The sequence below is a fragment of the Zeugodacus cucurbitae genome, chromosome 3 (genome assembly GCF_028554725.1).
Source record: "Zeugodacus cucurbitae isolate PBARC_wt_2022May chromosome 3, idZeuCucr1.2, whole genome shotgun sequence".
In the NCBI taxonomy this organism is placed as follows: domain Eukaryota; kingdom Metazoa; phylum Arthropoda; class Insecta; order Diptera; family Tephritidae; genus Zeugodacus; species Zeugodacus cucurbitae.
In genome coordinates, this window is record NC_071668.1 from 74,915,571 (window position 1) to 75,059,749 (window position 144,179).

Genomic DNA, 144,179 nt, shown 5'->3' on the forward strand with positions numbered 1-144,179 from the left:
GTGGTTTCTGTTTGTGCGGCTCAACGCGTTTGAGTCCAGCTGTTGCGGCGCTTGTATCTTTAACCGCTGCCACCATGGCTACTAACTGATGAGTAAGTAGTCTCAGTCGCCTTCACACCGACAACAACAACTACAACTACTTGTGCATCAGCACACAGCGCCGTGTGCTATCAGTGGCGCCACCAACACCTGTGAGCTTAGCGGGCGCACGCTTGCAATTCAGTCGCTTTCAAACTACAGACGTGTGCGCGCCGCACGCTTCCACAACAGCACGCCTCTTCTCGCACGCTAACTGTCCAACCGAAAGACGTTGGTCGCTTCTGCTTGCAAGCAAAACACTCGGCAACAGCAACAACAGTGCGTCGTATAAGCCGTACAGCAGCCGCGCCGAGCAAACGAACGAGCGTGCGAGCCAACAAGCAACGAACCACATTGTCGGCGCTAGCAATAGCAATAACAACAATCGAGCAGCAACAGCAACAGTAGCAGTGGCAGCGCAGCGCAACAAGCGTCTTTGACTTAAAATTGTTACCAATTGTGAATGTGAATTTCAGTTGAGCGTCGAACTTTTACCAGTCCAGTTGACTAACAAACTTCGTCTGCGTCTGTGGCCGTTGTTAGTCGCTAGTAGCTAGTTGATAGTTGATAGTCAAGCAAGCAAGCAGCAGTGCATATTCCGTAAATACCAGCGAGTATACGCGCAGTGTTGGCAATCAGTGTCTTCGTAACAGTCAAGCGTGAGCGTGCGTACAAAGCGGGGTTTTGCGCTTTTATTTATTGTATGCGTTTCTCGTACAACAATAACAACAACTATAAGAAATTATACGATTTGTGCAAGCCAACGACATTTTCACGCAGTAAATTGTGCTGCGTACGTAAACTGAATTTAAAAGTTTTCGAAAAGAAGCAATAAAAAATATTTTAAAAATTTATTTTCGAAAATAAACACAATAACAACAAAAACAAAAAAAAAACTTTTGTGGAGAAACGGAAAATTGCATGCAAACAGTTACAGTTAGCATTGTGTGCGCGTGTTTCTAATAGAATTTTACAAAAACAAAAATAAATTTTATTCTTAACAAAAATAAATCGTGCAAAAAAACTCATTTAATTGCAACAACAAACTAAAATTCCGTTTTTGAATTGTTCAGCGCATTATTTACTCTACTACCCCCTCACCCACTGATTTCCTTGTTTTGTGTGTGTTTGTTTGTGCTTTCCTCGTGCAACATGAGATTGTTATCGTGCAATTTGTTGTTGCTGCTGTTGGGTGCATGCTGCCTGCTCACAGGAATCGCCGCCCAAGGATTTAATCCCAATCGTGCTGCAAATGATGTGGTAAGTGAAATGCAATCAAACGAAATGAATTCGTCTTAAATGAAAATAGAAATTTTATAGTGCACACACACACACCTACATACAAGCGTTTAGTGCTAAATATAGTTATAGTAATATCGCCAGGAGCCAGTAGCTTTTCACTTTAATGCATTTGCTTTGTACAAAATTTAATTGGAATACTCATAAAATTTTAATTTATTAAAAAGGCATTAAATTGTGTGTGATAACGCCATAGAGAAACAAAAGAGAATTAAAAAATTGAAAAATTTGTGAGTGTTAAAGGACTTGGCATGAGGTGTTTTAAAATTAAAAATTAATTTTAAGGATATTATTTTATATTTAAAAATAATTCTTTTATGAAAGGATCTCGCTGAAGCATGTTCAATGAATATCTAATACCATGTCATATAATTTATTGAAAATAGTTTAAATCATCGTTTAATTATTTTTGAAAATTAAAGTGAAATCAAAGTTAATGTTCCTAAAATTAAAACTTTAAACTATCTTTAAGGGTTAAGTTATACCCAGTTCTCAGTTGCTAGTTAGGAATTTATATCCTTAAACTCGAGTTTATGAAACCACTTGATCGTATATTTAAGAGTTAAAGTCAACTACTTTTCTTTAATTCACCAGTTAAAGCAGTTCGTAGTTGTTCATAAACTCAAGGCCTTAAACACACGTTCATTTGATGGCATATTTAAGTGTTAAAATCAACTAAACCCTTCTTAAACTCTTTTGTTCAAACAGTTAGTACTTGTTCATAAACTCAACGCCTTAAGCACGAGTTTAGGAAACGTTTGAATCGTATACTTAAGAGTTAGGCTTAACTAAACTTACTTTAATAATACAGTTAAAGTAGTTAGTACTTGTTCATAAACTCGACGTCTTAAGCACCAGTTTAGGAAACGTTTTAATCGTATACTTAAGAGTTAGGCTTAACTAAACTTACTTTAATAATACAGTTAAAGTAGTTAGTAGTTGTACATAGACTCAACATCTCAAACACTTATGAAACCTCTCAACTTTTAATTTAAGTGTTAAATTGTTCATAAATTCTTCAAATAGTTATTACTTTTTCGTAAACTCAATACCTTAAACACGAGTTTACAAAACCTCTTGGTCCCATATTTAAGTGTTAAATTCAACTAAACTCATTTTAAACACGAGTTCATAAAACCACTTCATTGTCTACTTAAGAGTTTAGTTCAACTAAACTTTTCATAAACCATTCAGTGAAAGCAGTTGTTCATAAACACAGAGAGACTTAAACTCGAGTTGGTGATACAACTATTAACAATTTTATTAAAAAATCCCACTTTTACAATACAATTCAATAGTGAAGATATATTTAATGTTAAATAATAAGATATTTGTCTTTCGCGTGGATAAGTCGTCCACCATAAGTCTCTTGTCTTAGGATCAACCCATACCGTATTAGTCAAAAATGTCTTTGACTAATAAGACACAAAAACGTATTTTGCTCTAGCCCATGCCAAGCGAACATTCATTTTGTCTCGTCTTGTTCGGTGTGGGTTGTCACATATGAAGCTATGGGATGTTGTCGTATCAGACAAGAAAAGACGTCTTGATTAATCCTGTGTGCGTTGAGCCTTAGTTTCATCCTCTAAATATATATGTATACGTTTTTAAAAGTGTTTGAAAATATGTACTTGTGACATATACCTTCTGATATAAAATTTGAACTTGTGGAACGGAGGCCTGATACACTGTAAATATATATGGATCGCTTAAGGTTTTTACATTGGTGTAATTAATAACTTGATCTACTAAAAGAAATCATCTATAGATGGTTAGTAACGATGTTTACACCAATACACTTGGAAATAAATAATATAAGCCGGAGACTGATATTTGCTCTAGGATTAGGTCGGTAAATATTTATAATTATTAACCTAATATTGAGAAGGGATACAAATGCTAAATAACAAGAGTTGTCTCTAATATTTTAACGAAATTATATATTTTATCTAGTTGAATCTGAGAAAAATATGCCCATCAGAACAAAAAAATCTCCATATAAGACATATTTCATAACATTAGTCTATAATACGCTCTTTATTGTCACTTCTTTCTGAGAATTCATAAATATTCGAAAATATAGAACTGTTTGACTATATGATCTATATATTATATCTAGATCGAATAATCAAACTATGGAGGAACCAACAACCTACATCCTTACAGGGTGCTATATTGCTTGTGTTGTATACGAGTACATATAGTACCTATAAGTTTCTTTCTTTCTACGCGTTCACTACTTATTTCACCAGTTCTGCAATTCGCTGTATATAGCTCACTTATAAGGACCGTAAAAATAAATAAATAGAGCAAATGCAGTCAAATGCAACCTCCTTACAAATATGCGAGTGCTAGAGCGTAGTGGCTGCATTCATTTAGCCATTTGTTTCAACTCGAAATGGGAGCTCCTCATTTACTGCCGTTTACGTCTTTTTTTATTTTGCCAATTCTTGCACTCTTTTCTATTTTTTTTGCATTGCATTTTCGTTTGATGGTATTTTATATAAATTTTATGTTAAGCTGCTGTAGCTTACAAACGCACGTACACGCTTCTTTGAGGGGTGCACTACACTCGGGTGTGAGTGTGCTGGGATGGTGTGCGGCGTCGAGTCAAGAATGTGTGCATTTTTAGTGCACTTTCAATAGCATATCTAACGGTGAATGTATACGCTTGTAAGAGTGTGTTGTGCGAGTATTTATTGATGGAGGACTCGCACTTTTTAGGGTCAATATGTGCATGTGCCTGAGTGTGTATGTGTTTGTGTGTCTCCTCATAAGCATTCACCGCATACCGGCAGGCTCTACAGCAATGTGGCACACACACATACCACCTGGCAGCCATAAAGGCATTTTCTAAGCACCCAAGCATGCATGTGTGCCGCCACTCTTTACTTTACTGGAATTCCTCACTACACACTCAAATACATACAGATATTCCTGTCTTGTCTGTGTGCGAGTAAATTTTTTAGCGCGCTTACTGGCAGCTCACCGCGCCAATGAATTATGTTGTTATTTACTATAAATCAGTGTAAATAATAATGATAATATGTAAAAATGCAAATTATGCAAAAAACAGAAAATCTCAGTCGCCACATGTGTATCTCCCTAGAGGGATGTGCTTGCATTACTCATAACTATGTATGAGGTACTGAAAGCCACTTAAGCTATTTTGTGTTAAGCGCCGCTCAGTGAAGTCTACCAAAATATATGCAAATCAATGACGTTGTATGAGTCGCGCCATTTGTGCGAAAAGAAAGTTGAACCAGAAAAATGTTGTTCATGAAATTCTTAACAAAATGTTTAAAGCCACAAGCAATGTGTGTCAAAAGTGTGTTAGAATCACTGTTCTTTTCATTGAAGTGTATGGCTAAGTGTAGTAACTGTTGCTCGTTGCTTCAAGTTGTTGGTTCGTTTCAAATTCGTTTTCTAGATTAATTTAAGGCACTTGAAACCTTGTTTTATTTGGGGTCATGGTCATAAAACACTTTTTCATAAATGACACTCATCTCTCCATACATTTTCCCTGTTCCTCTTCACTCGCACTGACTCCTCCTTAAGATCCCCAAGACTGTCTTATGGTTAAAGATCGCAAGACAGATCAATGAAATATTATTTGGTATCATCATTTGAAAATTCCAGCAGTATTATTGTCCAATAAACATCGATATTCGATGACATCCGAACCGTTACATAAGTTAATAAATCCCTTCTTGATTGATTCCATATTTGCTGATATGGAATCCGTTTCATAAGTTCATAAATCTCTTGTTGATTGATTCCATATTTGCTTCATGGCAGTCGTTTCATTAGTTCATAAATCAGTTGTCTAATGGATTGATCAATATTTGCTGAGATGAGATTCGTTCCATAAGTTCATAAATCTGCTGTCGATTATCACAGTATTCGATAACAAGCGATCTGTTCCTTAAGTTCATAAAACTCGTTTTGACTGATGAAAGATCTGTAGATACCTTAAATGTGGGTTCAAGATCAATGTCTCTTCTCTTTTTCATAAGTTCATAAATCTCTTGTTGATTAATTCCATATTTGCTGACATGGAATTCGTTTCATAAGTTTATAAAACAGTTGTAGAATGAGTTAAACAATATTCGAAGCTATGAGATCCGTTTCATAAGTTTATAAATCTGTTGTCGATTGGCACAGTATTCGATGACAAGCGACCCGTTCCATAAGTTCATAAATCTCGTTTTGACTGATGAAAGTTCTGTAGATACCTTAAATGTGGGTTCAAGATCAATGTCTCTTCTCTTTTTCATAAGTTCATAAATCCCTTATTGAAGGATGGAATATTTACTGGCATGCGATGCGTTTCATGAGTTCATAAATCAGTTGTCGAATGAATTGATCAATATTCGATGAGATGAGATCGGTTTCATAAGTTCATAAATCAGTTGTCGAATGAATTGATCAATATTCGCTAAGATGAGATCCGTTCCATAAGTTCATAAATCTGCTGTCGATTGGCACAGTATTCGATGACAAGCGATCCGTTCCATAAGTTCATAAATCTAATTTTCTTCCTTCCTATTTGTTGGTTCAATATTAATGCCTCTCCTCTTTTTCTCTAAGCATCTATTAAATAATAAACAACTCAATTATCGTTATCTCAATACGATATATTTTCAGTTTATCAAAAGTTATCTTCTTTAAAAATATTTTTTTGCCTTAACATCGGAAAATGCTAAACGTTTTGGTATGGAATATAGTACCCAATCAATGTGTAGTCTACCGAAAAGGCAATTTGCTTCTTCAAACAATAGTTAAGGGAACATATGTATTAGCTACTTCAAAAAGTTCCCTCAGAAACTAAACAGTGTCTTCAAACTTCTTCACATTTCATTAGAAACCTAACAGTTGGCCGCACTACAGGGCCTCAACCCGTCATCGGTCCGCATATGTCACGCTATAAAAGTTTTACTATTATTATTTCATCGCTATCTGAAAGTATTCAAAAGGTAGTCGCACTTTGAATGGCGCCTTTAAAAGGTGTCACAGCACCAAACAACAAACAAACAGAAAAATACAAAAATAAAAAAAAGAATTAAAAAAATATAAAATAGTAAACGGGAAAATGTCAAAAGCGCGCCATGAATGAAAGAGACGTTACCATAAAAGCCAGATAAAAGATAGACAAGCGGTTATTGCCACAAATAGCGGCATAAAGCGGTGGCAGCAGTTATGGGGGCCACTGTCAGCAGAGCTAGTTCATACTGATATTGCACTTATGAGCAGATGTGAAAGAAATAAAATAGCGCAGCAAAAAATGTAAATTAAGCGAAAAATAAAATATTAAAAAACATAAATGAAATGTTGTATTGAAGCAGCTAGTGAGTGAGGCCAGCAACAGTCAAGTAACTATTACATCAATGCAGCAGATGGATGGGTAAACGCGAGCGATATATATATATGTATATATAATATTTGATGAAGCACTTCATAACGACTGCTGCGCAAACATACGCTTTGCTTCATATAAATATGAATATATATTCAAATATATATATGTGACGAAAAAAAGTCCAAACGCTTTGCATATGCAGCATGACATGACACATCTGCCATTGTGCGCTATTTGTATTCACACATATGTGCATACATACATGTATCTGCATTCAAATATTTGCCGCTTTTACTCCTCCGGTTTTGCTCTCAATTTGCGTTAGCAATTTCCGGTTTTAAATCGCAATCCGCACGCCACACCGTCACTTTTTTTTATATTACAGCATCAAAAACGAACGTTAATCTGCCGCGCATACACCGCGTCTGCACTGCCATTACTGCTGCTGCACACCGATATGTCGCACATCAGATATTATCGGCGCCGCCAAATTCAAATTTAAATTCCCCATCTTTGCAAGTAGCGAATGCCGTTAGACACACGTACATACACCCGTGTTATGCGTTGAAAAGAAATCAATTGGTAGCAGATATTCATATTATATATGAATATATATTTAGGGAAGTAAGTATGTGCTTCCCTAGAATCGCATGTGCAGCTTCCTGTTCCTTAGAGCTCATCAAATGGTATCACATATGATTATTTCGGCAATAATGCGATGTCTTCAGGGGGTTGAAGACACGATTTTTATACGTAATTTCCTGTTGTTACTTAATTTTTTTTTACTTAAGTAGGGTTATTTACCTTAAATCCTTGGCTTTTGGCTTTAAGAAGATTTTCGTGATTATTTTAAATTTGATGGAATAAAATATGAAGACAATATGGCAAAGCTTTCCCTAATCACAGTATGAATAATTACTCCATTTATTATTATCCAGATTTTGTTATTTAAATACTCGAGAGTTATAGTCGCTTTGAACCGCGTAGTTAGACCCTTACATTTGTGAACTCGAAACATGCTACATCCCACCAACTTTATTGTCTTTGTAGGACGTTCTATGAGAGTACAACATTTCCGAAATTCCTTTTAGGTTAGAGTCTAAGGAGTCTTCTGAATACCGTTTAGGGTTGAAACTCATGAACACGCTAAAGCTCCGGGATCTGTTTTAAGCTTAACAATGTGAGAAGATTCTAAAATATATCATACAATACTTTTATCGTTAAATTTCAAGAGAATAGACATAAAGACACCTTCTGAACTCGCCAATTGGTTACACCAAGTGAAGCCAGGTCCTTCTCCACCTGGTCCTTCCATCGGAGTGGAGTGAAATCGAACACTTTCAGAGCTGGAGAACCTTCGTCCATTCGAACAACATGACCTAGCCAGCATAGCCGCTGTCTTTTATTCGCTGGACTATGTCAATGTCGTCGTATAAATCGTACAGCTCATCATTCCATCGTCTGCGGTATTCGCCGTTGGGAGGGAAAAACTATAATTTGATATAATAATCGATTTTTTTGTGAACCTATTCCGAATTCTATTCCAAAACAATTGTTTATCGAACTCAGGCAAAACGCTGAAAGAAGCCTTATGAAGTCTACGCTTTTTCGATATCCAGTCAATAGAAGGAGTAATGATAATGAACCATATACCATTTATAAGAAAAAAGGGTCATAACAATTCTTCTTGTCACAGTTAATCTACAATGGCAAACTTCTGAAGCATAAAACAACAAAATATAATGTTTTACAACAAAATGGTCTCATCATAGTAATTACGAAAAAATTGTCAGTCGATTGTATAATCATTGCACCCAAACTCAAGACACAAATCGCCAGCTGTTTAGCTTAGAGCAATCTTCCTTATCTGCACATATAAATCAATAAAACCAACTAAATTACCTTCACCTTGAATAGTAATTTCGTGTAAATCAATCAAAAACACGCTTGTCTTGTCAATAGATTACCACAAAAATAACAGTCCAACCAGTCATTAAAACTTAAACGCCCGCAGATTAAGCGATAAACAATCAACCGTCAGCAGTTGGCAGTGCAAACGATGTCAAGTGTTTGCCTCTACATTGCCGGTGATTGACAAACCATACTTTCAACTTAATGTAGCTAAACATAATCAGAAGGGCCAGCGTTGCACAGTCGGGGGTCATGCTGTCGACGCCAATCGATAATTGTGCTGGCTTGTCGTTATGCAATCGCAGTTAATTTATAATGAAGAGCAATGAGGCGAAGTGCAGCTAAGCTAATAATAACTTTTCATTGATTGAAGAGTGCACTTTGGCGGTTGGTGTTGATTTTTTCATGGTTTCTTCGCCTAAAAAAATGCAGCTGCTTGGCGGTGGAGTTGAGATTTTTAATTTGTGCATTTTTGATTTTCCACGGCACTAAATGCTAATCAAGGTAGGGAAATTGAAATTTTACGCCAATTTAATCGTGCAGCGATAACTTGAATTGCACTGCAGTTATTGATTTTTTATAAATATTTTTATTTTTGAGGTTAGCTCTTGCATATAGTATTAAAGGTACTGCAATTATAGTTCATAATCTTTAACGTAATCTTCTATATTCCATAAAATCTTAAAAAAAATTGCATAAAACATTTCAGCGCCTTCGTTTACAGCTTGTAACTGTGCGCATGCGCATTGCTATTTGCTTAGCTTTCGTATGCTTTCTATGCGCAATGACTCGCTCATCGATATTGATGTTCGCTTTTAATGTTTCTTGCCTTGGTAATGATTCTTTGCTTTTGTTGTTGTCATTCTCATACATATGTACTTGTCACACAACTTTATCGTATCGATCGCAGTCGCATCGATCGCTTCTTCACTTTAAAAAGGGAAAGTTCGTTGTGATGTGATATTTTTAGTTTTTTTCTAGATTTCTTCATGTTTTTCTTCCGTTTGCTTTCAATAAATTGGTTCTTCGTTTCTTTTTTTTTGGAACAAAGTCTGTTGTTTCTCAGTTTTCACCTGCTTTTTAAAAGCAATTACTAAAATAACTTTCAGGTAATTACGAGTATCATTAGACTCTTGCATTTTGTGGATCTTAGGGTTGTCAATTTGCTTAATGAATTATCTCTTGAAACTCTTTTAAGTTCTTGAATCAATTTTTGGTGTTAAGAAAGCGTTTTTCAAAATAGAAGATTCTTGAATTTGAGAATCTCTATCTAATGGTTCTTCAAATAGAGTTCTTCAAAATAGAAGGTTCTTGAATAAATTTTTGGTGTTAAAAAAGTGGTTTAAGTATGTTTTTGCTCACACTTATAGCTTTCCGACTATTACGGCTCGCGAATCGTTCGTGAACTTAAATTGAACGAAAAGAATTTGGAAATCTCTATCTAAAAGTTCCTCAAATAGAGTTCTTCAAAATAGAAGGTTCTGGAATACATTTTTGGTGTTTGGAAGACGGTTTATGTGCGTTTCTGTTCATACTCACAGCTCTCTTTTTATTACTCGCGAGTATTTGAAACGGCTCACGAATCGTTCGCGAACTTTATTTGAACATAAGAGATTTTTGGAATCTCTATCTAAAGGATTATGCGATCCGCTCAGGTTCATCTTTATAATTCGTCGAGAATCTTTGAACTAAAAAGCTTTTTGTTTCTTCTATTTTGTGAATACACCAAAATTTTACCGCAATTTAACCCAGACCCATTTGTTTAGTTCTGAGGTGTTTAAATGATGAAAAATAATGATAAATGATGTTGTGGAAATAAGAATTTCTTTGTCTTGATTTTAATGATGTATACCACTCTAAAACAATAGCAGCAAACTATTTATTATTTGTCCAATTTGTTCAATTTGTATACATTCATATGCCGTATATTGGCTCTTAAGGTTCAGAGTAGCTATATATACAACCACACATCGATTAAAATTGTATTCTTTAACTGACTTTGAGTATTCACACACACTTTCATTAGCATACTAACAGAATTTCTAATCGATTTCACACTTCACAAATGATTGTATCTCATTATGTACTGGTTGTACGTAATTATGCGAAGCTTATGCGTAGCAAGAGCAAAGAAATGCGAAAAAAGCTTATTGAAAAATTTAACATACGCTTGAGCTGACTGAGCTAACTTTGAGCGGTTTGAGTCAGTTCACAAAGGCACACATACTTATACAAATTTGTTTGTAAAGATTCGTAATTTTTTTGTTTTTGCTAAATTGATCCGTTATTTGTTGCTGTCATTTAATTCATTCGGCTTTTTGTTCTCGAAAGTGTGTCAAATTAACGAAATTGGCTTGATGACTTTACGCCTGCGCTGTGACTTTGCTTTATACATGCATATATTTTATATATATGCGCGTATATATTTGTGGTATGCGGTTTATAAAGGTTTATGGAAGTGTTTAAAGCAGCGGATAGTATGTAAATATTGTATATACATATACATACAAATTCTATTTTGAGCAAAATGAAAGTTTTAATTTATGCAAATTTATTTAAGTGAGGCACATAGAGACTTTAAAAAAAAATTGGTTTCAGAAAATATTTAAAATACTAAACAAATATGTTTTCTAGCTAAAAATATATGAAAACCTAAAGCTCCTGGCTAGCTCTCATACCCCCTATACCTCATTTAGTAACCTCTTATAGAAGTAAATTTAGCAAAATTCCATTTTGAATTCCAAAAATTATTATAAATAAAATTATTTTTGTGCTGCAATCGAATACTTTCGTTCTTTTATAATTTCCAAACGTATTTATGATCTCACCAATTACAATTTACTCAATTTTTTAACTTGAATTCGAAAATATTTTTATTTATTTTTTATTTTTGGGTCTTCTTAAAGACACCAGACCATTAAAAGTGAAAGTAAGCAGCGCCAAATGCCGTTGTATGAAGCGCCAAGGTATACAAACAAAAACAAATTGAGATAAATGCGCAACAAAAGCAAAATAAGGTATAAAATAAAATAAAATAACTAAATAAAACAACAGCAAATGAAGAAATTCCCAAATGAGCAGTTGTGAGACGCGATAAGCAGCAGTAACAACAGCAGCAACAGCCGCCGCCGCAGCCGCAGCCACCATAACAACCATAACAGTAGCGAACGCAAGAAACAAGAAACAACACCACACAGACACACAGAGACACTCACGCTCTATGAAAAGTATGCAACAGCAGCAACAACAAAAACAAAAATAATAACCACGACACGATCATCTTCAGCGTCAATGTGGCGTTTCCAATTGTTGCCAGATGTCGCTGCGCTTTGCTTATTGCTAGCGCTAATACTCAACACATGCTGTTGTTGTAATTGTTTTTCATTTTGTTGTCATTACTGGTACAACCAGGCAGCCTTTAGCGTAAATTTTGTTGTTGTTGGCATTGTTTGTGATTTCTTATTGCTTAACCGTTGTAATCTTCATAACGCTGAGGACATTGTGCCGACCATGTCTGCTTTTGGTGTTGGCTGTTGTTATTGGTGTTGAAGTTTTCAATTTTGTTGCTAATCGTTGTTCGTTGATTTGCTGCTGTTACTGGCTTTAATTTGTAGTTTTTTTCACATTCTGGTAATCGTATGACTCAATTCCGCCATTTCTGTACTTTTTGGTGCTTTCTTTTCTATAATGGTTACTTAACTAGCAATTGGTGTTACTGTTGTTGGGCTATTTCATAACACAAATAAATCTAACTTGGAAAATAATATCTCTATGTCAATTATTTAAAGAACCGGTTGAGAATTTCAATTTTTTTTTCAAATGAACGAAATAAATTTTCCTGATTTTTGATATTTTTTTAATAAAATCTAAACGGTAATAAACAGATATATAAATAAATATCAATATCGCCCGATTCCCGACGTTCGATTCGTTCCTTGGGTTTTAAGTTCGTTTATCTATATATACTCTTAACTCTCAAATGCAAAAAAGGAGGATATGAGATGATTTGATATGAGTTGATTTGATGATTCTACAGCATCCTTCTACATTTTTTTATGACATCTCGACGATGTACTTCATGTCTCTTTATTGGAAAGCGACCTACTAAGCGAGTCAAAATAATAATGACAGTCGTTCTAAAGGTTTATTTCGATCTTAATGGCATACTAAAATCCAACCGCTGAAGAGGTCAAAAAGGAAATAGCTTATAGATGTTAAATATAATATGGAAAAATCCCTTATGAAGTCGGCTTTGTAAGGTGAACTCCCCAAATTGGACACATAGTTGGATGTCTGTGAAATTCAATCCCTCTTTGAATATAATTATCTAAGCCATCGATACCTGAGCTATGAGCATTCAATTTTCCAAGCAAATATATTTATTAGTTCACTTTTCTATAAAGTTACTAAAATTTCTATTTTAGAAAAGTAAATATTTCTCACCTACAACCTGCTCAGCTTGCAACAAAAAATGTTGCTGCAACATGTGTCCATAATTTTTATTCGCATGGTATGCCGACACTGCACTGCAACTTCGTCGCGTCATCAAATTTGTTAACGGAAATTAAAGTGTTGCGCATGCGCCAAACAATGCAAGTACGCAACAACAACAACTGTAAGTTGAACAAGTTTTCACAACCAGATTTTTGAATAGCAAAACAAAATGCAACAAGATGAGTGCATAACTGTAAAGTCGTTTTTGGCCATTTCACCACATTCAATTGCAGCTGGTTAAGGTCAAGCGTTCGCGGCACGAGTTTTCGTTTTCGTTTGCCGTTGCATGAAAGCCTTTTTTCTCAACTATTATTTTCATTATTAAATAAGTATTTCACAAACACTTTTTTTATGTAATTTGTTATGTGTGTGCATATAATAAGCCAGTTTGTAGTGGGTTCAATGGAAATTTACGCGAAAATATTCACAAATTGGGAAAATTATAAAAAATTAAGAAAGACACAGCTGTACAGAAATATGACTTCAACAACTATTACACAACCATTATTTAATTAATCAAACGCTTTTGCTTTGCGCTATCAATTTCAATGAGTTACTAAATTTACCGCCAGTCATATTTTTTCTGCTCTTGAGTCTTGGGTCATCTCCCTGCCGCAAGCTGTCGCTGCTTGCCGTTGATAGCAATGTAATGTAGTAAAGACAAGTTGTACATTGGAAAAAACAATTAAGTCGTTGGCAATTTTTATATTATTTTTTGAATTTTCTGCAGCTTGCTTTCCGTTGTTATGGTCACTGGCCCTTGTGCGGCAGCTGCCACATGCCTTTGTTGTTCCGACATTCGTCACAAATTTAGCTTAAAACAGAAATGCAACTTTCATCTTCAGTGACGACAACAGAGCAACAGCGATGGAATTTGCAATAAAAGGGAAGAAATGTGGAAGAAAATTCGCAATTTATTTTTATTAAAAACAAATAAAAAATGGAAAACTTATTTAAAAATATTAAAATTTCTTTTAACAATTTGAATTCATTGAAAAATTGCATCGAAATGATGATGAAATTTAGATTACATTTGTAAGTATAAATATTAGGTTGTCATAACTCCCTTCCCCTATTTTGCTCTTTATTCAATGCTTTATAAAACGTGTTACAGTGATCGGATTTAGTTCAAATATGCGTCGTTTCATTCGATAATCTGTTTCCTTCTAGACGATAACTTCATAATACCCCCTCGTAGAAGTCCCCTCCTTATTTGCGAAGAACTCGGACAGCCACTTTTCACAAGCCTCTTTTGAGTTCAACTATACACCACCATGGGCGCTCGCCATGGACAAGAACAGGTGGTAATCACTTGGCGCTATGTCCGGGCTATATGGTGGATGCGATAAAATCTCTCATCCGAGCTCCCGTAGCTTCTGACGAGTCATCAACGAAGTGTGTGGTCAGCCGTTGTCCTGGTGGAACACTACACCCTTCCCTTTTGTCCAATTCTAGACGCTTCTGGTCGATCGCCTGCTTGAAGCGGTCCAGTTGTTCACAGTAGATGGTAGAATTAAGCGTCTGGACATATGGGAACAGCTCATAGTTCCAATCCCACCAAACACACCAAAACCAACAGTAGCCAACTTGGCCATATGCTGATATTGTCGTATGTGATCCATTTTGCAACATCCGCTTCAAAAATGGGTCGAGTTCGTTCCGTTTCAGCAGCATATCGCATACGTTGATTCGGTCCAGAAGGTTTTTTTTGTGTCAAATCATGAGGCACCCAAACGTCAAGCTTTTTTGTGTATCCAGTCTTCTGCAGATGGTTTAAAATGGTTTGGAGCTAACTCCCATCTCCTGGACGATGTCACGAGATGCTACATGATTTGATCGGTATTCGTCGTCACAGGTCCCCTGAAACACCATTAATCCCCCTAAAACCCCATTAATCTCACGGAATGTTTCTCTAGCGGATTTGTCTTTAACAAAGGATAGCGGATTTGCTTTAAAATAGCGCGAATTTTGGCGTTAGTGAACTCCATGTTTATACGTCTTTAACTGTTGAACGCAATATCCAAACTAATCAGGCATAGCGTCATTTTGTAGTTTATGTCAAGACCTTTCAAAGATGTATAGTATAGAAATTCAAAAGACAAAAAGGCGGAGGGGAGATATATGTATATATATACCTCAAATATTAAATTCTTAGAGATATATACTCAGGATCACTATGGGCATGATTAGAAGCTACTTATATAATTAAATTGTCTTTTTGGTAATACTAGATAATAGCTGAGACTGTCACTTCATTGTATGTATATATGGTACGGTTGCTCTAGAATAGGGGAATTTAGAATATATCATAGGAACTACATGTCCCAGAAAAGCTGACTTGTTGAAATAATAAAAGAGAAGAGAACATTGTGTTATCATTACTAAAGAGAAAAATCTTTGATGATCTAAGGAAGTACTTCTCAAGTACTTGAACGAAGGTGAAAGTACGGATGAGCATTCCAAGAAAAGTGAATATGATAATTCAACCGCATCGCCCTCCAATATAAGGAAGTTGGCAAGGCATACTAAAATTATGAACTATAAATTCACCTCAATGAGAAATAGTCTAGATCAACGTTGAATATTTCAACTTATAAAGATAGCAATTAGACATGATGAGTTCAATAAGATCCATAATAGTGGGGAACATTTTTATGCGTAGATAAACGAAGTACTCTCTAATTTTCCTACATATTTCCTCCAGCAATCACTGAATACTTTAACAGATCTCACAACTATGATTTCTAGCAAACCACTTATGAGCTTATATGTGATTTTCACATTTTTTCAACACTTATCAGAAGGAAATTTGTAATTATATTAATTAAATTGCATTTCAGTTAAATTTCTTAAACCAAACCAGACTTCCCACACTTACACTTACAACACTTTCGATTTCATTTTAAATGGCTACCATCAACACTGGGAATTGGATTTTATGTTATATTGACGCTCACATTGCCATGCCAATCCGAATTGGTTGGCGAATATGTATTAATTGACCCACGCTACATACCAACGGATGTTGAGATGCGCTGTCAAACATACATATTTACACAAGCGCTAATTTCCAATGACTGACAGTTGATGAATGATTTAAGGGCCCGATGCGACGTTGCATGTTTGTGTATATTTTCGGATTTGTGACAGCGCAGTAATTAATAGTTGGCGTCATTATTATTTGTTTTTTCCAACGTTTTAGAGTGTTCATTTCGGTTTGTGCGCACAAATATTGTAAATTCATAAGTGTAATTTCCTAAGCTGCTGTTGCATGATGTACCGGAAATTGTGAAAATAAAATGTTGCATATGAAAAAAATACAAACATTTATAGCCAGCTGTAAGCGCACATTGTAATAAAAGTTATAATTTTTATGAGAAAATTGCGCTTTACTGCGAAAGCAAATGGATCCGCGCTCTCACCATTTCACAACGCCATCATCAATAATGCAAATTATTTAGTGCAAACTCTTGACCGGCGGCGATTAAAGGAAATTAAGTAAAGCGTGTTGCAAAAAAATTAAAAAAAAAAAATAAATAAATAAAAATTGTCTACTTTATTGTGCTGCCTTAGCGTTGGAGCGCCCTTTCACCTGCTTACGGGAGCGCGCAGCGTTTTTTTACTGTTATAATGCAAGTTTAGGCATTGAATTTCAGCTGCAGCGCTTGAAAATTGTTTTCGCTCAGTCATATGTGTGCTGACTTTGCATATGCCCCAGTGTGTGTTGCATGAAAAAGTTGCATGCAACGAAAGTTTGTTATTAATTTCCAAGCTTTGCGAAGCGCGCCTTTGCATACCATCACATCTAAATGTGTATGTGTGCGCTTACCTTTATACGCTTCCGTGCGCCTTTTGAGCATTTTGAAGATGCAACTGACCGTTGACTGGTTGCTGCTGGAAACTTGAAGTATGCGCTTGCAGACACATGCACCAAAAAAGTTGTTGCAATATATTGTTGGCAGCGCATGTAGCTGGTGCAACATGTTTGGCAACTTTTTCGCAATACACATGCAGTTATCTGTGCTTTTACACCCAACTGTTGAATGGGGTCACTGCTGGCAGTAGTGGATTTTGAGGTTTTGGTGGTGGAGACAGCTTTGAGAAACGGATTTTCTGATATTATTTTGTGCAAATATTGATTTTGGCATATAAAATACAAATTTTGAGGTTAAAAATATTGTTTTTAGAATATGAAATACGAATTTTGAGATTAAATTTTTTTTTTTTTAATTTCTTAGAGAATATAATACTCTTAAAAATTAATTTAGTTACTTATTAGAATGAAAAAAAAACTGAAAATCTGTGACCTGAGTATCTATTTTAGTAAAAATAATTTTTCGGGAACTAGTTGAGAATTCGTCCTCGCAAAAACTTGACGAATGAAATTTTCAAAAATTTATTTTTATAGTTCTTCAAGTAATTTCTTCAAAGTTTAGACTCTCAGTACTAATTTTCTGAAAGTATAAACTTACGTCTACACGACCATGATCTACCATCTCTCATTACCAGTTTTTGTAATAAAGAAGTCCACTCCGGTTATCTACCACACACTACTGTTTTGTGAACAGCTATTTTCGTCTCAGTGCCACCCACAAACAAGAGCTTTCTTTGAATGCAGAGAAGCGTATGGCATGCCACTGCTAATTTCAAACAAATATATATAGACTTATGAATATATGCACCCTTATTTACATAACAGTAAACTTTTGAGATAATTCATGAGGTGGTAAACATTTATTTACTACTTTTGCCACACAAAATTTATTTTTGCAAATATTTTACTGTCCAAGTTGTAATGCAAATATAACTGCAACTAAAACAACAACAACTATTATCACAACAATAACATATGCAAAGCGTGTAGCTTATGCGGCAATTTGTGTAATCCTTTTTTATAAATTTTGTATATGAAGATGTGTATGTTTTCGATATGCACCTTCTTGTGTTGGTGTATGTGGCATACTAATGAAATGCTAAAAATAGCAAGTGCCTAATTGAAGCACAAATATTAGCATGACTACTACAGAAGATAATTGCCACGACTACTGCTAATACCATATTAGCTGTCGTCCCTCCGTTGCAATTTCACGCATGGCGATTATGCTGTGGCATGTGGCACCACTGTTGGTATGCGCCATTACGTAAACGACATGTCCACATATTTGAGTTGTCTTCACACATTGCCATGTTGGAGCTGGTCGAAGTATGCAAATATTAAAGTTGTAGTTAGAAAGTTTGGGTCGTCTTTATAACTGATTTTTCATAATTTTAAAATAATAATTTTATGTATGAAAAACTTGATAGATGGCAACACTGTTTAGAAAGAATTACAATAAATACTGGAAAATCAATTTTTTTTGTTACGAAAATCTTGTAACCAGTCATTTGTTATTTTTTTTATATTTTTATTAAACAATATTAGGCAACTCTAAATATTAACAAATTAAAAGAATTAAAATATAAAAAAAAATAAAAATTTCTGAAATTTTTAGTTGAAATGTGTTTTTCAATTTTCACATTCTTCACCTTTTATTTTAAAAATTAATAAATATTTTTATATTTAAATATGTGGCAACCCTTTTTATTTTTATAAATACAAAGCACTGATATTCAGTTAACGCATTTTTATTTGTGTGAATTTTGTAAATACCAAATTTATTTTAGAAGTTTCCTTGCAAAAGCGGTGGCAACCCTGTTCAAAATGGAGCTTTTAAAACCTACAGATAATCTCTTGTATTATATACCACTAAAATATCAAACGTTTTGCTTTATACAATTCTATATTAAATTCATTTGGCAACCCTATTCAAACAAAAATCAACTTGTGTATTTATAATTTATATTTCTCTCTACCGGAAGTCCTGACTGGTCATCAATAATACTTTAATTTAATATATATTTCCTTTAACGTGTCTTGTAGCCTCAAAATAGCTTGTAAATGCTTGAAATTGCCCATAACAACAATATAATTAAAATAACTAAAATTGTTTTATACTTTTTTGGCATGTGAAATTACAATATTTTAAAGAGGAAAACAATAAATATCCGGAAAGTGTAAAATAAGGGAAAGAAAACTACACGAAAATCGATTACATATAAGGAAGACACTTCAGCGATTTATTGCATGAAGTGTATAAAGTAGGAAGTTGCAAGTTAGTTGAAAATTTATATTCGATTTTTCATTACGGACAGCTAATTTGTGGAGTTTTAAAAGGTAATTTAAGTGAAATGTACTTTAATTTTGTTTTGAGGAAAATTTTTGGTTTTTAAAAATATAAATGAATTAAAAAGTTAATAAAATAAATCTGGTAGCTCTGCCTTTGCTATTGTACTGAAATCCTATAGACTTAATAAAGTATGGGAAAAACCTCTAGGAGATATAGTTGAACTTCCATAACTCGAACTTCTTCATAAATCCAACTCTTGATTTAGCAATAGAAGCCAAATTTCATACAAATTACCTTCATAACTCGAAGTCTCTCTAACTCGACGTTTTTTTAGGGATTATGCTGATTCGAGTTAGGAAAGTTCCACTGTATATTCAAAATTTATGTTACATCATGAGAACTCTATGGTTTTCAATGGGTGTAATCCATAGAGGTTGCTAAAGAGAATGTATATATTTTAATACCACCTAGAGTTGGTCTATTGCTAAATCTGCTGTTAGACTTGTTAGGCAGCATTTTTGAGCTGTAACCCCGATTATTTTTGGAGTTATATCCACAAATTTACTGAAAGTCTCTACTGATTTTCAGAATTTAAATTGAGTCCTATGCCATCTATATCCTTGAGAACAATTTGACTGCCACTACAAGTAAGTATATTCAGGTCCATGATAAGCCTTTGAAACATCGTTGAGAACTTTGTAATTCAATTGTTCCTTAGTAGGAGGAAAGACAAGATCTATGGCTTCAGTCCGTAAATGATGGACTGGGATTGAGGTCTGTAGGAATGATTATTTGAAATATCTTCAAGTGTTCTAATCATTTGGAAACAACTAACAACCTTATTTTGGAGCTTTGGAGCCAAAGGAAGCGGTTTAAATTTTTCTTAGAATCGCTCTAGATGCAATCGGCTGCTCTGAGGTATATTTAGCCTGAAATGATTGATTGGAATATAATTCTATAAAATCAACTGTAGAATTAGAGTTATATAAAAATACGCTTCATCACTGTAACTTCGAAACGTCACTTTACTTTCTGCTACATTTTTTTTTAATTCCATAACACTAAAAAACTTTATATAACTGCACTCACTAATTACTCTTGCCATTACATTTATCACTTTCAATAAAAAGTATATACAACAACAACAATAATAAAATATACATATGCACAGTGGAGTAAATAAAAGTGCATGCAGTGCATTTTAATTTAGTACTTTCAATTTTCATTAAAATCAAATGACTGAAGAAACTCACAAAATTGCGCTGAAACTAACGCCAAAGCATGCAGAAAGTAACAACAGAAAAGTAACAGCAACAACAACAACAACATGCAAACAGTAAAAACAAGAAATTATTCGTATAACGCAAATGTTGCATGCTTAATGGTTGCACATTGTTGCACATAGCAAACAACGACAACAACAACAAAAACAACAGCACAACTCAACTATAAGGAATAGAAATTAAATGCAGCGCGTCAAATTGAAGCAGTAGCGCTTTTAAATAAATTTATTTATGTGCGCACCGTTTTTTTTTTTTCGAAATCACTGAAGCTTGCAACATGAGGCAAGCAAAAAAATAGAATGAAATGGAATTTAAGAAAAAAGCGAAATAACTAAATGCCTGCATTTCCAATTCTTCTATAAATGCTACAATCTCACAATCTCCAAACAGCCACACGCTCTCTCGAGCCAGCGCTGCCACTAAGCTTCGTATTTACTGAAATTTTATAAGAGTCTTTAGCCGTCACATTGTTGCAGCTGATGCAAGCAGTCTACTGTGAAGCTTTTGCAGCGGCAATGAGTTGCAGAAGCGTAAGAAAAGTAGTTTACAAATCCAACTAGTGCTATGGAGGAGGGCGGGGGTGTGGTGCAAAGCTGATTTTGAGCTGTTTATTATGTTGTATATAAGTAAGTGAGTGGGTACATGTGTATTTTGGAGCATTTCTACGAATTAATAAAGCGACTAGACTAAGTATATGTGTGTGTGCGAGTGCGAAATATACCACGCGAATATAGCTACTATTTTTACTTTAATTATGTGTTCAACTAAGTACTATATACTCTCATATTTATATATATAGATATATATATGTATCTCTGAATAATTTGTGCCTGCGGCTGCTCATACTAATTGTTGCGGTTGGTGGCATGCGGCAATCAGCGCATATGGAATGTATGCCAGCAGTGTGACGTGTGTGAAGTTGGCTGCGGTATGCGGTATGGCTTGCATTAAACACTTTATTTTATTTTGAATGATTTCTGATACTTTCATACACTTAAACTTATGATTTTCATAGTTTTGGATAGAAATTTTTGTACTGAGCCCATGCTACATGCAACAACTTAAATAGCTACAATTTTATGAGAAGTTTAAGTTATTTCAGAAGCTAGCTTTATTCTAACTCTATAAGAAAAGCATTTCTGTAAAATTTTCGCATCCTTATACCAACTTTAATGCCCACAAGTGTGCTTGCACCAACTGAATTTCAATTGCCACCATTTTTTTCTACAAAACTGCATTCGAAACAACCTCTTGCTGTACGAAATAACTGCAATTACTTTGAGTGCGCTTGATATTTAATCATATTCCGAAAGCTTGCCACGTGAGTATTTTTTAATTGCAGCAGATATTAATTTTTTTTCATTGTGCCACTTGCAACATGCCGCTCTTGTCAACGAGCGTGATTTGCAGTGCAAGAAAACGCATTTAGCTTGTTGCTAGGTGGCTTAGTTAGAAGTTGAACATATAGTTGGGTATGTTGCTAACTTTCAATATGTGCTGTGTAGTAAATATACATAATCACCATATACTAACATGAGCCGCTGCCTTTTGATCTAAATTTACTCAATAAACCAGCTACAGCTTGTCGACTGTCAAAAAATGCTACTGCTTACCATATAACTGTTATAAATAACGGTAAGGCAATACCACGCCAATTAAAGACACAGAATCAATAATTTTTAGGTTAGTAGCTGCATTAATTTTAACTAAAATTTTCACATAGTACTATGAAATATCAAAACAAAAAAAATATTGAAACTGCAAACATTATAAATTTTTTATACCCGCAACATGTTGCATGGTTTTATTCACACAAAGGCCTTTGTAAAATAGTGGAGTAGTCGCATTAGGTGTAGCTCATAGCAAAATTATTTCTCGTTCAGCTGCCTACGAGAGGAAGAGAGAGAGAGAGAGAGATATGCTTATTTGAAAAAAGTAAGGTTGATTTCCAGTATGGCCTAATGGACGAGATCTCAATAAAATTTGAAAAATACTTTTCTCTCTTTAAAAACAGCTTTAAGTACAGTAAATTAATCAACCAATATTTTTTTAAATGTCACTCTGAATGTCATCACTCATATATATTTCCCAATGGAGAGGATTTAGAACGCTCTCGAAACAATAGTTGGAATATGAACCCATGGTATGAGGTAAACTTACTAGAAATGCAGCAAGAGTTCATGAAAATTATTTACGCCCTTTAGTTTGAGATAGTTGAGATTGAAATATTTGACAGCTCATAAACTGATGGTGCACTATCTGTTCAGCCTTAGTAAAGTCGACAAAAAAGTCTACCAACGCCTGCTTTTGCAGTTGTTGCAACTAGGTCAGAATCTCGAAAGCTATAATAAATAACACTTCACTTTTCTTCTGACCGCTTTATTACGTCAAACGTTTTTGCTGCCGCTCATGAGGTATGCATTTCCATTAGGCAAACGTCAAATTTTTGCAGCACTTCATACCCAAATGCACTCTACAGCGGTCAAGGTGTTGGCGTCATCATTATAATCTCGCTAATTTGTCATTCTCTTTCTCTTTTTGCGTTTCTTTGTCGCTCAGCTATAATTTTTGCACTTACTTTCAGCAGTTTTAATATCTCATAAATTTGTTCAAAGAGGAATTGCAACTCGAGGATACATATAAATTTAAGAAATTGCAAAGAAAACATAAAATTATTATTTTTTATGCTACAATGTAAGGCAATAAAAATCGGTTGTTGCGCTTTTTGCGTGACTAATGAGCGATTGCAAGTTCAGTAGCTTTTGAATGTTGCCACTAAAGCACAATGTGCGGCGCTATTGCAACTGGCATTCGCATAATGCAACTGGAATTGTAATGCATTTGTATTTATTGTTTTTTGCATTTTCAGTTGTTAGTTGCAAAATGCGTAGAAATATGGGAGTGTTAGTAAGTAAGTGGCGGCTTTCGTTCGGTAGCTTTGAACGCTTAAACGGGTAAGAGGTTTTTGGACTGAATTTTTATGGCAAAATGGCGTAAGAAATAAAACAATCAATCAGATAAGCTGTTTTTTATTGAACCAATTCCAATTAACTTGGTTAAGCAATTTATTTATGGGTGAGTTCTGCATTATAGTTATTTTAAAGTAAAAGGTGTGGTGTTATGTGCAAATCACTCAAAATAAATATTTGTATATATATGTAAATGTAAAAAAAAATCCGAAAAAAATCGGGATCCCGAAATTTTAATTTTCAATTCCGAATTATCGAGACTCAAAAAATTATATTTTATTTCGTATTTCGGGATCCCGAAATTTTAATTTTCAATTCCGAATTATCGAGACTCAAAAAATTATATTTTATTTCTTATTTTAGTCTCTAAAAAGTCAAAACTACTTTCACATTGTCATTTAAAATATGCCCATATGGACAGTCATAGCCATTTTCAGTCTAAAAAAAATTGTGTAATCGATAACTATAACTGTAATTCAATAAAGTATATTTATTTGAATTCTTTTTTAGCGTATAACGCTGTATTTGCATGGGAAAAATATTTTAAACAGCATCAATAGACCGCCTCGATGACATGCGCGAAGCTGTTGACCGATTTCGCGCTTCATTGTTCAGCATTACCGTTATGATTTTGCATTTCTCTAAGCCATTGATGGTGCTTGAAGATCACGCGCAGATGATTTGCTCGATATTTTGCTATTTTCGGCACTGACGCACCTTTTTTATTTAAATAAATTGAATTAACTCTTTTCTGATTTTTTTATTTTTTATTTTTCAAACCATTACATAACAGTTACTTGTTACCATGTAGCCTATTATTCGCAACCAACGAGCTTAATCAATTGTTGAAAGATTTTTTGTTGCCCATAAAAAAATATTTGCAAACTTTTCACTAGAGCTTTAGAATTTGTTGACCCTGCAATAAATCTGTGGCCTTGCCACATTTTATTTAGTCTTTTGCGCAACACTTTCCAGCGTAATTTGTTTACAATAACAAATTCGCAATGCCTTATATTGCCTGCATGCTTCATAGTCACTACAGCGTGCGATTGCATAACGCGCTTTGATAGCTTCGCAATCATCTTTCCGCATAATTTGCTTGTCAATACGATTCGCTTTGGTTTCGGCGCTTGTGTTGTGCAAATTTGCATTTAACGAGCTATCATCGTTCATAACTCGATAATGGCAAATAGTTATTTTTGCTTTTCATAATTTTGTAATTTCGATTTTTTTGTTCATAAAATGCATAAATATTCATGTTTAATGCGAAGAAATTTGAATTTCATTACTTTTACAAATTTTTGTTTTGGAATTGTTTATTTAGTTTTGTGAAACCACTTTATACATATGATCCAATAAGGTTTTGTGGTTTTTTGGAGCCAATTTTCGGTATTAAATTCGAAAGTTATCTTATCGTTATCATTCGAAGTGTTATCTTATGTTACCCAGAATGCAACCCTGTTTTCCCCAATCTTGTGGTTTGACGCTTTCTTGCATTGGATTGCTCGATTTTTGGCAATGCTTGAATTTTTCTAAAAAAGGAGAGCTTTCACATTTCTATTCATGACCTTTACCATTATATTTACTTTCAAGTAGTCGATTTCGGAGAGGAAGTATAAATATCATTCTTGCTGTTATTTTCTTGAACTTTACAACATATAAATACTATTGATAATTATTTCAAAATCGTGAAAGCTCATCATCAGTGAAGTTTCAACATTCTATATATGAGCTTTCGACTTTCTCTTCATCTTGATTTTTAGATTCTCGAACTAAAGATTACATGATTGTTTTAAACCATAGAAATTTTATTTACTAAAGCTTTTGCCTTTTCATACATGAGCTTTCACCTACCTCTTCACTTTGAAACATCTGATTTCAGCGTTGTAGATATAATACTTTTAAATTATCCAATTTAAGTTTACATAAATGTTTCAAAATCGTAAAACTTTTGTTCACTCAGGAGTTTTCATCTTATAGATGAGATTTTACTTCAAACTTCACCTTGAATGAATCGCTTTCAGGGAGTGGGTATATGTATGATCATTGTATATTGTTCCAAATCAAATGAAAGCTCTAATTCATCATAACTAAATGATTGTTTCAAAATCATGGAAGATGTGATAGAACTCAGAGTCAATGATGTTATATAATGACCCATTTATTGGTGATAACTTCTCCTCCACGATCTTCCATACTTTTATATAGAAAGAAAACCCACCACTCTGCTCCAATAGAAACGAAGTAGAACACGATAACATAGTGTTAATTGAAGCCACCTCTTTCCACTTCAATCATTCAATTAAACCATTCAATCAATCAATAAACCATATATGTACCTCCTCCCCATAACGTTTTGTCAAATTCTTTGCTGAACAAATACAAATATTTATCCACTTAACAATCTGCAGACACGAATCGCTGAGCAAAGAAGAGCAGCATAAAATTAAAAAATCAAACAACAATAAAAAATAATCAATGAAAAATCCATGCTAAGTAAATAAAATGGAAAAAAATGTGGTAGAAATAACTGCACTTTCACTCTCGACGCTGCTTTCATTAGTGGAACGCGCCAACAACACTGCGCATGCGCGTTTACACTTTGGCTTTACGCAAAGATGAGCTGGGAGAAACCACAACGGCGCGTACTGCGTCTGGGTGTGCGTTAGCAGCAATAAATTCATACATATGTATGCGACTTAACTCATCCAAATCATTAAAGCCAGCCAGCAGCGCGCACACACACTCATATATGCGGCATGCATCACAAATCAATTAACACGTATTAACTTGTTGCTTTTTTTATCGTTTTAATGTGACTGAACCGCCAAGGCAGGTGGCGAGCACGCAGCCCAGTCGGCGCATATTTTAACCTGCTCTACGGCACCACTACTACTCGCCGCCGCCGGCATGTGGTAATGCGCCCGCCCATAAGCGCTTACCTGCGCGTACTTATGCGTTACGTGTGCGCGCGTATGTGTGTCAAGTGAAGAAGCGCATAAAGAATGCGGCACTAAGTCGGCATATTTGCTGTAGTTGTGCGATGCTGATAGAAGTCTGCTTTGGTTTCATCGTTTCTTCTGCTGGCTGCTCCCTTTCAGCTCAGCGTAGAAGCTTACATACCGGTTATGGAAAAAAGTGAAATTCCTTGTGCATTTTGTAGAGATAATCTCTACAGCTTGTCGGCTTCACCTGCTCACGTTGTTTGTTTCTTTAATAAATAAATTAAAATAGAAAGCAACGGGAGTGGTCAAGCGATCTTGCCCAAAATGTAACAACGCTGATCATCATGATCACCTTATTTATAATCGAAAGAGTTCAAAAGTCTCACAGAGATGCGCAACTTTCTTCATTGATTATAAAAAAAAATCTGAATATTTTGTGAATTAAATTTATAGGCGTGCCAAATTTTTATTGAAAGTGTTATAATTTGTCGCGGTTTCTGTCACTACAGTGTGTTAAATTTGTAGCTCTCTTGAGTATAATTTGATTTTGTCAAAGTTAGATTAAATATACACACATTTTTTTAACAAATAAGCGTAAGAAAGTCATTGGGGCCTCTACCGGTAACCTTCTGATAATATTTCTACATAGCCGAAATTCGCGCTATTTTAAAGTTTTCCTTCGTCAAAAGCAAATCTGCTAGAAAAGCGTTCCGTCAGGTTAATGGTGTTTTGGGGGATGGTACTCTACCACTTGAAAACGACACCATGGATAAGCCAGCCGGCGGAAGATCTGTGACGACGAATATCGATCAAATCATGGAAAACATCGAGTTAGACCGGCATGTCACGAGATGCCACATCGCCCAGGAAATGGGAGTTAGTCACCAGACCATTTTAAACCATCTGCAGAAGGTTGGATACACAAAAAAGCTTGATGTTTTGGTGCCGCATGATTTGACGCAAAAAAACCTTATGGACCGAATCAACGCCTGCGATATGCTGCTGAAAAGAAACGAACTCGACCCATTTTTGAAGCGGATGGGGACTGGCGACGAAAAATGGATCACATACGACAATAGCAAGCGAAAACGGTCGTGGTCGAGGGACGGTGAATCGTCCCAAAGGTTTTTTCGCATCCACCATATAGCACGGACATAGCGCTAAGTGATTACCACCTGTTTTTGTCCATGGCGAACGCCATTGGCGGTGTAAAATTGAACTCTAAAGAGGTTTGTGAAAAGTGACTGTCCGAGTTCTTCGCAACTAAGGAATGGGCTTCTACGAGGGGGTATTATGAAGCCAACCTAATATAATTCAGAAAAAACTCTACGTCACCTAATCTTCTCAAAATACCTGGCCAAAATGTTAAATCCGTTAAGCCAATGCCCACGTTTATTTGCAAATTTTCAAAAAAAAAAGTTGACTCCAACAACAAAGTACTCAGACCTTCCTTACCACCCCCGCCACTTCATATACGAGTACAACCGTTAGCAGCGTGCCCAACATTTCGCATGCGTAATTCATCAATGCAAACGTGCGGATATGTAAATTACAAATGAGCTAAACACATTTTCACGTGCTTATTAACCGTTATACGCATGCGTACTCTCATATGTACACCTGAATGTTTGTTTTGCCTTTAACAATTGTTTGGTTTTTGTGCGCACATTGGCTATGCCAGTGCATAATTGCAAGTATGTTTTGGTGTTGTTGTTGTTGTTATATGTACATTTGCTTGTTTGTACATGAACTAATGTTTGTAATTACCGCTGGGTGTGTACTCGAGCGGCGCATGTGCGCACATTATTTGCATACCCACCTTTGTATATATGTGTGTGTGTGTGTGACATGCAACAAAGTTTGAAGGCGTTAAGTGACTTGTTGCTGAAAATGTTGCCGAAGTTTAAGCTTCCGTAAATATGTTAATTACGTTGCATGCAACAAGCTAGTAGCAAACAGCATACTTGTTACGTTATATACTTATAACGGAGTGTGTAAATTGTTGTTGGTGCAGCATACATTGCGGGTCAGCGGTTGTTGTAGCAGACAACACGTCGCTGGTCACGCTAGTAATAAATTTTTGTTTGCAGCAAAGTTTTTGGCGCTAAAAAAATGTGTACAACTAAAAGTTTAAAACTCACTAAGTGGTTGAGAATTGCGGGAGAAGGCAAACGGAAACAAAAGAATCACAAGTGAAACAAATAAAAATGTGGAACGTTGCGGTAGTATTTAATACTGAGAGTAGCCATTCTTAACGTTGCTGATTCTGAATGAAGGGGAGTTACTAGGATTAACTTTAGTCAAACCTTGATGGGGCATACTTTCACCGCCTTTTGAGTTAAGTATGATAGAACAGGAATGTATTCAAAGTTGAGCTCCTCTTCAGGCGGATGTTATATCATTTTTAGGGAATATAGCTTTTCTTTCTATTTGAAATTAGTATTGAAATTCGAGACCATAATATATACATAAATTTGCCCAGTTTTCCATCTATATGAAACACAGATCAGGCGATTCGTGTCTTGTGTTTAGAACGCCTTTAATGTCGTCAAGTGAGACTTAGGTCAATACTGTGTACTGAAATCGTTTCGGAAATGCTTGAAATCTCATTCACTGCACCAGGTTATGGTGAAGACTTATTAGTTTATCATATAATGTACACTTAACCCTGTCTTTTCTGGAAATAAGCACCTTGAAGTTTTTCCATTCACGAGTTTGTTGAAAAAGGGTAGCTCAAGATCTTCATCTTCCGAAGTTAGCTGGACTACTGACCCGTACTAAAGGGTTTTACGGTCACATGTCATATTAGCATACCTGTAGTCTGATTCGCGACCAACGACCAATTTCTTCCTCGCATACCCATGTTTCGGGTCTAACCCATTCCCTCTCATTGTACTCACATGGTACTTCGATCCCATTTTACTCACTTAGTAAAAAAAAACATGATTTTTTTCTGGGTTGGGAATGGGTTAAGAAACTTAGTATTTCGGAACTGACTCTTTCTTACTCCGCATATAACGGTATTTGTGAGAAAGAGAAGAAACCCATATTCCGTAATTACTTGTTATTGATGATTACACCATTAAATTTAGCAGATTACTATTTCATTACTTGCAACACTATTAGCAGCAGTTAAATTCCATACAAGCTAATAAAATGTAATTAAAGCAAACACGCTTCAAAAATTCACACACAACACGCTAAGTAAGACATTAAAAAGTTTTGGGGCAACAATTGTTGCTCTACAATCGCCCGAAGTTGTTAAAATTTTATGAGTCCGCAACTGTAGCACACCCATACACAGGCATTCAAATGCTATTCCAACGATTGCTAGATAAATTTGCCATTCAGGCTGTTAGTGTTTCCTCTATATGAAGCCGCCAGCTAAATCCGCTGCGTAAGACACTGAGCCCCCAGCAGCAATTCACCTAGTATATACATACATAAAAACTGAAGTGGAATCGCCAAAAGTTTTTACACACAGATTTTTTTATGTTATTAACTCCGTAGATGTCTATATGCTTTGGTCGCAACCAACTAACCACCACTTGTCGGTTGCCGGGCGTCACACAAACTCTCCGAGCTAATTTGCCTAAGACAGCCGTCAGCCGTCAGCAGTCAGCAGTCGTCGAAGCTGTTATGCGCCACTGATGCAGGTATCTCTGTGTAAATTGGACACTTACACCAGCAGCAGCAACAGCAGCAGCGTCTCGCAATTGGATGCTTCCCCAAGCGCTACTCAATGCTGTTTCAATTGCAATTGTGGCGCACGGACAAGTGCATGCCACATGCGCGTTGCAAGTTGCACACAAAGCCAAAACTGGCTTTAGCAAAAAAAAAAAACAAAAAAAGCAGCCAAAGCTCTAAGCCCAAACGAGAAGAGTTGCACGTTGGAAACCACTTCAACTTCAACAGCGGAAAGCACGAGAAATATATTGCACAATTGCAACTTCAGTAAAAATGCTTGGCTGCAGCGCTTGCTTCAATATAATTTAATCTTTTTCGCTGTTGTTGTTGTTTAATACTTTTAAATTGCCACTTTATTGTTGTTGCTTGTTGTTAGTGGCTCAGTTTCGTCAAGTGTGTAGTTAAGTAGTTGGACGCTGTTGGCTAAGTAAATGCCTGCCTGACGGCGTGCCTCGCGGTGTGTCAGACTGGCGGCCAACAGCTGCTGCTAAATTGACTACTGGCCGCACGCTATTATTCAGTTACCTACTTTTCGGTGACTTCTCATCCGTCATTTGTATGTATAAAATGAGTTCATATTGCCCGTGGACAGACTGCACAACAAAGCAGGGAAGTCTATGAAGCTGTGCCACCTTAAAATGTGTCTTGAGAGCTCGGTAGTTTGAGCTTCGGCAAGAGATAATATCAGCATACAAAAATACTTTGTATATGAGTTGAGTATTCAGTTTAGTTGAAATAAGAGAATAGAAGGGTTCATATAGCCTCTATGTTATATGTATGAATGTTGAATTTTATTATAATAAGTCTCCCAAAAAATTCCAACTGAAATCCATTCAAAACTATAGATGATCTCGTGTTGTAGGCGAATTAAAGAGCAATCTAATGATCCTGGCCTTAGATGAGTATAATATTCGAATATTATCATAAGCCTGAATATTTCCAAGAGGTTCTATTTGATCCTCTGTTTCGAATATGGAACAACTCTCTCATGTTCTTAGCCGTTCCAAAATATAATATCCTTTATGTCAACTTTTGGTGTTTTAAAATGTCTATCTCAGGCTGGATTGTTGAAAACAGTAAAACCAAATGTGTCCAATTATTGATCTTAACGCTAATGAAATAGTGACTGTTCCCAGGTTCTAGATGAATTAATTTTCCGGGTAAAGTTTCTTTATAAAATCATGATTCCGGAACGCTTGCTTACAATCGATCAAGAGCAAGCACCAATTGATTCCAAGCAGTCTTTGAAGCTTTACAACTACGATAAACCCGAAATGATTCCATTATTTTACTCCGGAGTTCCAACGACATCTATTCGTGGGAAGATCTTACACTCTACTGTATACAAATTGTATTAGGATTCCCTAGCATTTCACAATTTGAATTCTACTGGTCAATATTCAAGCAACTAACTACGTTTTGAACAGCTAATTGAACCCTTAGCTAAATCGCAACTTAATTAGATATTAAAAGCTATTGTTGCAGCTGAAGTCTTCCACAGTTCATTTATCATTTAAGCCGACTTTGAACCCAAGTACCACAAGATTACGTCACGCGAAATGCTCCTCCTCAAGTCATCTCAGCTTCCATCGAATTTTTCTTATGTTCGTTTGCCGCCATCGAGTTCACTTTGAACCGTTATACTTTTGCGCAATAATCAGCGCTCATAACCTCAAAATGAAGCGATGCTGTGCGCCATCTGTGCGAGGCAGTTGGAATTTATGCGTTTTCTTGCGATTTTCAATATTTATGTTCGTGTTTTGTCTATCAACATGCAGTTTTTTGCGTCTACTACTTGCAACGACGATTGCAACTAATTCAAGGTTGTACGTGCCGCAGCGACTGTCGATTGCTGATATATTCTCACCACATTTCGGCAGTTGCTCTGTTGCTTGCTTGGAAAATGCTTCAATTTGCGATTCTTCCGTTCTCTTTTCAAGCGCATATTTATGTTTATTTCGCTGTAGTTTTTGCAAATGCTTTTTGCATTAAATTTTTTTTCGAAACATTTTTTGTATGCTCATCGAATTTTCCGATTTTGGTTGGCGCGGTTGCGTAATTGGCGGACATCGCTTAGTTTAACGCTTGTATATCTTCAATAAAAGTATCTCTGTGTATTGCATTGGCTTCTTCTTGGCAAAAATCGTGTTTTTTGTACATTTCCATTATATTTGGCCAACTGTTTTTGAGGTCGCAAGACGCGATTATTACGCAAGCGCATTCCCGACTTTGCTTGGCGGCTGTGGCGCGGCAGTGTCTGCGTGTCTTTTTTGTTTTTTCTATTTGTGAGCAGCATTTCAAATGTACGTTTGTCTATTTATTTATTTATTTCTTTTTTGCTTCATTTTATTTTAATTTTATTTGTTACCACTTGGGGTTTTCGCTTATGCGTGGCTCTCCATCAGATTATTTTATTATTTTTACCTCTTTTTTCTGAAGAGGTTTTTCTCAAGTCGTCAATTGGAATTGGTCAGCAGTTTAGTTATGTGATTTGATGTTGATTTTTCGAATTTAGTAATTTTTATTGTTACGTGCTTTGCCCAAATTCGACTAGGTTGCGTGACTAGTCGATGATTTTAGTTTTATTATCATTAGTTTTTCATGTCAATTAATTGTAAAGATCCTTTCGCTTTTGGTTTTTGGAAATACTAAAAGAATTTGAAGGAGATTCGTTATTAAAAGTCTAACTTAACAGCTAATGGCATTAACGGGGTCGCTCCATTGAGGAAAAAACTGAAGCTCCACGATCTATTTGATTTAACGAAGTCAATGATTTAGTCATGTATATATATTTCTGAAGATTCTAGAAACAATTTCTTGGTTCTGCAAAACACGAGAAAAAGTCTTGAAACAATTTGTCTTCCAGCGATAACTCTATCACATATAGGGAAACTTCGGTCCCGGAATTAGTTTTGAATCTGATACTGACTTATCAAGAGTTTGTTCTCTTACTATCTTAGAAAACTAAGACTCTTCAATATTGCTTCAAAAATTGTTCCCTTCAAAGATGCAATCAAATTTAAGTATCTGGTCGAAGTCCTCATCTTCAGTTTAAGGTTATTTTATAACCTAAATTTATTATTATTTATAATAGCGTTTTAGACAGGATCTAATTGATCAATTAACTGCCTCTGCTTGATTTAAACGCTTATTAAAATCGATTTACCATTCAAAATAAATTCTCCATTTATTTTAAATTGAATTTTAATGGACTTGAATATCAAATGCAACTCTGCAACAAAGACGGACGATATACGCTTTATGTCTGCAATTGGCTGAATTTTTGATGAAAAAAAGCTACTTTTCATTCGACTAACAATAGTGGTTTAAAGGTATCGAACAGTTGATGAGCTTCACTGCTAAAATATTTGTGTTCTAACACAATTCACACACTTTGCACTCAAATGCATACTGTGATTCAAGCACACTACTCCATCCCAATTATTTTATCTAGCTGCCATTCACTCGCTGCATCATTATTCATGCCACAAAATTAGGTTTTTGCTTCATTTTTTGCATAAATCGTACTGCAAAAGTGATAACAATAAAAGCAAACGCCAGTGGCAACATGCAACCAAAAACACAATGCGACATAATTAGTGCCAGAAATATAACAACAAAGTAAAGTGCAAGTCAACACACACTTCTCCAAAACGTAGATGATATTGCAAATTTCCCACTAACACCCAGCAACTGTTGCAAAGGCATTTGTTGTTTGTGCTTCACGCTAGTGCAGAAAGTATTTCGGATGCTGCAAGTCAAACTCTGGGAAGCATAGCAGACATAGAAACTAGTTTGTGACATGCGATTGTTGGTTGTTGTTGTTATTTTTTTTGCTATTCTTTAATTGGATATTCAGCAATTGCGCTATTATTTATTAATTTGCGTGATTTATTTATTATTTAAATAGCGAAAAAGTGTGCCAAAAATTGAGGTGACTGACAAGTGACGAGCTCGCTTTACTTCATTTGTTGTTGGTATAGTGCAGAGAATCAGCTCTGTAAGCTGTATGGTAATTGACTTTCTTTTTTTAGCCAGCTCTTGAAGTTATTAAATGTGTTATATTGTTGTGGATGCTAAGGGGTAGCGTTATTGCTCTCATAAACGTGGATTATTTTGAGCAACATTACGCGTTAGATAACAAATTGCGTATTTTTAAATTGTTTACCAACAGTTCTTGTGTTATGTAAGGAAATTGCGTGAGGTAATGGTATACACTTCAATGTTTTGAAAACAATATCTTTGGTATTTGTATAAAAATTGGAATTTTTTCTATCTCTAGAAATGTTTATCTGTTTGTTTGAAACCATTTCGAAAACAATAGTTAGCTTTCTTATTAGTTTCCTTCCATTATTTTTTCATTCATGCAAGTTTAGACGATCTCAACATAGCCGGAAACCACGAAATTTTCTTAATTTTGATTGAATAGTCAAAAATTTTGAAATTTATAATTTAAAAATTGACAGCAAATACTCCACATCATTCCCATAAGGAAGAGTTCAAAATCTATAACTTCATTCAGCCATTTTGACTTGTCAGCACTTATTCAGCTGTGGTCAAAGGTAGCTGAATACAACACTGAATGTCATAAAACAGAAAAACTAGTATAGAATTATTGCCTAAAAGCATTCAGCGTCAAAAAATAGATTAAGTGTTGAAGTATAATGAATTGTTTCTAATATTACTTGATAATATTGCCCGTCATCGACATATTGTTTCAAATCTTCATTAATCCAATCTTATTTAAACGAGATGTAATTCCATAACCTCAAATTTCCAGAGCTTTTGTTATTCAGCACTTATTCAGCTTAGAAAAATTATAGCTGGATAAAGCGCTGAATATCTGAAGAACTGAAAAACAAGATATAGAGTTGCCTAAGCAAATTTGAAATGCGAATTTCGACATTTTGTTTCAAATCTTCATTAATTCAATCTTATTTAAACGAGATATAAATTCAACATTTCAAATTTTCAGATCTTTTGGTATTCAGCACTTCTTCAGCTTAGGAAAACGATAGTTGAACAAAGCGCTGAATAACAAAAGAACTGAAAAATTTTCCTTAAGCAAATTTAATTAGCGAATATGACGTCTTCGACATAAAACTAGTTTTATTAATTTTCCATAATTCATAATTTCTTTCATTCTTGATTATACATATTAGTATCGGAGTTTTAAATTCTCATATTTATTTATAAGGCTGCTTTGGTTCATCGAGGTGTGGGAAAATAAAAATTTTATATTTAGGAGCACCTAAGTGTACAACAAATCTTATTTAAACGAGATATAAATTCAACATTTCAAATTTTCAGATCTTTTGGTATTCAGCACTTCTTCAGCTTAGGAAAACGATAGTTGAACAAAGCGCTGAATAACAAAAGAACTGAAAAATTTTCCTTAAGCAAATTTAATTAGCGAATATGACGTCTTCGACATAAAACTAGTTTTATTAATTTTCCATAATTCATAATTTCTTTCATTCTTGATTATACATATTAGTATCGGAGTTTTAAATTCTCATATTTATTTATAAGGCTGCTTTGGTTCATCGAGGTGTGGGAAAATAAAAATTTTATATTTAGGAGCACCTAAGTGTACAACAAATGATCTTCTTCAAAGCATTATAAAGCTTCTCAGAGTTTTAACTGCTTGTATCGGATATTGAAATGCTTATATTACGTGAAGAAAGTTTGATTTTCCCAATAATGTAGTTATCTATATCAATTCTCATATAATTCTCCAACTATATCAATTTTTTAAAGAAATTTTACATATATCTCGAATCGTGCATATAATGAAATCGACTCTGTTAGTAAATCTGTTAACTGGAAAATTTCGATTGGGCAATTTGCATGCAATTTTATGCATCAAGAAAAAACTAAGGCATATTTTTTAAACATTTACACTTAATCATGGAAAAAATATCGCACATCCAACACACGCACGGCCCGCAACATGCTGTTGCACAATTTCCATCATTCACATGCATCAACGAAACACTTGAAATTCCGTCATTTGCAATGAGCCAGCAAACCGAAAGACAGTCGATGAGAATTATGTATTTATCTGCCGTTTGGCAGCGGCGAAATTTCTACATGCAACGCACAAAAGCGGCGGCCGCACCTGCAAAACGTCAGTTAATTGTGATGGGATAACCGCAGAGTTGAAACCAACTGATAATAAAAAATAACGCCGCATGCAAAGCAAAAATAAAAACAAAATATGGGCTAAATTGCACGCGTCGAGCAAGAGCTGTGAACGAAATGATCAAACCGCAACAGGCGTCACGTAACACGATGCCTTGCGGGCGGTGGTGGTGGTGGTGCGCCATGTGGTATGAGTGATGCGTAATTAATTTGCATTCATGTACGCGTAAACCGCGAAAAATGTAATAGATTTTTAATAATGCATGCCGATGTGTGACTGTGTGTTTGGCTGCTGTCGCTGGTAAGTGCCGGCAATCAGCAATTTTTTCCCCGCATCGCAGATGAAATCTCTTTGCGCGCTACTCATTACGGTATGTGTAATTACAGTGGTTGTTGTTGTTGTTAATAACAAAGCTTTGCAACGACCAACAGCAACAAAATGTAGCATAAAACCGTTGAAATTTGTGGCATGTAGTGATAAACAAAAGCAATTGAGCGCAACAATGGGCCAAAGTGGGAGTGAATGAAAATAAAGCAACAACAACACATACACAATCATAATAAACGAAGCTGGAAATAATTGTAGGGAAACAAAAGAGCGTTAAACAAACGCAAAAATAATGCGTTATACAACAATAGCAGCAACAAGCGGCAAGTAATAAGCGCGTCTAAGCTATGCTTTTTTCCAACACAATTTGTTGTTGTTCATTACTATTGTATTTGTTTCCCTATTGCCCTGTGCGCATTGCCACAATGTTGTTGTTGTCATTTTCAATTTACTTAAGTCAAGCAGCTACAGGCGTACATACCATGAAATGAACATTAATTGTGCAGGTAATAAATCTGTGGTATGCTGGCGGCGAGCATGCGCGGCATCACCGCCAAGTAGTGATGCGGCAAAACGCGCATCTTACGTTGCCACAATGAGTTTATGAATGCTGTGCGGCTGAAAAAATACCAAAAAAAAAGTACAAATATTTTTCGGTGTTTACCAGCGTTGGACAAATGCGTTTGTTTTGTAAGCGTACTAACATATAAAACTCAAACAAAAAGTGATTACGTTGGTAAAAATATTAATAAAAGTAAACAAGTAATTATGTTGAAAGCAGAGGTGGCAATAATGCGTCGAAAAAACAGCATTTCATCGGCATAAATAAGTAATTACATAGTTGAACAGATCGCTGTAATGTTATTACATTAAGTAACACCGGTAGTAGGTGGTCGGTTACCGCTAAAGGGCTGTATTTAGGGAGCAGAAAATTAATTTTCTCACAGCAGGAATTTCACTCATGAGAAGAAAATAAGTAATTTTAAGGTATTTTCGATTTTTTTATCATTGATGGTTAAGGCATATGAATTTCACAATTCATAGTGTGTTACAGTAATCGGATTTAGTTCAAATTTTCGCCGTTTCGTTTGATAATCTTTTCCATCTAGACGGCATTTTCATCATACCCCCCTCGTAGAAGCCACCCTTCTTATTTGCGAAGTACTCGAACAGCCACTTTTCAAAAGCCTTTTTTGAATTCAACTTTACACCACCAAGGACTTTCGCCATGGACAGGAACAGGATCACTTGGCGCTATGTCCGCTTGGCACTTGTCCGCTTCAAAAATGGGTCAAGTTCGTTCCATTTCAGCAGCATATCGCAGGCGTTGATTCGGTCCAGAAGGTCTTTTTGCGTCAAATCATGCGGCAACCAAACATCAACCTTTTTTGTGTATCCAGCCTTCTGCAGATAGTTAGTTTAAAATGGTTTGGTGAATAACTGCCATCTCCTGGACGATGTCACGAGATGCCACATGCCGGTCTAACTCAATGTTTTCCATGATTTGATTGGTATTCGTCGTCACAAGTCTTCCACCGGCTGTCTTATACATTCGTGTCATTTTCACCCGCTCTTAATCGTCGAAACCATTCGCAGCTCTTTGAAAGCTTTTGAATATGTGACGATATATCATGCTTTAGAATCTCATAAAGAATATTATACTGAAGCCGCAATATTCTTGCAGGATAGGTTTCCACATCAAAGTCAATGTCACTTCTTATAAAAGTTTGCAAAATTCATTTCTGTGACCTTTCTTCAAAAGAAAACAAAAATATTTATTGTTTGAGTTACGCCTCTCTTCGAGTAAACTCACACTACAACTAATAAGAAAGTGTGGATGTAATTAAATACAGTTATTTATACATACGAGTATTTAAAAAATAAGCAATAAAACTTTACAGCATCATGAATCTCACTACTCCTCTGCCTCTACCTAGCCAACGCGATGCTTTTGTCATCCAACACGAAACTGGTTCAAGTTTTCGATGTGACCGCAAATGAAAGACATCATCAATAGCAACAAAAGCGGTTCGCTAAAAAGCTGTCGGCATGTTGCTACAGCCAATTACAATGCGTATTTTTGCACGTTAGTTAGTGGGTTTGTTGCGCATGCGCACACACTCGCGCTGCAAACGACAATTGACTTGGTAATTTTACCAGTTCAACTTGCATTGCTCCAATTTTGTGCGCAATTTTTCCTTTTACCCAGTTACAGGTTTTGCTTTATAAGCCTGTGGGTATTTTGTAACAGCGCTATTGATCCACTTTGCGACCACGAAAGTGGAGTAATGCTAACGGCTATCGAATGTGTGACGTTGGCATTGAGAGGTCGTTGTGACTGCGCGTTTGAAAGTGAAAATTATATAATAACGGGAGTTTGTTTTGCTATAAATTTTCGCAGTTGACAATGGAAAAAGCTTGATTAGCATCTTTTTTGGAGTATTAGGGCGGTATAAAGTATAGGAAAATGCTTATTAATAAGAATTTAAAGAAAAACAGAAATTTTCATCAATTTAAATCAGGTGTATTTCGATACAAATGAACGATATAAGATCATTTTGATTATATAACTTCAAGAAAAATTAAAAAAAAAAAATATTTTTTGCTATTAAACTATAGACCATTTTCATTCAACACCATTTCTATTCTTCCAATTACAGCCCATTCCCTTTAACAATCAATTTCGCCGGCAGCTCTCCAGCCAACAGCATATTCTAACGGACGTGCAACACCATACACAACCACGTCAAGCACAGCAGCAACAGCAACAACAGTATTTGCTGCAGCAATCCCCAAGCGTGGAAGTACCGATACAAACTCAGCAGCAACGCAATCGTCAGGTGTTGCCCACTGTGAATACACGCTTTCCGCCTAACGGCAACGGACGTGGCAATTACGTCAACAATGCAAATGCTAATGGCAACAATAACAACAATGACCAATACCAACAGAACTCAGTTTTCCAACGTTCCACACAGAATCAATTGTATACGCCACAGCAGCCGATACGTTTCCAGCAGCCACAACAACAACAACAACAGCAACAGCAGCCATTACAGCAACAACAAAATATCGATCAACACACGCAGAATTTCTTAACTTTGCGCAATTTCGGCAATCAACAAGTGGGTCCACAACAGAGCTTGCCACAACGTTCGTACAACAACAAGCCATTCCAGTCACAGACAACTCAACAGCAGCAGCAACAGCAACCACTGCAACAACCAATCTACTCTACACTACCGAACAGCCTTTATAAGCAGCAACCGCAGCAACAACAACTGCAACCAGGACCCTCAAATTTTGGCTTGCCACAGACACAACAAAAGCTACCGAGCTCACTGCCGGTGCCCACTTTCCAGCCGCAGAGCGTAGCGCAGGCGCCATTGAAAGCCGCATTCTCCACCACGCCACAGTTGATTTTCCAACAACAGCAGCAGCAGCAACAACCACAGCTGTTGCCATTGCCACAACAACAGCAGCAACATCAACACACGAACTATCAACAACTGCCGTTGCAACAGCAGCAAAGCGGCGCTTTCCAGTTGACACCCAACTTGGGACTGCCGGTGCCACAGATCTTCCCCAATCTGCAGTCGACCGCCTTTCCGTCCGCACAACAACAGCCACAACAGCAACAGCCCCAACAACAGTATGTTAATCCACCTTTTGCCACACTACCAACACCGCAAGCCCAGTCCGCCGATCAGGAGTACAAACAGAAGATCATACAGAAGCACGAACAGTTCGTACAGAAACAATATGAGAAGTCACAGAACAAGGTGCGTCAACAACATGAGGAATTCCTCGCTAAACAGCAGACGCTCAAGCAACAATTGGTCCCCACATTGCAGTTGCCACTACAACAACAACAGTTGCAACAACAGCAATACCAAAATTACCAGCAACCTCCACGCAGTCGCCCATTGGCACCTTCGGAGCTGCATTTGTTCTCATCTGCCTTGCAGAAGTATCACGAGGAACATCCCACAACGACAACAACGACCACCACAACTACCACCACCACTGAGGCAACCCCACCGCCAAGCAGTAAACAGAACAGCAAAGACATCTATGCACAAGTGAAGGCCGAGCTCGGCAAGTACGGCATGAAAACCACACCCGGTAAGAAACCCGTCAAGACTATCGGTCGCGATGAACTGCTGAAGCAACTAAAAGCTGCACTTGCTGAGGCGCCACAGAAGGAAGACGATAATAAAACCTACTCTGAGATGGACTTAGTGTTGCCGAATGGTCAACGCGTGCAAGTCATCCGCACCACAGATCCCAATTTGGTTAAAGGACAACAAGCGCTTTCACAGGATCAACTGCAATCCTTGCTGGCCCAACAGGGTATTTCTGCGCCTGAAGCGGTGAGCGCGCCAGCTGGTGGTAAATTGAGTATAGCCGATGTGGCGCCTGAAGGTGCGAAGGACCTCGTCTTGCCAAATGGCTCGAAAGTGCAAATCTCGCGTTCTCCCGATCCAGAAGCAGCCATCGATCCACAAGCATTGCCTGGCGGTGTAGATTTCTCCAATTTAGCTTCACTCTATGGTGGCGACATTGAAGGTATCTCAAGCGGCGCCAACAGCATTGCCAGCTCAGCGGTGATACAGTCCGACTCCGATGAACCACCAACACTCGAAGAGTTGGCCAAACGTGGACTCATACCCGATGGCTATGAAATTGAAGGTTTAAGTTCGAATAAACCAGCGCCTCCACCGCAACCAGCACCCACTTTACCACCAAAGAAGAAGGCCACATATGTCTACCTTGAGGAACAAGCTGATGGTAGCTTCAAGATACAAGGTGTCAAAGCCAATGGTGAGAAGGAAACAAAACAAACAGGTGCCGAAGTGGAGAGCATTTTGGAGCGCATACGCAGCGGTGAAATTAAGCTGCCGCCCTCAGTCTCACGTCTAACCCTACCCAATGATGAAGTTGTCGAGATACAGGGTGGTAATATTATAAAAACTACCGCTGCACCGTCCACTACACCCAGCACAACCACCTCGACAACCACTAGTACCACAACGACAACCACAACCACTACTGAGTTCCCATTCGCGCGTACATCACCGATACGTCACCAATACCATTCCACGCGTACAACGCCCTATGTCTACCCCAGTACTACTTACGCACCACTTGTACATCGCACAAGCCCCGCTGAAGTATCATATGCACCTGCTGCACCAGAATCTACCGCCACCACCTACTACACCACACCAGCTCCGATTTACACTGCCTCTACTGCACCTGTAGTCTATGAGACCTCAACACCGTTTGCCGTCACCGAACGTTTGGTCGATACGGTGCCAGAGTCGGGTCACTACACCGATACGCTGGTGCAAGAAACCGAGAATACTGAAAAGGCTGCCGAAGTGACCTCTACAAACCCTAGTGAAGACCTCATACAGATACTCAAATCTAATGGACTCTTCGCCATGGCTAAATATTTACGTCAATCCGGTTTGGATAGCATCTTGAATGAAACTGGTCCATATACGGTATTTGTACCAACGGATAAGGCTTTCAAAAATTTGCTGGTACAACTTGGTGGACCTGAACGCGCTGAGGAGAAGTTTAAGGCGAACCCCAGACTGCTGAGTGGCGTAAGTGTTTGATTGATAATTTTTTAGAAAATATTAATTAAATTTATCTTCTTTGAAACAGTTATTGTTGCACCACGTGATACCAGGTGCTTTCGAGATTGCAACGCTTCAAGATGAGATGACAGGTGTCTCTTTGGCGGGCACGCAACTGCGCGTTAATCAGTACACGATGCACGATCAGGAGTGGAACGATGTGACTGTGAGTATTAAAGATCAAGAATATATGTAGAATCTAATGATCGAAATACCCTCTCTTTACTCTCTTCTAGATCACAACAATAAACGGCGCTATGGTCTTACTGAACAAGAAGGATATAAAGATACCGCAAGGTGTCGCGCATGCTGTTGATCGTGTCATGTTCCCGTTACCAGTGGGTGATCTCTTGCAGACACTGCAATCAGATCGTGAAAATCGGTTCTCCAACTTCTTGAAAATTCTGTACACTTCAGGCCTATCAGAGAAACTACAAAGTAAAGGTAAAAGCTAGCTCTTCAGTCAGCGTTCTAATTTTAATTTCATTTCTAATTTTCTCTTTCCCTCTCTCCTCAAAGGCATCAAAACCTACACCGTTTTTGCTCCCGTAGACAAGAGCTTCCGCGACATGGAATCCGATACGTTGGAGAAACTTTTCAATGACAAAGATGCTGCCGAAGAGTTCGCTATGAAACACATTGTACCCGGTTCATTGTTCTCAGCTGGCATGCGTTTCTATCAAGTGAAGGACTCATTGCAAACCGGTAAAACCGTTATACTGCAAAAGACATCCGCTGGCAAAATCAAAGTGAACGACGCACAAATGGTCACATCGAATATACCAGCAACAAATGGCGTCATACACGCATTGGATGGTGTGCTGGCGTGAGCTTAAAGCTTTGTAAGCTGCACAAAAACACAAACAACATTATTAAGTTAGCATTAAATAAACGATTCTATAGGCTTTAATTTAAGAAACGAACGCATGGAACGCGATTTTCAAAAGTAATGGACTTCAATTTGAAAAATTTATTTGAAAAATAGTTGTGTTTTACAACAAACAAACAAAAAAAAAATAGTGAAGTAAATCTTGCCAGGTGCGCTTTAGCAGCTTTCGTAGCTAATGCGACGAAAGCACTAAAGTTAGTTAATGTTACAGTGGTAACTATCGGTTATTTAATTCTTAAATTATTGGTTTTATATTTTTCGCTGTTAGTAAATAATTTCGAAATAACAACAACAAAATCCGCTGGTGCTTCCAATATTACAAGTAATTTCCACGAATGTATGCTATTCTTGTCACCGAGTGATGGGTAGTTGGCAAAAGTTAATATTTTATTGGCTCTTGTAATTAATTTTCGCTTATATGAATTTATAAATTGTTTATTTTAATTATTCTTGTTCAATTAAAACATGCCTAGGCGCTTTTAAGCTCCTAAGCTTCCAAAAATTAATCTAAAAGCATGGTTTTGTTCAAACTTACTTTTACTTTCTTAGTGAAAGCTTTCGATTTCGTAAATTATGAAAGCTCTTCATTTGTCAAAGCTCAAAATTTTATTTGAACTAAGAGTTTCTTTTCAAAGCACCACCGCTCATCTAAATTATTTAACACATATACCTTTCCATTTTCAAACACATACAAGCGCATATTCATATACACACGAAGTTATTCAATATTTTGCACCAAACCTTCATTTAAGTGACTATATAAAATAAATATTTTTTTTACAAAATTTCGAAAAATTTTATTATTGAAAATATTGTACTTAATATGCATATTCTTAAGTTTATTAATGTAAAAAAAAACTGTCTATATAATTTAGACAAATTTTTTTGTTGTAATATTAACAACCTATGTATCTTAATGTATATACAACGCTATTATTTTAATTTTTATACGAAATATTGTAAATGTCTACTTATGTCATTATAAATGCAAATTCATCGAATATCATTTGCTGGAATTCATTTGAGTCTTAATGAATATAAAGCCGCAAATGATTATATTGAGGTTCATTTATCAATAAAGTTAAAATGTAAATAACTTGATTTTATTTTTATTAGTGGGAATAAATTTTAGGCAGGGTTGGTTTTAAACATTTTTGGTAGCATTTGGATAAGAGACTAGTTTCTGAAATTCGGTGGATCGGGTCTTCTTTAAGAGAATAGTGATTTTATAGATATTTATTTTTAAATATAATCCCAAGATATATATTTATTTATGAATTTATTTTATTTTTTATAAAAAATAAATACTTGCTCTCCGTCTAAGGATTAAAATCAGCTTTTAGTCTTCTACCATAGCAGCCTGCAGTCTTATCGAGTTTATTTTTCAAAAAAAAATACCAATTGCCCGCAGATTCGTTTATTGCTGGTCTTCCGATATACTTTTTTGCATTTTTGGAGTTTCAAAAGACCTATACACGAAACTTGATATCCCTAACTCTTGTCATCTACCAACTACAGTACGAAGAAGAATTTTTATATCATTTCATATCAGATTGTGACTTTGCTAAATTAGTTTCGGTCTCGAACCAGCTGTCTGCAGCAAAGGCAGAAAGCAGCAAAGACATAAACCTCATTGAAAGCTTTATAAAAAGTTCGGTATTTGGAAAGCCATACAAATCTGGTAATATCTTTATGTGTATATGAAAAATTAATTAAAAATACAGATATAAACATGGCTAAGAATTTGAATAATTAAATTATTATTTTCATAAATTAGTATAAATGAAAGTACCATAGGTATATTATTAGGGAACATATATTATAGGAAATACATTTCTAGAAAGAATAATTAATTTAATTTTTTTTTTTTAATTTTTAAATTAATTTTCTTTATTTGTTTTTTTTTTTTTCAATTTAAAAATTTGTAAACATTTTTAAACAATCCTAATATTTTTAGTTGTAAATGAAATTAAAATATTATTATACAATTTATAAAATTCATACAGGAATATTATTTAGATCTCATTAAACTCACCTTTTAACTGGCAACCTACATGCATATACGTTTGTATATACACTTGTGTGTATGGTCGTACGGTTGTGAAAACGGTTCGTCGTCGGTTCGCGCTCGGTTATTCTAAGTAAAAGTTAACAATTTAAATAGTTTAAAAGTGCAGTTTTTGAAAAATGATGTGCGCTATGTGTTGTGAAGAAAATCAGTGCAATAATACAAAAAGCAGCTAGTGAAAAAATGCGAAAGGCAAATCAGAGAAACTGCAAAGGCCTTTATTTGGTAATGTGTGTGTTAGTTAGTTATGTAAGTAAAAGCCAAAATGAAAATCTCTAAATAGTGGTGAAAATTGGAAATCAAAATTAAAATCAGTGAAAATAAATGCAAATTTCTATATGCACTATAAAATGGCTGTTAGTGAAGCCTATGAAAAGCTTAAAGCTCGTTTTTAGTGAAAAGCGCACTTCCCTTCATTTCCTATGTGCTTCCAAAATTGTAGAGAAATACGCGTTCGTTCGTTCGTCTCGTGTGCATATGTATGTATGCTGCTAGTCGATTTGTTCGGTGTCGTGCAGTTCGCTTCCTTAAATTTATTGTTATGTCGGTCGTGTAAATGCTAAGTAAAGCTGCTACTAAACGGTGAGTTTGTGATTTTGTTCTCTCGCTCTTTCGTTTGTATATTAGTATGTATGAAAATTGGCTCTGATCGGAAGCTACAACTTGCCAGCGGATACTAGTGGACTTCCAGTAGGAAGCTCCTAATATGTATAAGCACATAGTCATGTATAAATAATAGAAGGTTCTGAACTTAAAATTATAGCTTTGAAACCCTAAATGAAATCCTGAACTTATGATTGCTTTGAAACCATAAATTATGTAAGCGTCCGTTGTGTGTGTCTTTGCTGCATGTAGTTGGTTGTGGAATTTACTATATCGTTTTTGGTCAAAGACCGTATACAAATATTATACGTTCTCTATTAAAACGATATTTAAATATATTTTACGTTCTATGCATACGATCTTAATATTTGAGCGTACATATTTGAAAATTTGCTTGCTCATATTATTTGTAAATTGTTTTTGAAATATCAAATAAACCAACCGCATACGTTCTGATGTATTTGCAAATAAAAACTACAATTTAAAAAGGTTTACATTTAATTTTTCATAAATTCTTTATTAAATCGACGTTTAAAATTGTCATAAATTTTTCATTTAACATTACTTAGGGTCTTCATAGGTTTCACTTGTAATTCTTTTTTTTCATTTATTTATTTTAATAATTATAATATTAATTCTGCATTTACTCTGGCCTAATGCGATTGCAATGAAAATTATCGCTTTTCTCCAATTTCTATAAGCGAGTAAATGTTTTTTTCTGTTACTCTCTGCATTCGTTTGCATTGCAAACGCTTTCCTTTTGGTTTTAATTAAAATTTCTTAGTTTATTTGTATTTAAATTAAGTTTGTCTTTCATATTTTCAATATCGTTTTGATTAGTTTAGCTTCCTAAATGAGTTTGTCTTCGTTTGTAATTTTTGCTTTTCTCTTATATTTTAATACAATTATCCTCAAATCGTTATTTTAAATAAATTCTATACGTTTTTGTGTGTGTATTTTCACCAAATTTAAGTTTTTTTTTATTTTATTTATTTAATATCCGTTTTTACAATACACATTTATAGTAAATTTATTTATTTTTATTTTTTTTCGCTTTTCCGTTTTCACTTTTCATTTCATCTATATCTAATACACTGTTGCTTTGAGTGCAAAATGCAATTTAATTAGCATTTAAAAAATTTAACAGCATAACATTATATAAGTATTGTACAATAAAAACGAAAACATTTGCTATTGAAAATATTTATACAATTGTAGGGTAGTAAAGATAATAAATAAAATAAATGGAAATTGAATAAGAAATATTAAATAAATTTTTAAATATAATAAAATAAATATATTTAATGGCGAAAATTATAAAAACTTATAAAAACGAATGTGTAAATAATTTTGAAAAATAAAGAATAATTTTCAATAAAAAAATAAACCATGAATAATAAATATTGGATATATGAAACGAATTTAATTACATACAGCAATAAAGTTGTTTTATATCTGGAACCAATGTTGTTACACTTAGTTAAAATGTCAAAAATATTACATTTTATTTAAAAACTATTTTTTTTATATCTAATAATTTTTGGTTTAAATTATACAAAAATAAATTTTTGAAAAACATTTTTTAAATAACTTTTTTTTTTTAATTTTTTGTTCTCTAAAAATATTTATTAAGCAAGTTAAACTAATTTTAATTTAATTAAAAACAAAAACCGATAACTTTTTATAAAAAAAATATATTAAAATTTTTTGTATTATTTTTTTACACTTCTTTAAAATTATTTTTAATTTTAAAAATATTTTTTTAAACTCTTTTAATATGTTTGTCTTGTCGAAAAAATTTTTTCTCAACTTATTATTGTTTATTTAAATATAAAAAATTAAAAAAAAAAATTATTATATTATTTCCTTCAAATTCGTTTCGTGTCCCAATTTTTCTCAAACAATTTTAAAAGTCTTAAACTAAAAAGTTTTCCAATTCTATTATTGTTTAATTAAGAAGCTCTATTATTTATAACAAAAATAAAATAGTAAATTTAATAAATAAATAAATTAAAAACAAAAATCTCATGCAGTTTAAAAAGGCAGATAACAAAAATAATAAATAAATTATAAAAATATCAAAACACAAAAAGAAAAAATGAATGAAAGCAATAATAATAATAGATATTACATTATAACAATAACAAAATAACTCTAAAAAATATTTTAATAAAAACAAAAATAATATAATAATATTTAAAATTTACGAAAGCAATATCTATATTTTCAATACTTAGCAAAAACTATTAAATAACCATTTTAATTAGTTTATTAGAAGCTACAAGTAACTGATTTTTATAAGCTAATAAAATCTTGTATTATAATAATTTACATATTTTTTTGTATTTGCATTTTTTTAGTTTTTCATCTAATAATATTTTTTCTTAATATCACCCTGTATAAAATTTTCCATAGTATTTTCGCAGTTTTTGGCTTATTTTTCAAAAGTTTTACGATTACTAAAGTGGAAAGCAAATAATATAAAAAACTATTATTTTGTTACACAGAAATAGCAGATTTTAAAATTTCTTCAAAAATTAATTTAACACAAGAACATACAAAATTTAAATTGAATAGAAAGCATTTTTTGGCATATACATTTACATTGAGAGAAAATTCAATAAACTTATGCTCATTAAAGTGAAATTTTTTCACTTTCGATTCTTGTATTTGACTATTTGCGATTGCGTTCCACTTTTTTCTATTGCTGTTTTTATTATTATTATTATTTGGTATTGGATTTCAAGGGTGAGATTTACACATTAAATGTAAATACGTATTCTCTATTTATGCTTTGAGCCAGATTGATGTGACTAAACGTGGATCTATAGTATATAATTAATATTGAATTTAGAAAATGTACAGTTAATTTCAGTTTAAGTCTGATTAAAGAAACTAAAAATATGTTTCCATAGACAGTTAATTTTTTTTTCATAAAATTCGCTACTGAAATGCTTGTAATTCTCCACCAGCCTAATAAATTGCAAAGTTGATAACTTTTTGAATCAAATATGGATTGTAATCTGTCGATTGAGCTGATTGAAAGCTATAAGAATCGGTTAGAGTCACGAAATTCGTCTCAGTTGTATTAATATTCTTTAACAATTTAATGTGCTTTAACAATTGTATGTGTTCTTTTGATCTTTGCTTGCTTAAATGCTTTATTCTACGGCCCACTATAACCGCAGCCTAATTATTATTAAAATTGTTTAAGAATGCTCAAAAGTTGAAGGGTCTTGATTTAACTCGTAGAGTTCATTGTAAAATCTCAGAGGACTACTCTCCGTTTTGTGCTAAATTAAACTACTAATCACCTCGTAAGATTCCCGTTTAGTCACACAGATCCAGCATTATATACTGTTGGCTGCTATTGTAGTTCAAGAAAATTAATGCAAGTAGAACATCTATTTATTACATAGTTTTGCATTTAAACATTTGGCTTTGGCTATTTTGTTTTATATTTCATTGGTTTCTTGTTGACTTGACTATTTTTGCGTTTCTGGTTACTGCTATTATAAGTGTTTTTTATTTACTGTTAAAATAGGAACAACCCGCACACTTAAGTGTGGGTCTATGGTGAGTTTATGTTTGCTATAGAAAATGCTGTCCACAAAAATTCATGCCACACAATAAATGAATTCGTTTTTGCTGAATAAAAATTACACGCTATTTCGTTTACTAAAACTCAAACGGCATAAAATTAAGAATTAAAAAAACTAAAAACGCTACAAATTGAACTTTCCGCACTAAATAACCGCACCATACATATTCACCACACAATAAAATCCACCCATTGTGCCATTTACTGTTGTTGCACAAGCAGCTGTTCCACCTGATCGGCAGTGCGTAGCAGGAAAGCTGCGCTCTCCCGATACGCCGAGATCACTTGACGCGCTGCCGTTATTTCGTTGGGACTCAGTTTGTGTGCCAACAATGGCGGTGGGCGTACTGCAGCAGCTGCCACAACATTTGGATCATTCAATGAGCCACCAACCATTTGATTGGCATTCATGCCGGTCGCCATGATCGCTTGCTGTTGCTGCTGCTGCTGTTGTTGCTGCTGTTGTTGCTGCTGCTGTTGCTGTTGCTGTTGTTGCAGCTGTTGTAGCTGCTGTGTGGCGGTGACGAGCGCATTATTATTATTGATGGAGAGACCGCCAGTGGCGACCAGACTTGTGAGATTCGGTGCGCCAACACCCATCACGCCGATGTTATTGTTCGTATTGACGGTGGTTGGAGCGGTAGTGAGTGTAACACACGTGCTGGTGGACGATGGTTTCATGGAGAGATCCGTAGGAGCGACTAGAAGTAGAAAAAATAACGCTTTAGTAAAAAATTCTAAGAAATATCTGCGCGAGAAACTTACCATTGCCAAGCCCTGCTACGCCGGGAAAGTAGCCGGGATAGGTTGGTGTGCGACCGGCAGCCACTGCCGCAGCGGCAGCAGCTACGAATGGCGATGCCGCTGATGGTGAAGTGAAATCCGATGGCCGATAAAGTGGACTTGTGGCAGGTAATCCAGCCAGTCCACCTACCGTACCATTGGTTGGCGTATTGCCATTCGATAGTACAGCTGTCAGTGGCTTTATGTCCAGCCCACTAGTGCTACCACTCACGCTTGTGTTTGAACTCAATGCCAGCGGTGAGCTGCGCGCTGAGTTGATACCACCACTGCCACCACCTACGCCAGCCGTCGAAGCAGCCACAGCTGCAGCTGCAGCAGCAGCCACTGCAGCGGCTGGTGTCAACGAAAGCGGTTCGGTGGCATCGGAATTGGGTGTGGAACGTGCGAAGCCACCACCACCGCCGCCAACAAACGGCAGCGTAGACGTTGTGACGGTGGAGAGTGCATCGCCAGCCGAAACCGATGTGATGGTGGAATTGCCAACGCCGCCTACGGATGCGGCGGAACTGGTGGCGGCCACTGCGGCCGCGGCAGCTGCTGCCGCTGCTGCTGCAGCTGCGGCGACGGCTGAACCAGGCGCCGGTATGGCATGTGTGATGGGTTCTAGGCCGATACGCATGCGTTTGGCATTCATGGACTCATTCTCGCAGGCGATCGCCAGTATCTGTTCCGCCTGCACGGACGTCAAATGGGCTGGTGTCGGACGGGTCTGTAGGATAGTAAAACAAAGGTCAATTATAAAGTTCTTTGTGCTTAAATAAGGTCAACTTACGGTGTTATCCCAGCCTTCGCGTGTTTTCTTATTGCGTCGGCACGACTTTAGATACGTTCGTATACGTTTACGTGAGCGATCGCTAAATTCGGGAAATTGTCTGGCGCATGAATCGATGATTGCTTGTATTTTCTCTTTTGGCTGCTTTGAAATTGGCACAATGCGATCAAGATTTTCATCCACAAACAAACGCACGAACATCTAAAGTACAAAAGGCAAGTTAGTAAGTTTCACTCTGCCATTAATACGCACACTTGGGTACTCACATTGAATGCCTTCAGCCGTTCGGGGTCGTGTGTGGCCAACTTCTCGTCTAGTTTATCATCCGAATCATCCTCGGAGCCTTCATCCTCTTCCTTCTGCCCTGATGAGTTTGTCTCATCCTGCGCCTCCATGGGCGATGTCACATCTGTGCGCGGCACTGGCGACAAGGATATGTCCATTTTGTTGTTTGCCGCATTCTGTGCCAACGCATTCTGGTATTGTGCCCACAAACCGCCGACCACACCCAAATCGGGTCCCTCAGTGCCATTGCGTACCGCATTCGAGTTTTGATAATTCCAAGCCAACAACATCAGTTTCAATTTGTCGGCATCCTTCATTAAGCCGGCATAGGGATCCGTTTCGGTGTTATTGTCACCGCCAACGCTCCCAGCCACCGAACCTGCTGCGGCGCTAATGCCCACAACACCGCCGGTGCTAGTGGCGCCGCCATTGCCGGTCGCGTCCGTGGTGGTTGTGGTCGCAACTGCAGCTGGGATGGTCTCCTGAAAGCAAAGAAAATAGAAATGATATTATTAATGAATGAATATGGTATAGTAGAAAAGAAAATGAGGTTAAAGTGTAGGCTGGAATTTGTAAAGAATATTTTCTTCATAAGCCGAGCAGCGACTACTGCCTGCGCGTAACAGTCTCAAGAGTAAGAAAACTTTTTGCCAAACACTGTGATTTGTTGATGTCGGGCAAATGCTTTTGTTTTTAGTAAGTTCGTGGCAAAGACGCTGAGCATCAAAAGTTGTCTCCGTTATTTAGCGTATTTCCAACTATTCTTCTGATGCTGGTTTACTCGATTCATTGAATGTTTCGCTTTTCCAACTCTTTTGTACACACTTTCTCCAAGCTTTGTGACTGTTTTGAGGGAAGACATTCGAAAATTTCTTTTGATTTTCGGTGAATATTTATGGGGTATGTAGCTTCTTCATCAGTTCAAGCAAAGAGTGCGTACAGTCTCCTTTCAATGCATACTGACCGCTAACTGTGAGTGACAAGCAATGATGGGAGTCGCCCTATGGCCGAAAGTTAAAGTCCGAAGCCACGAGTCATCGACTGTCGGTTAAGCAATCTTCATTAGTCCGACTCCCACACTCCGGCGCTTGGGTTGGTTATAAACTTTTATGACCAAAAGATTGCCGAGCCAAGTAATGCACACCAACACACACACCTCCACATTTACGTATGTATTTTTTAAATTCATAGAAGGCATACGTAGCATCTAAGAAATGAATAGAAAAACCACAGAAACTTTGTGTGCACTCTCCAACAAAAATAGGGCTTAAGGCACTCCAAAGGATACAAATGAATATGAATGTGTATGAGTGGCGGCATATAGTTGTCGTCTGCAGTGTACGAGTCACTATAAATGTTCGAAAAATACAGGAGCTCTCTACGTTTGCCTGCTAAATCGTAGCATAAATGCATATACAAGTATGTGTGTGTGAAGATGTATGGAAATGTATGCTTGAGTGCTTCTCCCTTTGGGGTACAATTGAGATAGTACGGTTTATTGAAATACTGGGGGTCAGTGGAAACAAAGTTTCTTATATTTCTTCGCATGAATGATTGAATGGAGACAAAGTGTGGCGAAAGTGTGCGCCAGTGAAGCTTTTTATGCAACCCTTTGCCTATTTGTCTCATACTACAGATACTGGCAGACTCTGGAAGACCTGCTGTAAAGGCAAGAAATTGATTTAATTGAAAGCTAAGCGCATTCTTTTTTTATATTTCTTTAAAATGCGGTTTGCTAACTTTATCTACCACAATTAAGCAGATAAAGTAAATGAAAATCGATGCGATTAAAATGGGATTGGGAAACATATAAGAGTTGAGTAATTGAAATGAAAAGTAAGTGTGAGTGTGTCTTTTTCAAATAAAAAACGAGAATCTATTTAAAAAAAAAAAAGTAGTGTGAATTTTGGAATTTAATTAACGAGAAGTTCGTAATGAAATTAAATAGCATGAGCCGAAATATCTATATTTCACTAAATTTCACTTTCTTTTAGTCATATAAGATACATCGAAGGGTTATTGAAGTTGAGAACTACTTAGAAAGTATACCAATTTTTTTTTTTAGTAATTAGAAATATAATATTTTTTTATAATTAATTCGCTGTAATGAGATGATGACTGCATTAGACACTAACCTGTCGAATTAAATTTCATATATAGTCAAAACCAAATCTCATTGAGTTATGTTGAAGAGATTAATAAGAATTTCAGCACAAAAGATTTTCCCGGCTTAAAAATTTATATTTTTTATTTATATTTTAAAATCCTTAAGAACAGGAGATTAGTAGATCTAGATGAAATTGGTTTGCCATTTTCATCAAGGTGTTATAAAAGGCTCAAGAACAAGGGACACTTTTAAATTACAAAAATAAAGATCGGTAGACCTTCTTTATCTCATATAATTATCAGTCATTTGTTATATTTTTTAAAGACACATAAACTCTTCATATTGCTTACAAGTAATCGTCTTACATATTCGACAGTTTATGAATAGTGACGAATGTGAGTGCCTACTTTGCAAAACCAACTTTTTGAATAAAAAACTCTCCGAAATTCAAATTCCACTCGAATTAGTATTCAATGAAAATGCCTCATAAGTCATTTGGAACTACTTTAGCGGGCTGGGTATGTGGTTAATGTGGCATGAGCTATCAGTACTTCCATGCGTTCCTTGATACTTCTTCTACTAAGCACTTTCTAAGATAGCATTGCCTTTACTATTACCAATGACAAGCACCAAACTCATTCATCTTAACAACAAATAACGTCACAAATAGTTTTCAGTAATAATATGCCGGTAGTTGCGCCTAAAAGTAGACTGACATACATGTAAATGCATGCACATAATGAAATTTTACGCACAAGTATACAGTAGGTTTCCCGCCTTATAGTTGCCCAAGAAGCTGACACAACAACAACGACCGTTAATTTTTCTCAACCTCTTTCGCTTCCTTCAACACATCTTCACGCATTATACTGAGTTATATTGAGTAAAAGTAGTTAGGTTGGTTTGGGGTTGTCTACTACTTCAGCTAGACTTTCAATGACACACTATAAATAGCTGCACACTACTACTATATAATTATATGGTTATATGTGGCCTTCCTTCTGCTGAGTGAAATGCGAAAGAAAAATTATTTGAACTTGTGAAACACTACGGCACTTATACTTAGCGTAGTTTAATGTTGAGTAAAATGAAGTATAATGGGGCAGAAACTTAGAAAAATAATAAGATATTCTTAGATTAGTTATCGGCAAGTATTTATTTCAAATGGTGCTTTAATCAAATTAGCTGATTAAGTTGGAAAATATAGCGTCTCTTAACATTTGTTTAAATTAAAAATATCAGGATCCAGTTATGGAAGATATATATAGGTTTTTATAGTTTTCGATACAGAATTTTTCAAAATGCACCAACACAGAAGAACTTTTAAATTTAATCGAAATATTGATTTTATGACTATCGATATTCATATCGTTCAAATCTTCCCATGTGAAACCTGTCGTTTAAGCAATACTCATGCAAATCTTTAATTATGTCGTTGAGTATTGTTCAAGCCATCGCCAGGTTTCTCATTTGAGCCAAGAAAATAGCATTAAAAAAATATATATATTATTTATATCATTATCGGTAGTCCTTAAAAAGCTCATTTTTCGGTATCCATGCGGACCTACTTTATCTTATTGCTGCTAATAGAAGACCATATAACTATATATAAGAAGAGATGTATGTAGTTGCATTACTCCTCCAGTCTATCAAAATACCACTTACTATTAATAAAACCCATTAAAAATACCTCAGACACCTAAGCTTGGATATGCACCTAAAAGTAGGCAACGCAAAATGTGAAGCATTTGATTGACACTGTTGCCATTATCATTGCAATGCCACGCAACAAAGTGCAATTATGTATGGCAAGGGTGTGACTGAAGTAGCAAAGTAACTACAATTAGGTTTGGCAAATTTTTTTAATATCACCTCTACTCACATACTTATGTATATACGAGGTTATGACAGACGGTAAAAAACTATCTCAACCTTTAAGTTGTGTAGTAGAAAAAAGAAAAACATTAAAAAGTTACTGTAAAACACTGTTGCAAAGTAAATGAGTTGAAAGAGGTACGACTCTAGTTTGAGTTGTTGTAATGTAGTGAACACCGCTGGTACTAGAAACCACCAGTGGTTCAGTATGGGTGTTGGAGTCATGTATATATTTGTAAATGCTATACAGCTATGCTAGCTGAAGTTAGAAGCTTCAGAAAAAAGCTGCACACCTGCCTGCGCCTGCAAAGGGAGACAGCGCTAATTCTTTCTGTGCGCTCACCTTCATTAATTTATTTATGCATACAACCGATTTTTATGCAACTACATGCCGACAGTTATACATATATTTTGCAATACAATATATGCACTATGCGCCTAAATGTAGGCAAATACATGCATGCACTTATATATAGTCAGCCACACACACACGCTGCCCACCCGTGCAAATCTGCTGGACTTTTATTTAAAATAAATTTTATTTTATATTTTAAATATAACGGTATTGTGTGGCGTAGTGGGTAAAGCATAATATGTAAAATAAAGTAAAATTACGCGCATCACTGTTGGTCGGTATGTAAATGTGTATGTATGTGTGTGTGTGGCAGCCAGTAGTTGCGTGTCGAAACGTAACAAACCAGACATTTTGCCCAAAAAAAAATGATAGTAATAACAAAATCAGCAAACCAATGGTAGTTTGTGTGGCGGGTGCCGTTGCAATGCGCCTAAATGCATGCTAGGCGTTTTTAGCATAGTAGGAGTTATAGCCGCTGTGTACATACATAAAGCTATATAATATATATGTTTTATATATATTTTTTATTTGCCCATTGTTTTGTATCATTTTAGTCGATTTGCAACACTGTGCAAGCACTGCTCGAGCACACACAATTTAACGCAAAGAAAAACTGTACATATAAGCAAATAAGCCGTAACAACAAAAAGCTTTTTAAAGCGAAATAAAATTAATTAAATTAAAATGAATTGAATGTCTATGCAATAAAATAAAATAAATTACAATTAAAACACAAACGTTTTACGATCTACGGAAAATGTTGCAAACGCATAGGCGGGCAAAAGCAGGAAAACTGACAGAGTGAGTGAGTGTGCAATGTATAACAAAAATGATAGGCAAATAACGGCATATATCTGTATATATATATTTTTTAGATATATTTGTCGCCGTGTAGTCGCGCATATTATTTGTTTACACTTGTTTTTTAACGAACATTATTTTATTTCGGCACATTTTAGCATTGGTATGTGGCTTGTAGCCTATGAACTCAAAACTAATTTGACGTGGCCACTTCATGTGCGTGTGTTTTGAGTTGTCTATGTGGACACTACGCTACACAAAGTCAGCAGCGTGGCATGGTTGGCAATGGTTATATACCACGGCTCCACCCACAACTAATGCTCAATACCGACACCATGTCGTTGCGCCTAAATGTATGTCAACTAATATAAAGTGCGCTGTGTCTATGTTGATAATGGATATACAGTGGCACGTGGGTGTATAAAATTGATTTAAAAGAGCAATGAATAGATTTTTTTTTCAAATTAATAATATGAAATTGACAGAAATGATGTGAAATATAAAGAATTATCTTGTTGGTTTGATAGTTATCTGTTACAAGAGAGAATAGGTGGAGACTGAAAATACTTTTTCTAGAGAAGTAATTGATTCAAAATAAAGCAAAGAGCGGTGTCGCTTGGGCAATTTTGAATTTCTGACAGTTTTTGGCTTTCAATATTTAGAGATATAAAGGGTTTTCGGTTGAAAGGAGGGACCAAAAGAAAGCTTGGCCACAAGTAATCGCTTTTAGTTAAGCTCATTATGGATATTATATAGAAAAAGAGGGTGCTGAAAAAGCGCTGGTGAGTTAAAAATATGGCAATAATGTGAAGTAAAATCGATTTTCGATTATAGTATTAGGTTGGGAAATATCTCCCTTCCGCTTTTTTCTCTTTATTCAATATTTTTTAAAAAGTGTTACAGTGATCGGATTTAGTTCAAATATGCGCCGTTTCATTCGATAATCTGTTTCCATCTAGAAGGCAACTTCATAATACTCCCCTCGTAGAAGCACCCCTCCTTATTTGCGCAGAACTCGGACAGCCACTTTTCACAAGCCTCTTTTGAGTTCAACTTTACACCACCAAGGGCGTTCACCATGGACAGGAACAGTTGGTAATCACTTGGCGCTATGTCCGGGCTATATGGTGGATGCGATAAAGCCTCCTGTTGGCCAATTCTGGCCGCTTCTGGGTGATCGCCTGCTTCAAGCGGTTCAAGTTGTTCGTAGTAGATGGTAGAATTAAGCGTCTGGCCATATGGGAGCAGCTCATAGGGATCTTCCGATCCCACTCCATGTTTTCACTGGTCTTCCGCCGGCTGGCTTATCCATGGTGTCGTTTTCACCCGCTCTGAATCGTCGAAACCATTCCTCCGTAGTTCGAAGTGATAGAGTACCATCTCCAAACACCATTAATCTCACGAAACGTTTCTCTAGCAGATTTGCCTTTAACGAAGGAAAACTTTAAAATAGGGCGAATTTCGGCGTTAGTGAATATCCAAACTAATCATGCATAGAGTCGTTTTGTAGGTTATGTCAAGACCTTTCAAAGATGTATAGTATAGAAATTCAAAAGACAAAAAGACGGAAGGATATTTAGATATTTGCCAACCTAATATTTCTATATAATGTTGGTGAAGCTGTGATTTTGATAACTTCTCAAGTGGAATTAAGTCTATAAAAATAGCAATTGGACAATTATGAACTGAAAAAGAATCCATAAATCAACTACTAAGTCCTCTAAACACTCATATATTTTCATCACTTTACTTACTTCCAATTCCCATCTCCCAAAATGCATTTCACCTACACACTCCAATTCCCCACACTATTTCATCTACTGAAATACTAAAAACAAACCACTGTGCACTGTGCAAAATCAACAAAAGCAAACACTAACACAATTGTTCGCTTTATTTGTGGGTCGAATGCGTCGATTGACTTTATTTGCTTGTGGCATGCCATGCATTCAACTACTAGTTATATATGTAGCCACACATTAGATTGTATGCGTTTGTGCATTGTTAATTTGACAGGCGCATAAGGGTAGCTGAAATTCTGAGCGCATAGCTGGCGCAACACAAATCATCAAACATTCAAACTATGAGGCAAACACATGATGAGGCACCGCTGAAATAAAAAAAAAATAAATGCAATATCACATATGTGTGCCTGTATGTGTATGCTTGTTGGAAAAAAATATTAAACCAACAACAATGTGTGCAAATCTGCTATCAAATGTACGACGAATGCATGCAACGAGAGCAGCGCTCAGCCATGCAACAGAAATATATTTATATATATATAAATATATAGGTACACAGTAATCGCGCGCGTATATTTATTTGTTTTTTAGCTAACAACTAAAATCGTGTGAGCTTTTTTCGGCCTGTACATCTATTACTTCAGCCACATGGCAAGCATGTAATTGCACTTGTCGCGAGAGGGGCTTATTTACTGCATACCTTTCTTTGTGCATATGCAAATATGTGTCTAGCGTAAATGTATGGCACGTAAGAGTACAGCTCTAGCTTTTTATAATAAAAAAGCTGAAATTAAAGTGAAAACTTTTTGTATTTGAAAAAAGCTTTTTCAAAGCAATTTTTGGTGAATACAACAAAAATATATATTAAAAATAATTTATGTATTATTTACAGTCTCATAGTAGTTCTTCATTTGTGGCAAGTCAGCCATCAAAAAATTTTTAAAATTTTTTCAAAATATTTTTTCAAAATATTTGAAAAATTTTCGAAACATTCGAAATTCATCGATATACCTGAATTTAATCCTTTAACTCAGAATGCTGTATTACTTATCAAAAATATTAATTACAAAGAATAAGCTTTGTGAAGTAAGATATGCGCTCCTTAGACTTTTTTCAATATCCTTTGAATGAAACCCCTTAGTAAACATGTATCTTAATACGCTCGTGAGCCAAAAAAAACTCCGGCATATACTTGTTACTTGTATTTACTTGCGCCAACAACAAACTTGTGAAAAACATCTTACAATGTTTGCGTTTCACTCTTATGGCTATTGCACGCCGCGACGCCTATAAGTAGGCAATAAAAAAGTCAGCGTCGTGAATGTGAAAGCGATAAAAGGAGTATTGCAAAAGTTTGGTTGGTCGCTGGTCAAGCATTTCGTGGCCGCATGTGTGTTGTTGGTCGTTTTTTATTTGCCAGACGCGACAGCCACCGGTTAACGGTGGCGGTGGTGGTGGTGGAGTGAGAGCGAGTGTTGTTTGTATTTACAATGTGTCGACTAGTGGGTAAAGCGTAGTCAATATGTTTGTGTGTATGTGTGTATGTCAAACTTAACTGTAAGCGGATGCAACAGACGTAACGCGCAGCAGTCAGCATAACAACAATAACAACAACAACAAGAAGGGCTTGCTGCAGTCGCAGCAGGCCGGGACCTTTTTATGCCAACGGAAAGCAGGTTGCAATTTGCGAAAAATAAAGCACAGCAAAAAATATTATAAAATAAATGAGTAAAAAACACACACACATGTGCAGCGCGTTGCGTGCAACAAAACTCACACGTACGCAGTGTGGCAAGCAAGCGAGCGCGCGTGGCTGGCGTACGCATGGAAAAAAGAGAAAAACAGACAACCAGCATTGGTGCAAACATTTTTAAAGGCGGAGCTTTTTTGGTCTTTTTTCGTATATGCCACGCACCACTCGCGACACCAGACTCTGCCTGCGTCCGCCGCCGCCGCCGCCACCGATCGTGCGTATGTCGATTGCAATGAATGCATTATGCTCACACACCGATTGAAGCGTTCACCACTGACTGCCACAGCGCTGCACTGCGAGAAAGCATTACATACGATTTTATTTATGTTTGTATGTAAGTGACGGCGAAAATATTGCATCATGACACAGACGTGTTTATTGTTATTTTTGTTTAAGTTGTTGCCACACGCTTGCTGTTTAACTGTATTTTTGTCGATGTTTTAATTTATTTTTTAACCCACTCGCCTGCCGCCGTGAGCGCGTGTGTGTGCTACATGCTATGTAAATGAAAAAAAAGTAAATGGTTATAATGCACCAAACACACACACATACATACATACGTACATATGTTATAGTATATGGTAAGGCTCTTGCATATCCTGCTTACAACCACTCATCCTCATTTATTTTAAGCTTATGTTATGCTGATGATGGCTGCTTCCCAATAGCATTGCCCGTCACTCGTCAGCAATAGCGTGGCCTGGCTACATGCCACGCTATTGCTAGTCAACAACAACGCGCGTTGATGCACGCATTTTTAAATGCTTCAGCCATGGCTCACGCACCGCACACACACACACGCAAGTAACTATACATTCACCTCCATCTGCTCTGTGCGTGTTGTCTCTAAAACCGTTGCACGGCAAATGCACGCTGAACTGTGTAATGCAATGCTCGTGGCTGGCTAGTACACTGCCTGCGGTCGCATGTTGGCCAACAGTGCGTATGAGTGCCACAGTTGCAACAGCGGCATGTTTGACTTCTTTAATTGCTTGACTATTTTCGAAATTTTGTTTTTCCGTTTTTTTTTCATAAAGTAGTAATACTGTTTTGGAAAATTAAAAGCTCACTATGTCAAAATTACTCCCATTGAGTTATATGCAAGGGGTTGTTAAATTATTTTTAGTATGATTATCACCCAATTTGACCCATAAAAGAACTGTTTCTTAAACATATGTTTCTCAGATTAAATTTATTTATTACTGGAGTATTGTAGAAACAAACTGAAAGTCTTCAATATTTATGTTTTGGAACCTAGTATGCACTCAGTGTTCAACTAACCAGAGGTCTTCGTAAGTTTTTACCTATAAATTGAATCAAAACTGTTGCAACCACCCTCCAAAGCAGAAATCAGTTGAGCTAAAGACATAATAGATTCATCCAAAAAATTAAAATAATAAAAAGCTCAGAAATGGTAAAATTTTAAATTCAAAAAAATTATTGTTTGTTTTTGTAATTCTCGAATGTTTCACGAATTATTAATGTTTCATAGAAGCTATAATTATTTTGTTATTCTTAATAATTTATTTATGATTGTATTTATTACACAATAATACTTTCAGAGTTAATCCCTCGGAGGAGATACCACATAGATACCGGTTCTTTGCATTCAAAAACTTATAAATATAAACCAAGAGTTCATAACAAATCATTTATGATGGCTAATTTCGCTTCCAGCCCATTTGACAGGTCTAAGATGTTTCAATAGATGGGCAGGCATGAAGAAAGGGTTGAGGTTATCCATTTTTGCATCCAGACATACTATTTCAACAATTGGCTTCTGTGAAGACAGAGACCTCCACAACAAAGTATCTTCCTTTGTAACTCTCAATTGGTTTATTAGTTAAAACTAGGTTTGGGTTCTGATCCCGGAGATCATTATCTGTGATATTAAAAAGACCTAGGTATAGGTTAATATATCGAAAAGTGTTTTAGTCTATTAAGACGGCTTCCCAAGAAGATCCCCTATCGGTCTGATAAAATATATTTCTATTTCAATGAAAATACCATATTTTATTTATCAAAGGGTTTATAAATTATTTGGTTTCCACTTGTTTAAGCACTGTTCCTTTTGTAACCAAATAGTCCAAAGTTGGATAAAAAGTCTTTCCAGTATCGAAGAAGTGTTTTGAGCATCTCCCAAATTCATTGAGTTAGTTAATATCTCTTCCAGAAAAATTGAGAAATTGAGTTCTAAACCACTCTTGCATCAATTGAACAATCGAGATAAAATTCCCGAGAAACTTATACCCCACTTTTTCCAGATAAGTTTGAGAATTGACGTCCATCAAAAATCACTCTGCATGTTTGCTATTGCGCATATAAACATATTTTTTTCAATTTCAATGAAATCAATTTTATTTCTTATAATTCTCAAATGGTTTATGAATTATTCGGACACCGATCTCGTGAATGTCGGTAGAGCTTCATTTGTCACATATTTAATTTTAAAGGAAAATAATTCAGTTTTCCATTTGATAAAAATCCTAAAGTATTTCCTTCTACAATATCCTTGTCTCTCAATGTCTTCAAAGAGTACCACATTAAGCTAAAAACTGGGTAATCAGGCACTATGCCGCCACACAACACCTCAACCCACATGGGTATAAACAAATGACGCTTTGAATATGCCGCTGAAGAACACTAATTCATGTACAAGTAGTTCAATACTCAAGGCGCTACAACAGTTCAAGTTGCACAGGCATGGAAGCAGTAGAATGGTGTAAGTATAACGCTTTGCAACGCTATGGAAGTAACACCAGCTGGCAAGTGCTACCATATATAACAACGCCAACGCCAACGCCAACATAATAAGCAATAGACGTTATAATTTTTCCGATTGCCTCATCCGCCACACACACTTGCACACATTTCGCCCGGCACATTTTCATTTGCATTTGCATTTTATGCACTTTCTTTTCACATAATTTTCTAAACACGCACGCGTACATAAGCACACATATTTACTCATGACCGCATGTTGTGCCCCCTTTCACCACACCCACGCGCTTTTGCATTGCATATTTACAGGCGCCACAACATTGGCAAACTAACAGCTGCCTAACTCAATGACTAACTAACTAACTGACTGACTGACTGAGTAAGTAGCTCGTGCGTTGCTGGTGCGTTGAGTGCTATAGACAACAACAGAGGCAAAAAAAAAAAACAAAACAAAAACAAAATCAGCTGTAAAGAATACGTAACGGGGAAAAAGCCGAGCGGAAACTCAGCAATTGGCAACGCATTGCATTTGGAAAAATTGATGGAACAATAGATGACGCTGACAACAACAACAACAACAACAAGAGCGCTACAACAAAAATTATTAACAACAGCAAATAATAATAGCAACAACAACAACAGCAACAATAACTGTAGTAAATGAAACTGTGACGTTTGACGCACAATGCGTTTGCTGCAACAATGCGGTCATTATTTATTATTTGCGCCAACGCATTGTCTAGCACACACACACACACGCACATTAATACGCGCACACGCATTCATTGCTGCGCTCATTCGTCGTTGCCAAAGTGTAGCTGCATATAGAGCTAGAGCTTAAAACGCGCGCTTCTATGTGTGTGTGTGTGTCTGTAATGTCTGAATGCCGCGGAAATTACCAACTGCAACAAACACAACAACAACAGTAACAGCTGCAAATGCAAAAATGCATGCAGTTATTATAAAAATTGCCACGACCAAACACCCTACCATGTAGACAGGCATAGCCACGGTTACTGTTGGTGCTAGTACTAGTGTTGGTGTTCTCGTCGGCCGTCTGCTTGTGCTCCCAAATGTAGGCAATGCCACAATTCAATGCGTATACAATCAAATAGCTTAACGTTGCGGAACGAAATGAGCATTTTCCGCTCGTTCACTGCTCACTTTGTTTGTCTTTTTTGCTTGCTTTTTTGTTAGATTTCGCATAATTTTTAATAGTTTTCTCATATATATATTTTGCTTTTGTTTTTGGCATAACTTTGCATGTGACTAAAGTGTTGGCTTGTAATTTTCTTAATTAGTTGGACTGGTTAGCTTGTATTAGATGTTGTTGTTGTTGTTATTATTTTTTTAGATTGACACTTCTGTGTACATTTTTTGTGCTGGTGTTCGACAAATCATCATTTTCTTCAAGGGTGTTATACTCATTTCGTATTGAGCTGGAGAAGTCTTAGTTGTCAGGCTATCAAATTTTGATTTTGAGTATACTTTAGTTGCCTCTATTTCTAATAGATTGTGCTGAGAACATAAACACAAAGTAGAATTTTTGTAAAATAACTTATCTTCACTTAGTATTTTTTTCCTCTAAAGCTATAAATTGAGCTATTTTCTAATGATTTTCAACTAATTAACTATGCAAATCTCTTATTTAGAGAACCATCTACTAAAAAGGTATTTTAAATATTTATTTTTTCTATTAAATGTTAAAATAAATGGACTCTAAAGGAAGTGTGATAAATCTACTTATGCCATTTTAACAAAAGAACTAAAATATGGAAACTTAAACAACTGTTTCGGTATACAGTTTCCGACAAAATTATGGATACCCCACCTATTTACTATTATTTGAATATTTCTTCCAAGAGTTCAACAAAAAAAATTGCACATACTATTGGTAGATACTATAAGATACCAAATAATAATGGTATGATATTCACCGTTAGCTTTTGTTTCGCTTGCAGAATAAAGACTTTTTGTAGATCACCTGATATTTTTACCGTGGCAATATTTGCGCGTAGTGTCTCAGTGAACTCGAGAAAGGTAAAATTCCATCAATTTAATATCAATAAAGTGTTTTGGTCAATACTTAAAAGGTTTTTTTAGTTAAATTCCAAATTAGCAGTAATAATCTTTGACATGTTAACATTGATTGGTCAGGATCATAAAATTGGACAGTGGTAAGAAAGAGGAAATCACAAAAAAATATTCCAGGAGCAAGACCACAATCCAAAAAGAGATAAAACATAAATAAAACAAGTAAGTAAGGGCTAAGTTCGGGTGTAACCGAACAGTTTATACTCTCGCAATTTATTTATTTAACTTTATTTATATTATATAGTACACAATTTGACCCACATATTCGTCATATATATTGTATAAAGTCCATTGAAAGTTGGAAACCATAATATAAGGTTAGAAGCACCGAGGTCCTCGTGTTCGATATATGGGGCCTTAAAAACCTATGGTCCGATTTCGGCGATTTTTAGAATAGGGCTGCCACACTATTAACATAGTATTTGTGCAACCGATATTTTCACCAGTGCTTACTTTATATATTGTAAAGTAAACGATTCAGATTGTCTTCAAAGTTCTGGTATATAGGAAGTAGGCGTGGTTGTGAAGCGATTTGGCCTATTTTCACAACATATCATTGGGATGTAAGGAAACTATTACAAACCAAGTTTCATTGAAATCGGTCGAGCAGTTCCTGAGATATGGTTTTTGACTCATAAGTGGGCGACGCCACGCCCATTTTCCATTTTGTAAAAAAATCTGAGTGCAACTTTCATCTGCCATTTCTTTTGTGAAATTTAGTGTTTCTGACGTTTTTCGTTAGTGAGTTAACCCACTTTTAGTAATTTTCAACCTAACTTTTGTATGAGAGGTGGGCGTGGTTATGATCCGATTTCTTTCATTTTTGGACTGTATTAGGTGGCTAAAAAAAACGACTGCAGAAAGTTTGGTTTATATAGCTCTATTGGTTTGCAAGATATGTACAAAAAACTTAGTAGGGGGCGGGGCCACACCCACTTCCCCAAAAAAATACATCCCAATATGCCCCTTCATAGTGCGATCCTTCATACCAAATTTTATTTCCATAGCTTTATTTATGGCTTAGTTATGGCACTTTATGTGTTTTCGGTTTTCGCCATTTTGTGGGCGTGACAGTGGTCCGATTTTGCTCATTTTCGAAAGCAACCTTGCTATGGTGCCAAGAAATAAGTGTGCCAAGTTTTATCAAGATATCTTAATTTTTACTCAAGTTACAGCTTGCACAGACGGACGGACAGACAGACATTCGGATTTGAACTCCACTCTTCACCCTGATCACTTTGGTATATATAACCCTATATCTAACTCGTTTAGTTTTGGGTGTTACAAACAACCGTTATGTGAACAAAACTATAATACTCTCTTTAGCAACTTTTGTTGCGAGAGTATAAAAATAGTGGACTAGAGAGCGCGCCAAGATCAGGCCGCACAAATGGCAACCTCAGCTCGCGAAGAGACCAAAATAATCATAGAAATGAAGAAAGGTCCCACTGTTTCAGCCCGAATTATTCAGCAATCTTTCCGATCAATGTTTCTGAGCATTTAAATTTTTAATACAGTATACCCATAAACAAAATAGAAAAACAATCAAAGCGATAAATTTACCTGTTTAAAAGATGTAATCATTTTGGTGTTTACATTCAAGCGGTATACATAATTTTGTTGGACACGGTATATATTTTTGATATTTTACTTACAGTTAAGTTTAAAAAAAGGCTCGCAAGGATATTTCCCTCAAGACCGATCTTATATGTATAGAGGTTTTATACCAAACAGCTCATTTAAGTAAACTGGTGTAATCTATTAGTCAAATTCTAGATATCTTTTTTCGAGTTGATAATCTGTCAAATAATGATTAAATATGCCTCAATTATTGTGTCTGTGTATAATTTTATATCTTTTTCTTTTCAGGTAAGCCAATGCATTGATATATCCATCACTACTTTCCTATATGACTTTCATTGCATAACATTTTAACTCAAGTTGAAAGACGTCTTGAAAGGTCATCTTGCTTCATATCTCTGGCTTTAATTTTATTTATATGTGCTGCAAACTAACCATAATATAACCTCAACCAAAAGATCCTACACTGTAGGATAAAAAGGGATTAATCATAAAGGTTTTCAGAAAGTATTGATTCATTTACAATTTTCCTTGTGGGTACTTATTTAGGGGATTAAAAAAATTTATTCAGATTTTTCCTGCTAGGCATTTATTTAAAGAATTGAAAAAAATATATGTATGTTAATTCAGATATTTCTTACTGGGTACTTATAACGAGATTGCAAAAACTAATAATAATATTTTTTTCCTACTGGGTCTTATTTAGTGCATTTAAAAAATGCATTCGTTGAATAGTTCTTTAGAGAATTTTCCAAAAAAAATATATACATATATACACTCAGACGCTTCCTATTGGGTACATATTATTAGATTAAAAAATATTAAATTTTTTCCTACTGGGTACTTATTCCAAAGAATGGCACGCATTTTGCGCTACGCATTATATTAACAAGTGAATGAAAAATGGAACACACAAACACAAAAGCCCATACGCAATGCACACATAGCCATATCCCACACACATACATACATATTCTCAATAGAATATATATGCATAATTAAGGGTAAATAAAAACACACAATCATAGCATGCGAACAAACTTTGGATCAAACCGCGTCTCGGTTCCAACCCACTACTGCGTATAATTATAACGGGTTATTGCATTAGTGCCTAGAAGTTGCAGGGTTTTCGCTGGCCCAAGTGTCTGCATGGAGAATTGCCGGGTCTACATCAGTGGGAGCATATAAAATATGAATAAAAAAGATGTTATATGAAAAATGTGAGGTTATAAATGTTTGTCTCTGCGCCTAATGGTTGCACTGGGCCATACAATACGCATTGTTGTCACATATGCATGGTTGTCGCAATCTATTGCAATAGCAAACAGTCGTCAATAGCGAAAGGAAATGGAGCAATAGCTCTAACCGCAACAACCACAGAAAGAAATTCGTATTCTATAATGTAAATAAAAGAAATGAGGGAGAAAATTATAGAAAGCGCTTAAAAATAACCGCGAACAGAACATTTCAAAAACTATGTAGAGAGAGTGTTTGTGTGGTACAGTGTGCTGGAAATGGTTTTGGGATGATTAAATTTAGAAAAAAATTAAATTTTATATTTTAAGAAAAATTACTAGAGAATTGGATCGAAAACCTTAATAGATGATAATGCTTCGGTTAAAAATATTTTGACTTCCGTAGTATGTTTAATCTGAATACTGAATGAAGTTCTGAATAAAATCTCGATTCCTCAACTACTAATTACTTCAGCCCACTAATTACTTAAGTCATGTCATTACGAAAGTCCTGTAAAATAAAATAAAATAAAAATTACCTAATTTTTGATAATATTTATAGTAAAAATTAAATTATCAAAATTAAATTTAGAGTTTTCATCGAACTTAGATCTGAAAAGAACCGTCTTAGTGTAAAATCTATTACATTCGTTATTTAGTCAATATGTATGATTAAGATTTGTATGCGATCTCAGCTACACCAACGTGTTGTCAATGATAAGGGACTTTAAGAGCTCCTTTACATAATAAATAACTGAATAATGATCTATTATGATAGTATATTCTAACTAAAGGTGTATCTTTAGACAGAAGACCTTCCTTAGCATATTTTTATAACATAAGCTTCCATAAAAAAGGTGTATATACTTAAAATAAAAAATAAAAGGCGGACCACGCCCATTTAAACTGTTTTCAAGCACAAAAAAATTCTTTGCGTATATCAAATCTTGGATAAATCGTATAATGTATTCATAAAGCACAGATTATATCAAATATGGGCTTTAATTGAGAAGAATCGGGAAGAAATATAGTGAGATATTATATAACAAGTCTTCATAAAAAACCGTTCGTTTAGAATTGGAACAGTAATCTTTCAGGAAAGGCTCGCGGTCGTCAGTACGATTTATGGTTATCTCTGCTCAAACGAAATTATTTATAAATCCTAGAACAAAGAGATCTGAAACAATTTCAACTTCGCCTTCAGAGAAATCTATAACAACCAAAAATTTAGCTGGTAATTCGCCACTTCCACACCACTGTACCGACGATTCGCGTTGCCGATTGTTGCATTTATTTGTGGAGGCACAGCCGAAGTGTGGTGTCGTGTCGTGGCGGTGGCACTTGCCGTGCTGGCAAGCATAACATAAGGCCAAGCCGACGCACTTCAAGTGCAACACTGTTGTCGTGAAACCAAACCAACAACAACAAATGTGTTGCATGTTCGTGTGTGCTATGCCTAGCGAGCATAGATTTCACTTAACTGCCGAGGGACGCCACAAAATGAATGGCAGTGTTGCCGCTGCCGCACGCTGTGGCTGCCACAAAACACGTGTAGACAAACAGCGCACAACGCACACACGCACACTGTTGCCTGCAACTTCAGCGTCGGTGCAGCAACAATTGTGCATAAGTGTTGCATGTCCGTCTGTCCTTTAGACACATTGAGTGTGGCTTGCTGGCTGGCTGGTTGCCTATAGCGGGTGTGATTCTACGCTTATGTGGCTTTATTGTTTTTATTGTTGTTGTTGTTGTTGTATGTGCATCTGCCTGTGCGGATGTCATCATGGAAATTCATATGCAAATCTAGTCAAATCAGCATTAGTGCATTGATGCCAATGCCTCGCGGCTCAAGATGAGGTGATGAGGCAAGTGCGGCTGTTGTTGTCACATACATATGCATGTCGTGGCATCAGTTGGTGTGTGCTGTTTGTGTGTTGTTGCAAAACCAATCACACTCCAATATGGGATAAGCATCTGAGAATGCAACATAAGCAGACAGTCAACTGTGCGCACTTTGGCGCTTTCATGCGTGCATGTATGTGTGTTTAGGTGCAACGTGTGGCATTCCCAGGCAGCGCATAGCAGGTGTTGGCAATAGCGTAGGTGATGAGACACGACAAAGACAACAGCAACAACAAAAGCGGAGACAAGTAAATTGATGCCACTACTTGATAGTCATTATCAGCAGTTGCAACAACAACAATAACAATAGCAAAAAGCACAACAATAACAAAAGCACTAAGTGGTAGATAATAATTATGCGCAGAGCCAATAGTAGCTATTACAAAATAAAAATAGCAATAACAAAGTACGTGAGTAGTTGCAGTTGAAGCTTATTGATGGTGGAGCCGGTGGGCCGGAGACGCAAGTGGAGTTTAGCGACGTTAAGTAGCAATATAGCAAAAAGCGCAGCAAATACGCGAATGTTTGCAACAACAATAACAAAAATTATTTATAACAACAAAGTCAGTTATCTTTGCCCCGCGCTGACGCCACGCAACCACTGAAGACACACACACACACATAAATATGAGTTCATCCATATCACTTTACATTGTCCCGTTAGTCTACATAGCTGTGTCATTGTCTCCACAGACGTCTGTCCGCCAGCCGACAGGCTTGGTGTGCCACAATTTGTGGCACGCAATGAATTGGAATGCATTGAGTGAAAAGTGTAAAGCCTAGTGGCTGCATGCAACCGTCTGCCACAAACACACACATAGAGAAGGAGGCGCGCTTGCAAGCATATGCAAATGATGTGGCACGCGAGTCTAGCTCACAAGCTACACAAACACACACATACGCAAGCACATTAAGCAAAGCTCATGCTCATTTGGACATAATCATGCATACATTCATGCCCAGGCAGCAAGCATAATTGTCTGCATCAATACATGTGTGTGTGTGTTTGTGTGCATTATTAACTGGCACAATTTGTGTAGTTAATACGCTGCTGGAGCGGCATCAGCTACTAAATGCTTGTTGCAAGTCAAATGTGGCATGCCGCACGCACACACACACACACACAGACAGTGGCATTGTGGCCACTTTTCCCTGCTCCACTACCAATGTGGTCGGTCACATGGTCTAATCAATGAACAAAACGTCGCTTTATATAACAAATAATCTTCAATTCACTCACAATCACACACACACGAACACTCAAAGAGGCATCTAATTTGCATATGTGTGTGTTTGTGTGCGTAAATATTTATGCCATTGAAATATTGTATGTTTGGCTAATAATTAAACGATTTGGAATTGTTGCAAAGTGTCCATTACAATTAAATGGCTGACAAATAAGTCATAAACATGCGGCGTGACAGAAATTAGTTCAAGTATGTATGTATATACATTTGTATGTATATGGGTGGTTGGTTGTAAGTTGCGCTCGCTCCAAAGAATTGCTTCAAAAGTGGCGCACGCAAGTTCAAGGTCATTTGAAATGGCTAGAGAGGTTAGATATGACAAGTGGAACACTAAACACTAGAATATGTCAGAGGAAAACAAAGGAGGTTGCCACCCGTTTCAATTTTATACTCAATTGAGCTGATAAAATATATGAAATATTAAAACGGCAAAAAACTGAACTTTTAGAAATTGTGAAAAAAAATTTGCAGTAGAGTTGCCACCTAATAAATCAAATAATTAAAATATTGTACTGAAAAACCATATTACATGAGTATGAAACTCAATAAAATTTTTAGAGTTTAAAAAATATTGGAAAGGGTTGCCACCTCGGTTAAAATAATAATTTAATAAATTTGATTCTATAATTAAAACGTAAAACTGATAAAATCCATGAAATAATGCAGGAGCATTATATAAAAACATATTTGTAAAAAAATATTTTTTAAATAGAGTTGCCACCCTTTTAATCAATATTTCAATCAAATAAATTGTTCAGAAAAACAATGTAATATGAGTATCAAACTCAATGATTTTATAAAATTTTGGAGTTTAAAACATTTTGTGAAGGGTTGCCAGCTGTGCTTTAACGTACTAATCTAGTAAATTTGATTCGATAAACATAATAAATTATGGAGAAGCTGATAAAATTTATAAAATAGTGCAAGGGCATACAAATTAAAAAAAAATACGAAAAAATATTTTTTCAGTAGAGTTGCCACCCATTTTAAATACATTAATCAAATAAATTGCAGAGAAAAGCCATATAATAAGAGTATGAGATTTAATAATTTTATAAAGATTAAGAGTCTACAAAATTTTAGAAAGAATTGCCACCTCTGTTTTAATTTAAATAATTTGATAAAATAAATATTTTGATAAAATAAATATTACAGAAAAGCCATATAATATGAGTATAAAACTTTTAATTCTATAAAATAATTCTATAAAAACTTGTTTAAAAATTTTTAGTAGTGTTGCCACATGTATAAAAATTTTAATTTAATAGATTTTAATAAAAAAATATTCTATTATAACATAAGTATCAAACTAAAGCTGTTATTAGAAGTTCTACTTTTTTGATAGGATTAGCCTTGATCAGCAAGTTTTATTATATTCTAGGATGGTTGCCATTTATGCGTTCTATAATTTTAATACTATATATTGAAGGAGATAAAAATATTATTTGTTACTCAAGTATGGGTATCAAAGAAAAAAACGATAATGAAAGTTGAATTTTTTGAGTACGGTTGCTATTGTTCGATTTCTTGAAATTTTTAAAATGAGTTAATTAGTGTTAGTTAATATGGGCAGAGAAATTCAAAGGATATTTTAGTCATATAAATAAGGGAATATACACTAAACAATTTAACAATCTAATAAAATTTTATAACTTAAATAAATTTTAGTAGGGTTGCCACCTATTTCAAAATTAGTTTTTATTTTTAAATATCTTAGTATGGGTTGGATGTGTGTTTGAAGATATTAATATATTGATAAGAACATAAATGTAAATCATATGTGCGATACCCACTATAGACTTAAAAAATGTACAGAGAAAAATTTTAACAAAGTTGCCACATGGTTTAAACATTTTAATTCCATAAATTTTCTATATTTTATTGCAATGTGTTTTTAGAAAAGGTATTCAACTAAACAAGTGGGGGAAATGCGGTTGGAAAATTGTCAAGGGTTGCCACCTTTTTAATATTATCATTAAATTACGTTAACAAGTAAAATGAAATATTACTTAATTTATTTTAATATCATGAAAGTAAGAAATTAAAAGAGTTTAAGAAAAATGTATATCGGAAATAGTTTGGAGAAGACTTGGTATGTAATTCTTACGTTTAGCAAGATGCTATACCTAAATTATCTAGGATGATATAAAAAAATTAGTTTCAAGTTGTATATATTCCAAAAGTATTTATGATTGAGGTTATGTTTTTTATTGTTTTCCAAACAGTTTTCCTCGGCATTTTCAATTAATTCTACTCTTAAAATAAAAAATAATAATAATAATAATATAAATATGGAATAAAAATGACGGTTTAACAATGCGAAAAAACGTGTTTTACATTTTTAATGAATTTTAAAATATTTCAGCTGTGCAATCAGAAAAATTATGTATTAGTTTTATTTAACACTGAAGCTGTATACAAATTGCATAGACATAAAAACCAAAATATTTTATATTTATTTTATTTTTATAAAAAATAACGATAAAATGCGGTGCACACAAAATATGCACAGAATACTTATTTCTATATTTATTTTTATATATTTTTTATATATTTATTTTATAATTTTTTTTTTTGGACCACCAGCAGTGCTAAAACCGGGCGCAAGCATGTACCTTTTTGAAACTCTAAAAAAATTTGTATACATAGGTGCTTTGAGCTCCCATTATTTGACTGACTATGTGTGCACAAGAGCATAATATGCATTTGCAGCTAAAAATCAATGAAAACCAACATTAAAAAACACCGCTGCAAATAGTTAAATTTTTTTTGTGAAAAAAAATGTAGCGCTTTTGCCAAAAAAAAGTAAATCCGACAGCTTTTACGCGATCGTTTTTCAACACCCCTCACAAATACTATAAAAAGGTTTGACAGGACACGCGTTGGAGGAATTTTTATATATTTCCTACACTCTTTGAATTTTTTTAGGGCATTTGGTTTTACAAAACTGCCAAAACAACACGAACAAAAGGTATATGAAGAGCAAACATGTGTGTAGGCGAGCACTTCGAGCACCCCTGACTCACACACAAACTTTTTGTACAAAAACAAAAAAATACTTAACGCATCGAAAATCTATAAAACTAAATTTTATTGGAAATGCTGCGGCGCCAAAAAGAATTGACGCTGCGCGTAGTGTGCTGTGGCGGTCGCGCCAACAACATTTCCAGGGGTACTAAAGCGTATGTACCGCTGTGTTCGTTTGCTTGTGTTGCTAGGGGTTTGCTATTGGTTTGAGCTACTTTTTGTGTGGGTCTAATAATTCCAGCCATCGCAGTTATGTTCAAATTTCAATTCCAGTTGTTTGTTCGGCTGTTTGGCCGTTGGTTCGGTTGATGGGCTTCATGCTTGAATTGTTGAGTCGCACTGTAGGGCTTAAAGTTACACCCTGCATACGGATTTGTGTGACTAGCAGGGGTGCAGCTGTAGGTGCTCGGCTCGGCTCTACCAGCAGATGTGACAACGTAGTTCATTGAACTGTTGCGTTCGAGTGGGGAAAGCTATTTTATGTTTGGCACCCAAAGAAAGTGTGCTAATATTGCTGGGCTCTTCAAACTTAAATTCATATATTTCCTGTAATATATTTGTATTTAGAAAGCAACCCATTTCATTCCTTAAATCTCTATATCGGCTTTCTCAAATTGGAATGAGCTTCACCGGCCTCTTTTGATACTAGGAGGGTTGAATCAGATTTTGTATTTAGATCGAATCTTTCTGAAATTCCTCATGGTCCGTTATTTCTATTAAGGTTCTATACATATATCATATCGACCATATTTTCTCAAGACCCAATGATCTATTCATCTTATTAATTCTGTCTACCTGGTTTCTCAAAATTGGGTAAAAGCTCAACGAACCTTGGTACCAGACGAGGTTTGAAATAGACCGTCTCTCTAGTTTCATCGAACCTTCAAAGACCTTCTCAGAATCATAGAATTGGAGAGGAGCTCGACAAGCTTTCGAACGCCAAAAGAAGTTTCGAACCCAGAGGCTGCTTATTGTTTGATCGAAGATCGGAAATTAACTCTTCTGATAAACTCTTCTGTCGGACGTTAGGAATTGGTTAGAATTTAGTACAGAATACTAATTATTTCCTATTGTCAAATAAACAGCCGACTCCTTAACATCTCGACTCACACTCTGTTGAAAATAATAACCTCAAAATTTTCGAAAATAATATCCACCTGAAAAACAACGATGATGATACTGCCAATGACTGCTGTGGGAATGGAAGGACAACTGCGGCAATCAAAATTGAGAGGTTAAAGATGTAAATTACCGTTCTATTTTAATCAGCCAGCTTCATTTACATAAATATGCCGAGATAGATGGGTAGAAAGGATTGGAATGTCTAGGCACATTTTAAGACACCCACCCTCACGTACTTTTGTGCACAACAATACCATGAGGAACATTTTTTGAAATACTTCAAGCATATGTTTGTCAAGTTCGTGAAGGTGAACCATGAGTGCAATAGTCGGGGAATGATAGTCGACAGTGGGGACTCTGAACTTTGCGGGACTCTAACGCAACCCACAAATGTCAAAGTGTAGACGAACGAAGACACTTTTCCAACTCATGCTCATCGAATACGAGTATGAGAAATATTAAACAAACACACTGAGCACCTAACAAATTGTAATATATGTATGTGCAGGTGCGTCGCAGAAAGTGGGTACGCGATGCAGAGGCATCAACATACTTGGGTGCGCAGACAAATTTTCCACGTCCCTAAGTCGCTAATGTGCCACGCATTTTTTCTAAACACAAAAAAGAATGTAGAGAAAAGAGAAATAACAAAAAATGGGGCAAATACGTTGTTGTGGAACTGCAGGAGGTGGGTGGAGGTGAAGAGGTAGGAGAACGCCGGCATGCTTGTGGCAAGGCGGCTAACCTTTTAAAAACATTTAACATACTTGGTTTTGCCTCATTTTTCTCATTTTTATTTTCTCAGTTTGTTGTTGTTGTGTTCGTAGTATCTCAGTTAAAAAGTTTTGTTGGCAGTAGTCACGTCCGTAATGGGCTATCGGACGGTTTGGGTTTGAGTATTCATGATGATATTCTAATGTGCGATTAACAATGGAAATGGGTGTAGGAAGCTGTGTAGAGGGTCCTGACGGGGTTTTTGTAGAGACTTTAACCTCTGTTGGAGACTACGAGATTCCTACATTAAAAAGATTGGTAAACCTGATAACGAATAAGGCGATTTGGAATTCGGTTTCTATTATAACTCTCTTAGCTGCATTACCGATGGAGCAAAAAGTCGAACCAAGAGTTTAAAAAGTGCCACAAAGTCAAAAAGTAATCTACTCAAACCCCATCACTAAACTAGTCAGAATTATACTTACTCTAGCCTGTAACTCACGCTAAATAGTATTTCACTATATTACAAGGCAGATACCCTCTAAATGCCTAACCTTGTCTTTGGGGACATAATTCAACCCACTTCAAAACCTTTCAACTATAGCGGGTCGTAGAAAAGCTGAACGCAAATGAGCATAGTAAAAAAAGTGAAAAAACTCAGCGAAAGAAGGAGTAACTTGTGCCCACTACCAGCGCATGAGAAGACATGGAAAGCGTGCGTACGACCGCACTAAACGGCACAGCGGAACATGAACATGGGTGCGTCGCCAAAGCACTGGAGCCGACGCCGTAATGTACGGTCTCACCCCCTGCCTGGGACTAATGATCCATTGCTACGCCTTCCACTTCCATCAGCTACCATTGCACACAGACCCATAAACATTGAGTAATTCCAGCGAAGCGCCACAATGGGACCGCATAGCCATGACACTAAATGCAAGAGTGCGGACAGTTGGAGGCGATGTAGATTCACAGGATAACACCAGACCGCGGCGCAACGTTCTACCAAATGAAAAAATGAATATTCTAATTTGTATTGGACAAACTTTTGTACGGGCTGGCGGGTGCGGCTTGGCGAAAAAGTTTAACGCCTATGCGCGACAATGATGAAGGCGCTGTAAAAAATAAAATAAAAAACCGGAGATCTGGCAAGACGGCTGTTACTGTGGCAACGCTAAGCGAGGTAGTATTAATGGCGCTGACTAGCTAAGCGTGTTGTTTCGTCGAAATTGTATGTGTTTTGGTCTTTGCAATGGCTTTTGGTTCTTAGTAGCGCTATCGTAATGGTATAATTCATCATTTTTCCTTGAAGAACATGTTGGCCACGGATTTAAGCCGGCTCATTTATAATGTGACCTTGCAAGTTGTTTTTAGGATTTGATTTATATAAATACATACACATTTTTCATTCCATCAACCTAGTACACACATATTTCAACTTAATTTATTGAACTAGTCACAGAAATATATTCAATTTCGTTCCCTAAAAAAATTTTGTTGTAATTCTCAACCGACTTATATATTTTTTCTTACATAAACCTTTCCAAAGAGATTTCAGAAGAAGATGTAATTATATTATCTTCAACCATCACTTGTATAAATTAGAAGAACCACAGGACGACCAATCACTCTCAAATTACTACAAAAATAAGAGTATTCTTCGTTTCAAATCAGTTTGTTAACTTTTCACAATTCAGTGTGATTTGTCTAAACCGTTCTAAATGAAAGTAGATGTCCTCATCACCGATATCGTGGAATGGAATTTAATAAAGGTCACATCTCGACTTGAAGGTACAACAGTTACTTTTTATCTTTATTAACAAAGCATGCCACCTCGTTTTTTAGCCAAAGAGAAAAAAATGAACCGTTCTTTTAACGATTTTTTAAGACCCAAAAGTCCCTACCTCACACATCACTTCTCCACAATTTACAATTCCACCTCTTTTCATGCTTTTATCTCATTCATATAGCGACCTTTTTCTGTGTGCAATTTTTTCGCATCAAATCCCTTTTCATTTTGTTACAAGTCATCTGTCTGCTAGAACGCTTATCTTCCAAAGGACCAGAAAACTTTCTACGCTCAAACGAGTCACTACGACTCACATGACTGTGTGCGACTGACTCTTTGTATAGGGATGTGTGTGTGTGTGGGTGTTTAGAGTACCAACTGGGAGTCGGGGTGGGGGGCCTTAGTTGAGGAGCATTTTATCTGTTTAGCGACTGTTGGCTGTCCCTGTCAGGGACGCTGATGACGACAGCGGCTATGTTGGCTCTTGGTCAGATGGGGTCACAACGAGTTGGAACGCGCACAATGCATGGATCCTTTTTTTCGGCATTTATGCCACAGAGATGGCTGGGGTGTAAAACGAAAGGCAAGGCAAGCAAGTAAGCAGGCAGGCAGGCTGCCAGGAAGGAAGGAATCAAGGATGGTAGCAGTAAAGAAAGGTTAAGTCAAGGAGGCACATGATTTTGCAACCGAAAAGGGATAAAAACTTTCTTGCTTTGGCGCGCGGCAAATGTGAAAATGGATAGCAAAACGGCGCTGAATGCTAAACAGCGGGAGGAAGGAGTGGTACTCAAGTCACACACATGCCGACAAACAGGCGTTAGAGATTGACATGAATTGATGTGGGTTGTGCTATGTGTGAGAGTGTGGAGCTCACAAGGCGCCAATAGAGAAAAAAATTGTAAAATGGAAAAGATGAAAAGCACATAAAAAGTACGCAATGTCTAACCGACATACCTGGATAGCTAAGCAAGGAGCTCGCTCGCAGACACTCATCTATGGTTGTGGCAGAGGAAAATACACTTCGAGCAGCGGACAACGGCAACATCATTCACAAACCGGATAGCAACGAATTGGTGAATTGTCTGCAGCTCGGGGTAGCATACAAAATCGTAAAAGCGAAAAGCAAAAAATCATAAAAAGTATGAGAAAGCCACGTATGTACTCGTATGAATTCCCCTCCTCCACCTCGCTGTACTGGCAACAATGTGTGGCTGCAACATTTTGTAGCAATAAATATGTGCTAAAGTCGCGCGCGCCAGCAGCACGGCAGCGATGATGATGATGATAGCAGCGCAGCGAAAAAATAAAACACCCGAGTATTATGAAAAAAGTCGAAATTAGAAGTCAGTGGTTAAGCAACAGTACGCGCGCAGTACCGGCAGCAGTCGCAGGCGTGTGAGGTGCTGTGTGTGGCAGGAAAAAATAATAAAATCACAAGACAAACTTTCGACTGCACTGTCGAGACGTGGCTCATTGCGACGACTAGCTATTGCAGTCGTCTTCACTGGCGTCACAACCACTCCACAGCTCAAGCCTGATTTCGCTTTCTCAACGTCAACGTGCCGGCTAGTCATCTCTTCATCAACTACATTGTAAGCGCGCAAATGAATGCTGAATTCTACTATAAATATGTATATGTGCTTGGAGGCACAAAAAAAGTGGCCGCGTTGGAAAAAATGTGGGTTTGGCTTGTTACCGTTTAATTTTACGATCTTCTGTTTCTTATATCCTGCTGGCTAGCTGTGTTGGCTAGCGCGCCGATGAGTGACTGTTTGGTAGGCTCTTGCTGAGGAAGTAGACGAAACGGTAGTTATAGCGAGCTTAGTGCTACTAGCTGGATCCACTCGTAGTAAGGAATATGGGATGAAATTACCATTCCGGAGTTTAAGAAAAATTTACCTAGATGGAAGAGCTCTCAAATGATATCTCTAAATTTCTCGTCGCAACCAATGGCACCGACCTGGGGCCCTTTCCTTTCAGCTCAGCGAAGGTATTTAGTTTATAACTGTTTTTTATTTGTTTTATAACTGAGCTCTAGCGAAGTTGCAGTTGCCTCAATATAAAATCTTAAGAATATATATTATTATTATTAAGAAAATATTAAAACATGATAAACGAGAAATGGAAGCTTCAGCTCAAGCAGCTAGCATTGACATGTCCAGATAAAGACGTGGCGAATGGGGTACAATCAAATGGGGTTCATGAACATCCTACCACCAAGAAGTACTGCATTTGCAACTAGTACACAGTGCGGTCAGAGAAGTTAGTTATTCTTTTTCCAGGAATTGGGTGTGCTCGCAACAGCTACAGACATTTGGCACACGGAACGCGAATCGAGCGACTAAACACCGCATACAGCAGCAACGGAAGGTCATTGGAGGGAAGAAATAAAATGGAAAATGGAAAAAATGTTGCCAAACATGCCAACTGCACGTCTCTAGCACTAACAAACAATGTCCGGCCACTCGTACTTGGTGTGCGCTTAGTTACGGCGACTCGCCTCGCCTCAACTCGACTCGAAAGAAGGCAAGGCAACCATTAAGCATGCCACTAGCGCGCAGCCACTACAGCAATGGTCAATGGGCGGACGAAGAAGGCGCGCACAAACGGATAGAGGGTTAGACAGACAGACGGACGCATCAAAGACAAGACTTGGCGATGTTGCTGGCGCTGGTGCTGGTGCACACGCCCCCCTATGAATGTAACGATAAACGGATAAATAAGGAAAACGCAAAGTTGCTTTATGGATGGCAGAGGAAGAGAAGGACCGTGGTTTAGTTAAGGGGCCCGCAAAGTTGTAGACACACTGTTGCCTTGGCGTTAGCTGGCGTGTATTTTTTCATTATTTTACTACTCGCTTTTTTATGTTGCATTGTGCAGCTAAGCGAAAATGTTGCACAGTCGACGGTTCGGTGCAGTTGTAGGACAAGGAATGTGCCGGCGACCGAACTAAATTCTGCACTGAGCAATACACCAGCGAAATGCCGCCCACACAACTTTGTAGTGACGGGGGCGCTGCAATGAATGCGCTTGCATGCAGTCTACCCTCATCTAGCCACAGACTAAACGAAAACGGTGCTGGCAGTGGAGTCGCATTGGAGGACATGCAGCCGCTCCCACTAAATCGACGTAAGTTTTGTTGTACGCTGGGGTTAGTGTTTTCGAGACTGAGCGTGTTGATGAGTTGAACTTCAATAAAAAGTAAAAAAAAAGTATTAAAAAAGCACAAGAAAAAATGGGGTAGAAAATTATTGCTTTTGCCCCAATGGCAGTACTGACTAAGGAGTGGAAAGAAACAAGCATCAGCCAGTTATTGTGAAGAAGAGGAAGAGAATTTTTGATTAAAAGTATGCAGTCTTCGAGTTGCCAGCAACGAAAATTACAATAGCAGCTATCAAGGAAAACCCCCTTCCCCGACAAACAAGTATCCGCATGTAAGGGGGCACAAATGAAGAAGTTAGAATTTAGTGATGAATATAATAGCGTACATGGTGTGCGCACTGGCGTATGAGACGCTATGTGTAGCGTAGGATTGGCCACAAACAACAGCTATAAAAAATAGAAAGTCATGTTAGTCCCCACTCCGTTTGCTTTGAGTGTGTCAGTAGCCCCAAGCGAACTTTTAATGTACCAAAGTGCACAGTTCACTATAAAATATCATTTTACTACATAGTAAATCGTGGTTGTAGCTGGAAGCCGAGGTGGAGTGCGGCATATTGAACTCTGGCACAGCTGCCAATATCAGTTTCTTTGTAGAAAGAGTCTTTCGTACACAACTCTTCCACAAACGCATAGCTTTATTCAACCGCCGTCGCTGCTAATCCCCAAAAGTTGTCAAACCGACGGTGGAAATCTAAGCCCCTCATCTTAATTAAAAAATCTTCGCCAAATATTAAACAAAGCCACCTTTCCGCGTTCGGTGCTTCATACTTCTCTTTTACTGCTTTCTATTTTTGTGCTTCTGCTGTTTTTTCGTTCTGTTCTTTTGCGCAAATATTTTTCTGGTTCGTTTTGGTATCGCATTCCCTCTTGTTGGTTTAATGCGCGGATTATTACAGTCACTCAACCATCACTTGAGATTGTTTCGGTATCCCTAAGTGCTCGTTCCCTTTTCGCTTCTTTTGTCAGTTTTGCTTTTCGACTACATCTGCGCTTGTTAACTGACTATTGTCGTATCTTGTCTTCTTTTTGCCAGCAGTTTTCACCACAGTCACAGCTTTCTCATTGATTAGGATCACACTCACTTCGAAGTTCTTGAGTTGAACTCGAAGAAGTGATATAGGGGTTTCTTTAATTGTCAGGCTGTCTTCCAAACCTTTTTTGTTTCTAAGTTCTTTATGTTAGGGTACCGTAAAGATTAAGATTTTGTTGTAGCAATCCAATAATCGTTATACAATCTACGAATATGAAACTCCTGAGATACCGAAAAAGGCCAGCGTCGAGGAGGAGGTTGGATAAAAGATATGGTTATTGCACTGGAAAGTGAAGATCCCGGTTCTTTAGTGTTTGAAGTACGAATTTTATTTATTTTCTTATCAGGTATTGTGTCCTGGACTCAGTGAAGATTAGGCTTTTTTATATTACAAGCCATCACAAGGCGTCTTCCGTATTGAGGTTCAGGCTTATAAGGCTATGTAACGATCACTTACCTCGTATATTTAATATATGAGATAACCGGTTCCTAACTCTACTGATCTCGATATTTCGGCTCGGATTTTGTACATACATATACTTACTTCTTAGAATCTCATTTAAAAATGGTTCCAGCTCATTTTGTATTCCCTGACAGTATACCCAGAAACGGAATGGCTCGTTCCAAAAGCTACAGTTTTAGTTATTAAAACTTCTTAAAAGGAAATACGCAAACCCTCTGTACAGAATATGTAGCTATATCATTATTCCCTCGTATCTTTTACAGTCCCCAACTAAGTCCTTAGTTACCAAATGCAGAGAGTCCTTATTACCTCACACTTCAAACGCTGGCATACTGATTTCCTGATGTAACTAAGCACCGCCATCTCCCCACCATGCACGTCACGACCACACTTCATCGTACTGACCAGCCAACCATGGAATACTACATACTTTTCGTCTAACGGTTAATAACAGTGTCCAGCCAAAACGCTGGCGCCGTCCAATAAAGTAATGAAATTGACGAAGGGAACGACTACACGGCTACACACTTGCAGCCAACATAGAGTCGGAGAAAAAATTAAATCTTCTGCCATTTCAAAAGAAATAATTTTTACCCTCAAGTTTTTGTCGAGTACACGTACAGCCACATAAAGTTCCAACAACAAGCTGCAAAGCAGGAACGAACAAAAAAAACATAAACCAGAATGAAGATGGATTTGCGAAGGGCTGCTAGCAGTGAGCGCTGTGGTGTGAGTCGGTCGTTTGGGGAGCGGCGTCCAAGTAATGGTCGAGTTAGAAACTGTCAGTCGGGTGCGGAATAGACAAATGGATAAAAGGACGATTACTTGGTTGGGCCGAGGGATATTGTTGCTTGTATGGCGGCATGTAGTTGTTGCTGGTGTAAGTTTGGTGCGCCTTAAGCTGCCATCCGCACCCACACCGGGGCGTAGTGTGGGGTGTTTACGGTTTCCTTTGTGCGCTTTGCTGTGCCTCGTTTGTTATTTTTCTTGCCTTCGTCGGCATTGAGGCAAAGACAATAAGAAGCCTCCAACCGCCGAAAAAATTGACAATCCAATATGGTATAGCACAGTTAGAAATGCTGAAGAAAGTTGACTTTGTGTTGGTGTGTGTGTGTGCGGAGGAAGCGCGTGTTGTGAGCGGTGACAAGAAATTCGGACTGATTGGACGGTTGTGCGGCGCTGCCATGGCAAGACGTTGCTCGCCACAGCCTTTGTATAATATATATGTGTGTGTGTGTATGCGTGTTGATGAAATCAGGCCGTTTGCTGTTACCGTGCTCCTCAACCACACCACACCCGCCTCCACACCACACCCCCCTCCACTCCAACAGCGCTGCCTCTGTGCGGACTAAGCTCGCCGCATTCGTGTTTGTGCCGGCGTGTGCGCGTGTGTAGGACGGCGTCAACTTTGTTACAATCTTGCGAAATTAAGTTCGAAGGACTCGGTAAGGGTTCGTACGGCTGCCTTGCGCCCAACTGGGCGTTAGTAGCTGTGCGAGTCATAAGCCTTCTGTGCCTTCATCATGCCGCAGTTTCGTTTTCCCTTTTTGTTCTTCGCTTGTTATACCCACACTCTAACATCCAATTTGGTTGGGTCCTGTCTTATGAGCTTTCTTAGCTTGAATAACGGTATATTCAAGTATGTTTGTTTGTTACTTGTCGACGGCAATGACAGTGTGTTCTGTAACAAACTCCAACGTTTGCTAGATGATGGTCAGAATAAAGGAAAGGATGTCTGTTACTTGATGGGTAGCAACAAGGTTGGCATGTTGTTTTTGTAGTCCTTTTTTCTACCTTTTCTTTTTCTTATCCCGGTGCTTATGATGTAGGGAGTAAAGCGAAAACAAACATTGGACATTCGGTTTATGTTCACCGCCTTGGACCGTCGGAAGGGTGTGGGTGCTCGCCTTTGGATGCCTGTCAGACCGTCCATACATTTCATCTAACAACGACGACAGCGGCGGGTGTTGCTGATGAGATTGGTGGCGAAATATACAAAGACGCCGTAGAAGAAAATCGAGAAGACCGTAAGGCAAGCAAGAAAAAAAACATTAATAAAATCCAGCAAGAAAGAAGAAGCAATAACGTAAAAGCATGAGAGGCGAGTGGGTTTGTGTTTGAGCATGAAATAAAACCGTCGTAGAAACCAAGATGAAGACGAAGGCTAAAGCAAGCAAAAAAAATTAACAGCGAGCGCATGAGGAAAACGCATAAATGATTGGTTGAGTGTGTGGCGCTTAGCAGAAACTTAGAAAGCAGTAAAAGGGATATGATGGTAACCTTGTAAAAGCACATCGACTTAACTATTTTGTGATGGATCTCTTTTGGCGCAAATGAAAGACGACAACGCATACACAAACGCACAAACTCATATATGATTTCCAGGAATTTTAGGTTAGAAAATAAATGAATGTGTGTGTCTGTGTTTGTGTGATACGTGATGAACGTGGGGTGAAAGGTGACACATTGATCGAAAAGTTTCGAAGAGCAGAGCAAAAAAATAGTATAGACGAGGGGTTACAAAGCAATGGCTTAAGCGTATCCTCCGGCTAATGTCACTTTGTATGTGTATATTTATACTCATATTAAGAGAACTTTGTTGCAGACGAAACAGATATGTAATTATGTAACATAAAGATGAGCGGTAGGGGTTACGTGGCACACTCGGAGATTTAATGAAACCCACATGACCAAGATATCTAACATATGACATAACGCGTGGCTGAAATATAATTGTGTATTGAATATATGTGTGAGATAAATGGGATGAGGAGTCAATTAAAGTCTTATAACCTACCTAAGAAATACACTCGAAAATCTGATGCTTAAAGAAGTTTAGTTCATTCTTGAGTTTTTAAGACGTAGTACCTACAGAAGTCGAGTAAAGCTTCCTGGCATATTTTCGGCAGTTACAAGGTACCTCAACGACGAGAATGAGTTCCGAAAAAGTAGTCTATAATAATCGGTAACCTATTCGATCCTATCCTAATAGCCAATTTTAGTAGTTACGGATCAAGAAAAAGTTTATATAGAGGAAGTCACTGCTTTCTAAAACACTTCCATATTGATCTGCGTCGTCTCTGGGTCTCTGTAATAAACCTAACCTCGTTTTAAGCAAACTCTCTCAATTTAACCTAAACACAACCGGTCCATTATTGTAGGATTTAAAATAATTAAGAATCTTCTACCTTAAAATAATTTGTGAATTGAAGGAAAAATATACTGGGTAACCTTAATCAGCCAAACATAACCCTAATTGAATTAAAATAACCTAACCTCAATTTATTTACTAGGAAGCCAACTTATTATAACTTCTATTTATCCACTATGAAACGAAATAATATGGTTTAGTTTATACGAAATCCAGATTCTTTCCATAATGGTTACAAAGCAAGAAATAATATGGTTTAGTTTATACGAAATCCAGATTCTTTCCATAATGGTTACAAAGCAAGAAAAAGTAATACTGGATCCAAAAGATCTCTAGATTTTCGATCCGGATCGGTTAGGAGATCTAATTTAGTTTACTTTACTAATAATAATATATAGTACAATAAAATTATTTTGGAATATTAAAGATTTGCTATGCCCACTGTCAAGATATTCAGAAAAGAAGCTCGGATGACATAAGAAACGTTTGAGAGATTCAATTCTAAGATATTTCTAGTTCCATGCAAATGCAAAGAGAAATGAATGATGAATTCGATTCAAGTGAGTATTTCTAAGCTTTGCTTTCGCCCGCCGCTCAAACAGCCTGTGTTTCCTTGCTACAAAAGTGCGTACGTAATCAAATAAGAACAACAAGACCAGAGCCCAACGAAAGACAACATAATGGAATGTATCAACAGACGACATTAAACAGCAATGAGCGATACGCACTGTGAAAAATGATAAGCTGATGAGCTAAGATGGCAGCAGCCGAACGATGAAAACTGGAAGGCATAGCAGGCAACAACAACAAACCAACAGTCTTGTTGAAAACCTACGACTTAGTTGCCATTGCTGGTTTTTTACAAAACCTACAAACAAAGCAGAATGGTGCTGATGGAAGGAGTTTACTGCTGAAGGCAGACAAAATATTCCACAAAAGAACTTAAGAGAAATGGTAGAAAATTACCCAAAAATGTCGAAATTTATAAGATGTACACTCATACCGGCATCTCCGACACCCCAACCAACTACGCTGCCAGCTTTTATTGCCAGCAGTTTCCTTTCAACTCTCGTTGTTGTTGCCGCCGCACCGCAGCCCAAACTTCTAATTGTGCCCGTTCGGCGTCACCAACGTCGTTGGCATTACCGTCTTCTCTGTGCTTTGTCTTTGTCTTTTGGTTTCAATGTTCTTAAACTCATCGGCTCTAATGTTGCCTGCGTTACAGCTTCAGCCATCAGGCTGAAAACCCAACACCCACCAGCCACCAATACCCCACGCACAGCGCTGCATGTGCCTGTTGTGTTCCTACACTTGAGTTGGCATTGTTTTTGTTTGTTTGCGACACCGAGTCGTCTTGTACTGCTTTTAGAAGCCTCACTGTTCGAGTGTGTGTTTGTCGTTGTTTCGACATTGACATGGGTGCCTGAGTAGTTGGAGTGGAGCGCGTGCACGTTGGTTAGTTTCATTTGTGATGGAAAGTAAACTTAGTTTGGAAGGAGTTTCTTACAGCCCGACTCGTGGCGGTTGGGTACGGAGGAAATAAATGAAGGCACAAGTTATTTTCCGTCCGCCGCTACCCGCGGGACTTGTGGTAACGAAATGGTAGGCTGAAATGTTTAAGTAGTTTTGGTAGCAAATATATCAAGAAAAGTTTTGGCTCGAATAAAAATTCATGAAACTCTAGGGGAATGTATTGAAATGGAACGAATCTGAGCGGAATTAAATGAAATGGAGTTTAAAGAAATGGAACAGGTTGAAATGAAATAAAATAGAATTTGGAGGAATCGAACCGATTAAAATGAAATGAAATGGAATTTTGTGGAATTTAACCAGTTGAAATTGCGCAGAATTTGATGGGTTGGAACAGGTTGAAATGAAACGAAATGTTAATATCTATTTACGTCGACTCATATTATATCAAGATCGAAATGAAAATGTCGGTAAGCCAAGTGGATCAAAATGGAATTCAGTTCAGAGACAAAGTAAATTACAAAAAAAAATAGTAAAAGGGGATAGAATTAAGATGATGTTAGAGGACGATTGTAATTACATTACAAGGAGAACTAAAAGACTAAAGAAAAGCTTTTTAGTTAAATTCTTCTTCAAAATCTCAACCCTTTGACAACTTGTAGGAAAGAGGAACAGGGGTTATGGAACAAAAATCGATTAAGTTTGTCAGTACTTGGTAGGGTTCGTTCGAGTTATATGGATCCCACTATCGTTCTCCTTTTACAATGAAGATACAGTCAGACTAGCAAGCCTTCAATTATCTTTACAATCTAAGTCGATGTTCCCATTACCATGCTGTACCTAAATTTTACCACTCACTATTTCGTTTGACGTCCACAGCACTACAGTTCTCAACTGCTTGAAGACTATTTGCAACGGATATTTCAGAGAGGAAAATGTTAATTATAAGGAACTCCAACAAAATATAGTTAAAACCTTGTGGATCCCGAGAGCTCTATTGTTGTCAATTTTGCTCGTTCTAAATTTCTTTAAGCCAGGGGATTACAAAACTTTAGATTATAATTTTCGTCCTATATTCCAAAAAGTACCTTCGCTTTATCTTTCACAATATCCTTCCTATATTATTTAGTGTACCTTTGGAAACTACCAAAACCCTGCTCGTACCTTACTCAACCGTCTTATTGAACTTGTGTGCCTGTTTCTATAAATAAGGTAAGAACATTTTACTGACTTGCGAAACGAACACCCTTTAGTATGTGTGTCAGTGTCAGTGCCAACCCACACAAGTATAGAAGCGACGTTCGAAAGGTGAGAGACGTAGGCACCCCTGTACAAATGTACACATGTGTTTGAAAGACTGCTTGAAAATTGTGCTCTAAAGTCTTTTTAGCAGGTTCCATGCATTGCAGGCACACATGAGATTACACCAACACATTGCATGTGTGTGTCTGAAGTGGTGCGGTTGGCATAGAATTTTGCTTCGGATTTTCTTATACCAAAACTTCGTTTTGATTAGAAGGAGCACAGCTTGCGAAATGGAGGTGTGTAAAAAGCAATTTGTGTTAGGTATACCCAAAGTAAGGATATGTGCACACACATACACACGCCGATACATTTGGTGCGAAGGAAGTGGGTTTAGTGGGAGGTGAGTTAGCGCCCGCCTGCCTGCTTGAGACTGTTGTATGTGGCAAGCACAATGAAAGCGATGGCTGTGTTGCAAAGTTGTGCGGCGCAGGTTGGAGAAGGTGTAAGCATTAATAGAGGTTGTATGTGTCTGTGCATTTGACAAGAAGACGTTTGCTGGGTGGCTGCTGTGGCCCCTTGGCTGTTCGTCGACGCGTTTTGCCGTCGCTGTAGCATGAGTTTGGTGTTCCATTTTACTGGCTTTGAACGTATAGATTACGCAAACACTATACAGCTTGCCACATGAGACGCACACATGCCTACATATTTGTGCGCCAGCATCTTTTATATGCTCGTCTATATGCTTATCTTCTCATATATGTATGTATGCACATGTGAGCGGCGTAATGTGTCTTACAAGGCCGTACCTCGGGTGCTTGCGGGTTAGACAGACATATTTGGCGTCCAGACGCCGCTCACATACGACAATGCAAGTGTGTGTGTGTGTAAGTAAGACTCAACCTTCTTCACATGTACTCTTATGTGCAGCCGTAAAATTTGAAAATGCCTCCTTGTATATATGCCAGGCATATACATGTATATATGAGTATGTGCCGTTTTCTATTTTTGCAGTTGCCACCGAATTTTGGCAGTTTGGGGCATGTGGCACAGCCCGCAGGCGTCTTTCTTACAAAAAGTACCCACACACACACACCCAGCAGCAATGGAAGCAGTGAGTTTTTCGGGTCTTACTCTACACTCTAACTGTACTTAGTGTGTGTGTGCGTGCTCGCATATTAATGATGCCTCAAACTCGCACAGCATTGCCGTCGGCTGGGGTACGTCTGCTTGCCTCCACAGCATCTTGGCACATCAAATATTGCTGGCGTTGCGTTCACCTTCCATTTCCTTCAATTTTGCCAAATTCTAAGCTTTTACTCTGTTGAGTAAATTTTTTTTATTGTTTGTGTATGCTATAACTTCTAAGCATCCTGCGTCGAGCGTGCTAGCAGCTCGCTACCCAAACCACTAGCGTTCAGACAAGTAAAATTCTTGGCAATTTCTAGTAATTTTCGCCAAACGAAAAGGGTTCAAATAAGAATTGTTTATGTGTGTGTGTTTGAGGGTTGGAGGAAAATACTGCTACTGTGCGCTTTACTTGGCTTGTCTCCTGTTGAACCGTTGTCAAAGTTGCGTTTCAAATATGTCTTAAATGGTTGATGGCTTGCTGGAGAACTCAGTCTCAGCTAATTTAACTCACATATAATACAAAGTTATTGAAGCAGGCTTATAGAGAGTGGTTAAATATTGAATAATTTCAAATAGTTTGAGTGAATTAAAGCAGTTATGCGTAGTGTGAGTGGTGAGTAGGTAAAATTTTGTAAAATAAAAATTTGGAAACATTTAAGAGAAGGAGCAGGGGATTGCTTCATTCTTTAAAAGTTTAGATACTAATATCTGAATGTCTTCAAAAACAGTTTGAGTTAATGAAAAATATCACACAAAAAATTACATATTTCACTGCTCTATAAAAAATATTTGTAATTCTCAACCATTTTATAAAGGCTCAGAGATCGAAACATACTATTTTGAAGCGATAACGATATAAAGAAATGAAATTAGTAACTTTCAATAAAAATCTAAAATAATAATGAAAAAAATATTGTATTGTTTGACTTATTAAAGTAATGTTAAGTAGAATGTATTGATTCATATTTCAAAATATTCCGAAATACGCTAAGGTCATTACTCTACTCAATAATATGGAGGAAACATATTTACAGATATATGTACATATAAATACATATTTATATATAACACATATACTAGGCGATATATATTAATGAATATGCATTTAAAGCATTAAACCCACAAAACCTGTAGCGTACATACATATCTTTACAATTACGCTTATTTGAGTATTTTTGGGTACAAATATATGAAATACATATCGCCTCAGTGTTGTAGAAACCCCACGAATACAATATGATTCCATATTCACAGCTATCTTACCTCCTTCTTCCGGCGTTACCTCAAACATTTCTAACACAAGCCACTCGCATATACTTTATGACGCGTGTGTGTATTAACTTGTGCCTCACTATATACACCCATTTCACGATTTATATATATGGAGTACATATGTAAATTTGTTTCCCTCGCTGCCGGCCAGTTTACACCAAGTATTCAATGAATGCGCGATGACCAGCACCGTAGGCACTTTAGCTTGTCTTACCTCCCATGCTACCCCGCCCTACACAAAACCAATAAATTTCCTTTTTGCGTACCTTCTTGGGGAGGGGGAGTAGCATTCCCCCATCTCTAATGCCATGGCCAGAGCCACCCAAGAAGCTGCTACTATGCCTCTACCCTTCATCAATCGTCATCAACTTTTCTGGCCAATGTCCAGTTTGATGAATTACTTACGACGCGTTAGAGGCGAGCAGTGGCACAGTGTGTTGAAGGTGATTACATTGTATGTGATTATTTTTTTTGGAGATTTTCAAAATATTTTGGAAAATAAAAACATTTTTTTTTTCAATCTAAAATCGAAAATTTATTTAATGCTTGGGTAATGATAGAGTATTATGTAGAAACAATTTTCATATTAATTTTTAATTATCTGAAATGAACTTAATTAAGTTAGAAATACAGTAAAAAAAATAAATTTAGAATTAATCGTCATAGGAACATTTTTTTTATTTAACGTTTGAAATATTATGAAAATGAAATCCAAAAAACTAAATGAAAAAATAGTTTATATAATTTTGGTTAGATTTTTTTATTTTTTTTTTAACAAAGTAGAACTAAAATAAATAAAAAATTATATGTCATTTTGAGAGTTTTTTTTATTTTTTTCTAATAAAAAGTCTAAATATTTTATTTCATTTTAACAAAAAAAAAATCATGCTGAAAAAATATAGATTTTTAAAAATAAATTTTTTTATATTAGCTAAAACTGAAAAATGCTTTACCTCTTGAGAATTGTGAACTTATTTCTTTTATTGTCGATAAAAATTTTGCAACAAAAAAATCATCAAAAAATGTTATTTTTCACCAACTTCAACCCACTGTACCACATATCCCTCGTAACGAAAGCAAGTCAAATGACGCCACAGTCGGCAGCTTTGCCGACGTCAAAGACATAACGCGTCCGCCTGCGAGTCAGCGGAACTCCCCAATAGTAGACGCTGAAGAACGCAGTTGCTGACGGAGTAGAAGGAAAAGCGATCAAAATGGAGTTGGGCAACCGCAAGAAACAGGAACAAGCAACAACAATAACAACTTTCTAAATATACTCGTACATCGACACATCTTAGAAGCGCAAGGCACCTTCACCGATCTAGTTGGACTTACCGTATTGCTTGTGCCGTCTTTTGTTGTTGTGCTTGTTGTTGCTATTTCTTTCAGTTTTACTACAACGACAAACCCCCCACATAGCGATTGGAAACCTAATCAGCCCGACAACCCCATTACTCAGCGCACTAAACGTGCGTGCATTTGTAAAGCAGGGCGAATAGCCCCTAAAAGCGCGCTTCAATAAATGTTGTGTGAGTGTGTGTGTGTTGCTTGTGTTACAAGCATATAAGGAGGCGTTATGTTGGTGTGCCAGCACTATTCTGGCACCAAATATACAGATGTATGTACACATTCGTATTATTAGTTGCTACAACGTCTTGTCGGTCGTCTCGTGTGTGTGTGCCTCTGTGTTAGGGGTACATACTTTACCAAGTTTGATGGTCTTTTACACGCCCTCCTCATAGCCTGCCAACGTCCCTGCACTCATGTCGTGCACACACGCCGTACACTCGTCTTGCCGCTCGCCAACATTACTAACTTTGTCTGTCCGTCCGTCCGTACGTCCGTCTATGGGGTCATCTATCCATCCATTATATTTGGTACATTGCAAAATGGGATTTATTGTGCAAAAGGCATGATTAACTTTTTTCTCACTCTTCCCCCTCAGCACACTCGCCTCGACTGCCACCACCCCTGCCACAGCGTTACTTTTCTATTCGCCCTGCTAGCAGCCGAACGGACCCTTCACTTCGTACTTTCATTTTTCTTGTTTGCAACTTTTTTTTTTGATTTCGTTTCTACGACATTCTACTTGCCAGTTATCTGTGTAGGTACGAGTTGTTTGTTGTTGCTGTTGCTTGCCTTACTTGCTATTGCTTGCCTTTGCTTGTTTCGTGTCTTGAGCGGGTCCGAAAACATTCTATTGAAGAAGTTATGCTTGGCAGTCTTTCTTCATCTCTTTTTCATAGGGAATTAGTAAGTTTGCGTTCGTACAACGTCCCTTGCGTCCGTGTCGCCTTTAAATGCTGTGTGAGGCAAAAAAAGTTTTGCTAAAAACAATAAACCATGAATCGGCGGCAACTGGGGTGCTTCCCTTCATAACTTCTTTTCGTTTCTCGTTTTTTTGTTTTTGTTTTCACTTATTGTTTTTCTTGTTGCTTGTGGCGTTGGATTGAAGCGTTTGCTTCGAAATTGATTAGGCATTAGTTTTGATGGAAATTGCTGCCAAAATATATGGTGTGTAGGCCTAAAGTGTTGGAATGTACTGTAGCTGGACTTATTTATGCCTTGCATGGACATACACACAAACATTCTTGAATTGGTATGAGTTGATGAAACGAGTTCGTTTCCAAGAAAATGTGTAGGTTTTAAAATTCGTATAAAGAGGGGAATCTGTAGTTTAACTGGTCGTTTCGAAAAAGTTAGAAGAACATTAAAGTTTTAGGCCCCTTTCGTAGAGTTTGCTTGAGAATGACCTTCAAATTTGTTTAAATAGGTTAAAGATTTCGAATTTTTGTTCAATTTTGAATTTAAACCATAAGGTATCCAAGGTTTTCCTTTAAATGAAATGATAGTTTCCTATATATATTTTGGTGGTTAAAAATGTAATTGCTGGAATATGGTTTCCTTAAGATCCCCTAAAATTATTTCTTCTCAAAGTCAAAAAAAATCTCCTAAAACACTTTTTGAAATTTTGTTTGTATTACAAATAAAGAATAAAGCTCCTTATATAACGATTTAGAAATTTTCAAAGATTTTATATTAATGGTTGTCGCGCCTTGACTTGTTTTGATAGCTTTTTCTACTAAATGTGATATGGATCGGTAGGTTATTCGATCAAATAGGGGTTCTTACATTTTCTTCACCCTCTTAGAATATCTGGATCTGGGTTCTATGAGATTTTTTTTTTTGTTTTTAAAAGAGTTTTTTCCGTGATTTTAAGTTCTCCATATGTCGAAAGAGTTTTCTAAATATGAGATTGATAATTTTATATTCTAAAGAATAATGCCGAAATATCTAAGCTGATCATCTAAGCGAATTTAATTATCTTAGGAAAGAATTTTTGCTGCGCAGGTTCATAAAACAGCTGAAGGCGTTTTTCTTAGTTTTTTGTTTATAATCTAGCCTCAAGAGTACAAGAAATTACAGTTCCTAACTTATTGAGAATATTTTCGTCTTGAAACCTATCCTCATAACACAAGCGAGATCTACATTATGAGAGCTGCTTTACACATCTTTAAGATTATTCCGAACAAATCAATTTCTATTATTAAACCACTTTATAATAATGCTTTAATATCTGTTGCTCTCTAACATCAGTTGAAGGTTCTGGATTTTGGATTTCCGATCTACCGATCTTGATTCAACATATACTCATATCTAGATCATTTTTTTTTTTCAAAATTAATAATACAATGAGGCAGAGTATTCTAGTTTTCAACCGTTTATTAATGCTGAACATGATATGTATTTCAAAGAAAAAAATCTCAATTTATGATTTTCAGATCTATAAAGTGCTATGTAATCTTTTCCATTTTTTCGCTGTAATTTCTATATGAATCATATAGCAAATTCTAATACATTTCACTGATAATTCGTCTTTTGAATTAGGTTTATAGAAAAATTGTCTTGGTTAGTTTCATATTACAAACAAAAGAGGTCGATATGTATCTGGTTATATTAAGTACTATTTATTAGTAAATCCTGAGTAGAAATATAGACGTTTCCAGTCCAAAAAATTATGATATTCTGATATTTTTGTTATTATTAAAGGCTACTGATTTTTTGTTCACAAGTTTATAATTACTTCTCACTCACAATCCGGTATGTATGATCTTTTCATTATACCAATAGATGTCGCTGTACTTTTTGATTGCTTTAATTCAAATATAACACTTTTTTGGGAAATTTTGATAAGATTTTTTTGTTTTGGTAGAAGTGATTTATTGCTGCAAAAATGTGGACAAACTTTGAAAATAATTTGTGTCAGACCTTTTCTAGCAATACAAATTTCTGGAAAGTTTATATGAGAACAATATTAGATCTTTTAAATTGAGTAACTAGAAAAGTAATACTACCCTCATAAAACTTTAGTTTTACTAATAAATTACATTTCAAATATTGCAATATTTTATGGGAGAAGACTTGCAAATATAGACTTTCTGTACTGTTTCCAAGAGTGGAACACTTATATTAATTGGTCCGAATAAGGAATTTTGAGCAGTAGAAGATTATTTGTTGTTTCTGGTCATAATTTATGACAAAGAGCTCTAAACCTCGCTATGAAAAGTTCCTGAACGAAAAATTGCACAGATTTTTTTCTTTTTGACACACAATTTCGCTGATACGGCAACTCCGTTATAACATTTACTCTATATTTTAAATAGAATCTTATAAGTGATTTGAAGCATTATTTCCTTAATATTTTCTTAAAATTTCCAACAACTTGCCACCTACCTTATGCAGCAGCACCGATGCTTTGCGTTTCGATGCCATTTTAGTGGTGCCACCACCACTGCTGCCACCGGTACCGGTTGACGACGCTGTACGTGTCGACTGCTTTGGTGTTTTTCTCGGATTCTTCGGAATTTTGGATATTTTTTATGCGCTGAACGCCGGCTTTGGACTATAGGAAATACCGTTAAATGAAAATCAAAAACAACGGCTCAAGCGTTGGCAATGCGAAGTGGCGAGATTAATTGGCGCTTAACGTGCGTAGGATACTTCTAAGAAGTTTTTTTTAGATTTAATGCCGGATTTGTTGTGAATATTTTCACGGATGTTGCTTAAGCGTGAATTGTTGCAGTTAACAGTAATTACACAAGCACTGTCAGTACACACTAGCAGATAATAAGGACTGCACTTTGTTGTTTTTTGTAGGCGCAAGATTTTTTGTAACTTTTAGATTTTAAGCATAAATATTCCACTTCAGCGCTTTTGAAAAACTTTTTTGAAAGTAACGGTTTTTTTGGAACTTGCTGCCAAGCAACTGTCAGCGTACACTTTGTGGCCACTCTTTGTTTATGTCTCTGAGACAAATTCCACCACTTTGAGTTATGCGTTTCTTTAATATTTTTGCTTTAATTTTTTTTTAAATAATTTTTTTCACATTTTCTTTGGACTATTTTCGGCAATTTTTTTATTTTTAATTAACATATCATGTTCCGCTAGCACACGTTTTCTGCTCGCCTCGTGTACGACACTTTACTGACTACGACGAGAGACCTAACGCCACCGGATAACAACTGCTGACTGACCAAAACAGAAACAAGCAATTGAGTTTTAACTTTTGATAAAACGGAATGTGCCGCCGACATAGCCGCACCACACCGTCACCGTATCCTAGCTGTTTGCTGCACGTCAACCCCAACTAGTCCACACGAGCACGCTAAACCGGCCCAACATATGAGAGATAGCAACGAGCTGAGCATAGCTGAGCTGTGGTGTTCGCCGTCATCTACCCCTCGCCGCTGGAGAAAAAGGAAGAAGCGAAAGGATATAGCAGAAAGAGACGACCAGTAGTAATGGGCATGCGCACAGAGTGGGCGAAGGACGTCGGTACACAGATCGGGCGCAGAAGAGAGAGAGTGGGTGAGTGAGTGTAAGCTAAGGACTACACAACAGAACGGTAATGTATTTGTCTATATGTACGGTTGTTGATGACGCTGCATGCTGGCTGAGTGGGAAGGACGTAAAAGAAAATAGCCGATAAGGCGGCCTGTGTGTGACGTCGAAGAATGAGAAACGCACAAGAGAAATGGAAAAAATGTGCAACAATGAATGAAGTAGGCTGGTCGCTGGCGCGCGCCAAGTGGTTGTAAACATTGAGAAGTGGACTCGAGCGGAGAGCGTGCGGTATATGGGGTAGACTTGAAGCGTTTGTGGACCAAAGACGGGCGCGCGGCATGTCGGCGTAGGTAAGTACAGCTAGATAAAAACACAGAAACGGCGATAAGCGACAAAATGTCAAAGTGACGAACGAAGTGAAGTGAAAACAGTTTAATGAAATTTGTGCACCGAACGCATAGACGACGAACTGGCGTACGACAGCAGTGTTGATGTACCGTACGAAATGACGGTGCGTGCGACAGTGCGTCGGCAAAGCATAGATTTTTTTTATGGAAAAGCAGACAAAACGATGCGACGACGTAGGTCGCGCCGCATGTGACTGGGTTGGTTAGGTGTAGACCTACCATGGCCTCGACTGCGTGGAACTGACGGTCGTATGACTTAGGGTAGGTACGGAAGGCGTATTGTGTGAGCGCCGTTGTGCCAAAAGCTAGTCGGAGGGTTGTTGTTATCGGCTCGAATTGGTGCGGATCGGGCCGTTAGCGCAAACGACACAGCGGCGAGTCAATGCCAGAACCAGCGAATACAGAGTTGGGGCGACTGTGTGACTGCCGATGGCAACTCGAAACAGCTGAGTTTTGTGCGCGTGTATTTTTCGTAACGTTGATGAGGTTTGGCGCGCCTTTCGAGCTATGTTAGCGATGGGACAACTGGGCGGAATTGATGTGGCCGTGCATGGTATGAGAAAACGAGCACACGGACGGTTAGCGAAGTTTGTTGGAAGGCGCAACGTTGATGATGATGATGATGTGGCGAGTGTGGGACGGGGTTTGTGTCAAACAATACGAAACTAGTGGAATGGGAAGGTAGTTGCATATGGTAACCGAGGTAGGGTGCGCTGCCGAAACAGAGTGACTGGGAAATTGCGAGGGTTGGATTAAGCGTAAGCAGAATAGGTCGTCCATTTCAAAAGAAGGGTGAGGGTGTCCCTCCCGAATAAAACACGTTGGGAGCGCTCACAAATGAAAACAAGCAGCGCCAACAAAGCAACTGCGCTACGGTGGCGTGTGCGTGCGACGGCAGCGACCAAATAAAAAGTGGAAAATATGAGCATAAAAAATAAAAGCAAAAACTACGGGTGGTTGGGGCCGGTGTCGGCATTTCGGATACGAAAAAAGAATGGAAAAAGGTTGATGGTGTTGGCGCGCCATTTGGCGGACAGCAAGCGTTGGAGCTCGTCTCCTATGAGCAGCGAACTGGAGGAGGTGTCGATATACTCACTTTTTTCATGTGGCATAGTGAATTTTGGAAAATGGGCATCGGTGTGACTGATGATGAGTAAAGGATTGCGGGATTGCATGCTTGATAAACAACAACGCGCAGTCCATAGGCTGCGGCGGCGACTTGTTAAAAATGAGCAGAAAGCAGTGTGTGTTGTTGGAGTGGGTGGAAAAATTTTAAAATGAAAATAAAATTGGAAAAGCTAAATGGAAAAAATAAAACTGAATTAGCATGAGCTCGGGGGAAATGAGCAAGCACGGTGTAGAGAGTGTGGCGTAGCGGATTTAGGTGGCCTCACTGCCAACTGAGCGTGGTGTGAGTTGCGCTATGTTTTGCTAAAGTCGGCTAGTTGTGAGTTAGCCGTCGACGGCCGACAGCTGACGGCGCCACGAAAGCACGAAAGGTGCGCACTATGTGCGAAGGCGTAAAGGACGAACTATTACTATGCTTGCGCTAGTGATGATGAAGATAACGATGAAAATCAAATGCAGCACGTGCTGCCGCTCATGATTCCACAGCGCTTAGCAATTTTTGTTGTTTGCTGCCGAGTTGCTGGCATTTGTTTTTGTTTGAATGAAGGCGACATGCTCCAATTCCGTATGTGGGAATGGGTCAAGAGCGTGGCGATTTGTTGAGTTTCCCAAGCGCGTCATATAAATTCGTTTAGCAAAAATAGACTTTTTGTGGTGTTGTTGAGCCTGATGCGGTTTTTTCATACAAGTGTGCTTGAACAGATGTGTGTTGGGTAGTACGCAGTAGTTGTGGGCCGCAATGCAATGTTGGGGCAGCAGTTCAATTGTAGGCTGTTATTTGAAAAATCATGCTTTTTCGCTTTGCGTTTTTTACGCTTTGATATTTTGTGTTTGTTTTTGTTTTTGTTGGTTTTTGGCGGTCTTGGGACTGACCGCTGCATTTCGTTTGCATTGCATTTTCTGCTGCGTAGGTTGATGCCGCAAATCGGCAAAGGCGGTGTGCGTGTGTGCGCGCTGGCAACAAATAGACAGAGAGCAATGGTGTTGCATGCAACATTACGTCGAGCAGCGCGTCGATTGGCGTGCTCAGCATAGACATAGAGGTGCGACGTTCAATCATGCTTTTGTTTTTGGTACACGACGCGTAGGAGTACGTAAATATGTGTATCCTGTTTGAACAAAACGCGTGCGGATACTTGTGGGTGTGTGGTCGCATGTGTTGGTATGTACATATATTTGTGTGATTCAACTATAAGTGCTTTTTAATTCAAATTTTGGTTGGTTATGTCTCCACTTGTGTTGTGATGTAATTTATATAATTTTAGATATTTTTAGTGTTTTGTAATTTAAAAAAAAAAAAAATGTTTGATTTTTGTATAAATGTATCAGTATTTGTATTCCGTTAATTTAGAAAAAGTATGCAAGGCAGGATCAAATTTTAAATAAATGCCGTCGGCTATCAAAAATCGTAAATTTTTTCCCGAAAATTTTAAAGAATTATGAATGAAGCAACTTTACTCAAATATAAATTATTTCCTTCATTTGTTGAGACAACTATAATTTATTGAGATAACTTCTTAATTTTTATCGATGTGGAAAGATTTAAATATTTTAACGGTTTATAAGCACTGCAGCTATTGTCCTGCCATGAATATGACATTAGCATTTTATATATATTAGTTCAATATATTTGCCATTTAACTTCAATAAAGTGCTTCTCTTTAACTTTGCAAACTTTTAAAGAAATGTCATTTTCATAAAAATATATAATAAACAAACTCAAGAAAAAACTGAAATATTATGTTTGATGTTCCACAAGTTCGTAGTATTTTCTTATCCTCCAAGACATACGTATTAATTATATTCTCATTTTTTACATGTTTACATGTTGTTTTCAAGAAGAAATAAAATCAGTAATTTTATGTTATGGCTAAGAATTTGATTTTATTATAAAGACAAGGGTTTAGCCATATATTTCGGACAAGTCACCACTGTGGCTCTAATAAATTTCAGCTGAGAGGTGAGTATAAATCAAGTAACAGTTATCCAAAAGACCAACTACCAAAAAAGTACTGCCAAAATATGGTCGGAAGAAAGCATGCCTGACGATTGGAATCTCAGTGTGCTCTGCCCAATCCATAAAAAGGAAGATCCCACAAACTGTGCCAATTACCGTGGGATAAGCCTCCTAAATATCGCCTATAAGGTTCTATCGAGCGTACTGTGTGAAAGACTTAAGCCCACCGTCAACAAACTGATTGGACCTTATCAGTGTGGCTTTAGACCTGGAAAGTCCCCCATGGACCAGATATTCACCATGCGCCACATCTTGGAGAAGACCCGTGAAAAGAGGATCAACACACCCCACCTTTTTGTCGATTTCAAAGCTGCTTTCGACAGCACGAAAAGGAGCTGCCTTTATGCCGCGGTGTCTGAATTTGGTATCCCCGCAAAACTGATACGGCTGTGTAAGTTGTCGTTGGGCAACACCAACAGCTCCGTCATGATTGGGAAGGACCTCTCCGAGCCGTTCGATACCAAACGAGGTTTCAAACAAGGTGACTCACTATCGTGCGACTTCTTTAACTTGATGTTGGAAAAAATAATACGCGCTGCAGAGCTAAATAGAGAAGGTACAATTTTCTACAAGAGTGTACAGCTGGTGGCGTACGCCGATGATATTGATATCATCGGAAGCAACAACCGCGCCGTTTGTTCTGCTTTTTCCCGCATAGATAAGGAGGCGAAGCGAATGGGTCTGGAGGTGAATGAGGACAAGACGAAATATCTCCTGTCAACAAGCAAACAGTTGGCGCACTCGCGTCTTGGCTCCCACGTCACTGTTGACAGTCATAACATCGAAGTTGTAGATAATTTCGTATACCTGGAACCAGTATCAACAACACCAACAATGTCAGCCTCGAAATCCAGCGCAGAAACACTCTTGCCAACAGGTGCTACTTTGGACTGAGTAGGCAATTGAACAGTAAAGTCCTCTCTCGACGAACCAAAATCAAATTCTACAAGTCGCTTATCATTCCCATCCTGCTTTATGGTGCAGAAGCTTGGACGATGTCAACATCAGATGAGACGACACTAGGAGTTTTCGAGAGAAAATTTTGCGCAAGATTTACGGACCTCAGAAAATTGGCAACGGCAAATAAAAAGACAGCGGCTACGCTGGCTAGGTCATGTTGTCCGAATGGACGAAAACACTCCAGCTCTGAAAGTTTTCGATGCAGTACCCGCCGGAGGAAGCCGAGGAAGGGGAAGGCCTCCATTCCGTGGAGGGACCAGGTGGAGAGCGACCTGGTTACACTTGGAATCTCCAACTGGCGCCGAACTGCGAAGGAAAGAGAGGAGTGGCGCGCTCTCACATTAAAACAAGTAAGGAATTGCTAAGTTCGGGTGTAACTGAACATTTTATACTCTCCCAATTTATTTATTTAATTTTATTAAAATAATACACAATTTGACTCACACATTCGGCAGATACATATGTATATAGTATGATTTAAACTTCATTAAAAGTTTGAAAACCCTAATATAAGGCATATAGGTTGTAGGGAAATTTTTTACCAGAATTCACTAATTTTTGCCGCGGAGACATTTTGTTAGAAGAATAATATTTCCTCTGAATTTTTTCAAAATATCTGTTCTTAGTGCTATATTTAGTGCTTAGTTTATATATTGTAAAGTAAACGATTCAGATCGACTTAAAAGTTTCCTTGGTATAGCTTTAGTATTTTACGAGATACTTACGAGACTTAGTAGGGAGCGGTGTCGCGCCCACTTTCCCAAGAAAATAACATCCCAATATGCCCAATCCTAGTACATTCCTTTGTACCAAATTTCATATCTTAATTTATGGCTTAGTTATAGCTCTTTATGTGTTTTCGGTTACCGCCATTTTGTGGGCGTGGCAGTGGTTCGGTTTCGCCCATCTTCGAACTTAATCTCAAATACAGCTCGCGCGGACGGACAGACAGACATCCGGATTTCAACTCTACTCGTCACCCTGATCACTTTGGTATACATAACTCTATATCTAACTCGTTCAGTTTTAGGACTTACAAACAACCGTTAGGTGAACAAAACTATAAAAAACGCCACTTTGTTGCGAGAGTGTCAAGTAATAATAATTTGTAATATTTTAGTCCTAAAGATAAACCAATTATTGTCTTAAAGTCTCAGCTTGCTTCGAATCTCAGCGAATGTCATACAACTTTGAGCATCACTTAAGCTTTCGTTTTCTTCTTCTTGATCATCCTCATAAACTCTGTCAATGGGAAAACAAATCGAAAATCTTAACACTTAAGTGGTTAAGGGTAGTCAGGATATTCAAAAAAATATTTTTTTCTTTTTTTGCATTTTCGTTAAGTGTAATTTCTTATAAATATTCTCTGAAAATTTGAACTTGATCCGATAATATCTTTTCGAGTTATTCGAGAAATAACAAAAAGCGTTCGGGCACTTCAATATGCTAGTTTGAAGCTTTGACTGGGGTTTTCTGAAATCTATGTTTTTTGAACTGCAAACAGCAAACAGCTATAACTTTGAAAATTATATTTTTTTCAAACTTTCGTGACGTCAAATCATTGGGCGTCAATGCCATATTATTACTTTTGTAAAATAACATAATTTTTTTCATTTCTCATTTGGTCATTGAGGTCGTTTCATGATATCACTCATTACAAGTTAAAAATTAGACTACACCTCTTTCATACCGATATGTGCCTTTTACCATTACAATATTATGTGTTCACTTTAGAAATATGGATCCATCATACCACAGTTAGCTAGCAAAGTTATGGCGTTTATAGTTTTAGATGTTATTGGCATTACTTTCATTTTTTTTTCATTTTGGATAAAGAAGTCAACGCCGACAATGATTGTTATATTGCCTAATTGGAATGCGCGAAGGGATGAAATCGTGGAAAAATGATCCCATATGAGGAATGAGAAAGTGCTGTTTTACTCAAACAACGTTGCTTGTCAAAAATCAACGAAAATTATGTTAAAATTTCATTAATCCAATTGGAAATATTTTCGCGAATTCTCCAGAATTGACTCCGCGATATTTTCTTGCCCTCAGACCTCAAACGAATAATCACTGGCAAGAAATTTTGATGTAATGGAGATCGTCGAAACTGAGGCTTATTTTGAAACAAAAGACAACATATTCTCCAAAAATGATACAGAAAGATAGTACGATCGCTATATTCGATGTAAACCTATTAATAGTATAAAATTGAATTTTTTTAAATAAAATATTTTTTTTAACGATCCGTGTCCTAGTTTCAGCAGTATAGGTAACAGTCTCCTCTTGAAACAGCCTTGAGGAAAACCAAATAACACTAAACAAGTAAGAAAGAGATCTGTTGTTAATGTCAATGTTAAATATTTTTGACATCAGACGAGACGAGTCCTTATTTATAATTTTGCATTCGAACATAACGATCCAACATCCAAAAACATGGGTGGTCAGCCAGGATTGAAGGTCAGGAAGGTTTTGTTTTTTCGTTTTTGAGGGAATAGACCGGGAATCATCTACTATGAACACCCCTACAGAAAATTCTTAATTCGGTCCTTAGAGTCAGCTATTGGACCGTCTCAAAGAAGCAATTATCTAAAAGTGGCCAGCAATTGTGTCCAATCAAGACAACACTTGGCCACACCCATAAATAGTAACTCGCCGGAAGCTCTGAGAACTTGAATAGTAGGTTTTTTGTGTTCACCTTATAGTCCAGGTTTGGCACCAAGCGATTACTACATGTTCCTTACCATTACAAATGATTTGGCTAGTGAAAAATTCTCCCCAAGAAAAGCTTATGTAAATTGTCACAGTTTTTTGACATTAAGAACGTAGATTTCTCTGATAGTGACTTATGAAATTACCTTCAAAATAGTAACAAGTTATCGAACAAACCGGTGCATATCTGATCATTCTAACCATGTTTAATAAAACATTCCATTCCTATTACTATTGCTTCTATGGATCAAGCTTGCTGTCTACAAAAATCGTATACAACCTTGAAATAAAAGTATGCTGAATTATATAATAGCTTTTCGTTGAAAAGCACTGAATATCACAGAAAATCCATTTGAGACTTTACGGTCGACCGTCGGCTGTCTTTTTTTTTTGATATAATATCAATGCTAGTCAGAATCTCAACAAAAGTAACAAAGTTTCAGAAAGTCAGCATTTCATGTTGGTTGTCTTCCCACTTACTTCTTAGCTGAGATGCAGAACAATTCAGGAATTAAAAAAAAAAATTAAATATTTTTTGTGTCTTGAATGATCACTTAGACTAAATTTGAAGCAAACTTTTAGGCTAACAATATAAAAATCTCGATAATTTTTACAACAATTTCAAATGAGTTCCTCACTTGCACTATCACCAGCTCAAACCATCACTATTTGAGATGCCAAATTTCCTTATGATCAGTAAATATCTTATGAAACTTCAAACAACTGAAGGAAACGGTGATTTTCACAACCCTTGCTGAATAAAATAATTTTGAAAAAAGCAACTGATACTCAGTAGCCCGTCAGATTGTGGTAGATCAGTTACGTGGTCTATTAATTAAAAATTGTGTATAACGCAAGCAAGACACCTATACGAAATGGGGACACCAATACAGAGTAACAGGCAAAGGCACACGAACGAACGCACGCCTGCAAAAGCATGCGGCAGGCATGGTCAAGCGTTTTATGTGTCCCACTCGCACGCTATAGCGCCATCTCATTTTGTGATTTGTAGTAGTACCTTTAGGCTCCTCCCTCGATGCTGGGGACGCGCCGTGCAGCAACAAAAAACGGACACACTTTGTGCCCACAGCCAGCCGCCACGTGTGTCGGCGTGTAAGAGTGTGAGTGAGTGTGTGGGCGCTTAACATACACCAATTTGTGGCTAAACGCTTAGGTTCGAGTGCGTTTTGAATGTGCCACACACATACTTACATATTTACATGTGTGTATATATATCAATGCATTTGTGCTGGCTGTTTTTATATTGTTCAAACTTTTTATGCCTGCCTTTTAATGCTTTTGCAATTATTTGCTTATTTTATTTATCAGCGTTTTTTGTTTTGTTTTTGCTGCTTTTTGTTTTTGTTGTGGGCCTGTCATGCCAAACCAAGCCAAATCAAGCCAAACCGAGCGCCCAAATGATGACACAGTCACATTTGTTTGTTTGTATGAATGCGCTTATGTGTGTGAGTGTATTTCTGTGTGTCGCTCACGAAGTGCACTTCACTACAATTACATGTGCGCTTAGGTGCTTTCGCATTTTTGTATATATACCGACTATTTTTTATGCGCTCAAACACACTTTGTTTGTTCCGCTGCCATCTATGCTGCCACCTAACTGCCATCATGGCACTCCCACCACTCCTTGCCGCCTTTTTATTTGCATCGACGCTTTTTCATTTATTTCATTTCCAATCACGCCATGCCCCAGCGCAGAGCACAGCGTTGAACCCAAAATTTTTATTCAAATTGAACATCAAATGCTTGCAACTGCACTCATTACACAAACAACAACAAAAACACACGGCACACATATGCAGACACACATTACTTCAGCGCTTTCCCAATCCTATTGCGTATTTGCCGATCAGCCATAAAATGTGCGAACAAATTGTAGCCACTTCATACACTTGCATGCATGTATGTGTGTGTGTGGTTGCGCGCACTTTTATGAAAATTTGTAAATTTACATGTTTGTTTGTATGTATTCACATTTGTATGTATGTGTGCGTGCTCGCCAGTTTCAATGCACTTTATTATTTATTATGCTTACATGAGTAGGCCTCCATTGTATTTATGTGAGCATGTCAGTGTTTGTATGTGTGTGTAAACCTGATCATAAAACCCAACTTCTAACCTACCCCAACACTATGCGCCAATGGCAATCTGTGCTAGTGCATCATAGGTCTATAGGCGCGCATTCGTTTTTATTTCATTTTGCAATTTTTGTATTTGTCTTTTTTCAGCGTTGCATTTGCTCACATACTCACATATACTTGTGTATTCATTCGATGCAATATGTGTGCCCAACCAGCAATTGATTTAGAGTTTAATGTAAAAGTATTCCGAGAATTATATTAGCCATATTGTTACTGTTCTAACATGATAAGGTTGGCGTCCTTCCTTATAGATAGACTCAATAATCTCGGCAACGGATATTCTAGAACTATTTCCTATCAAAGTCTTTCTTCGGACTTATGTATTTTCCTACAAAGGTCTTTTCTTGGTTTAAGGGTACTACAATTTTAAAACACTTGAAAGAAGTGGCAAGATTTACTTGTAAAAGAACTGACCTCATAAAGAAATATTTTCTAACCTTTTTTGGAAGTCTTAACACTTGCGATCTCAATTAGAGTTGTTATCAAAGCTCAGCGGCTAAGATGGGGCGGCTATGTGAGAGAAAGAACAACAAGAGAGCGCAGAAGTAATTGTAGAGGCTACAGCATTCAACACTAAAACAAGGGGAAGTCAACGATCTAAATGTTTTGACGAAATAGGGGAAGACATGACAAAGCTTGGTATATATATATATATATATATATATTTATTTGGCGTAGGAACCGCTTTAAGCGATTATAGCCGAGAGCGCGCCACTCATTCCTCCTTTTTGCTTTTTGGCGCCAACTGGAAACACCAAGTGAAGCCAGGTCACTTTGCACTTGGTCTTTCCATCGGAGTGGAGGTCGTCCTCTTCCGCGGCTTCCTCCAGCGGGTACTGCATCGAATACTTTCAGAGCTGGAGTGTTTGTTTCGGCTGCAGCGGTATGCAATGAGTTTGAGATGCCGTTCCACAGCTCCCTTATATCGAGATGCTGATGAGTGCTCTCAGAGAGCAGGAGTGCAAGTCGAGTAGAAAATCGTTCGGCTGTCGGTTGTGATTGCAGCTCTTCGACGTCGAACCTTCCTTGTGTTTGTTGACGGGCGTTCTTTGCTGCACAGAGGCGAGTGCGTATCTTCGCTGCTACTAGATAATGGTCCGAGTCAATGTTTGGTCCTCGGAGCGTACGCACGTCTAAAACACTGGAGACATGTCTTCCGTCTATCACAACGTGATCGATTTGATTGCGCGTGTTTTGATCAGGGGACAGCCACGTTGCTTGATGAATTTTTTTTTATGCTGGAATCTGGTACTACAGACAACCATATTTCGGGCCCCAGCGAAGTCGATCAGCCTCAGGCCGTTTGGCGATGTTTCGTCATGGAGGCTGAATTTTCCGACTGTTGTGCCAAAGACACCTTCTTTACCCACCCTGGCGTTAAAATCGCCAAGCACGATTTTGACATCGTGGCGGGGGCAGCGCTCATAGGTGCGTTCTAGGCGCTCATAGAAAGCATCTTTGGTCACATCGTCCTTCTCTTCCGTTGGGGCGTGGGCGCAAATCAGCGATATGTTGAAGAGCCTCGCTTTGATGCGGATTGTGGCAAGACGTTCATCCACCGGGGTGAATGCCAGGACTCGGCGACGTAGTCTCTCTCCCACCACAAATCCAACACCGAATTTGCGCTCCTTTATATGGCCGCTGTAGTAGATGTCACAAGGACCCACCTTCTTCCGTCCTTGTCCCGTCCATCGCACTTCTTGGATGGCGGTGATGTCAGCCTTTAGTTGTATGAGGACATCAACCAGCTGGGCAGAGGCACCTTCCCAATTAAGAGTCCGGACATTCCAGGTGCATGCCCTCAAATCATGATCCTTAGTACGTTTGCAGGGGTCGTCATCAAAAGGGGGGTTTCTCATCCGAGGCTCGGTGTTTGTTTTCATTGGGGAGATTTTCTTTATGTGGTGGGTCCCAAGCCCTACGCACAAAAAATTGCAAATGGCCGATATGTCTGGAGGTCGTAAGTGCAAGAGACCACAGCTCACAAGGATCTGTGGCGATTAGATTTTCAAAAGATCGTCGAAAAGATCGCTGGAAAACCAAAACTTCGATTGTGAAGGTTCTATAAAAAGCAACTTAGACTTCTAATCTATGGTAGTAGAAACTCAAAGCTCTGACTTAAGTGAGATAGTTTCAGGGACTTCAAATTAAAAAATAATTGTATATACATTTTGGAGGTTAGCTACTTCAATGACAGATTATTGCTAAATCTTTGCCGTTCTATTAAATTTGACAAGTAAATTCCTCTACAAAATATTACGAATAGCATTCAATGCTGAAAAATTCTTGTTGTTTTCATATTGTATGCCGAAAGACCAAAGCTTAAGGAAAAGTCATCGCCAACAGTAGCATCACCAATTCTCTTGTGATTATGATATTAAGATGAGCTTGAAATATACTTTTTTGAACCTAAACCGGATTTTTTTAAGTTTTTGGTATTTTATTCCCCGATAAGTACAAAAAAGAATCGGAATGATGTCAATGGTAGACTAAAGCTTGTTCAGCATTTGTTGTAATCAAAATAACGGTATAGTAGAAAGCCTTAATTATGTATAGAAACTTCTATGAATATTCTATAGGTAATACTTCGCTCCTCTAAAAGAAATTATATTAGATTGAACCTCCAGATACGAAAAATGTATTTGTATGATTCTAAAAGGGGGATAATTCTCACTGATTGGAATTTTTTGGATTCTATAATTCTTGTTTAAGCTCAGACAGTGTTCCAAATACAGTTTAGGGTTCTAGATGCATTCACTCAAGTGTGGATGACGAGTAGTGCGAACAAGACGCTGTTTCTTGTCTGATACGACAACAGCCCACAACTTCATATGTGACCGCCCACAACGAACAAAGAAATAAAATCGGCTGTCTGCGTCTTGACTTGTCGAACTTCTTATGTATTTTAATACAGCCAACGTACACTGAATGCGACAAATTTGTCTCAAACCGTCTTCATTGTATTTTTGGTTTTATTTAGGTTAGGTGCACGCTAAGTGCACGCTAGCTAACGATATCTCCTCCAACTTATTGTATTGTGGGGCACCTAAATACCTGAAGCGTTGTCTCGCTAACGCAGGATAAACGCACACGAGATGCTCCACTGTTTCCTAGAGCCCCTTTCTGCATTCCTCCCTAACTGACTACCCCATCTTTTCGGCGTGTGTCGTTACCAGGCTATGACCAGTAAGAATGCAAACCATGGTCCTACAGCCCTTTCTATCGAGGGTTAGAACAAAACACATTTTTGTGTCGTATTAGTCAAAGACGTTTTTGACTAATCTAACTTCATGCGAGACATCTTAAAATATATCTGTTTTGAGTGTCTAAGGGGACTTTAAGCATTTTTGTTGAAGAAATCTATAGCAGACGAAAAAAAACAATAATTACTATTCAGTTATTGGAAGCATTGAAAGCCCAAAATCCCGACAAAAATGTCTGTTTGGCATACAAATTGTGACTCCAACTACCAAAACGGCACGCCATGTGACCCAACGCGGCAAATCAGCGCGGACATTGGGGGGTAATAGTGCATACGCGGATGCTTAGGTGCTTGCATGTATGCCAAATTGTTGGTGGCGTTGCGCGCGTTTGTCGCTCGGTGCGAATTGCAGCAAAAAAGTATGCAACTATCTATGCGTGGTTGTGTGTGTGTTGGCTCGTTTCACGCCTACCGACTTTTTTGTGTCAGGCCTCATTGCAGCGCGGCGCCGGCACCTCCAACACGCTCTAATTGTGTACGCGCGAGTTGGTGGAGCTTCACTGCGAGAACACACATGCGCCTATACATATGTAATTTATTGCATCTGTTGTTGATTGTGTGCGCTCGCATTTGCCTGTGTATTAGTGCACGCATTAAATGTGATGCATGCAAAAAATATATAAAATAAAATAACAAATAAAATCGCCATGCATGATAAAAACAAAAAGCGCGCACAAAAAATTTAAATACAATTACAACAACAACAACAACAGCAACAGAAACGCGAGTAAATGCTAATAACAAGAGCAACAAAATGAAATAAATAAATATGGTTGGACACATCACTTGGCAAATGGCATTTGAGTGGCGCTGAATGCGCGCATGAGTGCCTGCGTGTGTGTGAGCGCGCGCTTTGTTGTTTTCTTTTTTGCGCTGAGTTTTAGTTTTGATGATATTCAAATTCCGCTAACTGCAAATGCGCGCGCTGGTGTTGATGTGTGTGTGCGCGCTGCCACAATTTTTGTGTAGCGGCGCGTGTATCCGCCTGCATTTGTATAATATTTTCATATATTTGTTTTTGTCAGCATTTGCGCGCGCTTGTTCGCTTGAGTGTGAGTGTGCCCGCACTTTTACCTATACACCATTTTCGTTTGAACGACAATGGCGACAGCAGCGCCGCCACCACCGCCGCTGCACGCTGCCAAAAAGGGCGAGTGGGAAATATTTTTAATTGAATTGGGTGCACCGCAACGCATCAGCGCTGGCACTCGGGCACAGGGACACATTTTCCAGTGACCGCCACCTGAATGCGTCACTCCTGCCCGCTATGCGGTGCGCACACATACAACGCCACACAATTGGCCTACAATTTTTTCAACACTCGTCAACTATGCCTCTGCGCGCGCTCGTTCGCTTGGGTGTTTGTGTGTGTGCGTGCGCATATAATTCTGTTTTAGTTGGTCATTTATTCAATTCGCTCCTATTTTTTCGATGAGCCATCGGCGCTGCTGCCGCTGCCGTGCTGCACTTTGGCATATTTGTAGGCGCTCAGGCGAGCACTGATGTGTGTTTAAAGCGCGATTTTTTGTCTCTTTTCGCTTCTATGCAACGCGGTGCGCGCTGTTATTGTTCTTGTTATGCTGATTCACACACAAACATATTTATATTTATAGGCATTTTTTGTGTGACCACTTTTGTTGCCATGGCAAATATTTTCATGGTATTAATTTTTGATGCAAAAACTTTTTTGTACACTAGTGTCCATTATTTTTATGTTGTTGTTGTTGTTGTTGATAATGTTATTGCAATTGTTGTTGTTCTAGTTGCACCAATACCGTTAACTTTATTGTTATTGTTGGCACTGCAGTTTTACCCACACACACACTCATAATCGTCGCGTTGCAAGCTCGTTCCTCACCATGTCCCGGCTAATGAAAAATGCAGTTGGCCTAGGCTTTAGCCAAAGTGCATTTTTTCCACGCACTCTTCCATATTGGAAGCACTCCTGTTTTCGTGTTTTTTTGCTTGGCCACTGCATTTTGGGGTTGTTCCCACTATGCACACAGGTATGCACTGCGCGCCTGTATTGGTGTTGTTGCATGCGCGTTTGTATGCGCCTAAAACAGTTTATTTTGTATATCATATAAAAACATGCATTTGCAGTGCATCCTCCATTGTTCGCGAAATTTAATATTAAATTTAATTAGAGACTAACGAAGTTGCTGGAACAATACCCGACATATTGCTGATGGGGTTTAAAGGTAAAACTCTCTCTGAAATATTAAATATTCTCTTTTATACTTCCTAAATCATAAATTTTGGCATAGATTTTCTAATGAAACAGACAAAATGTGTCTTTCTTGTACCGGGTTTATCTAATGTGTGCAGTCTAATCCGTATTTAGTATTTAAAAAGTAAAAGTATTTTTATACTTCTTCAAAAAATGGAAAATATAAAATATTTTCAACAAGTTCTCAAACTGTTCGTTTAAATAATAAGCTTATTGGACCTCCGACTTGCAATTTATACATGCCAAGTTCGGGCCATGCCTAAATGAAGTTCCAAAAACCTGAAATATAGTAAAATTTCGCTCATTCTTAAAAAAGAAACAGAAAAAGCTTTTATTCACCTGATATTAAATAGAGCATCAGCTATCTTTCAACTGAAAACTATTATCGGGTAACTCACCTCAAAGTCCTCTTTTAAAAACAAAATTCAATCATAACCATTTAATAGTATTCATATTTAATATTGCTTTGAGTTCAAAATACCCCGTCCTATATTTGGAAATATATTTAAATACAGTGAGCTCTTTAATCTAGAGTAAGCACCAGTATTCGGTGTCAACGCCTGATAAACATACGTATCAAGCTTGAAATTAGAGAAGAACTTTCAATTGAATACGTCAAAGTTGTTCTACTGAAGACCTTCTTACGTTTTCTCTTTATTGATTAGCATTAGACAATTTTTCCCAAATAATATTGGGAATGTCCAGTTGACTACTCTTGGCCCGATATAAATCTGGGTCGGTTTTTATACCCTAACTCTCGTGGCACGTCTCAACTTGTCGGGTATCTCCCACGACTTTCATATTTCTCACCAACATTACCTAAAATGCATATGACATCAGGGTATAACTCCACTCGGTTATCAAGTGAAATAGTAAACGTACTAATCTTATAGGGTCCGAATTCTCTCTCGACAACCTGTAGATAATCCAAACTGTAGCTCTCTTGACAGTAAAGTTCTCTCTCAATCGTAGAGCTTTGCGTAATAAAGGGTGATCTAAGTACTTTTGGTAATTTACTCAATAGCCTAGTTTTGAAAGATCACGGTTGAGTCTTGTCAAGCTGTCATATTACTTTTGTTCAGTATTGTTTGCCATTTCATTATGGCAAGACCTATGCCTGAACAATATTTTCAAATTGTTCAAATTTATTACGAAAATTTTCGTTCTGTAAAGAATGTGTTTTGCGGGCTTCGTTCCACTTATACCCAACATAATCGGCCTACTAAGCGTACTATTCGCAACACCATCACCCCTCTTGAGACCCAGCATTTATTATTGGATAACATTCGACCGAATAGACCGCGTTCAGCACGCAGTGAAGAATATATAGCAGCCGTAGCTGAGAGTGTACACGAAGACCATGGAGAGTATATTCGGCGCTGTTCGCAGCAGCCCGGACTGTTATCTCACCATGATAATCAACTATTTGATGTCTGAAATTGAAGCAGATGATCTCGGCGACATTTGGTTTCAACAAGGCGGCGCCACTTCCCACACATCGCGTCTAATAATGGATTTATTGAGAGAACACTTGGGTGAGCAGATAAATTCACATTTTGGGCTGGTCGATTGGACACTAAGATCGTGCGATATCTTACAATTAAACTATTTCCTATGGAGATATGAAAAGTTTAAAGTCAAGAACAATTCCGCTTCGATTCAGGCTTTGGAGCAAAATATCACGCGTATCATTCGCCAGTTACCAGTTAAAATGCTTGAACGAGTCATCGAAAATTGGACTCAACGGATGGACCATCTGAGACGTAGCCGCGACCAACATTTAAAAGTGATAATCTATAAAAAATAAATGTCAAAGAATTTTCTTTCGAAAGGTAATAAACATTTACCATTAAATATTTCAGTGTTTTTTTCATAACAAAATTAGGTCGAAATAAATCCCCCTTTATTACATTAAGGCACGATCCACCTATGTGAAACCGACGGTGAAGGGTTAACTAAGGAAATTAGAACTATTTCTCTTCAATGAAGAGTAAAACATTTGAAAGAAAATATAAAAAACATAAAAAACATAGAAAATAAGAAACAAGAGTTAAAAAAGTATGAAATTGAATAAGATGAGGATCCCAAATCTCTTAAATAAATTTTATTGCAACAAAATACAAATCAAGGCGAGCAACTCTTGAGTTACAAGGTTTATTTAATTCCGAAAGATCATTTTCCTGGAATATTCCTCAATTCATCTTACTCACCGACGATTTAAACAAGAATCACTACGCTTAAAGTTCGTTGATCCATAGGACATAAGCTAAATAGGGATTGTCTGGATACTAAAAGAATGACTAAGGCATTTTAAAGAATCTATCACAAATTAAGTGACTATTTAGCGATTATAAGTTACAGTTTCGGGTAAACATTTCAACTTTCTAAGTATGTACATGGTGAAAAGCACGACATGCCGTCGGTTATCCGCTTGTTTGGATAGGCTAGTTATACAAATATTATGGAAAGACTTGTAGCCTTATAAGTACCATTATGTGGTCGTTCGAAAACATAGTAAAAGCTAAATGTGATAAACTTTCTGGTTTGCTATCTTTACATTGGATCTCAACAGCAATCAGTTATGTAATAAATAGTCTATGAATATTGCATACGATTGATAGTCATTACATAGAAAATGGAAAGCTAGAAATAATAACTACCGTTGAAAGGATGGGAACATAATATTCAAGTACTAGCTCTTCAGTCATCTAATATATTTTACGAATACAAAGAGACAACAAAAACGTAAAGCTAGAGGAAGCAAGAAAAAAAGAAGTGGAAAACTGCTGGGAAATGAGAAAATAGCTACCCCCACGTATCTACCCATGTGCTCATATTAGTACCCACATATAGAGAATAAGTAGAGTAGAGCATAAAGCGATTGGTGCGACACTTCAAAAAAAAAAATGCCCATCAACGTTCTAGTAAATTAAGTGCTTCATCACTGTTGTCATCAAGAAAGGCGATGCCAATCGAAATAGCAAAAACTAATGCAGCACACCCGAACAGCAAACGGAACACTCCGTCAATGTGTAGATACAAAGCCCTTTACGCCGCTTCGACAAAAGAACACACAAACAGAAATCTTAGATTGTAAGAAGATATGTGCCATGTAATCGCGTGTGCGTGACCTCAGGCCACGTTGCGTACACGGCGACCACAGCACCCCCATCACTACCATCGCCGCCGTCTCAGTGGCAATCAATCGAAGCCCGATTAAGGGTGGTTAGTTTGGGTGACGACTTGTCAGTTGGGCGTCATGCTGACAATAGAAAGCCGAGAGCATATGAGTGGCTATTTCGATCAACTATTTTTGAACGCAAGACACTCGAACGCCTAGAGACTACAAATCAAAAGTGTTTAAATGCGATATGTGAGTCGAATTTGTTTGGACACTTCGAATGCTTCTACGTCCCTTTGGATGGGCAGTTGCCTGCTTGTGTAAGCGTGTTGAATTGTCGATTAGCTGTTTGTAAATTATTATTTCTTTTAACATGATTTGACTGCGCTGAGAGCAGGGACAAAAAGGCCGACGGAGGGTATTGCGGTCGTAAGTCTTTGTTCTCGAAACACGGTAAGAATTCAGCTGAGAATCTCTTTCCCTCAAATATCAAGGTCTCCTAAAAGAACTAATCTAGTTTATTTCTTCAATATATTTTACAGTTGTCAGTTCTTATATGAAATCTCTGTAGCACCTCGTAACTGTTGGCATCCTTTTGCCACAAATTATTATTTTCTTATGAATCATGTGTAATAAGAATAATCCACGGCGTGAGGTAGACCTCTAAAAACTAAGGTTTTAATGGCGATTAGGAACATCTGTGGGCTTCCACCGTTCCGTGAAATACTTGACAATAAATTGACAGGCTAGTCTAAAGTCCTCATAGCAAAAAGATGACAACAGCTTTTCGGATATCACCACCTGCATGATCTGCTATTCCCAAAAGTTAGGAGTTCCTTGATAAGATTCTTGCCAAGATATTCCGTGTTAAAAGGCTTGATTGAATGGGATACAATGATTTGGACTCTGTAAACCCTTTGATTTGGATTTGGTAATCTAGATAACTGTCGCTCTTTCCGTCAATCTGAATAGATAGAACATTGAGATGTTACAGGATTTTAAAAAGGTTTAAAAAGATCCTTTGGGATCTTACTAGAGACCACTGAAACAAAATTATTCGTACTGGATGAATGAGACTTTTTTTTATAAAAACACCCAGAGGGTTCCCTCAACTTCGAGTATAGAAAAACTTCACTGACAACGACTCTGCCACAAAATGTCTGGATGGTGTCCACATAACTCAATTTATTTACCAATCAAAGAGTATGAACACCAAATAGCTTTCTAGATTCAGTGAATGCTATTCTACCTAGAAAGGGTTGTAAAGTTTTTTGAGGACGAAAAAGCACGCTTTAGAAATGGGATATATTTGAAAGGCAAAAGAAGATTTGGTAGAAAAAATTGTGAGCGCTTCGCTCATGTGACTGACAACGCGCACAATGCTCTCAACGGCACAAAGACACACTCACACACATGAGCCAAGCTGAGACTCGAAGTCGAAGAACAAACAAACTTTTGCACGAAAACCTCAACACCCCCAACCCCGGGCATATTTTGATGGTATTTTTGAAGGAAATTGCTTTGAATTTCTAACCCCCAAAAATTGACGGCGAAAGTTGGAGTGTTTTGCGCAAATCGAAAGGGGTTAGTTAGTTAGCTGTAGCTGCGACAATGTGAGGCTTGGGAATGTGTGGTTGTTGTTGTTGGTTTTTTTTTTTTTTCTTCTTCTGCACCTTCATTGTACGAAATTAATTTGAACGTAGACATTAAGTGACGCACCTTTTTCATGCGCCGCGACACTTGTTCTGCTTCGTTTAGCTACACACATCGAAGCGGGCGTCTTTCTTTCAGCTGGCGTTCAATCACGCATACACACCGCGCGCTGCCTGCGCCACGCCACGTTACGCGCCGATGAGTGATGAGGCCGCGGGATAAGACAAAACTTCTGTGTGCTGCCGCACCTACACACATTTCTAAGCAAAGCGTTGGGCGTCGCATGTGTGCGCCGCGCTAGTCCCACAAGACGCGTATGCGTTTTGGGTTGTGGTGACACGTGATGGGGTAGCGCGCCGCACAGCTACTACAGCAACCTCAAGTGCGCGCTTACTGCGCCGCCCACCCCATAATCGCGCGGCACACATACAAGCGTTAGGCTATGCGCCGCTTTGTGACCGTCAGCGGCACTACTTTGCGGTAGCGTAGGTTGTTGTGGTTGCGCGGCGGGTAAACTAGTGTGCCCTCGCCAAGGGTATTGCGCGCTCACCCCACCGCCCGTGGAGTAGGGGTGTTCCTAATAATAGCAATATTTTGGTGTGCCTCTATAGCATTTATAGTTATATAAATACACCAATATGTGAGCGTTTGTGCCAGCATGCGCGTTTTTGGGCGCGTCGCCGCTGACGTCGCTGGCATACTTGCCGTCATCATCACTTGCTTTTGATGGTTTGATTGACATTCCCCTTTTGCATTAAGGAAAGTTGCCGCATTTCAATCGTGCGTATATATGTGTGTACATATGTATGTGTGCAATTACCACACATGCTATTAGTGCTGTTATTGTTGTTGTGACTAGTGCTGTGGCACTATTACTCGGCACTAAGTTCCTAACTTAATGTTTGCACCGCACACTTCTCTGCCAGAGAGCGTTTTTTTCTATGCCTCACATGTACTATTCTTAGTGTTGTTGTTGTTGCTGCAAGAGGCACGCTTGTACTTGTCGTTATTGCCATTTCCTCCCTTCAAGCGTCAGCGCATTTCATTCCGAAATGCAAAGATAGTTTTTGTCTTGTTGCTGCTTAGGGTGCGGCGGCGCGGGGTGTTTGTATGTGCAGTGTCTGTGTCGGTGTGGCGGTGGGTGGTGTTTGTGTACCCACTATTCCCAGCGCTATTATTACAATTACTATATCTAAGTAAGTATTATTATTGTTTTTGTTATTGCTATTATTATTATTGTTACCGTTAGTTTCATTGTTCGCTTAGTTGTTGTCACATTCTATTATGTCGTTGTGCGGTTGTTGTTGTAAGTGTGCTCACCTTATAAGTCTGTAAATATTCGTTGTATTTGCTTTTGTACCCTGCACTCTTCATTGTATTCCCCTCAAAGCATTAAAGGCTAATGCGGAGTACGCAGGTTCTTTGGCAGTGGAGCTGTGGGAAGCGAAAAGTACGCTGCTGGCATTTCAGCTGTTGAGGGTGACTTCTTTCACAAATAGACGCCGTGAATGTTATCGAAAAGATGATCAAGTACTTTGTTATGTATAAATATTGGCCATTTAATGAGATAGTAAAGTCAGTAAGTGACTGACTTCAAGTCGAAAGTGATTTGAGGAACTTTTAATTTTTTGAGGACTACTTTTTAAGTTGAACTGAACCAGATTGTTTTCTTAAACGCCCTGAAGCTGTTTTCAACCATAATATTCCTCAAACAGATGATCTCTTGACTCTTTAAAACTATTTGATTCTAGTTTCTTGTAGAGTAAAATATATTAATATTTCTTCGAGTTAAACATGAAATTAGGTTGATTAACTCAAAAACACTATGATTTGTTATAATCTCTATATTCTGCCTGTGATACTATGATCTTTCTAAAAGGCGGCCCAAGTAGAGGTACTTTTCTCATTAGTCTTGAGTCGTGTCAAGATGTCATGTTATTTTTATTACTCGGACTGAAGTATGGAACGACTTGGTGCATTTTACGTCGAGATCTTAAAATGATAGCGAACTGAACTGAAGCCGTTCGACCTTACCAAGCGACATAGTTGGCACTATGGACTCTTAAAAAGTTCCAGGAAGATCCGAAGCTTTTGAGTCAAATTCTGTTCAGCGAGGCCCACTTCTGTCAAGAAAACGTATTAAGACTCCGATAGCTTTCGAAGCTTGTATATCTTGAGTATTCAGCTAATAATAAGATTTGAACTTTGACCCTACATACAGACCTGTAAATATTTCATATTAACCCATGATGTATTCTGAGTTTTTAGCCCAGTTAATTTACTCTGGATCCATTCAACTATGATTTTGTTCTACGTCCAGCTCTACAACTAATTTCTATATTAACTTTTCTTTCGTGCAAAGTGAGAGTTCTCAACTGCTTCAAAGGAATATCATACTTTATACCAATAAATATATTGCGTCGGACGAGCCTTATTGATTCTCACAATCTCTTAGAGTCCACTTTGATATGGTTGTGATGGTAAACGAGGGCAAAACAAGTTATCCCCTGTCATCAAAGATAGCGAGAATAGTTGATGTGACTCCTCTTGAAGAGTTCGAAAAAATATCTTTCGCGAGATTTTTAGATCTTATCGATCCTTATTAGAAGAATTTTATAAGTCTTAAACAAGCATGGTTCAGAGGATTAAAAATCAATATCTATTCTGACTAAAAAATGCGGAGTCTCCAGATCTGAAAGTTTTCAATGCAGTATCGGCTTCCTATACAGAACACGCTGTGAGCGAATATATGGAAAAGAACTTAGTTCATGTCTGGTTTTGCTAGACACCCCAAGAAGTGTAGAGAGAGGAATCAACTCAAACGCTGTTATATACACGACCTAAATCACTGAGTCGCTAATCGAGAAAACACTAGTAAGGCAAGATCTTAATGAATCCACTTAAAACACTCGTCATATCTTTGATTCCATTCCTTTCTCTCTGTGGAACTTTTGATAGAATCCATATCAATGAGGGATGGTTTTTCACAACTAGTAGTACTTAACTACTTTGTCAAGTTTATGCAGATACTTAAGGCATTAAACGGAGAGTTTGCAAATTCTTTGGACTATTTACCTATTGGAGACTCTCTTTAACATAACGTAACTGATGGTAGTCGAAGGTGATCTCATCAATTTCTTGAGGAAAACGATTTTAACAACTAGAAAACTTACTAATTACTAAGTCATTCACTTCTTTATTGAATTATAATAGATTATTTTATTATATATTAAATATGTACGAGTATAGTATGAAACAACAAAAACACTGCCTGCTTAATAACCTAGCATTTGTCTAATTGATTTGTTGTAATTTCCGGCAGCAATTCATGCAGAAGAGGCAAATAAAATCCATTTGAAGTACATAGAAAGATTTACTAATTTATTTCGAGTGAACTGGAAAAAAGTAATTATTTTTTTGGGCGTGTAATTTGCGGCGTTTCTGACGAATTAAAATTTTCGTAAAAACGAAGAAATCGAAATTTTCAAGCGCACGAAACGAAGACTAAACGAAGACGTTGGGATGAAAAGAAAGGAAAATAAGAAAGAAAGAAATCGAAATAAATTGATGAATTCGCTTGGTGGAAAAGAGATAACAAGAGTCTAAAAATGCACGAAGATGCAAGATGCAGGCGCCACAAGAAGTTGCAAGGCTGTGTGGCATAGGTGTATTGGTGCATTGGCCTAACTAAGCGAAGTGGACGAATGGCAAGCTGGAGTGCAATAAGTGCATGCAATGGTACGCACACATAGAGAAATAAGAAAATTTCTAGAAGACTCAAATGCATTTTCGAGTCACACACACGCACACAGAGATGCAGTTGAGGATGGATGGAGGGCAGACGAATTGTGGCAAGCATTTTTGTTGCACACGCATAAGCGTAAGTAAATATATATGTGTAGATTTGACCAGCTTACGCACAACGACGCCTAAATTTAGGCTAAATGCATTGCCACAAACCGGCTGCAGCCAGCAAGAAGTGCAATGCTGTTTCATACATTTCCACATATTCAACCCTGTGGATGTGTGATCTCAAGAAAATTTTCCTATAAAATACATGCAACGAGCATCTTAAGAAAATTCATTAAGTCTGCATGTGTGGGAAATGTGCAATAATTGTGCAATATGCCTAAATGCCTAAAAGTATGCAATATATAAAATTCAAAATGCATACGCATCACAGTGGACGGAACGAACGACCCAAGTGTGCGATGACTGTGTGCGTTGGCAGTATATAAGCACAAAATTGCTAAGAAACACGAAGACTCTTCTACAAGCACAACAACAAGAAGTGTTTGGATGGAGTTGGTGTGCAAGGCATTGCATTTAAGAATTCGGGTTTTCGTATACCCAAACGAGAGTTTGAGCATAATGCACTCCTCTGTGCAAATAAAAGCCTACTACAATGGCCAATGTCTTCACATTACTGCTGCAGCGCTACAACAAAGCAGGCTTAAAAATTTGTTGTACATATTTGCTGTTGCAATTGTTGTTATTGCTTTTGTTGCTTGTGCAGTAGTTGCACTAATATTTTTGTTATATATGTAGGTGTGCCTTGCGTAAATGTGCATATAAAATGCATTATTCACTAAGTATTTCTTGGCTACTTGCAGCTGTCATTCATGGCTTGCTATCTTCTTCTTCATCTTCTTCTGTTTCTTATTTCATTTTGCACAACAAAAACAAATTTAGTTTGTTGCTATTATTTTAGTATTTTTTTTTATAATTGCATATTGTTCTTTTTGTTGTTGTTTTGTCTCTACAAAGTCTTCTGACTGTTCTTGTTTGGTTAGGAATTTGGGTAAGGTGTTGAAGTTTCCATTAAAGGTTGAGCTGACTGTCATGCAGTAAAATAGAAAAAATTGTATATGGAGAGATTTGTCTCAATAGAGTACTTTATTTGTTTAGAGTCCAAGTTATAATAAGAGTCTAAATTAAAATATAAAAGTAATTCACCCATGAAATTTGAACTTCCTCGAAGCAGACTTTCGATTTCGACTGACTATCAAATTTGAAAGAAGTCCGAAGATTTCTAAGAATAAGTTTCGAGCAATTTATATGCCAAGGCAGTATGAAAGAAGGCGAGGTGGAATCATCTAAGCATTTCCTCCTCCTCTGCCCAGCTTTTACCACACTGAGGTTGAAACACCTTGGCAGGCCCACTTTCGGTGATTCTAACGAATTGGCTAGAATCGACACTATCCGACTAAAGAAATTCGTAACAGATTCCAAGCGTTTTGCTGAAACTTAAGGGTCTTTGATCCATCAAGAGTTTATTGGTTCCAAAACGGACCGCGCTCAGAACTGTCTAAGTGAGATTTTCTGTATTTGCAGAGATCTGCCAACAAACTTTACCTAACCTATAAAGCCAACAGTTCCAAATTTATACCTCAGTCTTTGTATAAGCCTCTACCTTTCGAGAAGATTCAATTATTCCACATTTCTCAACGTATTTTGAAAAAAAAAGGAGAAATCATTTTAAAATCGGAAGAAATGCTCAGAAGATACTTAAGACTTTTCAAAGATCGTTTTAAGAGAGATTCTAGAAAGCTTAATGTTTCATTCATAATAACTACCTCATTCCGTTGACTTATTAAATATTAAAAAAACGTTGCCTACATTTGGGCGCGCAAAGAAAAACCATTTGGTTGAAAGGCTTACTTCGGAGATAGCAAAATGTTAGAAAAAGATCATGATGATTGTGAGAGTAAAACTAAATTTAAGGGATAATTATTGATTCTGGAAGTATAATGGGAAACATATATGAGACAAAGTGCACCAAATATGACGGGTTTTTTGCTAATATAAATGAAATAACATAACGCAGAGTTGCATTGATAATCACCCTAGGGTGGGATATTTTGTGGTTTAGAAAAAATTAGATGGACAAATGCAGTAATATATAAGGATTATTGTGTGAAAGTGCTGAGATTTTGACATATTCACGCAGCTCATAAAATGTGAGACTCACACACTCACACCCTTCAATATACATATATTACACAAACAAAAGACAAGGCAGATGACTGGGTTTCAAATACAATATAATGCAAGATTATATATGTGCGTATATCTCTGCATAAATATGTACAAAACAATGTCACATGAAGGGTGTAGGCAATTGATTAAAGTTGCGTAGCGCCTAGAAGTAGGCAGCAAACAAAAATCAGCACACAATTGTCCAGCAGAGACAATTTTCTTCGGCATTATTGTTGCGTGCAGCATAGGCTGGCTGTATGGAGCAGTAACAACAATAACAAATATGAAATGTATCCGCAAATGCTGGTGTGTGTTTGAGTTTTCTTGGGTGGCGCCAGGCAACAGCCGAAATTTTCAAATAAAGTCGGAACACACATACACACACAATTTTGGGCAGCGCACGCTTACGCCTGTCCCTTTGTGTGCATGCAACTTCTTATTTTGCTGCAAGTGGGTGCCAGAAAGCCTACTCTTGTCTTACAAAGTGTAGGTGTGGTGTATGTTATTTGCAAACCTTTATATGTTTGAGTGTGTGTGTTTGTATGCCTGTGGCTTCAATGCATTTAAACATAAATTTTCTTTGCTGCATGCCACACAAACTTACATATATATATGTATTAGTGAATGCTTTCCCATGTGTGTTCGCAACAACAGCACACAAAATGGCAACTACAACAACTAAGTCAAGCAAACGACATCACCATCTTGCCACACTATTTCTCCTTACGCCTTCCTTCTCAACTTGCCACATCCATTTTATTTGCAACATGTACGCACTCACACTCACGCAAGCTCACCAAGGCACCAAGCGTGTGTGTGTGTGCGTCCAAAAGTCCAAGAAATGTGCACCGGAAATGCATTTTTGGCTGCAATTCAATGCGATAGAAAAAGAAGCCAAGTATATATAAGCGTAGACAACAACAACAAAACGCATCTACAACACACACATACATATACATAGAAGGCAAGCAAAAAGATGCTAAAAGCCAGCAGCAACAATAATTTTAGAGTAAAAGTAGAAACAACAACAATGAGCAAGCACAAAATTTCTCGAAGACTCTTATGGCGATCACTGGCTACGTGGAGACTGTCATGCAGGCAAGTCAAGTTATAGTGGCGAGGTGTTGAGTTTTCTGCTGCTCCGAAAATTTTGTTTCTGTAAAGCCAAGGAATCGCAGTTGTGTGTCGGCCAACACCCTCAGTATGGTCAAGACAAGAAGATGACCACATAATGTGGTCAGCAGTAAAATGTATAGCTGGCATTGTTGTTGTAAGAAGCCTTGGGTGGGCAGAACCTCTATTAGAAAGTGTATTTGTGGTGTATTTATCTTGTATTTTGTTGTAATGTGAGGCGGTTGTTGAGTTGAGTTGAGTTAGAAAACGAAGGAGTTGGTCGAAGCACGGAAAATGAATATTGAAACTGGACGATGTGTGCAGATAAGAACAGCAGCGAAGAGCATACAAAGAAAGTGTATAGAGATATTCGGCAAGTTTTTAGTGATAAGTAAGGAAGTTTTTCATCTTGTATACAGACTTGAAAACAGACGGAGTTGTTTGCTGGTGGGTAATGTAAGGAGTGACTGGTTTTGAGGTGGCATTGGAACGGAAATTAGAATTTTTTTGTTATAATACAAATTTTTGAAATAAAATAATAATTGCACTAATAGGATTGAAGTTGTTTTTGTATTTCGTTATAAAATTAGGCCCGAATCTTAGTAAACGTTATAAAATGTGAAATGAGAACATAACCAACAATCACTTTGTCCTGCCTTCAAATGGTGACTACGTATAATCCAAAAATTTCAATTTGTAACGTCTAAACTCAAAAAGAACTCCTTGGCTTTTTTATTCCGACAAAATATAGACCAATGGAAGACCATAATTGTTTTGCCTTCGGGTTAGGAAGTCTCTCTCTCGAAATATCGATAAGTATTTATAACACAGCATTAAGATTTAAAAACCCCTGATCGATATCGACAGTATATGGTTTCCTTTTTTTCTTTTCAAAAAAGGGCAATAATTTATAAAACCAAGATTGACTAATGTCTGCCTGTCTTATTTCAGTGGTTCGTTCTGAACATAGTTTAATGTGAGCTCTATAACAGAACTGAAAAACAGCGATGGAGATAACCATCAAATATGCCTAAAGGACTAGAGATGTCCGAAGGTTACCGGAAAACATAAAGACCCCATATAGTTAATGTAATCATTCTCTATAAGTCCCTCATCATTCCCGTCCTACTTTATGGTGCAAAGCGTGGATGATGTCAATATCCGATGAGACGATGGAATGATGAGCTGTATGTGTTATTCGACGACAGAGACATAGTTCAGCGAATAAAAAGACAGCGGCTACGCTGGCTAGGTCATTTTGTTCGAATGGACGAAAGTGCTCCAGCTCTGAAGGACCCGGCTTCGCTTGGTATTACCAATTGGCGCCAAACTGCCAAACGGAGAGATGCGGACTGCGCCAGTCAAGAAGAAGAAAAATAATCATTCCACTGAACTCCATCGAAGACTGTGAAGATGATCTGGTAGAAGATACTTTAGTCCGAACTCACCACAGTCGTGTCTACGCAATCGAAAGTAGCTCGGACTTTCATTCGAAAAACTCGATAAAATTCTTCAAATCTATTTGGTCATTCTTTTCTACCGCTACAAGAACAATTGAGTTTTAGCATAGATTTTGCTAATCGAGAATTCTTAAATCAATGCTGCCTATTGATATGTGATTTTTTGACGCTTCAGCCTTCCTAACTAACATTGTCTAACCGTTCGCCATCCGCTATCACTCCTTAATAACGGTTCATTTCGTAAAAAGAACTCAAACAAGCCTACCTACCTCGGATTGCAGACACCATGAGCAACTTAAAACCCCTTTCGCTAAACTAAAGCAAACCGAGTATAAAGTAAGTACTCTTAAGCGCGCTTTGTGATATATACCACGTTGTCTATAACGGCGTAGCATAAAAGAGAGTTCCGCTTCTACGTGCTATGTATGTGCGCCATCATCACTCCGCACTCTGATTACAACCTTGGCATTGCCACTACTATTTTGTTTCGCAGCTTAGTACCATTTTTCTCGATTTTTTTTCTTGTTTCTATTTCTTCGAATTCGTTGATTATACTCTCCGTTCGGTATCCCAACCCCCACCTTATTGTTTCGCAACCATTACTTGGATTTACTGTTATGTTTTTTTTGCTGCTGCTCGGTGCCCTTTTACGAAATTGATGACCGGCGTCCATTTTGGCTTTGTCCATGCTCGAGCATTACTGGACATTATCAACCATTCGTTAGGGTACACGCGTCGAAGATGATGACTTAGAGTGTAGCATGAAAGTAATTCATCTTCTTCGTACACTTTTTTCGCTCTTAGCAGTGCCTGCTTTTCTGTCTAATTCTTAGTTTTTCTACAACACCTTCTGCTCACCCACTTTCATGCAATGTCTTTTACTTCCTCTTCATTTTGAGCGGTTGGATTTTCTTGGCTGCCAACGCTATTTGACGAGTAAAGTAAAGAGAAGAGAAAAAAGCAGTCGCATACGCAAACTTTCGGCTGCCGTTTTTGTCAGCGACTGGTCTCTTCAAAAGATTTGCGGTTGCTAGCATCCCAAAGAAGACCATCACCGTCGCCCACACGACAAACTTCCACAAAACATTCGCTTAACGAAGGCAGCGTACAGTTAGATTTTGTAAATGCTTGTTGTTGTTTTTAAGTATTTTGCCCAAAAACTTTAGCTTCGGACTTCAGGTTACCCAAGACTGTAGCAGAAAAAAGCTCTTATTTTTGATATTCGCATCAGTTAGAGAGTGAATATGGATGGCATGTGCCGCCTTGTGCTTCATCATTTGTACCCCAAAGCCAACAACGGGCACTTTTAACGTACCTTAATCTTGCTCCTCCTCTCACTCCTCAGTCGCTTATTACCACAGAGTCTCTGGTGGCAACTTTGAAAGCCAACGAACCCCGCCTAGCATTACATCAAATGTCCTTCGCCTTTGCAACGAATGCAAGAAAAAAGAATAGAGAATCCATAGCAAGCATTTGCCATGAAGTAAATAAGAAGAAAACGAATGAAAAATCGAGAAAGGTCCTACAGAAAAAAAGGGATAACGACGGGATAGGGACAGTATAAGCAGCGCCATCTTCCTCGCATCATCTTCATTTACTAGTATTCGTCATCCACAAGCAACGCTGGCCTACCGATAAGGTCTGCGAGGGGTACACATACACTCAAAAAAACCAACCTCCAACAGCAGCTCCTCTCAGCGGTGTATTCTTCGCTTTTGTGAGTCTAACTGAAATTCAATATTTTTTTGGACTTCTTGCTTTTGTTGTGATCTACTTTGCTCCGCTTTGCCAGAGAATCTGGATGCGCAGCAATAAGCGTTAAATTTTCTAGCCATAATTGAAGTAGCTTACGTTTATTTGACGATGAAAAGAAACCCATAACACGACGGAGGTTCATCCATAGTATGTTTGTTTTCTAGGCCTAACATTTAGTTCAAAAACTGATCTTCATTAAAATTTCATTACTTTTTTCATAATTTTACTAAATTTTATTTTCTTTTCTTTTTACAGCTTTTCTTTTCAAAGGCTCACAAAGTTGGTGAAAATGTCTTAAATGAAGAGCCTGAGAATAAAGTGAGTAAAATCTATACTATTTCTATTATATTGCATACTTTTAGGTGATTAACTTATTTGTTTACTCTCTTCGGATATCATGTCAATTCAACCTAAAGAGCTGCGTATAGGGTTTTTCAATTCATATCACGGATATGAATGGAATGGAGTGGGGGATGTTCCTTCCTAGTTAAAACCATTACAAGATACTACAAGAATAAGAGGAATACTAGGCACTATTTCATCGTCTTTGACACAAAATAGACAAATAAAGACTAAATCGACGATTATGAGAACATTGTAGAGAGACCTACACGAGTTCTTTTAGGAACTTTACTACCTAAGAATGCTCTATAGCTTGCTTGTCTCTTGATACGAAAGCTCTTCACATTTAATTACTCTAAGACTTGCGAAATACGTGATTGTTAGATCTGAAAACTGATTGTTAGAATCAGACTACCAATTACTGTGGAGAAGCAACTACTGTTACTAGATTGCCATATGTATAAGATTTGGTGTTGTATAAGATCTTTTTCTTTTTATGCACTCTGTGGTACACCAGTCTGTCGCACAAAATGCATTTAAAAATCAACCCTAACCTGTCTATCTTCAAAATGAAGTACACAAAAGATTGAAATTAGCGTCGTATCCGCTCAACTTAGACCCCCACTCACACTAACCTAAAACCCAATAAATATCGAGTCTTCCACCTCTACTAACTACGGTGCGTCTATCCAAATCGAACAACTATATTTTCGTTTTTGATTTTCTCGGTGATATTGCAAATGAGTATTGACTATGCAACGAAAGGAGTCAGAATTCTGTCGCCAAACGGTAACTCTATGCAACTTGTTTGACAATAGTGCCTATCTAACATGGCAACAAGACAAACAACAAGGCGGACAAGTGCAAGCAGCAATGAAATGAAAAGAGCTAAAATTTTCGAAGGAAGTTCAAGGGTAGACCCTCAGAGTGCATCTATAAAAAATTACGACTTTTTTATTACACCTCTGTGCTGCCATAAAAAAGTAGCAACACATTGGCTGAAACGTCTGCATTCACCCAACGCTAAGCGCACTGTTGGCTGTGGCAAAGAAGAGCGCTGCATAATTTGAATCCAAACAATGCAATGTAATGTAACTGTTGCAAATGCAATGAAAATCCCATGTCCTGCCAATTTTCTCATAGCCCCAGCTTCTCAAACACTCTGGCGGTTGAAAAGCTACTCCAACGTCTTCCTACTAATTTTACTTTAGGCACATGTCTTTTGCAATCTGCAATTTTTTCACATTCGTGCAGACATCGTCTGGTCCATCTTTTTCGTCATTTTTGGCTTGGATCAAAATTGCATTTGGCTTTGTTGCAATTTTAGACATGTCTGCTTTTAGCTGCATGTCCTTCATCGAGCTTTTTCTGCTCCCATCTTCTTATTGGCTCTTCGCAATACCTCTTAGTTAATACCGATTTCCTCTTCTATGCAACTCGGCACCACTTTTTTGTTGAACCGTTTTTTGTAGACCTCTTTTACCCATCCACTTATGAGAGATGATTGAATCGCATTTTGGTATTTTTTTCGGTCTCATCATTGTTGTTAACGCATCAGGGTTGTATACCTCTTTAAAGCATCTTTGGTATCTTCTCTTAAACTGTGTACAATGTTTCACTTAAATATTGGTGCTTCAGGCTGGGCTTAGATTAGACTGGACTTTATAGATTTGATATAAGAAATTCATTTCTCTATAGTTCGAAAGTAGTATAGAATCCATCAAGAAATTTGTGACACTAAGTAGTAATCACTGAATCTTCATTATGTTCTCTTGTTAGTGGATATGAATAAATCATAATGATTCTTCAATTCACAGCCCTTCGACCTCATTTGAGTTTCTTGAGGCTTAGCCTTCCATTTTTCACTATCTTACCTTCAATCCTGGTCGACCCAGAAGATCAAAGCATAATTTTTGGATAACTAGAGAGTCAATATGGGTGAAGATCTCAAGCAGTTTTATAATCTCCCCAAACTCTCGGCTAAACACACATACTCTTCCTCATCAAAGGCATTCACGCAGAGGTAAAAAAAATACGTTAAACTAATAAAACAAAAGCAAATAGAAGGAAACTCACAAGGTTACCATTTTGTTCCCAATTATAATCTGTTCGTGCAATCAAACTTTTGCCAAAACTCATTTGCAACGCAATTTCAAGCGTTCAGAGTCACAGCAACAGAATAAAAAAACTTGTGATAATAAAGCGAAAGACAACGAGGACAGAGGTACAAAGCAAGCAACGAACATACATACGGAACATAGATATCTAAGCGCTAACAAAGGCCACCATAAACGTAACAACCGCCAAGACTCAACCTGTGAACGCTAACCATCGCTTACCTTAGCTGGCAACACCCCATTTGGGTATAGCGGAATGAGGGCAAGAAGGTAAATAGAGTGAAATCGGTACATCTAGCTAACAAAGTTTCAAGTTTTTTTTTTCTAAATCTTGGTTGTTTTCCGCACTCTTCTTTCATGTTAAACGTATGCCAGTTAGGAATGGAAGCAGGAGTTGGCTCCTGTGACAGTTCGAGTCCCTCACTTATATTTTTAGAGCTGTAGTAACGGTTTATGCGCAAGCAAACTTCATGCCTTCCATAGCTAAATGTCGCCGACCTTTTTTAATGCTTAGAGTCTTTACTCTTTTTATCTTCTCTCGTTGGCTCAATAAAAGGTGTAAAGAGTAGGAAAAAATGATGCAAAAATCCTTTGAATTTTCATCTGGGAATGAAGGGCGGAATAAATGCCAATTTTGTGTGGTAGCTAAGCTGAGGATGATTTCGAAGCGCATGGAGTATTTTGTATCGAAATGGCGATATGGAATCGAATATATACTCAATAATGGCTAAAATCGCAAAAGAAGAAGAATCACAATAGAGTTGGAACGGTTAATTGGCTTTTTTAAATGCTGAGAAGTTCGCGATCAAGGACAAGATCTTGTGGCGATCTCATGTATAGTAGTCGACCATATAGAACTTTGGTAAAGGAACGATGTTGCAGCTCCAGCAGTCTCCGAAATTAGATCATATAAAATAGAGATAGTCTGTGCCCAGTCCGCTAGAATACCAAAATCATTTCGGCAGCTCGGCGTTACCCCCCAAATTCATAGTCCTTCAGTCACCAGTCCACTAATCTTCACAGTTCTGCTTAATGTTTGCGGGGGTGTCAATTTGCGTTATCTCTTCGACTGGTGCATGGTACCATTCATTTAGTCAAACAAGACATGGGTGCCATGGGTACACTAAGTAATCAGATTGTTGTTTTACATTGGAGGAAGTAAAAATATATAAAATAAAAATAGCAAAAAGGACGTCAAAAGGAAGTGGGGTGGTAAAAAGCGGTGCACAAGGAGCCAAATCGGCTGTGTGTTGGTGGCTGGCAAGCACAGAACCTTTCGCAATTTGAAGTGACATGAAGTTGGGTAGGCGTATCAGCGCTAGCTTGCTACATCGGGTTTGTGGATTTCAAGCGGGTGCAGCTCCAACAGAATAAAGTAACAATAATAAAAATGCCATGCGAAGACTGAGAGTACGAGTATACTAAATGACTACAATATCCAGGCCTTGCCAACTGCATGGGTGCCACGCTAAACACTCGTAAATGCTGTGACCCCTTCAAAACGATTTCCAGTTGCTCACGAAGTCAGCGGCAGTGGCGCCGCTAAAATAACGGTAAAAATGTGCCCGTTAGATTGCAGACGCGGTGCGCGTGGGTTGAGTTGTTTGTCGCTTGAAGAGGAAGTGGGCGCGGCAGGTTGCCTTTGCCATTTTTATAGCGTTGGCTGGTTTCTAGTAGGCTTGTTGGACCCGTGTTATAAAATCGCTGGCGCATATTACAGTTATACTTTATATAACGTCCATACCTTTTAGCATTATAGTACTCCCCGCTCACAGCGCCACGCAATACTTCAAATCAACTCACAATCCACCCACAACTCCGCCCTCAATACACGCGCATTCAATATGAACTCAATCATTCAAGCGAGCATCTCCGGCCCTTGCGCTCGCGACAAAATCGTCTCATCTAACCTGCTTTTCCGTTTCAACTTTGTCTACACAGGGACCGCTCATGCCTCTGTGGGTGTGTGCGATTTGTTATTTTCATTGTACTTTACGCGCGTTTTACTTACTTTTTTTGTTTTTTGCCTCTATACTGCATCTCATCTTTCGTCCCAGTTGAATTCGTTTTTGAGAAATGGCGTGTCCTGTGCGCGGCGCTGCCTTGTCGTTACCCCAAGTTGTCTGATAAGACACAATGGACACATGAAATTGTGGCTAAGCCCAGCAATCGGGCACAGACCCACCAAGCTCTGCTATGACTACGAAACCGGTGACGCAGTGGGGTTTCAGCATGGTAGGTGGGGGTGTTACATACCCGTAGCCATGAGGCGGCTGTGTCAATTCAGTTCACTACAGTTAAATTTTGGTTTGATGATTCCTTTTTCGTCGTTTTTTTTTTGTTCTCTTCTATTTTCCGTTTGATTATGGTCTCCGAAACGTTTATGATGACTTCTGGCCAAACGCTTGTGGGTAGCGCAAGGGTGTTATGTTTTGAGCTCGTTACTTGGGCATGATGGCGCTGATGGCAGCTGTCAAGTGAGTGTGCTATGTTGCCGATGATTACATGGTTGTTGAGTATATGGCACATGGTATGGTAGGGGGAATTCGGTTTGGATAAGAAAAGGACCGTGCATGAATTGGGTTGCACACAATGGACAAATGTGCAAATGTGATATTCTTTAATTTGATGTCATTTGTGTGGAATCTTTATGACGAAAAAGTAAATAGATCGTCATACACGTGCTTTGTTGTAAGAGCGGAAGGGAATGGAGATTCGCAGAAGTAGATACATTTATCCATTTGTGAACCTGCGTGCATTAGTTTGAATGATGGAATACTTTTAAGTGCGTGGAAGGGGAAAAGAAGTCCAATAAAAAGCATAAATCTTAACTGAGACATATCCTGCGAAATTTTATGAGATATTCTTCAAACAACTTTCTTTGCTTACCCTAAGGAAATTTGCCAGAAGAATCTAGATACATACGAAAGTACGAAGGAATCTTATGAGTGATTTAATCGTAAAGCTAGACACGCCAGGAACCATTTGGAATTAATTTACTACGTTTTCGCACTTCACATCCTATGGAAGCATGCTGAAGTTCATAAGGCTAAAACTTATGCTTGAGGCTAACTCGGAAAAGCTCTATAATTTGCAATCAAATCTTCACAAGTATGATAACTTGAAATCTTGGCAGTCTCTGTAGTTTACAGCTCTTTTTTTATAATTTTTCGTTCATATTAGAAATATGGCTGTAATTCTCGACAGGTTTAAGTAAACATTGTTATAAGAAAGAACCAAACACGTGGCCAACTATTTCTCAATTAATAACCATTTTCAAATACTACGCTTTTATCTCCTGTTATCTTACTAAGGAAGGCAAAGCTCTCAGTGACTGAGAAATCGAATATAAAAGGGAGTATGCATTTTCCATTCATTCAAAGACGTTGTTTAATTCTTTCAAAAATTAAGATCTATCACTTGATTAAAAATTTCTTCGACTCTTTTACCGCTGTTTGTTAGTCTACTTGCTCACAATTCATATTGAAATCATTTCTCTGGGTGACCATTGCCTTAGCCGGCACTTATAGTGAGACGCTTCATACAAATTCTTTGAAATCAACTTCATATATATGCACAAACACATAAGTATCCCGATTTCCAATTGTGCGATTTATATTAAAAATGAAATGAATCCAATCACTGTCATTTCACTAAGTCGTCCATGCTTCCTGCACACCTTCCTGCTGATCGCAATCCCAACCATTTCTTATATGGATACGCCGTTAGCTCAAATGAATACAGTTAGATATTGACGAAGCCTCCTCTACACATACTACAGAATAAATACATACATATAAAGTACTGTTACCTTTTCCCAACTGCCTACCCCACACCCGTTCAATCTGAGCGCGCTCAACCATAAGCGGTGAAGGGTACCGATATCAAGCGCTCGCTGTGTCTGTTCTAAGCAGCGATGAGCTTCAGTAGCAGTACTTTGACGACGCACATTTCTACGTAACCCATGTATACATGTAGATGTATATATGTATGTAGCCTGGCTGTGTCTTTTCGACAATCCATCGGTGGGTTCTTCAAGCATACACCGGTGTCTGAGTATGAAGCTGGTTACGGATTCACCAGACAGCCATACTCTGCAACAGCGTCGCCGCCACCATGGCAATTTCACGTTCATTGCTTTCTTGCAAGACGTTAGTAAGACGAAATTTGTGCCTGCCTGCAACACATAACGCCGCAGCGTATCTTCATCGTGTGCTACAGCAATGGCGTCCGTTTAGCTGTCGACCAAACGGTTGGTTGTGGCAACGTCGAGACAATTTTTGTGAAATCAACTTACGAGCTCAACAGACGGCGGCGGCGGGGGGAAGGAGGTGTATGAAGTTGAAATTGTCACCAAGGACTAACCAACCCGCCAGCCAGTCATGCAACCTTTCAGCCATCCAACTAAACCAAGCAAAACAAAGTGAGGCAGTAAGACGGTGAAGATGCCAGCGACGACGTTGTAATGAAACTCAATACTTTCCTTTTCTTTGACAAGTAAAACCTACGTCCACCCCTACCGCCGTGCACAGCACCCGCATTTACAGTCATACGAACTACCGAACTCGACATCCATTTTTTTCCTCTTTTCTTTTGATTATTTTGGACAAAAATATTACTTTGTCGTTAGTCCTTCGAAGTTGGGTCGCGCATTGACACAGTGTGGCGGCAAAGCTGAGGGCGGCGGATGCGGGTAAGGTGAGCATACCAGCTCTGAAGACGTCTTAGACTTTGTCCCTTTTCATACTAACAACGAGTCAGTGTTGTTGATGTCGACGCGGCGGATGTGGGGTGGACGGAGGACTCGGGCTGTGTGTGTGTTTGCCAACATCGAGTTCTGTTATGCGTACTGTGCTCGTTGAGGCTCGAATAAAAGTTATATATGTGCCAATGGCAGGAGCAGTAATGTGCCAGTGCCAGCGCCATTACCGTTAGCTGAGTACTCTTACACACTGTTGCATGTGGGTGTAGATGTGCTACTGCGAAAAGGATGCTACTGTTTCTATGTATGTACAAGCATATTTTTGTCTAAGGGGTACATGTAGCTGTCGTCTTCCAGTTGACAAGTATGCCGCCGGTTACCTTAGCTCAGCAGGCGGACAGCCTTGAGTACAGTAGCATTAAATAAATGAATGTTTTTGTGACTGTGTGTATTTGAGCATTAAATGCGATGGTAGGTTTAAAGGGTGTGCTGCAGAGAGCTTTGGATTTATTAACGGGGAGGCTAGAACTATTGTGTTTATATAGAGAGTATGGAACTTAGTAGTTTTCTAAGACTTGGACTCTTTCCCGCCATTATTGTCCAATTTTCATTACATTTTTCATTACATTTCGACAACTGGATCGAGACCCGGACGTTCTAATCTGAAGAATAACTTCAAAAATTAGTTTATTATAAGGACACAGACCCGGACTCAACAAAACGGGTTACCTCTTTAGCTCCAGTTGAAGCTCCCATCGCGAACCTAATTCAGTTAACTGTCTTTGTTACTACCCACCCTGTATAGTTCATATTATCGCATAGAAAGTGAAGCGAATCATCGACGGAAGGCAGAATAAAAATGAAATGAACTGCAAAAAACGAAAAGCGAAGGAAAATTACGAGAGTCGGACACTGGCAAATCCTTGCATGCCCACCAGTGTACGCCCCCATCGCCTATTGTTAGCGTCTCAAGCGTCTTCGCTGCCACAACAAACCCTACCCAACGGCACATTAGCAATGGTAACGGGACCCACACCACACTTCGGCTACTAAAATACACATAACCATTATCTGCTGCCAACAGACCCGGGGAGTACAAGCGGTGCACCACATCATGCCGCACCTCGAAGCTAAATTTTTATGCCTTTGCATCAACAACGGCGACCCAAGTTTGTTAGCTATGCGATTACACATTTGAAGCACATTTGAACATTAACTCGCGCCGACAGTGGGGAGCGTGCTTCGGCTACAAGACAAGAAGTAGCACATGCAAGCGCCAACGGTGGATACGGCGAGTGTGAGAAAGCGCCCGGCAAACCAAATGCCGGTCGCGCTGGGACGTCGAGACACATTTTCGGCCGTTAGCAATACGCTTGGCAATCGAGTAGGGCTTGTCGGCGCCCCAAATGTAAATGCGCCGGCGAGTGTGAGTGTGAGTGGCTGGCATTGGAGCGGCCAAGTAATGATCGCAACGAACACGCTTACCCTTGGGGAGTATGGTTGGTGTGGCAAATGCTATTTTTTACTTTCCTTGGGTGCCGCTTAGGCGTTGCTAGTCATCCAAAGTTGAAGTAAACGTTGTTTGCCGGTTTGGTGAGAGGGAGCAGGTGTGCTAATGTGTGCTCATTTTATTTTTTGGCCGCTTTTTGTTTTATCATAGGCTCAAATATTTCGCTCTGCAAAGTATTTGCTTTAGCAGGCTCATTGCATAGTGCTTGCAGAGGCTGAAAAGCGGCGAGGCGCATAAAATGTTTGTATATTTATATAAATATATATGTATATATATATAGATAAAACGAAATTTTGTTACCCAACCAAAAATAAAAGTACCCGCTTGTCCACCTCTTGTCCTTTTTTATACTTTAGCTAAAACAACCGAAACCAGGGGACTCGCTGACTAACGTTGACCAGCCAGCACATTGAGGCCACCACTGAAGCGAGGCCCGCCAGCCGGCCAACACACTCGCAAAAAAAACAAAGAAAATCACAAAAGCAGTAGAATATTTGCACTCGCCGCCACCGGCCGCACATCACTCGTTTATCACACAACCACCACTCCTCGCGCAACCCCCAGTCAAGTATTAGCCTCAAATATCCCCACAATCGACACGCCAACTCGCCAACAACACTGGCGGACAATCAACTTACGCTGCGCTTATGGCTTGCCGCAGTGGGCGTCTCGCATGTTGTTACTGTTGTTGCTATTTCTATGCGCACAAGTGTTGCCAGAGTTTCGAGCTAACGCGAGCATTAGGAGCACACACTGGTACTGGATACTTTGTGTGGCGCTGCTCCTGTTTTGTTGTTTGACTGACATGTGGGCAAGTGTTCAATGTTGGTGTCCACTTTTTTAGCTCGTCGCAAATCCGCAGCTTACCCCGCTGCACTGCCGCACCCTTTTCGGATGTTTTTGTATTTCATTTTTTCACTACTTTTCTATGCACGCCTCGTTGTCGGGGCGATGCTAGTGACCGGATAGAGGTTTGGCTGTCGCAGCGGTGACTGAAAGGGCAAACACAACGCAGTGGAGGGTGTCATGGGCACGAGCTGCCGTACACACACACACACGCAAACAAATAGTAACATTTTTATAACAGCATGTAGCCATATAAATATACTTTATATAGTATATAAGTTTCACTTTGCACACACAGAGCACGGTTCGCACATTTATTTATTCACCATGTTTGTTTGTATTTATGTAGTTGTATGGTGTCACAAAAAATTTCACCTCCTCTTTCTCTTCTTCATATGTGTCATCAGACTTTCCCACTTCACCTGCGTTTCTATGTCTGTGTTTGTGGGTCGCCGGTATTCTTTTCGTCCTTTGTCGTGTGTTAGATAACCTTTTTTTCGGCTTTGACGTCTGATTTAGTTATTTTTTATTATATTTTATTCCCTAAACCTTTGTATGTCTGCTTTGCATTCACCAATCTCTTGCGCCCCCCGCTGTTATGCTATTATTATTACTTTGTGATCGATGGTTGCTCTCATGATCAATAGATGTCTATAGTCATTCCAAAAAGTGTCCTAACCTCAAAATATGGGAAGTATATGATATTTGTTGTGCAGTAAAGTATTGTAGGAATGAGAGAATGATAACTGAATATGATTTTTGGATTCTGAAGATTGTAAGAGTACAAAATACAAAAAATTGGAAATCAATTGTTTAAAGATTCGGAATAAGTATACAAGTTACATATCTCAATTTCCTATAAGAAATAGATTACTCAAAGCAGTATACATGGATAGAACGGAAATATTATTTGAAACAAGTAAGGAAGGGCTAAGTTCGGGTGTAACCGAACATTTTATACTCTCGTAATTTATTTATTTAACTTTATTTATATTATATAATACACAATTTGACCCACATATTTGTCATATATATTGTATAAAGTCCATTGAAAGTTGGAAACCATAATATTAGGTTAGAAGCACCGAGGTCCTCGTGTTCGATATATGGGGCCTTTAAAACCTATGGTCCGATTTCGGCGATTTTTAGAATGGGACTGCCACACTATTAACAAAGTTCTGCACCGATATCTTCACTGGTGCTTACTTTATATATTGTAAAGTAAACGATTCAGATTGACTTCAAAGTTCTGGTATATAGGAGGTAGGCGTGGTTGCAAAATCAGGAAACTATTACAAACGACGCCACCCCCATTTTCCATTTTGTAAAAAAATCTCAGTGCAGCTTTCATCTGCCAAGTCTTATGTGAAATTTAGTGTTTCCGACGTTTTCCGTAAGTGAGTTAACCCACTTTTAGTAATTTTCAACCTAACTTTTGTGTGGGAGGTGGGCGTGGTTATGATCCGATTTCTTTCATTTTTGGACTGTATTAGGAAGTGGCTAAAAAAAACGAATGCAGAAAGTTTGGTTGATATAGCTTTATTGGTTTGCGAGATATGTACAAAAAACTTAGTAGGGGGCGGGGCCACGCCCTCTTCCTCAAAAAAATTACATCCAAATATGCCCCTTCATAGTGCTATTCTTCATACCAAATTTAATTTCCATAGCTTTATTTATGGCTTAGTTATGGCACTTTATGTGTTTTCGGTTTTCGCCATTTTGTGGGCGTGGCAGTGGTCCGATTTTGCTCAACCTTCTATGGTGCCAAGAAATAAGTGTGCCAAGTTTCATCAAGATATCTTAATTTTTACTCAAGTTACAGCTTGCACAGACGGACGGACGGACGGACAGACAGACAGACGGATTTGAACTCCACTCTTCACCCTGATCACTTTGGTATATATAACCCTATATCTAACTTGTTTAATTTTGGGTGTTACAAACAACCGTTATGTGAACAAAACTACAATACTCTCTTTAGCAACCTTTGTTGCGAGAGTATAAAAACAATTACCTCATGCATATATTTTAAGACAAAAACTTTAACTGTATTCATTTCATTATACTTCTGTCGACTTCTACAACAATTATTTGATATTATGCCATATATACCAGTAAAATTCCTGGAAACTCCCACATTAGACTTGACTTTCGATCATAGTCTTAAAGAAAAGGAAACGGTAAGTGAGAAGCCTATTATTTCTCGATGAAAATATAGTATAGCATAACTTCCTCCTCAAAAATATGTCCTTTTCTGTCAACATTTTGTGAAGTTTAATGAGGATACTCTCAGGTTATAGACCTATAGTTTTTTAAATATTACGACCTTAAGTTAGACTCAGTTGAATATGATTTTATTAGTGAAGAACTACATAGATATATGTAACCCTATAAAAGATATTAATCCTCAAGATTACACTCTTCCCTTATCCCTAACAAGAATTAACAGGTCTTGGTTCTGTATGTGAATTCCTGAGGTTAAAGAATATACTAAAATGATTTGTAGTGCCGAAGAACTTTCACAAAACCTGAATTCTAGAACTTTAAATTTAAATTATTTAGTAATCCCATATATTGAGATTTTTGTGATTTTTTAAAATATAAGCTTGAAGTTAGTTCATTGATGAAGATCTCGGACTAAATGTTGCTATTTATGGGGGTTGAGGTTAAGGTTTTTCGGAGAGGAAAACATTTTTAAACTAGGCTTTATGTAGTATAACCGCTGTTTGCTCGAACACTTAGTTCCTCTAGTAGCCTAACAAAACAAATTCCGATAGATGGCGCTCAAGTTGTTTATTATATGAAAGCTCTTTCGAATTATTCTTCCGGAAGTAGTGTATATGTATAATCCTTTATAATCTGTATAATACCTGTATAATATAATCTATTTGCGTTTACAGATAAACCCTCTTGATTTTTAATAAAGTCAAGGGGAGTTTGTTGGATCATAATAATCCAAGGTTCGTATTATTTGGCAACGAGGCACCAATAAAAAATAAAATTCAGCATAATGTATAATGTGGGAGAATAGACAATTCCCAAGGCAATTGGTCTAACGTTAACTTAAGGAAGTCGGAGACTTGAAACTACCTTTCTAATCTCATTAGAAACAAATTTCTTGCATGATACCTACTGTTCCACTCCTCCATAATTGTTTCACTTACAGATATATGTACTCGTAAGTATATCTTTATAGGTACTTATATGCAAACAATCGCTTACCCAAACTATCACACGCTCAGTATCTAAGCATGTATAAATAGCAAAGTTTCGAGCCTAAGTACAAGAGTTTCCGTACTCAAATACAAATGCATTAATTTGTAGCGTATGTTAAGACAAAGGGGGTCGTGCCACATAGTCGCTACTTGTTAGCAGTTAGGCACAGCGAGTGGCAAAGCACTCAATGCCGGCGCAAGACAATTAGCGTGAGTTGTGCATTTTTAATCCGCGTTCGGCAAATCCCGCAAGTGCCAAGTTGGTTTAGTCAAATGCTTACACCAATGTAACTGTGCAAGTAAATGTGAACAGCCAGCCAGCCAGCGGCATAGAAGGGGTAGAATGTGTTTAATCAAAAATGAATTTGCCGCACTCAGCAAAGCAGCAAGTGAACCGTAGGAGCGTGTCTCGAAATGGGTCGACTGGAAGTGCCTTTACTTTGGCCTCTGCATTTATTTGAGATTAGCAGGCGTATATTTGTATCTGTGTCTGTGTGTGAGGAGAGCTGAATTTCAAACAGCTGCCGAATTCGTACGAAAATTTCACTCCTTCTACTTTTGCAAGTAAGAAAAAACCGGTTTTCATGCTTTCCACTTCCAACTTTTGCTTGCCGTAAAAGAGATTACCAAAAATGCGGGCACATTTTTTGGTATTTTCCTCATTTTCTTGCAAAGAAAATGGAAATTCATAACAAACTACCCCCGAAGATGCATTTCCAACTCATAAACACACACAGCAACTGGTGGTGGGAGTTGCAAAAGTGTAGTTGGGTAGCGATAGCAAGGGATTCACCGCTGCGTTGTAAAAAAGAATATAAACAGCAGCACATCTTAGAAAGTAAAGGGTTGACTTAGCCGTTCGGCAATTTTAGAGCAATTTGCATATCGCCAAGTGAGTGGAATTGTAGGCTGAGGCACTAACTGAAATAACAGTGTAGCGAAGCGACTCAAATGTACTATACACCCCCCTGTAATATATGCAAACACTTGCCCACATCCCCCAACTCTTGATACAGTATCTGCGTTTGGGCTGCGGTGTGCCTTGTTCCCTTTAGATAAATGTTGCTTGGCTGCGAACGGATTTTTATTTACATCTTTCTCCAAGCTTCGTGTCCGCTTTTGGTTTCTTTTTAATTTATGGTTTTTATCGCAGCTCACTTTAATGGTTTCTTATTTGTATTTTAAAATTTTGATCATACCCTTTCTGGGCTCAATACCCATCCATCACTTAAAGAAATTAGCATCAGCTTGTGAACTAAAATGGTTGATGCAATGGCTTATAAAGAAGTACTCAGGTGTGTTTTTGAAATTGTATGCTTTTTGTGCTTTAACTAAGTTATAAACTGGGTGAGATATCTCGATGAAGAATGTTGTAATGTCAAAGTGGTTTTTGGAATGTAAATTTTACGGCTTCCGAAATTTTATTCGATGTAATTTCGAATTTGAACCAATTACATTACTAGATCCTTACTCAGAACATATTCTATTGATACCTGAAGAACCTAATATACTCGAGCTTTTATCAGAAAAAAATTATATTTTAAAAGACAACATGTATTTGACAAGAGGTAGATATACTCTCTCACTGTAAATCGCGAAGTCTCCCGGATATTATTTTTATTAAAGTTATCCACCGTTATCCTACCACTTATCTAAATTACTAGAGATATTTTTGTTATTATCACTTCACAAAAGGTTAGGTTAACTTAGACCTGAATAAATATGAATATATGGCCACACCAAATTATTCAACTATCTATTTACTGAGAGTGTGGTTCCAATACCAAAACCATGGCCCCAATGGACTGTTTGTTCTACCGAACCCTTATTTTATAAGAAAATCTAGCCTGTTTAAGAATTGCTTTGCTGATTTTTTTTAAAGACGTTTCTAGACCCGTCAGCTTTTAAAAAAATGACAGGCCATTTACATGTTGTCTATCGTTTCGGAAAGAATAAATAGCTAGATGGAGTAATTGTGAATTAGTAAAGAAGAAGATGTCTTTCGCCCTCTAGCCACTGTTTGTAATTCTAGTTTGACTCGAGGTAAAGGTTGTTCCATCCTTTTCGGACGACTTTTTATCTCTAATTGGGTTATTTGCCTTGATGATCCGACAAATAATGAAATGAAATAATGGACTTTCTGTGATTTTTTTTATTTCTGATAGACGGTTTTCAAGTGTTTTCCGAACGTAGCTCGAACGTTGAATCTGCAGAGTACTGCTCATCTCATGTTCTACGGTTAATGATAGAGACTTATGAACTATTCGTATTATCGATAAACCCAGACTATAGCTTTAATACCGATAAATATTATCCAACTCCTGAAGCTATAGAATATATATTTCGAAGAGAAGAATAAATGTTATAAAGCCCTGCCTCTCAAACCAAATTCACCACTGACTCTAGACTAGTTTCTTTCGTATCTTAACTGCTGATCGTATCGAGTTTACAAAGGATGACACCATGTTACTAGAACAACAGCCGTAATAAGTGAGAAATAAGTGAAATCTGATCCATGATCCTTCAAGTCAGGCCTTAAAAAATGTTGCAAACCTCTCAAGTCGGAGTGTATTTAAGTCTATCGATTTTGTGATTTATTAAAAAATTTGCGATTTTTTTGTTAAAATTTCACAGAAATAATGAACATATCGATCTTTATATGAACACCAGAGGCGTTCAGTACGATCTTTTTATGATAGATCTTTATTAGAATAAGAAAACTAAGAAGTTAACTCTTTTTTATGTCGACTTGAATATTACTACTATTGCTACTATCGCCTAAGCTATTCTTATACACTTAAAACTGTCAGGTCTTGGAGAATCTACTTAACCCCACAAGGCGAGTCTACTCATTTACAGTAAAATACACATTTAATTTCGAAAAAAATCTCACACTCACCATTGGCGGCCACAGCTCATCCTCCAAACCCAGAAACGGACTAACTTCACCCGACGATATTTCAAAGATATTATTATTCAACCGCGACATTGCCACAAGCACCGATAACTAAATGACTGCCTAATATGAATGCGCTGTATACTTATAGCATATATGTAAACAGGGATTTGTGCAAATGCCGTTATAAATTGTTCTTCAATTACAACAACAAAATTAACAAAATGCCGCAAACGCATTATAATACATAGTAGCTGCTGCGAAGCAAAAGTTGAGAAAATATGGCTGAAACAACATAAAATGCACATAATTTTATTTAAGTACAGTACAACGTCATTATAATAGTTGCACAAAGCATACAAACACAAAAACACACGCTTGTGTATGTGAGAGTTAAATGAATTTGAGTAAATGCATCTTGGCATTCACACTTGTGCACAGGCTAAGCGACGGCATAAAAGCTAAGCCAAGAAATTTTATGTGCATGCGCATGGCAACCGAACGTACGAGCCGACGACGAGGGAGGCAAGTAGAAGAAGCAGCATATAAGGAAAACAAGAGTTTGAAATTCTTAACTTAAAGATGGACATCAAGAAGTTCTTTCTTCGACGACAGTGGCAAGCTGCTGATGGGCAAGATGTTAATCAAATTGCCTGAGAGAGTGAGTGTGTGTCGGTGCCACATACATATTGCTTATAAATATATATGTATGTGTGTGTGTTTGTGTGCATGCAGGTGACTTGAGAAATTTCTCAAAATTTTGTGCTTCGGTCCAGAACTGCAACTATGCAAATATAATTGAATGGCCAGGCGTGTGAGTGTGTGTGTGAACCTACTATATTTTTGTTGCACAAAATCTTCATTACTTGCATGCAACTATTTGGTACGGTTGTATGTGTGTGCAACCCTTCTCAGCCCACTAAACGTGCTGTTGCTGGGCCTAAAAGTGCAACTAAAGAGTATGTATGTGCGTTTGTGGGCTGGTAAGATGCTAGCTTGGTAGGCTCAAATCGATTTCTTCTGGCTAAACTAAACTGAATCACATACATACATACATACAACTAAGTCAAAGCTGATTTTCGAAATGCATGACCGGAAATGCAACTGGAAGATGAAAATGCAGGCACACACACACACTCACATACATGACATGTGGCACAAAAATTGCCAGCCTATAAATATGCAGCTACTTGCACATCTTCGCATTTAAATTCTCAAATGCACTACACAAACATAACGGCATAACTGTATGCGTGTGATTTAGATAATCTTCGCCAACGTGTGAAAGTGTGTATGTGTTTGTTATTTTCCGAAGACTTTCTTGCATCTGCAGCAAGTGGTGAGTGGTAGGCACTCCAACCCTACCGTTTTCGAAGAAGTTGTGGAAGCAGCAGCACTAAAAATGCCCAGCTGCAACATCTTTGCTGCATTTTGCTTGCAGTTTCTTTGCTGCCATTATATGATTCTTGCCTTCCACAACTCACACCCTCTACAGCCTTGGCATTGTTTCTTGCACTAATAAACTGGCAACAATGGCACACGACTGCACTTTGGGTAATTCCTGATGTGCTGATTTAAATAGTTATTTATTTTAGTAGAAATGCAAATATATAGCTGAAAATATATCTAAATATATATATGTATAACTGTGCATATTTATTTGGGTTTACACTTGCTTTTGTATTAGTTATAATTTCATAACGGTAGTTAGGGTCTTCTTTTGCATGCATTTCCTTTTGATATTATTTGATTTCATATAAATATTTTAATAAGTAAGGACGTGATGATGTAAATGTGTGTATGGTCTATGAGTAAACATATTTACCTTTGTATAATTTGGAATTTAATTTGGTTTTATATTTAGAAATGTATTTATATATTTTGCAATTAATTTGAGGGAAGTAGAAAGCAAATTCGGCGCTGTAAGTGTATATAACGGATCTTATAAAAAATTGTATGTCTTGTTTCTCCAAAGTCTCACTCAGAAATCTTAAATATTATTAGTTTAGAATTAATTTGACTGACCGAAATTAATAGTTAAGTCCAAACTCTGAACTAATTTAGATTTGACCTATATTAAGAACCCATATTGGCTTAAATATGCGACGCAAAACCATAATTAATGCGGACTGAACTTGTGGAACATCTTCAAAATCTCAGAAATTATATACGTACATACATATATAAATGATTATTATTGGTAATACTTTAATATTCAAAAAAGGAAGAAGGAGGACAAATCAAAGAGTTCTTTCTGTGAATATATTAAATTATGTAGTTTAAATTTTTAATGAAAATAACTTTGGTTTTAAGTCATAGATGTCAGAATAACGTAAGTTCTAAGCAGTCGTTCACTTTCTATAGTAAAAAGTTTTTCCGATAGGAACAGCAAACGACGCCATATTTTTTCCCGCTCTTGTGATAT

At 37.5% G+C, this 144,179-nt stretch overlaps 2 protein-coding genes across 2 annotated transcripts; one reads left to right on the forward strand and one right to left on the reverse strand.

Moving 5' to 3' along the window:
* The first annotated feature begins 224 nt into the window (after positions 1-224).
* LOC105212041 (negative elongation factor A) lies at positions 225-43,707 on the forward strand. The gene is made up of 5 exons (XM_011183790.3): positions 225-1,338; positions 39,325-42,279; positions 42,341-42,478; positions 42,549-42,756; positions 42,832-43,707. The coding sequence occupies exons 1-5, from the start codon at positions 1,231-1,233 to the stop codon at positions 43,140-43,142; spliced, it is 3,720 nt and encodes a 1,239-aa protein (XP_011182092.2). The 5' UTR covers positions 225-1,230; the 3' UTR covers positions 43,143-43,707.
* Positions 43,708-48,397: 4,690 nt separating this feature from the next.
* On the reverse strand, positions 48,398-95,840 carry LOC105212042 (homeotic protein female sterile). Its single transcript, XM_011183791.3, has 5 exons — positions 95,058-95,840; positions 51,316-51,816; positions 51,050-51,250; positions 50,239-50,986; positions 48,398-50,174 (listed from the first exon to the last, which is right to left on the reverse strand). The coding sequence occupies exons 1-5, from the start codon at positions 95,094-95,096 to the stop codon at positions 49,675-49,677; spliced, it is 1,989 nt and encodes a 662-aa protein (XP_011182093.2). The 5' UTR covers positions 95,097-95,840; the 3' UTR covers positions 48,398-49,674.
* Positions 95,841-144,179: the final 48,339 nt, after the last annotated feature.

Coding starts and splice junctions, on each gene's coding strand:
- LOC105212041 (XM_011183790.3), top strand. CDS start 1,231: ATGAGATTGTTATCGTGCAATTTGTTGTTGCTGCTGTTGGGTGCATGC. Junction 42,479..42,548: donor AGGAGTGGAACGATGTGACT/GTGAGTATTAAA, acceptor ACTCTCTTCTAG/ATCACAACAATAAACGGCGC. Junction 42,757..42,831: donor AGAGAAACTACAAAGTAAAG/GTAAAAGCTAGC, acceptor CTCTCCTCAAAG/GCATCAAAACCTACACCGTT.
- LOC105212042 (XM_011183791.3), bottom strand. CDS start 95,096: ATGGCATCGAAACGCAAAGCATCGGTGCTGCTGCATAAG. Junction 50,987..51,049: donor GCGAAGGCTGGGATAACACC/GTAAGTTGACCT, acceptor ACTATCCTACAG/ACCCGTCCGACACCAGCCCA. Junction 50,175..50,238: donor CGTAGCAGGGCTTGGCAATG/GTAAGTTTCTCG, acceptor TTCTACTTCTAG/TCGCTCCTACGGATCTCTCC.